This window comes from Carcharodon carcharias, chromosome 12 (genome assembly GCF_017639515.1).
Source record: "Carcharodon carcharias isolate sCarCar2 chromosome 12, sCarCar2.pri, whole genome shotgun sequence".
Lineage (NCBI taxonomy): Eukaryota > Metazoa > Chordata > Chondrichthyes > Lamniformes > Lamnidae > Carcharodon > Carcharodon carcharias.
In genome coordinates, this window is record NC_054478.1 from 138,873,575 (window position 1) to 139,017,753 (window position 144,179).

The 144,179-nt window shown below is 45.8% G+C and overlaps 2 protein-coding genes across 4 annotated transcripts; both read right to left on the minus strand.

Moving 5' to 3' along the window:
- Positions 1-1,485: 1,485 nt before the first annotated feature.
- On the minus strand, positions 1,486-34,140 carry fastkd2 (FAST kinase domains 2). 3 transcript variants are annotated; one of them, XM_041201422.1, is made up of 12 exons: positions 33,926-34,140; positions 32,311-33,129; positions 30,856-30,959; positions 28,886-28,994; positions 24,914-25,037; positions 22,487-22,626; positions 17,438-17,613; positions 13,443-13,606; positions 7,800-8,021; positions 6,709-6,796; positions 6,080-6,194; positions 1,486-4,026 (listed from the first exon to the last, which is right to left on the minus strand). In XM_041201422.1, the coding sequence occupies exons 2-12, from the start codon at positions 33,043-33,045 to the stop codon at positions 3,949-3,951; spliced, it is 2,055 nt and encodes a 684-aa protein (XP_041057356.1). In that variant the 5' UTR covers positions 33,046-33,129; positions 33,926-34,140; the 3' UTR covers positions 1,486-3,948. The 3 variants fall into 3 exon arrangements, with proteins under 3 accessions (XP_041057356.1, XP_041057357.1, XP_041057358.1); XM_041201423.1 differs by having other exon boundaries at positions 6,709-6,870; XM_041201424.1 differs by lacking the exon at positions 32,311-33,129.
- Positions 34,141-47,891: 13,751 nt separating this feature from the next.
- On the minus strand, positions 47,892-119,449 carry LOC121284733 (thrombospondin-type laminin G domain and EAR repeat-containing protein-like). The gene is made up of 12 exons (XM_041200285.1): positions 119,416-119,449; positions 112,462-112,682; positions 105,471-105,709; positions 104,090-104,180; positions 101,344-101,500; positions 90,730-90,861; positions 85,900-86,132; positions 84,879-85,065; positions 68,223-68,452; positions 53,351-53,538; positions 48,614-48,715; positions 47,892-48,045 (listed from the first exon to the last, which is right to left on the minus strand). The coding sequence occupies exons 1-12, from the start codon at positions 119,447-119,449 to the stop codon at positions 47,892-47,894; spliced, it is 1,968 nt and encodes a 655-aa protein (XP_041056219.1).
- Positions 119,450-144,179: the final 24,730 nt, after the last annotated feature.

The following is a 144,179-nucleotide window of genomic DNA, read 5'->3' on the forward strand; positions in this document are numbered from 1 at the left end:
TCCAATAAGGAATATCTTCCTGGTTTGCTATTTTCTCATTTGAAGGACTCAGTTCTGGAGATAGAGTCATAGAGTTTTACAGCACTGTAACAGGCCCTTCGGCCCATTGGGTTGTCAAGCCCCTATCTACTCTAATCCCATTTTCCAGCACTTGGCCCATAGCCCTGTATGCTATAGTGTTTCAAGTGTTCATCTAAATACTTCTTAAATGTTGTGAGGGTTCCTGCCTCTACCATCCTTTCAAGCAATGAGTTCAAGATACCTCCACTGTCTAGGTGAACATTTTTTCCTCACATCCCCTCTAAATCTCCTGTCCATCATCTTTTATCTATGCTTCCTGGTTATTGGCCCCTCCACTAAAGGGGAAAAGTTTCTTCCTATCTACACCCCTCATAATTTTGTATACCTCTATCAGGTCCCCCCTCAGCCTTCTCTGCTCTAAGGAAAATAACCCTAGCCTATCCAGTCTCCCTTCATAGCTGAAACACTCCAGCCCAGGCAATTTCCTGCTGAATCTCCCCCACACCCTCTCCTGTGCAATCATATCCTGCCACCTTCAATGATTGGTGCACATGTCCATGAGGACCCTCTGCTCCTGAACCCTTTAGAATTGTACCCTTTCATTTAGATGTACAATTGCTACTCCTACCAAAATGAATCACTTCACACTTCTACTGGATTAAATTTCACCTGCCACTTGTACGCCCATTCCACCAGCCTATGTCTTCTGAAGTTTAACACTCTCCTCTGCGAGTGGTGAACAAAGATGACTCTATGCTAATTGGTGAGCTTCTGCATGTTGTGCAACAACAGCCCCTCTGCCTCCAGTCACACCAACAGGATCATCTGAACTTCTGGGCACCCTTCTCACCACCTTGTTGTCATGGGAGATGATGTTTGACTTCTTGTTGAACACTGTCTCCCTCCCCCATCCCCCAGCTCCTGGATCTCAGCTGTCATGTAATTAGGCACCCAATGCTATTTTCACAAGAATAGTATTTATTAATTCCTTGGTTGCAGCGCTCACCATGTAAAGTAGGCAAATTGGGCTGATACTAGTGCACTGACTATAAATGGCGGGGAACATGCTTCAATTGTGCCAATTCCCCATAATCAGGACAGCATGGCACATTACATAGAATTTACAGCATAGGAACAGGCCACTTGGCATAAATGGTGTGTGCCAGTTGTTGTGCTCAATAAGAACCTCCTCCCTTCTCAATCAGATACAGGTTTTACCGGTCATGACAGGTACCTTGTATGAGACATCTGTAATAACATGTTGAGTCACTAAAGCACAGATTATCTGGTCATTATCACACTGCTGATTGTGGAGCCTTGCAAATTGGTTTCCACATTTTCTATATTATAACAGAGAGTACACTTCAAAAGTACTTCATTTGGTTGTAAAGCACATGGGGACATCCTGAAACCATGAAAGGTGCTACATCTCTTATTGAGATTGATTGGCTTTGGACACTTCTGTATCTGTTACTGTTCATTTATCAACAGTTCATTTTATTTAAAAAAAAGGAAATTGTACATCAAATCCACATTCTCCTTACAATGGAATAAATGGGACAGTGGCAACATGGATACAAAATTGGCTGAGTGACAGGAAACAAAGAGTAGTGGTGAACAGTTGTTTTTCAGACTGGAGGAAGGTTTGTAGTGGAGCTCCCCAGTGATCGGTGTTAGGATCCCTGATCTTCCTGATATATATTAATGACCTAGGCCTTGATGTGCAGGGCACACCTTCAAAACTTGTGGATGATACGAATACTTGGAAGTATTGTGGATCGAACATTGTGTTCCTTTGGTTGTTCATAATAAGTAGAGCCAGCTCGTGCTTGCAAAACCCAAATCTAATTTCAAAATTTGCTGACAATATGAAACTTGGAAGAATTGTGAACTGCAAGGAGGAAAGTGTAGAACGTCAAGAGGAACATAGACAGGTTAGTGGAATGGGCGGACAAGTGGCAGTTGAAATTTAATGTAGAGAAGTGTGAACTGATTCATTTTGGTTGGAAGAATGTGAGAGACAATGTAAAATAAAGGGTACAATTCCAAAGGGGGTGCAGGAACAGAGAGGCCTGGGGTAAATGTGCAGAAATCACTGCAAGTGGAAGGACAGGTTGAGAATGCGGTAAATAAAGCATTCGGCTTTCTGGGCTTTATCAATAGGGGCATGGAGTACAAAAGCAAGGAAGTTATGTTAAACCTGTATGAAGCATTGGTTCAGGCTCAACTGGAGTATATCATCCAGTTCAGGGCACCACACTTTAGGAGGGATGTTAAGGCATTAGCGGGGTGTGTGTCAGTGGTAGTCTTCTTCAGGAGTCACCCGTACCCTACATCATAGCTGGATGGATGACTACATAAGGTCCTTGACACTTACCCAGCTCTGCACTTGTGGGTCCACATAGCTGCTTGTTCATGGCAGTGGCCACACACCAGTAACCATGTCAATTCGCAGGCCAAATCAGGTGAGGGTATCATGCGGGGTGCTGTCCGCATGTGAGGGGGAAACGCCTATCTCCAACCATCCTTTTCAAGTGAATAAGAATAAAGCTGCCTTGACAGATGTAGCAAGGGAAATGGTATTTTCTTACTGGTACGGAGAGTATTGCCGCACAGCTGTAAAGTTCATCAGCAAGGGTGCAGAAGGTGCTGCAGATCATTCACTGCAGTCAACCACATCTGTAGTCGGTTTAACCTGTCAAGCCACTGGGAACAGCAAGAACGAGAGTGGGGCTGGCTTAGCGCAATCCATCCCCACAGTAATCAACCCACACACACCTGGCTGAATCCTTCATACACACCCCCTTATATCTTGAAAAAATGAAAATGCGCTCCTTTAGTTTTCGCCCACACAATGCAGTATATTGTAGGTGAGATAAAAAGAAGAAATGGGAACTCTACTTAGCTTCTCGAATGTAAGAACTCTACTTAATAAAGACAACCGCTTCCAACCCCAGAGTACTCTAGTTGGCAGGGAACTCTCACAATACAATGCTGACATTGCTGCTTCAAGTGAAACCCAATTAGCAGAGGAGGGACAGTTAACAGAGCTATCAGCAGACTACACATTCTTCAGGATAGACAAGACAAGGAGTGAGAAGCGAGAGGCAGCTGTCGGCTTTGCTATTGAGTCTGACTTTGCAAAAAAGTTTGGATACTCTCCCTAGGGGCATAAAAGATCATTTTATGACTCTATGCCTACCTCTTGTGAACAATAAATATGCAACAATGATCAGCAAAAATGCTCCAACAATGACTAGTCCAGAGGATGGCAAGGAGAAATTCTAGGAGGACCTGGACAGACCTATTGCAAATACTCCAAAGAGGACAGGCTCTTTGTGATGGAGAACTCCAATACAAGGGTAGGAGCTGACTTTCAAGCTTGGGATGGTGTCACGGAGAATCAAGCTGTGGGGAAGTGCAACAGCAATGGCATGTTTCTCCTGAGTCTTTGCAGCCAATGAAATATGTCAATCACCCACACCATCTTCAAGCAGAAGGCAAAGTACAAAAACATTTGGATGCACCCAAGATCTAAACACTGGCATCAGATTAACCTTATCATCAACCGGCAGAGCAACATAAAAGATGTTAGAATCACCAGGGTTATGTGAGGAGCGGAGTGCTCTACAGACCACAGGATGCTATGCTCCAAGATGGGATTTACTACCTTACTGACAAGACCACCAACTGATCCTTCAAAATGGCCCCTCACTCAAGATTAAAATAGAAAGCTGAGTGCATTTGTTAAAGCTTCATTCTGAACTGGAGACCAATCTGAATCAATAGCTTCAGGACATCAATTATCGAATGGTGCAACCGCACCAGAGACCTGCTGAAGCAGTTGACTTTTTAGGGGCCACCGAGAGCAATCAATTCCATCATCCTGTGTCCTCGGCTTAAGCAGCACTGATTCTCAAAGGCTGCTCACTCAGCGAAGATCGCACTCTTCAGGAACTCAACTCGCTCATCTTCTGACAGCTTCCCAAACTCGTGTACTGGGACCTGGAATAAACAAAGAAAATATTGTGGAGGAGAATCTGAGTTAAAATATCAAAGGAAGATAACTGGCATTAAAATCTTCCCCTCCCAGAAAGAGCATGAGACAACTCATCAAGGCTCCTCCAACTTCCAAACGCACGCTGCCATCTAGAAGGATAAGGGCAGCAGATACATGGGAACACCACCACCTGGAAGTTCCCTTTCAAGCCACTCACCATCCTGACTTGGAAATATATCACCGTTCCTTCACTGTCACTGGGTCAAAATATTGGAACTCCCTCCCTAACAGCACTGTGTGTGTACCTACACCACATGGACTGCAGCGGTTCAAGAGGCAGCTCACCACCACCTTCTCAAGGGCAATTAGAGATGGGCAATAAATGCTGGGCCAGCCAGCGAAGCCCACATCCCATGAACGAATTAAAAAAATGTGATTCGTTACGTGAGCAATCAAGAAAGATTCTCGAGCTTTGACAGAAAACATAGTTGCATCTTCAATCCCTCACATGCTGAGCTTCCAAACGCAACCAGGTGGTCAACGAGGGGATGTAAAAACATTTCAATAGGAAACTTTTTTTTTTAAGTTCCTCCTGTGCATAGATGCAGACTCACTGTGCAGCACTCTAAGCGTCCATATCACCCCTTTCCTTCTCCCTCTGGCTGAAAAGGGTACAGTATTTTAGTAGTCACATTACTGGGCTGGTAATTCAAAGGACTGGGGGAGGAAAATTGCTTTTGAAGTGCAATCACTGATGGGTTGTATGAAACACAGGAGTCAATTTATCCACAGCAAGCTCCCACCAACAGCAGTGAGATAAGTTACCAGATAACCTGTGTTTTAGTGACAATGATTGAGGGATAAACGTTGGCGATAATGCCACAGAGAATACTCCCACTCTTCTTGAAAAGAGCGCCATGGGATATTGTACATCTACCTGAAAGAGGTGACCGGGCCTTGGTTTAAAGTCTCCCCTGAAAGACGGCACTGGAGTGTCAATTTGCTGGAATGGCAGTTAGAGAATTTGAATTCAGCTTTAAAAAAATCTGGAAATAAAATGCCGGAATCGCTAAAGGTGAGCGGTTTGATTGTGGTTAAAAATAAAGCCAACAGGTTCACCGGTGTTCTTTAAGGGAGTCCTTATCTGGTCTGGTCTATAATTGACTCCAGTCCTACATCCAACATGGTTGACTCTGAACTGACTTCTGAAGTGGCCTAGCAAGCTACTCAGTTGTATCAAATCGTTTCAGAGAAGGCAGTCCACCATCACCTCCTCAGGGCAAGTAGGAGTGGGGAATGTAGCCCACCCTGCCAGCATTGCCCACACTGAGAATGAATTTAAAATCCTGGAAACTGTGGCCCTCTTAAGATTGGCAAAAGGCAACTGCTTGAACGACAGAGACATTAAACCAAAGGGGAGTTCCCCTGTTGGGCACCAACAACCCCTTTTGTCCACACAAACCAGATGCTTACTGGGATTAGAAACTTAAAATTATAGCTAGGCTGTCCTTTGCTGAGGTAAGGAAGCAATTCTTCAAATCTGGAGCTCTTGACCCCTCCCACCACCCCCCACCCCCCTCAACCCCACGCCCCCCCTTCCTCGCCCAAATGAAAACTGTTGAGTCTACGTCAATTGAAATTTGAAAAACTGACATTGATAAGACTTCTATTGGGTAAAGATATTAAGAGTTATGGAACCAAGGTGGACAGTTGGAATTGAGATACAGATCAGTCAAAATCTAACTGAACGGTGGAACTGGCTCAAGGGTTGAATAGCCTCCCCCTATTCCTATGAAGTAAAATTGGAAAAGGGTGACAGGTAAAGGGGAACTCTTAACTACCCATCCGTGATGCTCAATTATTTGCAGATATTTTTCCACTAAACAAGACAAAGCCAAAACCTAGCCAGAAAAAAAAGTACAATTTATGGAAACTTTATTCATTTGCAGAGATATCATTACAATCTGAGCACCTGAAAGTAGAATTGTTTTGTGCAAATCCACCTTTTCTAGTGGATTTGAAAGGCCACAACCCAAGGTTACCACTGTAAATACTCACCAATACCACGTGGTACCCCAGTACCTTGAGATGCCGAATCTTCAATGCCAACCTCTCCTTGGGGTGCATTGTGCCAAGGCAAAAGGCGGATACTGGAGTACACAGCACAGCCACTCTGCAAGGTACAAAATGATGGGTTATCACTTAGGGAAATATTTCAATGGCTTGAAGGATTGACACTGTTACAATGGGATTTTGTTCGAAATAACTAATGGCATTGCCAAAATATCCCCATTTTATTTCAAAGGTTCTCCCAGACACTCCCACACCCCACCAGTTACTGACTTCCTTTCTGACTCCTCTTTCTGAATAATAGAATAAAATTGAAATCTGTTGCGCTCCCCAGTCTTGCAGGTAGCATCTAGACAGGTGAGAATTACGCAGGTAATTTACTAAGAAGCAACAGCAATGGGTTGCACTTTCAACCCGAAATTCAAAGAAATTGTCAGGAATCTTTCAATTACAGGCATACAGAATGACAATAGTGTAGAAACTGATAGACCGCATGATAGACCCTAGGAAGAAATTTATAGCAATCCTACTGGAAAGCTTTTAACTCTTAAATGTACATGACAAGGCAGCAATGTAAGCTGGATCAACCAACAGATCTACAAGGCAGTAAACCTTACCGCTGTGTGTTAGTATCACTGCCAATCTCATCATCTTGAGGAATGGGAACCGCATTCTTTCTCTCTTGGTCCAAAGCAATTTCAAAATCTTGACAGAAGCACAGAAAATAGAGATCATCTTGATGGAGAGCAGTTCGGAAGAGTTTCTGTGCAGATTATATACTAAAAAAATAACCAATGCTGCTTACATTCCTGTACTTAGCACATTCACTTCTATTGACGTGAATGAGGTTTGAATACTCCCGAGATTCTTCGCTACTTTATAAAACATGAAAAAACCCCCCGTCTTCTCCATTACCAAGAACGTCTACTTCCATCTCAGTGGCCCGACCTCAGCCCATCTGCTGCTGAGACCCTCTTCCACCCTTCTGTCCCACCCAGAATTGACTATTCTGGTGCGCTCCAGACACATTAAGACAAATATTCAGCAGTAGTTCAGTGATGAGATTCCTGCTGAGTTCTTCATGGTTTCCCGATGTTCGTTGTGTCATTCAGCATCAGGAGTGAAAATCTCTTCAAGCTGGGCTCGATAGGGTTTGCACCTGTGCTGGCTCTTTGAAAGAGCTGGCCGATTAGTCCCACACCCCTGCTCTTTCAATATAACTATGCACATTTTTCCCTTTCAACTATATAACCCATTTCCTTTTGAAAGTTATTATTGAATCTGCTCCCAACTTACTTTCATGTGGTGGGTTCCAGATCATAACTTCCTGCGTTAAAGGAACCTCATCTTCACTTCGAAACTTTATCCAACTGCTTTAAATCTGTATCCTCTAGCTGCTGACCCTCCTCCAGTGGAAGCAGTTTTTCCTTTTTTACTCTATCAGAGCCCCTCATTGTTTTGAGCAGCTGTTAAATCCCTCCTTAATCTTTTCTACCCAAAGGGGAACGCTCCCAACTTCTTTAGTCTCGCCACATCGCTGAAGCCCTTCGTCCTTGTATCATTCTGATCAGCTGCCCCTTCTTGCTCTCCAAATCCCTGACATCCCAATTAGCAAAAGGTATTGAACCCTCTCAATAACAGTATTTTGGAGCCACGGAAAAACACAGTCCTCAGGTAAGTGATCACTTCTAAAAAAAAATCCAAATACCTATAAAATGAATGTTTTTCAACACCAAGCCCTGGCGATACAGGCTGCTGTCACCCAAGGTGGTATCTACAGCCTTCTGTACCTCTGCGTTCACAGTAACACTGGGCAATAAGGGACTGGCAATACTGGCATTCGCTGGCCTGGCGAAGGATGGATTTTCTAACTCCAGGCACAGGTAGATGCACTGAAGCATTCGCTTATTTGACTCACGGTGGACATTGGCTGGAAAAGATAAAATCAGAGAGGGTTTCAAAGGCAATGATGAATATCTTTTGTTGTAGTTTACCTGAACCTGGAGAGAAATGACCCAGGTTGTTGCATTCCAGAAAGCCAGTTGGTGAAGGATAGAACCACAGTGAATTTTTACATACTTTTCCAACTGCCAATTTGCAGAGATAAGCATTACAAACATGCATCTTCTAACTTAACAATCGCAGTTTGTCTGTCCCTATTTATAGGAGCACAAATGAATCCCCAGATAATGCCCACCACCTACATACAATTAACACAGGTGACCATTTTCATTGGTCAAAACAATGGTCCTCTATGAGATATTGTTGTTGCTATGAATGTGCTAGGTTGTGCAAGTGCAAGCAAGGTGGGTAGGGAAGTGGTTTGGAGGAAGGAGACAGAGTAGAGAAAACAGGTCCATACTCAAATTGTCAGGATGTGATCAATGGTGTCTTCCAAGGATCAGTACTGCGGTGGCAGCTTCCCAGTGCTTTTATAAATGACTTAGGTGAAGGAGTAGGGTGTCGCATATCCAGGTTTGCTGATCACACTAAGCTAGGTGGCACAGTAAGTGACCTAGAATGAAAGCAGGAAGCTGCAAAGGACCACTGACGGGTAATAATTGAGTTTTTTTTTAAGTCATTTTACAGGATGTGGGCTTCGCTGGTTGGGCCAGCATTTATTGCCCATCCCTAATTGCCCTTGAGAAGGTGGTGGTGAGCTGCCTTCTTGAACTACTGCAGTTCCTGTGGTGTAGGGACACCCACAGTGCTGTTAGGGAGGGAGTTCCAGGATTTTGACACAGCGACAGTGAAGGAACAGTGATATATTTCCAAGTCAGGATAGTTAGAGGCTTGGAAGGGAACTTCCAGGTGGTGGTGTTCCCATCTATCTGCTACCCTTGTCCTTCTAGGTGGTAGTGGTTGTGTGTTTGGAAGGTGCTGTCTAAGGGGCCTTGGTGAGTTTCTGCAGTGCATCTTGTAGATGGTACACACACTGCTACTACTGTGCATCGGTGGTGGAGGGAGTGATTGTTCGTGGATGTGATACCAATCAAGCGGGCTGCTTTGTCCTAGGTGGTGTCAAGCTTCTTGAGTGTTGTGGGAGCTGCACTCATCCAGGCAAGTGGGGAGTATTCCATCACACTCCTGACTTGTGCCTTGTAGATGGTGGACAGGCTTTGGGGAGTCAGGAGGTGAGTTACTCGCAGCAAGATTCCTAGCCTCTGACCTGCTCTCGTAGCCACAGTATTTATTTGGCTAGTCCAGTTCAGTTTCTTCTCAATGGTAGCCCCCAGGATGTTGATATTGGGGGATTTAGTGATGGTAATGCCATTGAACATCAGGGTGTGACTGTTGGATTTTCTCTTGTTGGAGATGGTCATTGCCTGGCACTTGTGTGGCACGAATGTTACTTGCCACTTGTCAGCCCAAGCCTGGATATTGTCCAGGTCTTGCTGTATTTGGACATGGACTGCTTCAGCATCTGAGGAGTTGTGAATGGTGTTGAACATTGTGCAATCATCAGTGAACATCCTCACTTCTAACCTAATGATGGAAGGAAGGTCATTGATGAAGCATTTGAAGATGCTTGGGTCAAGGACACTACCCTGAGGAACTCCTGCAGTGATGTCCTGCAGCTGAGATGACTGATCTCCAACAACCATAACCAGCTTCCTTTGTGCTAGGTATGACTTCAAACAGCAGAGAGTTTTCCCCCTGAGTCCCATTGACTCCAGTTTTGGTAGCGCTCTTTGATGCTACACTTGGTCAAATGTGGCCTTGATGTCAAGGGCAGTCACTCTCCCCTTACCTTTGGAGTTCAGCTTTTTTGTCCATGTTTGAACCAAGGCTGTAATGAGGTCAGGAGCTAAGTGGCCTTGGCTGAACCCAAACTGCGCGTCAGTGAGCAGGTTAATGCTAAGCTATTGCCACTTGATAGCACTGTTGATGACCCCATCCATTACTTTACTGATGATCAAGAGTAGACTGATGGAGCAGTAATTTGCCAGATTGTATTTGCCCTGCTTTTTGTGTACAGGACATACCTGGGCAATTTTCCACATGGCCAGGGAGATGCCAGTGTTGTAGCTTGGCTAGGGGTGCGGCAAGTTCTGGAGCACAAGTCTTCAGTATTATTGCCAGAATATTGTCAGGGGCCTTAGCCTTTCCTGTATCCAGTGCCTTCAGTCATTTCTTGATATGGCGTGGAGTGAATCGAATTGGCTGAAGACTGGCATCTGTGATGCTGGGGACCTCCAGAGGAGGCTGAGATGGATCATCCACCCGGCACTTCTGGCTGAAGATTGTGGCAAATGCTTCAGCCTTATTTTTTGCATTGATGTGCTGGGTTCCTCCATTATTGAGGATAGGGATACTTGTGGAGCCTCCTCCTCCAGTGAGTTGTTTAATTGTCCACCACCATTCACAACCGGATGTGGCTGGACTGCAGAGCTTGGATCTGATCTGTTGGTTGTGGGATCGCTTAGCAGCAGCATCCAGCTGTTTAGGCTGTTTGGTATGTAAGTTGTCCTGTGTTGTAGCTTCACCAGGTTGACACCTCATTTTTAGGTCTGCCTGGGGCTGCTCCTGGCATGCCCTCCTGCACGCTTCATTGAACCAGGGTTCATCCCTTGCCTTGATGGTAATGGTAGAGTGGGGGATATGCTGGGCCATGAGGTTACAGATTGTGTTCGAGAACAATTCTGCTGCTGCTGATGGCCCACAGCGCCTCATGGTGCCCAGTCTTGAGTCGTTAGATCCGTTTGAAATCTATCCCCTTTAGCACGGTGGTAGTACCACACAACACGATGGACGGTATTCTTAATGTGAAGGCAGGACTTCGTGTCCACAATAACTGCACGGTGGTCACTGCTACCGACACTGTCATGAACAGACGCATCTGCTGCAGGCAGACTGGTGAGGATAAGGTAAAGTATGTTTTTCCCTTTTTGTTGGTTCCCTCACCAGCTGCCGCAGACCCAGTCTAGCAGCTATGTCATTTAGGACTCGGCTAGCTCGGTCAGTAGTGGTGCTACTGAGCCACTCTTAGTGATGGGCATTAAAGTACCCCACCCAGAGTGCATTCTGCACCCTTGGCACCCTCAGTGCTTCCTCCAAGTGATGTTCAACATGGAGAAGCACTGATTCAACAGCTGAGGGAGGACAGTATGTGGCAATCAGTGGGTTTCCTTGCCCATGTTTGACCTGATGCCATGAGACTTCATGGAGTCCGGAGTCAATGTTGAGGACTCCCAGAGCAACTCCCTCCTGACTGTATACCACTATGCCACCATCTCTGCTGGGTCTGCCCTGCCGGTGGGACGGGACATACCCAAGGATGATGATGGTGGGGTCTGGGACATTATCTGTAAGGTATGATTCCATGGGGATGACAATGTTAGGCTGTTGCTTGACTAGTCTGTGAGACAGCTCGCCCAATTTTGGCACTAGTCCCCAGATGTTAGGAAGGAGGACTTTGCAGGGTCGACAGGGCTGAGATTGCTGTTGTTGCTTCTGGTGCCTAGGCCGATGCCGGGTGGTCCATCTGGTTTCATCCCTTTTTTGTGACTTTGTAGCGGTTTGTTACAACTGAGTGGCTTGCTAGGCCATTTCAGAGGGCATCTGAGAGTCAACCACATTGCTGTGGCTCTGGAGTCACATGTAGGCCAGACCAGGTAAGGATGGCAGATTTCCTTCCCTAAAGGACATCAGTGAACATGCTAAGCAAGTGCCACTTGACAGCACTGTTAATGACCCCTTCCATCACTTTACTGATGATTGAGAGTAGACTGATGGGCAGTAATTTGCCGGGTTGTATTTGCCCTGCTTTTTGTGTACAGGACATATCTGGGCAATTTTCCACACAGCTGGGTAGGTGCCAGTGTTTTAGCTGTACTGGAACAGTTTGGCTAGGGGCACGGCAAGTTCTGGAGCACAAGTCTTCAGTACTATTGCTGGAATATTATCAGGGCCCATAGCCTTTGCAGTATCTAGTTCCTTCAGCCGTTTCTTGATATCACATGGAGTGAATCGAATTGGCTGAAGACAGGCTTCTGTGATGCTGGGAAAGTCTTGAGATCACCCACTTTTGTTCCCAAGAAAGATAAATTTGAACATTTTCTAAACGGTGAGAAAACGAGGAAGTGTGGAGGAGGAGAGAGCTTCCTTCACTGTCACTGGATCAAATTCCTGGAACTCCCTTCCCAACAGCACTGTGGGTGTACCTACACCACATGGGCTCTAGTGGTTCAAGAAGGCAGCTCACCACAACCTTCTCAAGGGCAATTAGAGATGGGCAAAAAATGCTGACCCAGCCAGTGATGCTCACATCCCATGAATGAATAAAGAAAAAAAGGCTGATGGACAGGTACAATGAAATATTGACATTTATATCAAGAGGGCTGGAATACAAATGAATTGAAGTTATGTTACACTTATATAAATAACTATTATTACATGGGGAGAAGGTGGCGTAGTGGTAATGTGGATGGGCTAGTGATCCAGAGGCCCAGGTTAATGGCCTGGGGACATGGGTTCAAATCCCACCATGGCAGCTGGTGGAATTTGAATCCAATTAATAAATCTGTAATTGAAAGCTCACCTCAGTGATGGCGACCATGAAACTATCATCGATTGTCATAAACACCCATCTGGTTTACTAATGCCCCTTTAGAGAAGGGAATCTGCCATCCTTACCTGGTCTGGCCTGCATGTGACTCGAGAGCCACAGCAACCCTCTTAACTGCCCTCTGAAGTGGCCTAGCCACTCAGTTCAAGGGCAATTAGAGATGGGCAACAATTGCTGGCCATGCCAGTGAAACCCACATCCCATGAAAGAATTAGAAAAAAGTCCTTGTTAGACCTCACTTAGAGTACTATGTACAGTTATAGTACTCACACCTCATGAAAATATACTGGATTTGGAGGGGGTGCAGTGCAGATTCACCAGAATGATGCCGGGGCAAAAAGCATTAAATTATGAGGACAGATTGCATAGAGCATAGAAGAATAATGGGGTGATCTAATTGAAGAGCTAAGACGTTTGAAGGAGTGACGGGGTAGGTGGGGAAATCCAAAGCAAGCCAGCATAACCTCAAAACAAGAGCTGGGCCATTCAGGGATGATGTCAGGAAGCACTTCTTTACACAAAAGGGGAGTGTAAATCTTGAACTCTCTCCCCTAAAATGCTCCTGAGGCTGGGGGTCATGTGAAAATTTCAAAACTGAGATTGATAAATTTTCGTTGGTAAGAGTATTAAGGGTTATGGTAACAAGGTGGGTAGGTGGAATTAAGATGCAGGTCAGCCATGATCGAATTCAATGAAGGTGGGGCAGGCTCGAGGGGCTGAATGGCCTATGCTTGTTCCTAACCGTTCAAATGGATAGGGAAGAATAAAGTGACGATCACTTACCTGACGAAAGAAGCTCACTCAGTCTGCTATCCTGAAACAGTTGGTGTATAGCAGCTTGGGGATAGTGGGCCATCAGACACAAAGAGTAAACCCCACGGAGGAGCTCCAGCGAAGAGCACTTTGACAAATACAGTTCAAACCCATCACTTAAAGTCTGGAGAAAGCTGGGAGGGGGTGGGGAGAGGAAAGGAACAAAAAAAAACACCTCAATTTGTCTTCCAAAATCAGTCAAAATGTCAAGGTTAACATTTATCATAAAACAGAATTGAGCAGCATTACTTCCACTCACCCAGGGGTTAAAAGTTAACTTTCTTGGCATGGTTTATCTTTTTTTTAAGATTTCCCTACATATTCTCTAGAATTTATGGCATAGAAACAGGCCACGCCACCCAACCGATCTATTGTCATGGGATGAAAGAGGCAGTGGCTGCATGGATATGTAAGTGGCTGAGAGACAGAAAGCAGAGAGTCGTGGCGAGCACTCTGGTGCAGTGGTGTTCCCCCAGGGGTTCGTTCGGGTTTGGGACCACTACTTTGTTTTTGACATAGATGAATGACCTGGAATTGGGAAAATGGAGCATCTCGCCCTGAAACGTTAACTGTTCTCTCCAAGGATGATGTTGTTGGGTACTTGTGCACTATTATTTTTTTGTTTTTATTTCATAATTTCAAAGCCTGCAGATGGCACACAATGCTGTAGGAGACAGTGAGCAGGACAGTAACAGACTTAAGGTGGGGGGATGGAAGGGTGAAACAGGCGAATGTGTGACTGATGCAATTCCAGGTGAACAAGTGCAAAGTGGTTCATTTTGGGAGGAAGAATGAGGAAAGGCAATATCAACTAAATGGTATAATGTTAAAAGTGGTTAACAAAAGTGTTAAAAGGACCAGAGGGACCGTGGGGCATATGTACACAAGCCTCTGAAAGAGTCAGGACCAGTTCAGAAGGCTATTAAAAACATACTTGGGATCCTTAGCTTTCTAAATAGAGACCAAGAGTGCAAAAGGGAGTTATGCTAAACATCCATAAAACACTGGTTAGATTCCAGCAGGAATGGCCACAACACTTTGAAAGGATATCAAGGCCTTAAAGAGGGTGCAGAGGAGATTTAACAGCATGGTATTAAGGATGAAAGACTTCAGTTACATGGAAAAACTGGGTCTGTTCTCTTATAAACTATATACAAAAAAAGAATGATTGTAATCTTGCTTGTTCGCCTTAGAGCAGCAAAGATTAAGGGGAGATTTGATAGCGATGTTCAAAATCATGAAGGGTGTTGATAAGGGAAGTGAGGAGGAACTGTTTCCAGTGGCAGAAAGGTTAGTAATCAGGGGCTACAGGTTTAAAGTAATTGGCAAAAGAAGCAGAGGTGACATAAGGAAAAAAAATATTAACTCAGCGAGCTTTTCTGATCTGGAATGCACTGCCTGATAATATCGGGTCTGCTCCCGACACCTTATGTTTCAAATGGGAACTGGATAAATGCTTGAAGGGGCAACAATTGCAGGACTATGAGGATAGAAAACATGGGAGTGGGACTAACTGGTTGACTCTAAGAGCCCACAAAAGCATAATGGGCTGAATGGTCTTTGGTTTTGTATCATCTGATTCCACTCTATGAAATTCCAGCATTAATGCTCCACTTCAGCCTCCTCTCACTCTATTTACTTTAAATCACCCTATGAACATGTCTTCCTATTCCTTTCTCCTTCACATAATTATCTAGATTCCCTTAAATCTATGCCACTTTCCTCAACTAATCCACATGATGGTGAGTTTCACATTTTCATTGCTCTCTGGATAAAGATGTTTCTGCTGATTTCCTGATAATCGCTAATAAATACCATCTTACATTGGTGGCCCCTAGTTCCACAAGCGAAAGCACCTTCTCCAAGTCTACCTTGTCGAATCCTGTCATAATTTCAAAGGCATCACAACCAATTTTCCACAGCCAGGAGAATAGGCCGACATACAGCTCTCAAACCTCTGCTAGAAGATAGACTTGTGCAAGTCAAGGTCTCCTGTAAAATGAACTTCCTTTTTCAACCTGTGGGAAAGTTCCATGTTATTTGTTCAGTGCTTAGTGACCAAGGAAGTTCACATTCTCTTGTCGCATAGACCAGCATGTTGGTACACAACATACTACACTAACACAGTATTTGGTGTCAATGTATCAGTAATTACATTGCCAAGGTCCAATAACAATCTTCTAGTTGACTGACAATTACATTGTATAGAAATTACATTGTTAAGACGATTGCATTACTAAAACAAGTGATGGGCATTGGCTTACCTATAAATAGGTATAGATGTAACACTCTGGTGTGGAAGGGACTGGGAGAATCTGTTACTCTGCAGAGCTGTCTTAAGAATAAACCTGCTTGAGGTAAAAGACTAGCTTTGGACTCATTCTTCCATGATAAGCACTTATTGGAATTAATATTTGGTAAGATGCCCAAGACAAGGCCACTAACAAGTATCCACAGATCAAAAAAGGAAATATGAAAAAGATTTTGAACAGTCCATGACCAAACATGAATTGGGTTTCATTCGGACTTGAGCTTATAGTTCATCACTATGAACTGGAGTGTGTTTCTACATGGGTGAGCTAGCCATCAGATTTTCATCAATATTGATATGATATAAACGCACTATCTTGTCCATGGGGTCTTATTTTTTCTGCTGTCTGCTCTTAATAGTACATCCAGGGTTTAAAATCAGGTTGATTTAAAGTATAATAACCAAGTCAAGTCGATTCACACCATACTCGATAAACAGAAATTAATGAATATGCTTTCCATTCTTAACGCTGATACTAACAGTTTAATGGGTTACAATCAGCTAATCTTGGCCAGAATGTCTATTGCAAGTATGAAGGTGCTAATTTTTATTTACTCTGCTTGCTTTGTTCAAAGAACTTTTACAACTAGATGACAATTGGATCATAACTGTCATCTTTTTGCGCAATGACATCCCAAAGAGCAGTGAAATAAATAACAAGATCATTTATTTTTTGTGACATTGATGAGGGATAAATTTTAGCCTGGGTACCAGGGAGAACTTCCCTCCTCTTCTTCAAAACAGTACCGTGGGATCTCCAACACCTACCTGAAAGCGCACAAGGAGCTTTGATTGAGCATCTCATCCAAAAGACCTCAGCTCTGACAGCACTCTCCCAATGCTGCACTGAAGTGTCTGCCTGGATTATGTGCTCGAGTCCTGGAGTGGGACTTGAACCGATAAACGACTGACTCAAATGTCTTCAGCAGTGCTGTGAGAATTGTGAAGAATCCTCTCTCACCGAGACGGTGGTATAGTGGTCCTGGGCTAATGCTCTGGGGACATGGGTTCAAATCCCGTCACAGCAGCTGGTAGAATTTAAATTCAATTAATAAATCTGGAATTGAAAGCTAGTCTCAGTAATGGTGACCTTGAAACTATCATCGATTGTCATAAAAACCCTTCTGGTTCACTAATTCCCTTTAGGGAAGGGAATCTGCCATCCTTACCTGGTCTGGTCTACGTGTGACTCCAGACCCACAACAATGTGGCTGACTCTTAACTCCCCTCCGAAATGGCCAAGCAAGCCACTCAGTTGAAGGGCGATTAGGGATGGGCAACAAATGCTGGCCTTGCCAGCGATGCCCACATCCTATGAAGGAATAATAGAAATCAATCTGCAGACCCAGACACAACGCAACAAAAAAATTCCCTGCATTGGCCGTGCTTTCAGCTGCAAAGGAATTCTCATCCTAAACCTCTCCGCCTCTCTCCTTAAGTTGCTCCTTAAAACTCTTTGACCAGGCTTTTGGTCGCCCATCCTTACATTGCTTAATGTGGCTCGATGTCACATTTTGTCTGATAACATGCCCGTGGAATACCTTGGGGCATTTTGCTACATTAAAGGTGCTACAGGAATGCAAGCTGCTGTATTGTTAATGTAAGGAACACCTGAACATCTGTTAGATGAAACACTAACAGGACTGAGACTTACTGCCCCGCCCAATCCTCGTCTAGTCGGTGGTTCAGCAGGGAGTACACACGAAGAACTGACAGCACATCCTTCAAAGTCAAGGATTCAGGCTCTGCCAGCACAATCTTTGCAAACGCGTCCATCAACTCGGTGTGACAAAAGCTGAGGTCTGCAAACAGCACTAGGAAGAGCATTACCTGGAACAGAGAAGAGTACAATAATGACACATGCTTTTTGCGCTTATCAAGTTACAAATGACATTCTGGAACACCGGGACACTTTCCCATCTTTGGTGCAAGCTAGCTACCACTCTGATTAGCTGTTAACTGAAGATCACACTACACTACCCATCACGCACATCTAGGTGAAGTATATCAAGACTAAACTTGACAGTAAAGCTCCCTCAGCACTGGCATCGCAATTCATCACTTTCAGGAGGACTCCTACTCTGCAGCATTGTCTATGACAGGAGTACCCAACTGGGGGTACGTGAGAAGATTTCAAGGTGAAAACAATAGGGGTGGTGGTGGTGGTGGTAGTAAAGGAGTCATCACTGTCACAGTCCCCACATCATTTGCAAAGGCTCCACCTGCTGGTTCCAGTCTGCCCCCTTGTCCCTGACAGAGAAGCCGCCTTAGCCTGGGCTTCTTCCCACGAAGCACCAACAAACCTGAGCCACAAGGTCGGGTGGGGGTTGGGGTCGGTCTACCCTGCACCTCCCTCCCTCACTATTGACCCCCCTACATCCTTCCATTGCTGTTAATCCAGGCCCATTGGGATATCAACAACCCTCAATATAGCATCCCTTCTGCTGTGGCTGACGGCACAGAGGGTCAAAAAATGTTTGCGATACGTTAAACATTGGCCACACAAACTCCAATGAACCTCCACGTTCTGTCACAAAGGACAAGGCTGCAATGCCTCAGGCTGTGAAGGCACTGCCAGGGAAACCCTCAGCGCTGGGTGCTCAGTTGTGCATGCAAGGGGCTTGTTTCCCAGCACGCACACTGATCCAGCAACATCATTTTTGGAGTTGGTTGGGGATGGTGGTGCTGTACTTTTCCAACATGGAGTGCTGCTTCAACTCACTTTCGCATTGAGTAAGCAAAACACTAATAATATACATGTTTAATTGTATAACTAATTTTTATGCATTAAACACGTGTATTGTGTTGCAGCAGGTCCATGGAGTTTTTAGAACATGATGGGGGCTGGGGGAGCGGTGGCTGGCTCAGAAGCAAAAAGGTTGAGAATCTCGTACCCAAAGGATTTAACTTCCATATCAACCCACCCCACCCCCAATACCTCTTGCCAATTTAGTGTAAATGTCTGCCACATTGGAGTAGTTTTGACATGAGGGCTGGTATACACTGCAAACAATGTGATATGGCCCAAACTCACTTCATTCACCATAGCTCAAGAGGGAGAAAGGCAGCAAGTCAATATGCTTTGTGTTTATGCCACGGCCCCCGAGCTGAAAGGACTTTATTCTGCTCCCCCTTCCCTCCCGTGACATAGTAAACTTGATTTGCTTCCTCATCACCTGGGTGGTAACCTGGCTGAATAGATCGAGCGCCCTGGATACAACCATCGGATTTTCATTCGGTTGAAATAAATATGACTTAAAAAAGAACCTTATTCACAGTCAGCATGTTGCAAATCCATGAGAAACACTAGGTGGGGGGGTTTACTCTCGAAGCTGAACAACCAGTATTCATACTTCAATTTCACACAAAGAATAGATTGCCTTTTACAGAAGTGCCCTGTTAACACATCATTTACAATATATTACACCGCTGGACCTCAAATTTAGAGGCACAATGGAACCAAAGATGTTCCTATTATTGGCAGTATGCAAGCACCGCAATGATGAAACACAATTGTTCTTTTGTACTGTATATGGCCCTACATAAAGTTATGATCAATATTGTAGAAAGTACGAAGTGTAGGACTATACATAGGAACAGGAAAAGGCCAGTCAGCCCCTTGAACCGGCTCCACCATTCAATTAGGTTACCGTTGATCTGTACTTCAGCTTCATTTACCACCTTTGGTCCTTTGATATTCTTGCCTAACAACAACTCTGTCAGTCTTGAATATGCCAATTGTCCCAGTATCGTCAGCCTTTAGAGGGGGGAAGGTTCCTAACTTTGTTATCCTCTGTGTGATGAGTGCTTCCTGCTATCACCCTGAAGGCCTAGCTCGAATTTTAAGGTTCTGCCCTCTTGTTCCGGACTTCCCAACTTGGGTAAGTAGTTGTCTCTGGACCTCTAATCTATCAAATCCATTTAACATTTTAAACACCTCAATCAGATCCCCCTTCAATCTCCTATACTCAAGAGTATGCAAGCCAAGATTATGCATAATTTAACCCCCTTTACCCTGGTATTATACAAACACGAGGTGTTACAGCACATGCCTCATGGGCATTTCACTGAAGCATCTATTGCTCCAACAACTATAATGGGTGATCTACCGTTGCTCAAGCATTACTTCACCATACAGTTGATCAGATGATGACGGGATTAGATTGTGTGTGTGTGTGTGTGTGTGTGTGTGTGGATAGGTTGTTCCAATTGAACAGGTTGGGGGGTATCAGGAGGTCACAATTTAAAGTCGTATAACATCAGATCTCAATTTGATATCAGCAGGCGATTTTCCTCAAGGAGAATAGTGACCCTCTGGAACAGGCTTCTGTCTCGGTGGGTGTTCGCTGATTCACTAAATTCTTTCAAGCAAGAGCTGGACTTGGATCTGTCTTGGGTAGAGATGACCTTGTACAAGAGATGGAAACTGGGTAACATTAATCAGGTCCAGAGTGATCTCCCAGATTAGGTTTGATCATGTATGGTCATCAGTGAGAAATTTCTTCAATTTCCCCTCTTTGGTCTGGGTTTATCTCTCACCTCTCCCCAGATATTATATGGTTTCAGATATAGGGTGGGGAGTGTTATATGTTGTGATGGGCAAGGCATTGCACTTATGAGAGACAGTCTGGATGGACACATCGAGTACCTCTGTGTGCACAATTGTTCACCTGCAGATGCACTGCGAAAATGGGTTTAATAGACATTCTATTTGCACACAAATATTCGTCTCTTTTGCCTACTTCACATCTGTATTACACGGCTCATTTCCCAATAGCTCTCTGCTTTCCCAAAGATGACAAGCAGAAGGCTGGATAAGGGAAGGAAAGGGGGAGCCCACCATTGACAGGTGGCTGGCTTGGACTGAGACAATGGAGATTGTCACAGGCAAATCAAATCCTGATCAAGCACAATTCCTGAGAAAGGTACAGGGAGAAAAAGTTAAATTCAGAATTCACAGTAGACCGCAATTGCCCTCAATTATTAATTGCCCTCATTTTGTGATCTGGGGGATTCTCAGAGTTAGCAGATAGAGGTAGAGTTGTAGAAACAACAGATAAATGAAATAAGTGTTTTTAAAAAAGGCTGCGTTTAGTTGTGCTGCAACACCAGGGGGAGCACATGTGCGGATGCAGTGTCAGGCTGTTTAAAGTGAGAGATGCTGTTAAGCGCAACTCTTGCTTTCTGTAACTGAATTATGCATTACTTTGCAAGCTGGTGTCTTATAACTGTCTCCTTTGCAACAAAATCAATTAATGAAAAAAAAATTACAACTACTCAAAGAGCAGCCATTTTAACAGTCAGGGCCTTGTAATGGTAAAAATAAGTATTTTTTCCCCCCCAGTAACCAATTAGCTTTGGTGAGATCCAGTCTTGGAAACCAAAACTATATGCTCTTAACTATGGAGTTTCACCGCTAGCAAAAATCAATAAATTCGTATTTGAAGTATTGATGAAAACATCAGAGTCGACCTGCTTGGTTTGGACTTAAACAAAAGCTTGGCAGTTAGCTGTTCACTGGTGCATCCTCCATGGCAATGCCTCAACCAATCAGGGTCCTCTTGCTAACCAGTTAGCACACTCTTCTCATGCAGTATAAATTGTTGTTCGCTTTGAGACTTGATATTCTTGCGAATCTGTCCTGCTGAGTGCAAGATGAAAGTCTTCAACAGCATGTCTCTTTTTCCCCAGCAATACTCAATACTTCTGTATTATCAAGCGAATATTTAAAAAGTATTTTGACTGAAATGTTTAAGAAAAAGTCATCACCCAACATGAGGCTCAAAACCCATGACCCTGGGATCAAGAGTCCCATTCCCTACCAACTGAGCTAGCTGGGCTGATTAGGAACCTCTTGCACAACACCTTTCAACTTGTTCGCCTGTTCAAACTATTCCAATAAATCAAAAGAAAAGTATCATTTATGGTTACAGTTGTGATGTTAAACTGACCTTTTTTCCTATATAACTGCATTTTGCCTTTTCATTTACTCCAGCAGCTAATCCCAGTGTATCATAATTGGCAGGCTTCTAATATGATAATGCATCTTTCAGGGCTTACACCTGTGCAAAATGACTGCATCTCGTTCTTGATTTAGAAAAGTTTCGAGGTTGTCCCAACGTAACGAGTAGTTTGTGAAATATACTTGGCCTGTGCAGTGCAGCGGCAGCTTCATGAGTGAATCTGTGGATAGGTAGGTGGCCAGGCAGACTGTGGGGCGTGGGCGCACGGGGAACTATTCTTGACGACTTTCGGCTCGGCAATAGTTAGTGTTATTTAAAAAAAACATATACGGCCAAATGTCAAATTAAAATAAAATGTGCTGGAGGTAGACAGCAGGTCTGACTGGGGAGCGGATAGAGAACAGGGCAGAGTAATGCTCCACATTGATTAGTCCCCATCAGAGCTCTCTTCACACTGCTTATTCAACATCTTGTCTTTCAACCTCTGACCTTGAGACCGGTTGCTAAGATGGATGGCCTTCAGCTGTTGGTCGCTGCAGCCCAGGCCAGGTGTATCGTAGAATGATACAGCACAGAAGGGGGCCATTCAGGCCCAGCCTGTCCATGCTGGGTCATTGAAGGAGCTGTCCAATTAGTTCCACATCCCTGCTCTTTCCCCAAAGCCCAGTGTATTTGTCCCCTTCAGAGAGCCAATGACACAAGATGGGTCCCTTCAGACTCGACTCTGGATGCCGTCTCACCTGCTTAACCTGCCAGATAGCCAGGGTTGATGCCACATGGTTGCCTATGGCATTAAGTAGATCAGTGTTCCGGTACTGGAGATCCTTGCATGACTGCAAAATGTGCACGAGTCGCCAAAATGGGATACCATGGATATTCTCTGGAGGAGTAATATAGTAAAATTATACATAGTGAAGAGTTCCTTGTTTTTTTATTTTCAAACAGAAGCCACAATCAAGCAACCCTAGTCCATTGGAATTACTCACCTTTCTCCACCACGTTCCAGAGACATGGGAGCCTTTTCCACTTTATCCTAATCCCTCTTGCCCTGCTGCAACGTCCTTGAGACCCATCTTTTCTTGTCCCATTATCACCTTCTTTTGCCTTGCACCATCATCCCTTTTATCATTTCATTTCTCCTGCCTTCTGCCCCATCACAGACCTTCCCCTTTGAGTTCTTCCCTCCCCCTTCCCCATGACTCTCTACTTGCTTAAAAGCTGTTATCTCTGTCGGAAGCTCATCAATTTGAAATGTTAACTTTGCTTCTCTCTCTATGGATGCTGGTGACCACAACAATCAAGACTTGAACCTCCACTGAGGCCAGCAACAACTTGCATTTATATAGCACTATCAATCTAGTATAACATCCCAAGGCGCTTCAAAGGACCGACAGACAAAATCTGACAGCCAGAAACATGAGGAACTATTGGGACAGGTTGGTAGGTTTTAAGGAGCGCCATGAAGGAGACAAGAGAGATGGAGAGGTTTAGGGAGAGAATTCCAGAGTTCAGTGGCAGACAGCTGAAGGCACAGCCGCCAATGATGGGTCAAAGGATATCAGAGATGCACAAGAGGTCAGAATTGGAGGGATGTAGAGATGTTGGAGGCTTGTTGAAGTGGATTACAGAGATAAGGAGAGGCGAGGCCATGGAGAGACCTGAACATGAGGATGACAAATCTATCTACAAAGTTATCCTCCAGCCAATGCCAAAGGTGCGTTGCCTCAGACTGAGGTCTCCAGCACTTATAGCTTGGCACCAAATAAACTGAGGACAACACCAATACAGTCAACTCTAGGCCAGTAGGCAGAGAATTCCAAACCACCAAACCATCCCATTTACCATTAACCTGCAGTTAACTGAATCACAAGGTAAAAGTATAAAACCTTCCATGCATCCGGTTAATCCTCTCCCCTCCGAGTTGACAGTCATGGGTTCAAGTTTCCCTCCAGAGCTGAACACAAAAGTCCAGGCTGACACTCTCAGTACAGTACCGAGAGAGAGCTACACTGTCGGTGGTGCCAGTTTTCAGATAAAATCTTATATCGAGGCTCTGCCTGCCTTCTTAGGTGTATACAAAAGTTCTCATGGCACAATTTCAAAGGCAAACAAGGGAGTTACCCCTGGTTAATACTTATCTCCCAACCAACATCACCAAAAGATTATCTGTTCATTAACACATCGCTGTTTGTGGGAGCTTTCTGTGCACAAATCAGCTGCCATGTTTCCCACATTACAACAGTGACTACTGCTTCAAAAATACTTTATTGGCTCTAAAGTACCTTGGGATGTCCTAAGGATGTGAAAGGCACTATACTGGTGGGAGATGGCGGTATAGTGGTAATGTCACGGGAGTGGTGATCCAGAGGCCCAGGCTAATGCTCTGGTTCAAATCCCACCGTGGCAGTAGCTGGAATTCAAATTCAATTAATAAAATCTGGAATTGAAATCCAGTGAAACTACCATTGATTGTCATAAAAACCCTTTAGATAAGGAAATCTGCTGTCCTTATCCTGTATGACCCACAGCAGTCCCATCATCCCATGAAAGAATAAATAAGTGCAGGAATGATGTGATAGAGCATAGCTATCATGCGGTGAAAATCAAAACAAGGAGGAAGCAATATTAAGAATATTATATGACCTCTGACTTCAAGCTGACTTCCAAGGATTAAGGCAGTTAGCAGCTGTCAGGATTGTACATGGGAAGGATCGGGAACAGGGTGGACCCGGATCTTAGGACATTCCCAAACTTGGGAAGTGTTGGAGAAGCATTATCGCTAAATGGTTGAAGCAAAACCTTGTATTTATAAAGTGCCTTTAATGTAGTAAAACATCTCATGATGCTTCACGGGAGCATCAAACAAAACTTGACACCGAGCTGCACAAGGACAAGTGACTGAAAGCTCAGTTAGAGAGGTAGGTTTTAAGGAGCAGCTTAAAGGAAGGTTTAGGGAGGGAATTCTAGAGTCCCTGTCCTCAGTGGCTGAAAATACTGCCACCAACAGTGGAGCAATTAAATCTGGGGATGCACAAAAGGTCAGAATTAGGGGAGCACAGAGATCTTGGAGGGTTGTTGGCTAAAGGAGGTTACAGAGAAAGGTGGAGATAAAACGATGGAGGGCCTTGAAAATAATGATGAGAATTTTAAAGTTAGGGATCACTTACCGATAACCCTGTCGCTGCAGGCCTTTAAGAGTGGATGTGAGCAGAGGCCCATGACTGCCAGTGTGATAAACATATACTGAGAGTTGGGAAGAGTGAACTCGTTCAGCAAAGAGAATGCTTTGTGCTGTCAAACAGAAAACAAGAGCCTTTAAATTACTTCACAGTTGTCTGAAACAATATTGGTTCTTGACAGTTAAAGCAACATTTCACTTGCATTTCCCCCAACTTAGTCTACTGCATTCGTTGCTCCCAATGCGGTCTCCTCTACATTGGAGAGACCAAACGTAAACTGGGCGACCGCTTTGCAGAACACCTGCGGTCTGTCCGCAAGAATGACCCAAACCTCCCTGTCGCTTGCCATTTCAACACTCCACCCTGATCTCTTGCCCACATGTCTGTCCTTGGCTTGCTGCATTGTTCCAGTGAAGACCAACGCAAACTGGAGGAACAACACCTCGTCTTCCGATTAGGCACTTTACAGCCTTCCGGACTGAATATTGAATTCAACAACTTTAGGTCTTGACCTCCCCTCTCCACCCCCAGCCCCTTTCTGTTTCTTCCCCCTTCCTTTTGTTTTTTTCCAATAAATTATATAGATTTTTCTTTTTCCCACCTATTTCCATTATTTTAAAATATTTTTAAATCTTTTATGCTCCCCCCACCCCCACTAGAGCTATACCTTGAGTGCCCTACCATCCATTCTTAATTAGCACATTCATTTAGATAATATCACCAACTTCGACACCTATGAGTTCTTTTGTTCTGCTGTCTGTGACATCTTTTGATGATTTGCTTCTATCACTGCTTTTGCCTACAACCACACCACCCCCCTTCACTTCTCTCCCCCCCACCAACCCCACCCCCTCACCACCTTAAACCAGCTTATATTTCACCCCTTCCTGGGATTTGCCTAGTTCTGTCGAAGGGTCATGAGGACTCGAAACGTCAACCCTTTTCTTCTCCGCCGATGCTGCCAGACCTGCTGAGTTTTTCCAGGTAATTCTGTTTTTGTTTAAGTAACACATTGCCACATATCTGAATTGGAGACTTAAAATTGTAGCATTGAGCCAATGATATGCAAATCAGCAGTTACATGAATGAAGTGAGAAAAGTGTAATATCCACCTTGTGATCTGTAGTATCCCCCACACGGCAGAACAGGATGTGTCATCACCACTGAAACACTTCCTGACCACTCAGCTCCAGAACCTGTTCCACCATTCAATTAGATCATGGCTGATCGGTATCTTAACTCCATTAACCCACCTTGGTACCATGTCCCTTCATAGACTTACCCAGCAAAAATCTATCAACTATTCCAATGCACTCCTGGCTGCTCTCCCACATTCTACCCTCCATTAAGTTGAGGTCATGCAAAGCTTTGCCGCCTGTGTCGTAACTCACACCAAGTCCCATTCACCCATCGCCCCTGTGCTTTGGTTCAAGTAACATCTTGAGTTTAGAATTCTCATCTTTCTTTTCAAGTCCTTCCATAGTCTCGGTTTCCCTAACTCTGTAATCTCTTCCAGCCCTCCGAGATATCTGCGCTCCCACAACGCTGGTCTCCTGAGCATTCCGGATTTTAATCGCCCCACCATTGGTGGCCATGCCTTCAGTTGCTGGACCCCAAGCTCTGGAATTCCCACCCTACACCTCTCGGCCTCTCTTTCCCCCTTTAAGACACTCCTTAAGACCTACCTCTTTGACCAAGTGTTTGGTCAACTGACCTAACGTCTCCTTATGTGACTCGGGGTCATTCCTGTTTAATAATGCTACTGTTGCTGTTTCTAATCTCAGTGTTGATAATTATAATTGGCCCCCAGCCTCAAAGCTTTCTTTATGGGAGAGAATGGCAGGTTTCCACTACCCTTTGTGAGATGCAGTGCTTCCTGAATTCACTCTGAATGGCCGGCTCTACTTTGAAGGCTCTACCCCTTGCTCTACCCCCATCCCAGGAAGTAGGGTGGGTAGGGAGAATCTATCAACTCCTTTAATCATCTTAAAAACCGCGATTAAATCACCCCTTAAGCTTCTATATTCAAGTAAATACATGCCTATTCTATGCAATCCCTCCTTATAATATAACCCTGATATGATTCTGGTGAATCTGTACTGCAGCCTCTCCAATATATACCTTGAGGTGCAGTGCCCACAACTGAACACTGTTGCAGGTGTGATCTTACCAGACTTCTGTACAATTTTATGGCTTGCTTTAGCTTCCTCCCCTCCCTATTACGAACATACAAATTAGGAGCAGTTGTAAGCCATTTGGCCCCTCGAGTCTGTTCCGCGGCCATTCAATAAGATCTTGGCTGATCTGATTGTGCCCTTTCCTGTCTACCCCCTATAGCCTTTGACTCTTGTGTTAGTCAAGAATCTATCTACCTCTGTCTTAAAAATATTCAATGACCCTGTTTCAATTGCTCTCTGGGGAACAGAGTTCCACAGCCCCACGACTCTCAGAGAAAATGTTTCTCCCCATCGCTTGTCCTATTTTTGAACCATGACCCCTAGTTCTGGTCCACAAGATCTATTTCTAGTTCTAGTTACACAATGGGAAACAGCCTCTCAGCATCCAGTCTGTCAAGTCCCCTCAGGATCTTATATGTTTCAATAAGATCACCTGTCATTCTTCAAACTCCAATGGGTACAGGCCCAGCCTTTCCTCTTAAGACAACCCTTTATCCCAGGAATCAGCCAAATAAATAAAGCACTGTGCTCCCTCCCCTGCATTAAACTTGAGCTGTAGGATTCACCCAAAGTGATTTGCTGAAGTGCCCTAAAAATAAACCAACTGAAACCTTGGCAATGACGGGTTTTGAACCCACACCTCCGCAGAGAGTAACACCCAAATCCAGTGGCTTAAACCACTCGGTCACATTAGAATCACTTAGCTGCACCAAGGTGTCTGTTGGCAATATTAATATGCTGATGCCTAAACCTGCGAAATGGCACATGACTGTCAATGATGGGCATGCATAACTGCTGTGTTGCAAGCTCCCCCAACCCCTACAGCCAGGTGTCTATTGAAAACTGTGCCTCACGTAGAAAAGGAAGGGATGGTCCTTCACTCCCATCACTCCCCACCCAACTCGGTTCCCTCTTTAGATTTCTGATTATTTTCTACTCTGCCCTCACCCACCGCGAGGGAGTGGTCACCCATTCTATTCTGTGCCTGCGTCAGTGAACTGACAGGTGGCATCATAAAGGGAGGGTGTTGCAAAGGTCACAACTCCTCCCCCCAAAAAATTTGAGTTTGTTCCTTTTCACAGGTGACACTGAAATTTTTTTTATTCATTCATGGGATGTGGACTTCACTGGCTGGGCCAGCATTTATTACCCATCCCTAATTGCCCTTCAGAAGGTGGTGGTGAGCTGCCTTCTTGAACTGTGGTGTAGGTACACCCACAGTGCTGTTAGGGAGGGAGTTCCAGGATTTTGACACAATGACAGTGAAGGAACGACGATATATTTCCAAGTCAGGATGGTGAGTGACTTGGAAGGGAACTTCCAGGTGGTGGTGTTCCCATCTATCTGCTGCCCTTGTCCTTCTAGATGGTAGTGGTTGTGGGTTTGGAAGGTGCTGTCTAAGGAGCCTTGGTGAATTCCTGCAGTGCATCTTGTAGATGGTAAACACTGCTGCTAACGTGTGTCGGTGATGGAGGGAGTGAATGTTTGTGGATGGGGTGCCAAACAAGCGGGCTGCTTTGTCCTCGATGGTGTCAAGCTGCACTCATCAGTGACCATCAAGTTACTGGAGAAGTTTAACTGGTTCATTAGTGTCTTTCACAAATGAAACCTGCTATTCTTACCTGGTCTGAGCCTACATGTGATTTCATACCAATGTGGTGGACTCTTAACTGCCCTCTAGGGTGGCACCACTATCTTCTCAAAAGGTAAGCATACCCCACACAACAAATGCCAGCCTTGCCAGTGATGCTCACAGGCTGAGAATGAAAAAGCAACTTCCTACCTCCAGCTTCTTCTTCAGAGGCAGTGGGGCATCTTTACCAATGCACCTCATCATGGTCTGCAGGGCCATCACTCTCTTGATCTTTGGAATGCGTAGCTCCACGAGGAGTCTGCCAAAAGCCAACATCAAACACACTGTCCATTTCTCTTTGTACAGATACAAAGTCTTAACTGCTTCATAATTTAATTTCCAATCATTCCGGATCACATACAGCCTGGCTCAGCAGAAGAAATCGGGAGTAACATCGGCATGAAAATTCTGCCAAGTTGCTCCTGCTGGAAGCTGACATTGTGTATAGGGTAGACTGTGCACTCCCAGCCTCTTAACCTCCATCCATTAACTTTGAACAAATGCACAGCATGAGTTGTTATGCAGGTATAGCAAGTGTTTAGGAAGGCGAATGGAATGTTGGTGTTTATTGTGAAGGGAATGGAATATAAAAGTAGGGAAGTTTTACTGCACTTTTACAGGACCTTGGTGAGGCCATATTTGGAATACTGCGTACAATTTTGTCTCATTATTTGAAAAACAGATATAATCATCATTCGACAGAAAAGGTTCACTTGACGCATTGCCAGAACGAGGGATATATCTTATGAAGAAAGGTTGAACAGGATGTGCCTATACCCATTGGAGTTTAGAAGAATGAGAGGTGATCTTATAAGATCCTGAGGGGATTGGATAGGGTAGATACCAGGAGGATGTTTCGACTTGTTGGAGAGGCTAGAACCAGGGAACACGGTTTAAGAATAAGAGGTCTGCTGCATAAGATGGAGATAAGGAGAAATGTTTTCTCTCAGAGGGTTTTTAGTCTGTGAAATTCTCTTCCCAGAAAGCAATGGAGCCTGGGTCATTGAATTCATTCAAGGCTGAGTTAGTTAGATTTTTGATCTACAAGGGAGTCAAGGGTTATGAGGGGCAGACGGCAAAGTGAAGTTGAGACCACAACCAGATCAGCCATGACCTTATTGAATGGAGGAACAGACTCAAAGGACTGAATGGCTCACTCCTGCTCCTAAGTCTTATGTTCCTATGAGCCACAAATGTGGAATATCTCAAATTCCCAACATGCATCAGGAGTGACAGAATGGAATACCATTGTCCTTGTTCTGAATCTGTAACAGAAGGGCAGCATTATGAGGATTAAAGGACTCCTCCCCTGCCCACTTTATTCTGAGCTTCTGACCTGTTGCAGCAACCCAGGCACAGCAATATGAGGAGCACAGACATTACACAAGGAAAGTATTATCAGATAGAGGTGAAACAGCACGAGATTGTTTCAGTATGAAGGCTAATTTTTAAAAACAAAAATAGTTTTAAAACAGTCTGATCAGCTTTCACGTAATTTCAACTTCCTTTTTTCAATTACTCTTGATTTTTAAAACAGAATCGATTTATACAGAAGGATGCAGAGGCACGGGAGAAACAGCAAAACATTCACAAAGATGATACCAGAACTGAGAAGGCACAACTGTCAGGAAATCTGAAGGAGCTGGGGCTCTTCTCTCCAGGATGAACTGATAGAGGTCTTTAAAATGATGAAAGGGTTTAATAGGGTACACAGAGAGAAAATATTTCCACTTATGTAGGAGTCCAAAATTAAGGGCCATTGAGATAAGATAGTCACTAACAAATCCAACAGGGAATTCAGAGGAAATATCTTTACTCAGAGAGCGGATAGCATATGGAGCTCACTACCACAGGGAGTGGCTGAGGTGAACAGCATAGATCCATTTAAGGGGAAGTTAGATAAACAGATAAAGGAGAAAGGAACAGAAAGATATACGGACAGGGTGACTGGAGGCTCGTCTGGAGCATAAATACCAGCATAGATCAGTTGAGCCAAATGGGCTGTTTCTGTGCTGTAAGGATTCCATGGAACATTGATAGCATTTCTAACACATGTACTGAGTTGGGGCACTTATGCAGACCAGGTTGAGTTTATGGTCTGTCCAGCTAGTCCACCTTACCTCAAGCCTATGCGCAGTGCATTGACACTCTTGCCTTCTTCCATGTTCTTCAAACAACTGGACAGCACCGAGAGAGCCCTCTCGTCAAATTCGTTCAGACGTTCCTACAAGACCACAGGCAGATCAGGCAGGTTACTACAGGTGCCATAGTGGGATGAGAACTCAAATTCTCTGGATTACTAGCCCAGTAACATAGCCACTACTCTACCACACCATTCTATTAGATCACAGGATAACACTTTCACTTAATAAAAATCGATCTCGGTCTCAAAAATTCCAATTAATTCACATCCTTTTGAGGGAGACAATTTCACATTTCCACCACCCTCTGTGTGGATAACATACTTGTCAATTTTGCTTTAAAATGGCCTGGCTCTAATTTTAAGACGGTGGTCCCGTGTTCCGGTTTGTTCCACAGAGAAAATAGCTTCCCTCTATCAAGCCAATCAAATAATTTTTATCATTTTAAAAACCTGCAACTAGGCCTCAAAAAAGCTTCAAAGTAGGAATTCAATCGCAGGTCAGAACGCCAGTGTTAGAGCCGCCAACAACACCTTATATTTATAGAGCGCCTTTCACTTTACAGCAGTATAATCAAACAAAGTATGACACTGAGCCACATAAGGAGATAATCAGATGACTAAAAGGTTGGTCAAAGAGGTAGGTTTTAACTCCCGTCTTAAATGGGGAAAGTGAGGTGGACAGGCGGAGAGGTATAGTGAGGGAATTCCAGAGATTGAAACATAGGCAACTGAAGGCACAGACACCACGGGTGGAGCAATTATGATTGGGAATACACAAGAAGCCAGAATTGGAGGGACGCAGATATCTCGGAGGGTTGTGGGGTTGCAAGATATTAGGGAGGGGTGAGGCCATGGAGAGATTTGAAAACAAGGATGAGAAACTTAAAATCAAGTTGCTGGTTGGCTGTGTAGTCAGCGAGCACAAGGGTGATCAGGGAACGGGACTTGGCGTAAGTAATATACATGCAGCAGAGTTTTGGATGGCCTCAAGTTTACGGAGGGTAGAATGTAGGAGACCAGTTGGGAGTATGTTGGAATAGTCAAGTTGAGAGGTAACAAAGACTTGGTTAAGGGTTTCTGCAGCAGGAGAGCTGTCTGTTACTGACACCCGATTAGATACGGGAAATGAAAAAATCTTTTTAAATAAGATTTTTGAGTTTATTCTCAGTTATGAAGCTCTGAAGCTGCTGAAGAATAACAGGATGGAAGACCAAACAAATTTGGGGCAGGAACTGCCTACATCTGTCAGCCAATCAACACCCACTTTTAGACTTTCTTGTTTGTTATTTGCTTCAGTTTTGTCAACCAGAGGACAAAGTTTCAGTTGATGCTAAAAGAGTTTTGTAAAGTGATATCCTATCCTGGAGCCAGATTCCAGCTTCTATGCCTAGATCTATACAGCAAGCCTTTGTGAGGCACCAATTGCATCTACCTGGGTCACTCTCAACAATGTATGAATGAGTCGGCTATGCTGGGATGCACCAATCTTTACCAAAGCGAAGAGACTATATGCCAAGTCATTACAACTCATTGACTGAGCTTCCTTCAGCGCCTGCTGGCAGATCTTCTCGAAGACCGGATGCTCGAACATCAGTTTCCGCTCATATCGTTTTTGATCCTCTGACATTCTTTTGGTTGTCCTCCACATGGTCATCAGGCAACTGCTGATCTGTTTCCAGGTCACCGTGGATTCTACGTACAGGTCTAGCACATCGCTGGGAGAGGTGCACCTCCGAAGCCTGTCAAAGAATTGATCCAAAGACTCATCCCTCTTGGTTGACAACAGGGTTTTCTGCTCAGTGATAGATTCCTCAGCGAGCGGCTCTAGATTTTGTGCGATTGCCCTTTTTGATGAATGGCCAATGAAAGGACCAGAGTCACCAGTGATTTCTCCGCTGTGGATATTCCCATTCTCTGGCTCATTTTCTAATGCTGCTGTAGGAATTTGCTGCTGTGTGTTCTCAAAGGAATGGAATCGGATTGAAGTTAAATCCAAATGATTTTCCAGGCAGTAAGGAAAGCCATTCTGCCTCTTCAATGGTGCAAATCTATATTTTTGGATGCTAGTGGCACAGTTTCTAAAACCAATTAATGCACATCTACAGGAGAGAAAGCTGCACAGTCTCAAGTTCCTGAGAAGCTGAGTTCCAGCTGGGTGGATATTCATGATGAGAAGACAAAGGATGAAAACACCTTGAACCCACTTCACTTTGATTGTGACAAGGGAACAACCAAAGCGCTTTCTGACAAGCTGCAACAAGAAAAAGAATTATTAAAAACAGCTAATGTGGTAATTTTGAAACTTGAAAAGCGTTACAACAGCAACCTAGCAATTTCAAGGGCAATTAGGGATGGGCAATAAATGCTGGCCTAGCCAGTGACGCCCACATCCCTTTAACGAATTAAAAAAAACATTCCTCTGCTCTCAACACTCACGGATTACCATTTTCCTGCTGCCCTAGATGGTTAAGTTTGCAGGTTTTGGAGGTTCTGCTTAAGAAGACTTGACGAGTTGCTGCAGTGCACCCTGTAGATGGTACACACTGCTGCCAGTGTGCCAGTTATGGAGGGAGTGAACGTTGAAGGCGGTGGATGGGGTGCCAAACAAATGGGCTGCTTTGTCCTGGATGGCGTCCAGCTTCTTGAGTGTTGTGGGAGCTGCAATCATCCAGACTAATGGAGAGTATCCCACCACACTCCTGACTTGTGCCTTGTAGATGGTGGACAGGCTTTGGGGAGTCGGGAGGTGAGTTACTCGTCGCAAGATTCCCAGCCCCTGACCTGTTCTTGTAGCCACAGTGTTTATGTGGCTGGTCCAGTTCAGTTTCTGGTCAATGGTATCCCCCAGGATGTTGTCGGTGGGGGATTTGAGATGATAAGTCTAAACACTCTAATGGGTTATATAATATTTAAGGTGATGGATGAGCTAATCCGCCTTTCTGGGAACGTAATTCGGTAATATTACTAAAATTAGGGGGAAGGATCTCCATTGATCAATAAAACCCATAACTAGAGGCGACAAATTGAAGATTAAATTTATCACCCACACACTGAATGGAGGGGTCAGCGGTCAGACTACGATTGCCCTCTGTCCTCTCCTCTCCTCTCCTCCCTCAGGCTCTTTCTCCCTCCATGGACACTCGCTCTATTGAAATGTCCGACGTTAAGGTCCCGGGGCTTAATCTGATCTCATTCCGCCACCTCACCACCACTCGAAAGCCGCTTCCTCGACGGTTAACAGGGCGCCGCCATCTTGGGAGCCCTGAAGTATCGCGAGATTCCAGCTGCGCTGAAGGGATAGAGTGGTTTCATGCCGCGTCACCCGCGGAAGGACGACCCAGCTCCATCTGGCGCAGGCGCAGATGGGCCTGGCACCACCAAGCCTTGGCTCAGAATTTCTCACTTTCCTTAGCCCATCCATTTTAATAGCTTCTGCAGTTCACTCTTCCCCTGGTTTTCTTCCAAGATAATATTCTTAAAGTTAGAGCCAGGTCGTTTCAGGAATGAAATTAGCAAATACTTTTTTTCGCAGCAGAAGGTAGTAAATATTTGTGACTCTCTCTCCCAAAGAGCTGTGGGTGCTGGGAGACAGTTTTAGCTTTTAGGACAGAGATTGATATAATTTTGTTAGGTAAGGGTGTCAAGAGATTTGGAGCAAATGTGGGTAAATGAGATTGAGGCAGAGATCACTCATTATCTAATTGAATGTAGGAGCAGGCCGGAGAGGTCTACCCCTGTTCCTATATTCCTGGTCACCTGAATGGGCTGAATCATGCTATTGTGTACAATTGATTGAGTCTGGGTAACTCCCTGTGCACTGACAAAAGCAAAACTGAATAAGTTGGGCCTGTAAAATTGAGCTCATCTAAAATTCTGCTGCCAACATCCTAACTTACACCAAGACTACCAATTCAGCCATTAGCTCAATGCTTACTGACCGACGTGCCTTCTAGACCAGCAAAACAAATCCCTCTGTGGCCTCGTCTCTCGTAATAATGACCAGGTAATCTTTTCCTTTGTGATGGTGTTTGAGGGATAAGTATTGGCTAGGACATGTGTGATAACTCCCCTGCTCTTTTTTGAATAGTGCCATGGGATATTTTACATCCACCTGAGGGTAGACAGGCCCTCAGTTTAACATCTCATCTAAAAGATAGCACCTCCTTGAGTACCAACCTGGAATGTCAGCCTAGATGTTGTGCTCAAATCTCTGGACTGGGACTATGAAACCCACAACCTTCTGACTCAGAAGTCAAAAGTGCTACCCACTGAGCACCAACATCCTGGGGGTTACCAGAAACTGAACTGTGACAGCCAAGTGGACAGTATTCCATCAATCCTCACTTGTGCCTTGCAGATGGTGGACAAGCTTTGGGGAGTCAGGAGGGAGAGGAACTCACCAAGCCTCCTTAGACAGCACCTTCCAAACCCACGACCACTACCATACAGAAGGACAAGGGCAGCAGATGCATGGGAACATCACCATCTTGAAGTTCCCCTCCAAACCACTCACCATCCTGACTTGGAAATATATCTCCGTTCCTTCACTGTTGCTGGGTCAAAATCCTGGAACTCCCTCCCTAACAGCACTGTGGGTGTACCTACACCTCGTGACCTGCAGCAGTTCTAGAAGGCTACTCACCACCATCTTATCAAGGACAATTAGGAATGGGCACTAAAAGCTGGCCTAGCTGCGATGCCCACATCCTCTGAATGAATTAAAAAAAGACAACTGACAAACTGTTAATCAGGGATCTTAACTGCTGTCATACAGGACCCATTAACATTTCTGACTTTTCAATCCAAGCCAAAACAGCAGTAAAATGTACTGTACACTTTATTGAATGTATATTAGCACAGTATGAAGCCTTTCTCTTAGAAAATGGTAACATGCTAGCAAATCTAAATTGTGTTACAAGAGAGCACACCAATATCATTGTACACAAGTGTGTTAATGGCCTCAAAGAATAGATATTTTTTGAAAGAAGTATTTACAATCTCATATACAGACTAATATTCATATACACACTTAAACAATATATTGTGTGCATTTTAAAAATTTTCTTTGGATGATTTATTTTGTTATTTGTTAACATATTGAAATGGGAAGAAAAGACTTACGGGATGGGGCAGTCGAAAGTGGGAGCTCATCTGATGAGGTCTCCAGGCATATGTCCAGCTACAGTTGACATCCTCAGGAGTAGCAAAGGTCGTAAGTTCAATCTCTGGCCTTTTTTTGAGTTAGTTTATCTCACCTAAGGTACTGACAGGGATACACCCTTAGGGCCCTGAAACTCAAGGAAGCTCCCATTTCCATTCTGGGTCAATATCCTGCTGGATATGAGCATGTGTGGGTTGGAGTTGCCAACCCTCATGATTGCCCTGGAATCTCGAGGAATCTAAGACCAAATCCCAAGTAATGAGAAACCAAGAAGAAAAATCACAGGCGCAATAAGAAAAAAATAGCCTATTTACTAGTTATGAAAATATTGGATACGGGGTAAAAGATTGCTAGGCAGACTGTCAAGGATAATCCAAGTGTCAATGACAAGAGAAGGTGGGACACCTTGACTTTTGGTGACTAATTGTGTGTTGGGTGGTGGGGGGGAGTATTGCTGGTTCAGAGGCAGGTCATGAGGTGACACCTCCAGGAAAACCTCCAACCAGAATTGGGAACCCTTGTGTGCGCATCACCTGCCATCGTTCAGGTTTACATGTGAGGAATTCTGGCTGCTTGGATGTGATATTGGAGAGCAGGCAGGAGCTGGGCATGGAAGATAGGATAAAATTGAGAATATAGCTTAGCAACAGAGGCATTTGGTGATGTGATTTGTGTTGTTACATCACCAGAGTTTCTTGTTCGCAATCCTAGTAGAAACATAAAATCTTACAGCACAGAATGAGGCCATTCAGCCCCACATGCCCATACTAGCTCTTTGTAAGAGCTGCCCAATTAGTCTCTGCTCGTTACCCATAGTTGTCTATTTTTTTTCTTTTCAAGTATATTTGCAAAAGCCTTTGCCTCAGCCTGTCTGCTTCTGAAACCCTCATTCATGCCTTTGTTCCCTCTAGATTTGACGTGGCCTCCCCTTTCTACCCTCTGTGAATTTGAAGTCATCCAAAACTCTGCTGCCTATGTCCTTCCCCGCACCAATGCCCGTTCCACCTATCACACCTATGCTCGCTGACGGATATTGGCTTCTGGTCAGGCAATGCCTCATTTTTAATATTCATATCCTTGTTTCCAAATCCCTCTAAGGCCTCGCCCCTTCCTTATCTCTGCAATCTTCTCCAGGCCCACAACCTTTCACTCCTCTATTTCTGGCCTCTTAAGAATCCCTGATTTTAATTGCTCTGCCATGAGTGGCTGTATCTTCAGCTGCCTGGGCCCCAAGCTCTGGAATATTCTACCTACGCCTCCCTGCTTTCCTACCTGGCTTCTCGTCCTTTAAGACAGTCTTTAAAACATACGTCTTTAACCAAGATCAAAGCAAAAGACTGCACTCTCTCCGCTGATGCTGTTAGACCTGCTGAGTTTTTTTCCAGCATTTTCTGTTTTTGTTGTCTTTAACTAAGCTTTTGGTCATCCTGCCCATATGTCTCCTTATGTGTGTCAGTGTCTAATTTTGCTTTATAATGCACCAGTGAAGTGCATTGTGATGTTTTATTACTTTAAAGGCACTAATATAGATACAAATTGTTGTTGTATATGTCTAATTCCCTTTTGAAATTCTCTTACTATTGAATCTGCTTCTATCACCCTGTCAAGCGTGTTTCACTGTGTAAAAGAGAAATCTCATCTGGCTTTCCGGTTTTGCTGCCTGTTGCCTTAAATCTCTGTCCCTGGTTATTGCTCTTCCTGCCAGTGGAAATGGTTTCTCCCTATCTACTCTTACCAAAACTCTTCATAATCCTGAACACTTCCCTTTAGTCTTCTCTGCTGTAACCGTGACTACACTTCAAAAGTACTTCATTGGCTATAAAGCACTCGGGTGTTGGATTTCCTGGCGGCCGGGGCCCGCAGATACCTAAATAGGCAGTCGACTAGTCACAAGCGATTTTAAGATGGTTTATTAAGTTTATTTAGAAACACCAATTTAGATGTGATACATTAACTAATTAGACAGAAAAAGAATATGACCCGTGACAGTTGTGGTTTACTGGTTCTGGACGGCAGACAAACAGTTGGCACAGAATGTGTTGATCTCACCATCCTCCTCCTCCTCCTCATCCATCTTAAGAAGGTGGTTACCGACGAGTACTGCAACCTCCCCAGCACCACAGCAGTACATCACCCCTCAGCAGCATGTGACCCCATCTGGGCCTCCCCATATACGCCCTTTTTTGGAGGGTTGGTAACTTACCCAGTGTCAATCACCTATTTAAACTATTCTGACCAATGGATACAGGGCAAGTACTCAAAACGTCAGGGTAGTTACCAACCCTCCCCCACCTTGTGCGTCACCCTGCTCGAGGTCAGCTTTTTAGTTTACATCATTTTAAGGGTTATATTCTGGCCCTTTCTAAACACTTGCATAGCTAAGGAGGTGCACAAGGCATCGCCCTAACAGCTTAGGAATGTCAACATGGCAGCCTGAACTAAGACTGATTAAGAGGTCAAAGTGTTTAGAAATCCCCTTTCTAGAGTGAGAATCAATGCTATTTAGAAAATCCTATAAAAGGTTCTGCATTATGTAGATGTACCTGTTTATTCAAGACCCTAATTTCTTACGTGAGGACATCCTGAGATCATGAAAAGTCTTTATATAAATGCAACTCTTTATTTCTTTAAAAATTTTCCAAGGCACCTCACAGGTGTACTATCAGATGAAACCCCAGGCAGAGATGCAGAGGGATTTAGAGAGAGTAATCCTGGAGCTAGGAGCCTACACAGCTGAACGCAACCTGCCAATGAAAGGAATGAAGGAATTCAGAGGTCAGAGCTTGGAGGAGCACAGAGACCTGAGAGGATTCTGGGCTGGAGGAGGTTACAGAGATAGGGAGGAGCAGAACCAAGGAGGGGGGTTTGGAAAATGAAAATACTGAAAGAGTAAAAGATACAAACTGGGCTTCTCTGGTAAGCCAAGATCTTAGCAAGGCCCTCCCAGGGTTAGGAACAGGATGTTCCTATCCACACATGAACCTAATGACTAGAAGACCACCTATTGTTGTCTGTGTGAACTATATCATAAGGAAACTGCTCCATTAAACCAGGTTTTCACCAGAAAGATTGGGAGCGTAACACTGTCTTTATGAAATGACTAATTTGGGAGGACAGTTATTGCTTGCATAACCAGTGCGTGCTTTTAAGAATGGCCAGATTGCAATCCCATGAGATAGAAAGCTGCCTTTTCAGTTTTAAGAGAGCCACTGGCAGCCTGCCAAACCTCATCCCTTTTTGTACATTAATGTGGTGCTGTTAACGTCTATGTGCCAATACCCTAGCAGCAAGTCACTTGCAATGCATGGACCAGGGTGTGCACCATCCTGTTCATGGTATGAGCCCCCTAACCACACAATTCAGCATGGATCATATTGTGTTGGTGCTTCATTCCAAATTATAGGACTGGGCCTTTGGGAATATCAGACACACTCATTTCTCCTGACTGTCAGCCATAAAAATGACTCCATTGCAACCTCAGTGTCATTCAGAGAGCAAACAATTTAAATATATTGAATGATAGCTGTGTGAGATGCAGAACCTTCTGTCACTGATATAATACGGCTCTTAAGTCTTGCTGGTTTCTAAATGATCTGACCAGTTGATAGGGATTCCAGGCAGTGTTGGGATAGGAAGCTGTGATTGGTGGATTGCAAGATGACACGCGGGATCATCACGAGTGGCTTTCACCAGTCTCCTCTGCAACCTGGGGTCGACCAGAATGGAGTGTCAGGTAGGTCTTTAATATAAACTGAGCATTTCTGCAGCTTCCACTCCTACACGACATGAGGATTCATTGCATTTCAAAAAAGAACAATGTGGAATTCAAAGTAAGAAAGTTTTAAACTGATATCTATTAAAAACAATTATTCTCCCGCAACCGACTCTCACCCATATTCACAGAGCACCTTAATAGCACCAGGTTTTTAAATGTAGACAAACCTCATTTAAATATACCGAGATAAAATAACACCTACACAAATCTCATTTAGGAAGGATGAACGATCAGCCACTGACAGTGTCAGCAGTGTGTATATAATTCTAAAATCATCCATGCACACCCATGATTGATTTGTCCTGTTCACATGTGATGTCCATAAGAACATAAGAAATATTCTTCACTATAAAGGCATCAATTCTGTAAACTATTGAGTACAGCACAATAAACAGCAGCAGATGAGATGAGTTCATATGTGATTACATCCCCAGGTACATTCTCTATGAATGACCACAGTGCGTATAACCAACTCAGTATGATTTATTTCAGCTTTATTTAAGCTTTAATCCTACAATCTTTAAAGAGTATAAATTATATAAAATAAATATCTTGCTTTCTCTAACTGATCAGTTGGTGAAAGCACCATGTTCATAAGATCTTACAGCACAAGAGGAGACCATTCTGCCCATCGGGCCTGTGCTGGCTCTTTGAAGGAGCTGCCCAATTTGCCCTACCTGCTTGCTCTTTCCCCACAGACATGAAAATTTCCCCCTTTCAGGTTTTTATCCAATTCTCTTTTGACAGTTAATGCTGAATCTGCTTCCAACACCTTTTGGGCAGCACATTCCAGATCATCACAACTCGCTGTGTGGAAAATTTCTCCTCATCTCCCTCTTCCAGTTCTTTTCTCAATCACCTTAAATCTGTGTCCTCTGGTTACCTTGGAAAAAGTCTCTCCCTATGTACATTGTCAAGACCCCTCACAATTTTGAAAACCTGTATTCAATCTCCCCTTAGCCTTTCCGGCTCTAACAAGAACAATATTGTGATTTGAAATTCAAAGAATCATCCATTCTGATATTTAATATTCCCTTTTCTGTTCTTGAAGAATAGATGAGAGTGCAAGTCAAGAGGAAAGCACTTTAACATCTGTATACCTGTTCTATCATTAGGAAGTGTCATTGATAATAATGTTCTTTCCTATCTTAAGCTCTGTATACAAATAGAATTCCTAGTGGTTTGGTATCCCATAGACTATACCAAAACAACCTGATATTCATAACCTAGCACAAAGGAAGGTGGTTGTGGTTGTTGGAGGCCAATCATTTCAGTTCCAGGGCATCACTGCAGGAGTTCCTCAGGGTAGTGTCCTAGGCCCAACCACCTTCAGCTGCATCATCAATGACCTTCCTTCCATCATAAGGTCAGAAGTGGGAATGTTCGCTGATGATTGCACAATGTTCAGCACCATTCACAACCCCTCAGATACTGAAGCAGTGCATGATCATATGCAGCAAGAACTGGACAACATTCAGATTTGGGCTGATGAGTGGCAAGTAACATTTGCACCACACAAGTGCCAGGCAATGACCATCTCCAACAGGAGAGAATCCAACCACCATCTCTTGACGTTCAATGTCATTACCATCACTGAATCCCCCACTATCAACACCCTGGGGTTACTATTGACCAGAAACTGAACTAGACCAGCCATATAAATACTGTGGCTACAAGAGCTGGTCAGAGGCTGGGAATTCTGCAGTAAGTAACTCAGCCCCTGATTCCCCAAAGCCTGTCCACCATCTAAAAGGCACAGTCAGGAGTGTGATGGGAAACTCTCCACCTGCCTGGATGAGTGCAGCTCCCACAACACTCAAAAAGCTTGATGCCATCCAGGACAAAGCAGCCCACTTGATTAACCCATCGACCACCTTAAACATTCATTCCCTTCATCAACAGCGTATAGTAGCTGCAGTGCTCACTTTCTAAAAGATTCAATATAGCAGGTCCTTCAACAGAACGTTCTAAACTTGAGACCTCTACCATGTGGAAGGACAAGGGCAGCAGATACATGGGAACACCGCCACCTGGAAGTTCCCCTCCAAGTCACTCACCATCCTGACTTGGAAATATATCGCCGTCCCTTCACTGTCGCTGGGTCAAAATCCTGGAACTCCCTCCCTAACAGCACTGTGGGTGCACCTACACCACATGGACTGCAGTGGTTTAAGAAGGCAGGTCACCACCACCTTCTCAAGGGGCAATTAGGGATGAGCAACAAATGCTGGCCTAGCCAACAACACTCACATTCCATGAAGAATAAGGAAAAGTTTTTACACGATACAATGCAAATCATGAACTTTTCCCACCAAGAGTATGGCTGCTGCCATGATGACTCACACTGCCATTCATCATCATAGTCTGTGTCTGGCATTCACTGATGTTACTGCTACGAAGCCAGCATCCAATCAAATGAGTAAACTCCCCTGAAACTCCATCCCTGTGATTATTTTGTAAGAAAACAAGCACGTTCTTCTGGCCTGCAAAGCACAATTAATTATCAGTTATAACTTAAAATAAAATAGATGAGTCTGTGCCCCACAAACTTCGATACTCCTGAGGTTTGGACAAGCTCGAGGCATTGCTGTAGGAGAATCTCTTACTCATCAGTGAGTCATCACAGTGAGACATCAGCGAACCACCTTAATATAAATTAGAAAATCACAAGCTAACCCTCATCAAAAGCAGGATTGAATTCAAAGCATTAAACTGTGTTCTTGACTTCTATTAATGTTCCCTTTTGAAACTGTTTGAACAGGCCTGATACAACGATAATCTAATGTCCAGAGTGAGTCAAAATACCCCAGGAAGGGAAGCCACCATACCGACATTTTTGATTTGTTATACCACACTTGCTGAATTTGATGTCCATTGTTAGTATAAGTCATTAAACAATCTGCTTTAATACCAGCCCCACATTTGAGGTTCATGGCCAATGTCTTGCTGCCTCTTTATTTTACTTGACTTAAGGAAGTCTGGACTAGCAGTCCCACTGACTGTCTATTTTAGGAGTGAAGCTATTTCTGAGTCACAAAATGCTGGGTTGGACCCTGCGCCAGGCACATCTGATGAGTGGAGATTGGAGCTGGAGTTCTGTTTGAGTCAATCAAACAGGGTCAACTTGATTTTGTGAAAGGGAAATCATGTTTCACAAATTTGCTAGAGTCCTTTAAGGATATAACAAGCAGAGCTGATAAAGAGGAACTGGTAGATGTAGTATATTTGGATTTCCAGAAGGCATTCCATAAGGTGCCACATAAAAGGTTATTGCACAACAGAGGAGCTCATGGTATTGGGGGTAATGTATTAGCATGGATTGAGGATTGGTTAACACACAGAAGATAAAGATTCGGGATTAATGGGTCTTTTTCAGGTTGGAACCAGTGGAGTGGCACAAGGATCAGTCTTAGGGCCTTAATTATTTACCATCTATATTAATGACTTGGAGGAGGGGGCAGAGTGTAATGTATCCAAATTTGCTGACGATACAAAAATAGGTGGGAGGGCATGTTGAGATGAGGACATAAGGAATCTGCAAGGGAATATAGACAAGTTGAGTGAATGGGCAACAACTTGACGGATGGAGTTTGATGCAGGAATGTGTGAGGTCATGCACTTTGGTAGGAAGAATCAAAAGGCAGACTATTATTTCAATGGAGAGAGACTCCAAAAAAGTGCAGCACAGCAGGATCTGGGTGGTCTTGTGCATGAAACACAAAAAGTTAACATGCAGGTGCAGCAAGTATATAAGGCAACTGGAATTTTGGCCTGTATTGCTAGGGGGCTGGAGTTTTAAAAATAGGGAAGACTTGTTGCAACTGTACAGGGTGTTGGTGAGGCTGCACCTGGAGTACTGTGTATAGTTTTGGTCCCTGTATTTAAGAAAGGATTTACTGGCATTGGAGGCAGTTCAAAAGAGATTCACTAGGCTGATTCCTGGGATGAAGAGGCTGACTTATCAATAATGGTTAAACAGGTTAGGCCTTTATTCATCAGAGTTTAGAAGAATGAGGGGTGATCTTATTGAAATGTACAAGGTTCTGAGGAGGCTTGACAGGGTAGTTGTTGAGAAGATGTTTCCACTAGTGGGGGAATCTCAAACTAGGGGACGTAGTTACAGAATAAGGGGACACACATTTAAAAGCAAGATGCAAAGGAATTTCTTCTCTCAGAGACGAGTGAATGTTTGGAATTCTCTACCTCAGAGAGTGGTGGAGGCTAGATCACTGAAAGTATTTACAGGGGAGGTAGATAGATTTTTGAAATATCAGGGAGTTGAGGGCTATGAGGAGCTGGCACAAAAGAGGAGTTGAGGCTTGGGGCAGATCGGCCGTGATCTTATTGAATGGCGGGGCAGGCTTGAGGGGCCAAATGGCCTACTCCTGCTCCTATTTCTTATGTTCTTATGTTTACATGGTTGACGATGAGTGGGATGTTCAGATCCAGTGAGGGTGCATGTTTGAGGCACTTCGGTGCACCCAATTCACCTTCGAGGCTGTAAGAAAACTTTCCTGCCAAACAGGATTAACCATGCTAAAAATCAGTCGAAAGATGGAAGGAGTGTTCACATTGTGGCCTGTCAGACTGTTAATCAGCCTTCGAGTCCTCCCAATACTGTTTTTTTTCACTCATTCACGGGATGTGGGTGTCGCTGGCTAGGCCAGCATTTATTGCCCATCTCTAATTGCCCTCGAGAAAGTGGTGGTGAGCTGCCTTCTTGAACCGCTGCAGGCCATGCAGAGTAGGTACATCCACAGTGTTGTTAGGGAGGGGGTTCCAGGATTTTGACCCAGTGACAGTGAAGGAACGGCGATATATTGCCAAGTCAGGATGATGAGTGGCTTGGCGGGGAACTTCTAGGTGGTGGTGTTCCCATTTATCTGTTGCCCTTGTCCTTCTAGATGGTAGAGATTGTGGGTTTGGAAGGTGCTGTCTAAGGAACCTTGGTGAGTTCCTGCAGTGCATCTTGTAGATGGTACACACTGCTGCTGCTGTGCTTTGGTGGTGGAGGGAGTGAATGTTTGTGGATGGGGTGCCAGTCAAATGGGCTGCTTTGTCTTGGATGGTGTCAAGCTTCTTGAGTATTGTTGGAGCTGCAAGTGGAGACTATTCCATTGCACTCCTGACTTGTGCCCTGTAGATGGTGGACAGGCATTGGGGAGTCAGGAGGTGAGTTACTTTTCCAAGGGAAGTGTATAAAGATAAAGACTGCAGCGGTTCAAGAGGGTGGCTCACCACCACCTTCTCAAGGGCCACGAGGGATGGGCAGTAAATGCTGGCCCAGCTAGCGACACCCACATCTCTTGAATGAATAAAAAAGAAATTAAAACAACAGTATAAAATATTTCTTGCCATCTCACAAATTAATCTGATGAATGATGAAGAATAAGCTGTTGAAATGGAATTAAAACACTTGGGAGCATGGCACCTCATTGTTGCAGGGACACCCAGTCACAATGCCTTCGATTATTTCTCTTTGTCCCCAGACTCTTGCAGTAAGAAGGAGGCTTACTGGGGGGTACTGTAAGCTACTGTCACGCTGTTTAAAATAAAGCTCTCCGGCTGACAAGAGTCCAATCCATTTCTTCTCAGCCCCACAACTGTCTGGGATGTTTTATACCGCATGCTGGCTCAGGGTTACATTACACACATTGGCAGCCCCCATAGGAAGACATCTGCACATAATTTAGACATTAGAACATCATTTTGAACATTTAACCATTCTTTTCAAAGAGGATTGAATCCCCTTTAATTAAAGAAATCAGAAATAGTTCATATTACTTGAAGATAAAGAGGCAACAGAACGTGGGACAGGGTTCTTACAATGTGGATAATAATGGGATTTTCAGAATATAATATATGCCTACTCAAAAAAAAATACAGAAATAAATCTAGTCACAATTAAACTAGAAAATACACATTTAAACCATCCTTCATTCATGACCATTCAAATTTTAAGAAGAATAATAATGTTTTTGTTATTAAGGCACTAAAGTAAACCTGTGGCGGAATTTTAACACCCCATGGTGGCGGGAGTGGGGCCGAGAATCCTAAATAGCGGCAAACCGTTCAAAAGTCTATTGACTTTGGCGGGATTGTAAAATCCCACCGGTGTAAAATTCCGCCCCTGGTCCTGGATAACTTCAAATATACTGTCCACACACATTTCGAGAAGGCTCCTCATGTTCCTGTGGCAAGAAAACAAACTTTCCTCCTCATCTGACTGAATTGGGAACCTGAGCGAGCAGCTCCAGCTTAGCTAGTCTTTTAAGTAACTGATCCAGGTGCAGTGATGGCTCCAGGTCAGATACATTTCGATGCTCTGGCTTTGTGGAGTTTCCTGTTTTATTCCAAGTGTAGATTGGTACTCTAATAAAACCACAGCTTGGTTTTCTTTCCCCAGGTACAGTTTGATTTTCTGGCTCCGGTACAGTTCGGTACAGCCCAGGCAGTGGCAAACAGACAATTGGCACTCCCTCTTTTCCCTCTAATACTGAGCAGCATTTTCATACATGTTAAAAACACCAATCGAATGGAAGAACTACTAAAAGTTAAAGGCAACAGGAACGTTAATGCCTCCTGGTCCTTCCTTATCACAGGATTTCAACCAGAAGCGATTCCAGGGTTGAGGTTCTAACCAGAGGGTATCAAACCGCAGTCTGCCAGTTTGCTCAGGACTTGTTATATCAGACTTTGCTCAGAGTGAGGATGGGCTAATTGTTTGGATTTAAGGGGTGCCTCCTATACTTTGCACTGGCACCATTGGAGAGCTGAAGTCACATCCCTGAAATTGTTAGACATTGTTATTTCTGTAATGTTTTCGCAATAGCCTTATGTCGCATTCTCAGTGTGAGGTTATGTATAGCTTCCATGCTGCTCAGCTAAGTGATGATATGAAAATAATTCTATTCGGTGCAGAGTAACACGAGCCCTGGGGATGGGAACAAAACAGAGGCTATGGGGAGGCCTGCTCCCCTGTTCTGTTCATGAGATTTGGACCAAATGTAACTTGATCAATCCATGGAGCAGTCGTGATGCTGGTGAGAGAGAGAGAGAGAGAGAATGTGTGTCTGTTTTGTGTGTGTGCGTGTGTATGTATGTATGTGTCTGTTTTGTGTGTGTGTATGTGTGTGTGTGTCTGTATGTGTGTGTGTGTTTGTTTTCTGTGTGTGTGTGTGTGTGTGTGTATGTCTGTTTTGTGTGTGTGCGTGTGTATGTATGTGTGTGTCTGTCTGTCTGTGTGTGTGTGTCTGTTTTGTGTGTGTGTGTGTCTGTTTTGTGTGTGTGTCTGTGTGTGTGTGTGTCTGTTTTGTGTGTGTGTGTCTGTGTGTGTGTGTGTGTGTGTCTGTTTTGTGTGTGTGTGTGTGTGTCTGTTTTGTGTGTGTGTGTGTGTGTCTGTGTGTGTGTGTGTGTTTGTGTCTGTTTTGTGTGTGTGTGTATCTGTTTTCTGTGTGTGTGTCTGTGTGTGTGTCTGTTTTCTGTGTGTGTATGTGTGTGTCAGGGTTATGCAATATACATATATATATATATATAGATTTATATAAATAAATAAAGACCACATATAGCACAAATTCCTTGCCCATCCAGTAATGCCACCATCATGACTTATTAATCTCCACTTCTCATAATCCTAAATATAGCATCCACCATTGCAATCAGCCAGGTCTTCCAGATGCTTATTCATGGTAACGTGGGGAAAAGGCTTGAGTGGCAAACTCATAAAGGTTATTAAAAGAAAATACCAATTACACCTTTTTGTTGCTCACAGCATAACTTCCTGACCCCAGGCTTTCTGCTGTATTGTGGTCTCCATACTGTCTATCTTCTTTTGTGGGAATAACCTGAGTACAGTTGTCTCCTCTTGGGATTAAGCAGAGTGGTCAAACAAAAAGAAACTCCTCAATCAAAGCAGGCAGGATTGCCCATTCTGCTGGCACGTAATCTGGTCATCAAGAGAAGCCACTCCCAAGTACAGAAGGCCTTGTGAGTGACTGGCCTTTAGGTTTAAGAGCCTCGAACCTTGAATTCAATTCCTTTTCTGCGTCCACAGAGCCTTGGCTGAATTGTCCCTCGGTCAATAGGTCTTCAATTTGAGCACTTTGGAAATGTCTTCCTTGGCACTGGAATAGATGAGGTATGAGCCATCTGCTGTGTTGAACTTTTCCCAGTCCGTGCATCCGTATGTTGGGAGCTGATGGACTGGGACAAAACTTTCATAACCCTGCCACCTATAAGAAAAGAAGTCTCTCAGCAATTGTGTCGATTTTTAAAAAAATCTGCTTTTAATTCCCACCCTCAACAACAACAACCTGCATTTATGCAGCGACTTTAACATAGTAAAACATCCCAAGCCTCTTCTCTCGAACTTTAGCAGACCAAATTTGACACTGAGCAACATTAGGAGATATTAGGGCAAGTGACCAAAATCTTGGTCAAAGAGGTAGAGTTAAAGGTCCTTAGTGGAGGAAAGCGAGGTAGAGAGAGACAGGCATCATTTAGGGAGGGAATTCCAGAGTCCAGGGCGAGGTAGGAGAAGGAACGGGCCCACCAATGGTGGAGAGATTAAAATCAAGAGGTCAGAATTGGAGCTGGTCAGAGATCTCAGAGGGCTACAGTCTTGAAGGAGGGACAGAACTAGGGAGGGATTTATAAACAAGGATTAGAATTTTAAAATGGAGGCGCTGCCAGACTGGGAGCCAATGCAGGTCAGTGGGCGCAGGGGCGATGAGCGAATGGGACTCCGCGCAAGTTACTTTAAGACCTAACATTCTCACCCGCGTTAGCCAGGACACTCACCTGTAGATAACACTGTTTAAGAAAAACTTGGAGCCATCAAAAGAGTTAGCCACAACCAGGAAGCTGTCATCGCCCACAGTGAAGAACTCCCAGTCAACTGCACTGTAACAGAAAGGAGATCGGAGCCAATGAGACCATTATACAGCCCCTATTCACGACTGGCAGTTATCATATCCCACTCATTCCTGGTTCTTACAGGTTGCCTCAGACGAAGGCTTGTATTCCCTCATTGGAATTTAGAAGAATGAGAGGTGACCTTATTGAAACATATAAGATTCTTAGGGGGCTTGACAGGGTAGATGCTGAGAGGTTGTTTCACCTTGTGAGAGAGTCTAGGGCCAGAGGGCATAATCTCGGAGTAAGGAGTCACCCATTTAAGACAGAGATGAGGAGGAATTTCTTCTCTCAGAGGGTAGTCAATCTGTGGAACTCTTTACCACAGAGGGCTGTAGAGGCTGGGTCGTTAATTATATTCAAGGTTGCGATAGACAGATTTTTAATCAGTAAGGTAATCAAGGGTTATGGGGAAAAGGCAGGAAAGTGGAGTTGAGGATTATCAGATCAGCCATGATCTCATTGAATGGCCGAGCAGACTCGATGGGCCGAATGGCCTACTTCTGCTCCCACATCTTATGGTCTCATGTATAGAAGATTCAGGGTGATCTAACTGAGGAGTTTAAGATGGTTAAAGGATTTGGTAGGGTAGATAGAGAGAAACCATTTCTTCTTGTGGGGGAGTTTAGATCAAGGAGGTGCAACCTCAAAATTCGAGCCAGGCCATTCAGGGGTGATGTCAGGAAGCACTTCTTCACACAAAAGGGAGTGGAAACTGGAACTCTCTCACCTGCCAAAAGCTGCTGAGGCTGCGGAGGTGTCAATTAAATATTCAAAAACGGAGATTGATAGATTTTTGATGAGCGAGAGTATTAGGGGTATGGAGTCAAAATGGAGCAGTGATATAGATCATTCACGATCTAACTGAATGGCTGAACAGGTTAGAGGGGATGAATGGCCTCTTCTTGTTCCTACGTGTTTTCTATGGATATGAAGAGGCTGAGTGGAGACCCAGTTGAGGTATACTAAAGTGCGAGGGGTCTGGATACAGCAGATAGGAAGTCTCTATTCCCTTTAGCTCAGGGGTCCGTAAACAGGGGGCATAGATTTAGGGTAAGAGGTAGGATATTTGGAGGCAAACTGTTTCACCCAGAGAGTGGTGGCGACCTGGAACCCATTGTCTGAAAGGGTAAGAGGCAGAAACCCACATCACATTTCAAAAAGGCACTTGGATATTCATGTGAAGTGATGTAAGCTGCAAGGCGACAAACCCAACGCCGGAAAGCGGGATTGACCTGGGTGGTTGTTTGTCGGCTGATGATGGGCCGAATGGCTTCTTTCTGGTGCTGTAGATTGCCGTAATCCTGTCATGGTTTTATGGAGTCCGATGAACGCAAGATGGGAAAGAGCAGCGAAGGCACATCCACCAGGTGGTGCTGTTGATGGTAAAACCCAGAATGTATCCAGGTGGGGACAGAGTTCTGCAGCCTGCACTGTTGCCTGTACCTCTGTCGTTACAGTAATCGTTTATGCAGGATATCACAAAAGCTGACATGGAAAGTGATGTAATACAATTATCTTTCAGAATACGCAGTGAGCTGTGATCTGGAATGCGCTGCGCAAAAGGCTGATGGAAATGGGTTCAATTATAACTTTCAAAAGGGGCTTGGACAGATACCCAAAAAGGAGAATTTTGCAGGGCTATGGGGAAGGGAATGGGGCTAATTGGATAGATCTTTCCACGAGCCAGCACTGGCACGATGGGCTGAATGGCCTCCTTCTGTGCCAGACGCTTTGCGGTGTGATGCAGCGAGCCTGGGCATCACGTGTGGGTATTTGGAGATATATGGAGGAACAGCACCTCATCTTCCGACTAGACACTTCACAGCCTTCCGGACTGAATATTGAATTCAACAACTTTAGATCTTGAACTCCCTCCTCCATCCCCACCCCCTTTCTGTTTCTTCCCCCTTCCTTTTGTTTTTTCCAATAATTTATATAGATTTTTCTTTTCCCACCTATTTCCATTATTTTTAAATCTATACTTTTTATGCCCTGCTAGCCTTTCCACCCCACCCCCACTTAAGCTGTACCTTGTGTGTCCTGCCATCCATTCTTAATTAGCACATTCGTTTAGATAATATCACCACGTTCAACACCTCTTTGTTCTTCTGTCTGTGACATCTTTTGATTATCTGCTCCTATCACTGCTTGCTTGTCCCTACCACCACACCACCCCCCTCCACTTCCCCCCCCCACCTTAAACCAGCTTATATTTCACCCCTCTCCTAATATTCACTCAATTCTGTTGAAGGGTCATGAGGACTCGAAACGTCAACTCTTTTCTTCTCTGCCGATGCTGCCGGACCTACTGAGTTTTTCCAGGTAATTCTGTTGTTGTTTTGGTATAAAATATGTCCAGTTAGGATCCTGCTTAAATAGTCAATGGTCTCATTTGCATCATATTTTTTTCCTAATTGCCTTTGAGATTTGGTTGAATACTAATCTAATCAGTTTACAAGGGAGTAAGCAAGATATGAAAGCAAAATGCTGCGGTAGCTGGAAATCTAAAGTAAAAGCTCAAGCATTTATGGTACATGTTGACCTACCAACCTCTCCTTAACTGATTGATTTATAGTTTAAAGTGCATTGTTCTGTTGTCTTAATCCAAGCGTGACAATGGACCATTAACATCCCCCGTAAAAAAGCCAAACCACGTCTTGTTTGGCATGTAATTGCTACACTCCCAAATCTCTGCGTACTTTCATTGGTTTCAGGGTGTACTCAGGCATTTGCCCTGGGGAGGATTGGGCCATGTTGATGCTGGCAGACATCGACAGCAGCCCAAATGATACAGTAATTATCCTAACTCTTCAGGCACCTTTTATCCCTGCTGTACCTGAGCAGATGCTTGCGCTCTAGTCAGCGAGATACAGGATGTAGCATTTCTGCAAGACTGGTGTCGCTTTGTGAGTCCGCAGGCTGTGGGCTCAAGTCCCGTCCCAGAGACTTAACGCACAACAATCTAGACTGACACTCCCAGTGCAGTACCGAGGGAGTGCCGCACTGTCAGAACTGCCATCTTTCCACTCAGGTGGGCATAAAAACTCCCTTGGTATCTTTTGGAAGAGGAGCAGGGGGCTCTGGTGATCATCTCATTGCTGTTTGTGGGAGCTTCCTGTGGGTAAATTGGCTGTCGTGCTTACTGCATTACAAAAGTCACTACACTTCAAAAGTACTTCACTGGCTGTAAAGCACTTTGAGACATCCTGCGGTTCTGAATGAGGCACTATATAAAAATGCAAGTCTTGCTTTCTTCTGGTACCGCTGTTCTGGGACTGCTGTCCTCTGCGTACCTGCCCCAAAATGGATTTGACCTGACCCCGCAGGGCAAAGGTCAACTTGTTTCAATCCTTTAAAGTTGCTCCTTGCACTCAGTGCAAGGCAGGCTGGGAACTTTGTGAGAACCAGAGGAGCAGGAGGAGGCCATTCGGCCCCTCGAGCCTGTTCCACCATTCAATTAGATCATGGCTGATCAGCATCTGAATTCCATTTACCCGCATTCATTACATAAGGTTGACTAACCCCAACCAGCAAAAATCAATCAACCTCTGTTTTGAAATTTTCAACTGAGCTCCACCAGCCTCTACAGCTTTTTGGGGGAAGGGGGTTCCAGATTTTCATTCTTCTTTGTGTGAAGGAGCGCTTCACGTCATCACCCCTGAATGACTCGAATTTTGAGATGCGCTCCCTTGTTCTGGGCTCTCACCCCACCGCTCCCCCAACCCCACCGACACCAGAGGAAATAGTTTCTCTCTATGCACCCTACCAAATCCTTTAATCATCTTCAACATCTCAGTTAAATCCCCTCTTAATCGTCTATGCTCGAGCAAAAACACTTACAGTCTGTGAAATCTGTCCTCATAATTTAACCCTATTTCGACCCAGTATCGGTGTGGTGAAGCTGTGTTGTACTGCCTCCAAGGCCAATATGTCCTTCCTGAGACTCAGGGTGGGCAGAACTGAACGCGGTTTGATGTGATTCTGCGATTGGGCAGCACCTGCTGAACATGTGCTGATGCTACACTGATAACCTATTTAAGATAACCTGTCAAGCTTGTAATGTGGCTCATTTACGCTCATTAAGAGCGACATACATTCATACGCAAGGACCTGTTCTCTGCAAACAAAAGGAATATGTTCAAGCCTTTGCGCCTCTTTTGAATTACCCGGGAGCTCAGGGAGCCTATAGTTCCCCGTTGTTTACTCCATGGCAACGCCTTAGCCAATCAGAGTTGACTTGCCAACCAATCAGCACCCTTTTCTCCTGTAGTATAAGTTGTTGTGATCATTTGAAATTTGGCATTCTTGCATTTGTCCTGAGGAGTTCATGATGAAAAGCTTCAGCAACATTTCTCTCTTCTCAGCAATGAAAAGTGGGGTTTGACCTGAGTCTTATTCAATGGTGGAATGATATTCGTATTCCAAGGATCGAATGTCAAGCTCCGGCCACTGAAAACCTGCTAAGTGACTGAACATTGCTGCCATTGTGTTTCTGCTTAGTGACCCTAGGGACTTAAACTCCCTTTGAAGACTGAAGAAAGAGAGGATCAGAATAAACAAAAGGATGGCTCCAAATCAGTGAGAGTCTCACTCGTTAATCAGTGCCCACAAATGAGCTACCTGTTTGTTGGGATATCCTGAAACTTGACAAACATCTGGGCAGTGATGTTGAGTTCGTAGATGGTGGAGTTAATATTGAAGGGGTTGACTTTGTTCAGAGCCCCTGTCTCGTAGCTCTGGCTGTTTGCAACTGCAAGAAAAACTCTTTCCCGAACACGGAAAACCTCCCAGTCAGTGGCACCGTATGTCTGGAGAAGAAGAAGAGAATTATTGTTCCTTCAATTATAAATACAACGGATGACCAACATGGACAGGCAGTAAATGATCAGCTCATCCAATGATCCGGGCCCATACTGTTGTGTTTGAAACACCTTGAATGCTCACTCCCTCCACCGCTGGTGCACCATGGCAACAGCGTGCACCATGGCAACAGCGTGCACCAGGTACAGGCAACTCACCCAGGATCCTTCGACAGCACCTTCCCAACCTGTGACCTCATCACCTAGAAGGACAGGGGCAGCAGATGCCGGGAACACCACCGCCTGGAAGTTCCCCCCATCCTGACTTGGAAATGTATCGGCCGTTCCTTCACCGTCACTGGGTCAAAATCCTGGAACTCCCTCCCTAACAGCACTCTGGGTGTGCCATGGGCTGCAGCTGTAGAAGGCTCATCATCACCTTCTCAACAGCAAATAGTGATGGGCAATAGATGTTGGCCTTGCTACAGTTGTACAGGGCCTTAGTTAGGCTGCATCTGGAGTACTGTGTATAATTTTGATCTCCTCACTTAAGGAGGGATACAACTGCATTAGAAGCAGATCAGAGAAGATTCACTCAGCTGATTCCTGGGATGAAGGGGTCACCCTATAAAGTAAGGTTGAGCAGGTTGGGCCTATACCAATTGGAGTCTAGAAGAATGAGAGGTGATCTTATTGAAACATATAAGGTCCCGAGGGGGCTTGATGGGGTAGATGCTGAAAGGATGCTTCCCCTTGTGGGGGTGTCTAGGGGGCAAAATTAAAAATGAGGGGTCTCCCATTTAATAAGGTAAATTTATTCTCTCAGAGGGTTGTTAGTCAGTGGAATTCTCTCCCGTGGGGGACAGTGGAGGCTGGGTCATTGAATATATTTGAGATTGAGCTAGACAGATTTTTGATTGAGTAGGAAGTCAAGGGTTATTGGGAGGATGGGGTTGGGTGGGGGAGTGGTCGGTAGGTGAGCTGGTGGTGGGGTTGGGGGCAGAAAGGAAAGAGGAGTTAAGGCCACAGTCAGATCAGCCATGGTCTTAGCGAAAGGCGGAATAGCCAAAAGGCCTTTCGTACCCCTAATTCTTGTGCTCTTGTGTGTCCTCGCGTGTGTGCAATGTTTGTCATCTTGAAAACAAATTAAAATATGAGAATTTTAATCCCCAACCAACCATGCCCACCCCCACAGTCCTGTACAACATGCCAATTGATCATTTTTGTAGCTGACTTGATGGTACATCACTACAACTACTGAAGGGTTCACAGTAGAAACACTAACATGTCTTTGTCCTTTAGAGATGTTGACCAATCTGCTGTACGCTTGCAGTGTTTCTACAGCTCTCCGAGAGCTCTACGCTCCCCCAATTCTGATCTCTTGCACATCCTCAATTTTCTTACCTCCACTCTTGGAGGCTGTGCCTTCAGCTGCCAAGACCCTGAGCCCAGGAAGCCCTTCCCTAAACCTCTCCCCATCTCTACATCTCTCTCCTCCTTTAAAGATGCTCCTTAAAGGGCTTACCTTTAGTCCAAGCCTTTGGTAATCAGTCCCAAGATATCCAACGTAGTAAAATTCTGCCTGATGATGCTCCTGTACAGTGCCTTGCAGTGCTCTGCTTCAAGGCACAAGATGTTATTATGGGTGGAGTTTTCCACTTTGCTGTCTAAATTAGGTGGTGGGTGTGGAAGTAAGAGTGATTCTCGCTGGGGGACGAAGGGAGAGCAAGATGGGTGACCACAAGTGAACTTGTGCTGGGCAATTATACATTATACATTGGCAAGGGGCTCACTGATTCTCACCATGAGGGTGGGCAGGAAGTCACTGACCCGCTGTTACCTCATGGGGTTGAAGGTCTGGGCGCCATATTTAAACGACTTGTGGACAATACGCATTCCACCTCCCCGGACACCCCGCACTCCACCTCCCCGGACACCCCGCACTCCACCTCCCCGGACACCCCGCACTCCACCTCCCCGGACACCCCGCACTCCACCCTCCCCGGACACCCCGCACTCCACCCTCCCCGGACACCCCGCACTCCACCCTCCCCGGACACCCTGCATTCCACCCTCCCCGGACACCCCGCACTCCACCCTCCCCGGACACCCCGCACTCCACCCTCCCCGGACACCCCGCACTCCCCCCTCCCCGGACACCCCGCACTCCCCCTCCCCGGACACCCCGCACGCCCCCTACCTGGACAGGCCGCACTCCACCTCCCCGGACACCCCGCACTCCACCTCCCCGGACACCCCGCACTCCACCTCCCCGGACACCCCGCACTCCACCTCCCCGGACACCCCGCACTCCACCTCCCCGGACACCCCGCACTCCACCTCCCCGGACACCCCGCACTCCCCCTCCCCGGACACCCCGCACTCCCCCCTCCGCAGACACCCCTCACTCCCCCCTCCCCAGACACCCCGCACTCCCCCCTCCCCAGACACCCCGCACTCCCCCCTCCCCGGACACCCCGCACTCCCCCTCTCCGGACACCCTGCACTCCCCCCTCTCCGGACACCCGCACTCCCCACTCCCCAGACACCCCGCACTCCACCTCCCCGGACACCCCGCACTCCACCTCCCCGGACACCCCGCACTCCACCTCCCCGGACACCCCGCACTCCACCTCCCCGGACACCCCGCACTCCACCTCCCCGGACACCCCGCACTCCACCTCCCCGGACACCCCGCACTCCACCTCCCCGGACACCCCGCACTCCACCTCCCCGGACACCCCGCACTCCACCTCCCCGGACACCCCGCACTCCACCTCCCCGGACACCCCGCACTCCACCTCCCCGGACACCCCGCACTCCCCCTCCCCGGACACCCCGCACTCCCCCCTCCCCGGACACCTCGCACTCCCCCTCCCCGGACACCCCGCACTCCCCCCTCCCCAGACACCCCGCACTCCCCCCTCCCCGGACACCCCGCACTTCCCCCTCCCTGGACACCCCGCACTCCCCCCTCCCTGGACACCCTGCACTCCCCCCTCCCTGGACAGCCTGCACCCTCCCTTCCACCTTAGCCCGGCCGCTGCTCCCCCCTTCCCCGCTAACCGTTCCCCCCTCCGTTGGTCACTCTCCACACAACCTGCACCGCGCCAGCCGGTCTCGAGCATGGCCTGGCATTTACAGACATTCCTCAAAGGGGACAACGTGGCTGCAAATCACCGTTAATGATCGGGGAAGTCTACTCTGCCAGGCACACACCACTGATAGGCAGCGGTGAACGTGAATGTTCTAATTTCTGACCGGTGGGTAATTCGATTTGGCAGGGAGCACATTGTTCATTCGGGAACTTCGACCCATGTTTAAATCCCCCAGAACAGAATCCCTACAGTTGATTCCAACAGCGGGAAACTGACATCTGGCCTCACACCAAATTAAATTCTCCTGCCCACCATGCTTCCTGTCTCTGGTGGGGCTGGAAGACTCCATCCTATGTTTCTGATGGGACTTTGGTTCCTTTGGTTCAGTTTGCTCAGTATTTTTCGCTTGCAAGTCAAAGGTTACAATGTGCAAACAGACCAGCTGCAGGATCCCAGAAAAACAAGGATTTCTCTCTCCCTGACATCCCGGCCAATATCTATCCCTTAAATAATGCCCTGCGCACATCCTGCCATTATCGCATTGTGGATTGTGGGATCTTGCTGTGTGCAAACTGGCTGCTGCTGTTCATACCGCTGCAACACTTCAAAAGCACATCATCGGTTCTAATGCGCTTTGGGATATCCACGAACGGCACTATAGAAATGCAAACTTTTCTTTTTACTGCATTGTAATATCCACTGTCCACTGTCATAACCGAGGTTGAATATGCCTTCTATCTTTGTGTGCTGGGCGAATCTGTCCCATTCTGAATCTCTGGGTCAGCAACATAAAATGATCAGGTAGCCACGTAGGGAGAGGTCTTTTGTTCACCTACATATAAATTAGGGGCAGGAGTCTGCCCCTCGAGTCTGCTCCACCATTGAAAAGGCTCATGGCTGATCTGAATGTAACCTCAACCCCACATTACTACCCCCGACAACCTTTCACCCTCTCTTGTTAATCAAGAATCTATCTAGCTCTGCCTTAAAAACGTTCAAAGACTCTGCTTCCACCGCCTTTTGAGGAAGAGAGTTCCAAAGATGAGAAAAAATTTCTCCTTATCTCTGTCTTAAATGAGCGGCCCCTTATTTTTAAATAGTGACCCCTAGTTCTAGATTCTTTTGCTTCCAATTTCCACCCCTTTATCCTCTTCACATGGTCCATCTCCGACACATCCCTTCCCTCCCTTGACCTCTGTCTCCATTTCTGGTGATAGACTGTCTACCAAAATCCATTACAAGCCCACCAACTCCCACAGCTACCCCGACTACAGCTCCTCACATAAGATAAAAGCAAAATACTGCGGATGCTGGAAACCTGAAATAAAAACAGAAAATGCTGGAAAAACTCAGCAGGTCTGTGGAGAGAGAGAGTCAACGTTTCAAGTGCATATGACTCTTCTTCAGAGCTTATTACAGCTCCTCACACCTCGCTTCCTGTAAGGACTCCATCCCATTCTCCCAGTTCCTCTGCATCCATCGCATCTGTTCTGATGATGCTACTTTCAAAAACAGTTCCTCTGACATGTCCTCCTTCTTCCTTAACTGAGGGTTCCTACTACTACAGTGGTTGACAGGGCCCTCAACCACATCCGACCTATCTCCTGCACCTCTGCCCTCACCCATTCCCCTCCCTCCCAAGGCCCCCCTTGTCCTCACTTTTCACCCCACCAGCCTCCGCATTCAAAGGATCATCCTCCGCCATTTCCGCCAACTCCAGCATGATGCCAGCACCAAACACATCTTCCCTTCACCCCCATCGTCAGCATTCCATAGAGATCATTCCCTCCGGGACACACTGGCCCACTCCTCCATCATCCCCAACTCCTCATCCCCTTCCGACAGCACCTTCCCATGCAATCACAAAATGTGCAACACTTGCCCCTTTACCTCCTCCCTCTTCACCGTCCAAGGGCCCAAACACTCCTTTCAGGTGAAGCAGCGCTTCACTTGCACCCTCTTCAATTTAGTCTACTGCATTTGTTGCTCCCAATTTGGCTTCCTCTACACTGGGGAGACCAAACACAGACTGGGTGACTGCTTTACGGAACACCTTCACTTAGTCAGCAAGCATGACCCAGACCTCCCTGTCGCTTGCTATTTCAACACTCCACCCTGCTCTCTTGCCCACATGTCCGTCCTTGGCCTGCTGCAATGTTCCAGTGAAGCTCAACGCAACCTGGAGGAACAGCACCTCATCTTCCGACTAGGCACTTTACAGCCTTCCGGACTTAACAATGAATTCAACAACTTCAGATCATGAACTGTCTCTTCCATCCTGATCCCGTTTTTAATCCAATTATTTTTATTTATTTGTTTATTTTTAATCTTTTCCCCCAACACCCTCCCCACCCCCAACAGGGCCATCTAATACAATAACAACCATGACAACAAAAATTGCTGCAAATTGTTGTGTTTGTTTTTGTTTCAGATTTCCAGCATCCAAAGTATTTTGCTTTTATCTTAGGGCCATCTATCACTTGTTTTTATGTTTTGCTTTCACAGAGCACTTACCCTTGTTCTGCTATTAACACATTCTGCTTTCTTACCTTTATGCCACTATTAGCACCTTCTTTAGTCTTTAACATTACCATTAATACTCCCTTTGTCCTGTGTCCATGAATCTTTGTCAAATTTCTCCTTAGCTCCCACCTATCCCTGACCTTCTATTTTGCTCCACTTCCCCCACACCTTCTTCAACAGCATAAATTCCATCATATTTCTACTTCCCTTTAGCTCTGAAGAAGAGTCATTCGGACTCAAGACATTAACTCTGTTTCTCTCTCCACAGATGCTGTCAGGCCTGCTGAATTTTGCCAGCACTTTCTGTTTTTATTAAGTTAGGGAGAGGTCTTGTGGTGCAGTGGATTAGCATCCCTGCCTCTGAACCAGAAGCTCTGGGTTCAAATCCCACTCCAGGATTTGATGGCCAAGGAAGGGGCGTTCATAACTCAGCCAAACAGGTTGAGTATCAGCCTGCAGGTCCTTCCCAACACACGCCAATGGCAGGTGGTAAGATTGGGAGAGATTCCTGGTCAACCATGCAATGGAAAGAATGTAGGAGCCTCTACTACCACTATCCGTAGCTCCAGACTACAACGTGTATGTAACAGCACATGTTGCCATAGCAACTCAGACTCCTAGGTGGTGTGGCCGGTTAGCTCAGTTACCCAGACGACTAGTGCGGATCAGGTTAGTGCAAACAGCATGGGGTGGAGTCGCGTCCTGCTTCCTTGCTCTAGCCATGGTGGTGGTTATGGAACAATGGGTCGGACCTGCCTTTGGGCAGAGAACACAAGGAGAAGAAGCCATGTCGGAGTGCTGAACACAAAGTACCCAGCGACCCCAGGCCACGGGGAAGACCAAAGGCATTCAAAATAAAATAAATTTTTAGCCAAAATCCATGTTTTGGCCACGATCCATCGGGCAATAGTCCCAACAGGACCCTGTCCCCGGGAATTATCTTTAAAAGGTTGGAATTGAATAATTGAGGCAGTGACGCTTCAGTTGTATAGCGCTTTGGTCAGACCCAATCTAGAGATGCTGAGTGGAATTTCCCAGCCCCTCATGCCGGTGGGATATTCTGGTCCCGCTGATGTGAACGGAGATCTCAACAGCTCACCGGTCCCACTGTGGGGAATCCCACCACTGGGGAGGCTGGAAAATTCTGGTCACTGCGTTCATTTCTGGGCACAGCACCTTCGTTGGGACATAGCGCAGATCCACCAGACTGAAACAGAGGTTTAAAAAGTTCAATTATGAGGACTGATTGCACGGACTAGGCTTGTATTCCCTCGAATTTAGAAGATTGAGGGGCCACTTGATCAAGTGTTCAAAATGATTAAGGGACTTGATAGGCTAGATAGAGAGAAACTGTCTCCTCTGTTGGTGGAGCCCAATGCAAATAGACCATTTTTAAACTGGAGCTAGGCTACTTCGGTGAGAAATCAGGAAATACTTTTCGTTGCATGATGGACAGCAAAAATCTGGTACTTTCTCTCATGATGGGCTGTTAGGGCTGGGAGCCAACTGAAATTTTCAAGACTGATGTTGATTGTTTTTGTTAGGTTAATGTATGAAGGGATATGTAACTAAGGTGGATAGATGGAGTTAAGGTACAGGTATATTCTAATGGAATGGTGGAGCAGGTCTGAGGGGCTGAATGACATTCTCCTGTTTTCAAAGGGAATAGGGAGTGTGGCTTTCCAATGTGAAAGAAACATGGGGAGGAGGGAATTTGACAAGAGAATTCCTGTTAAGTGTTGCAGCAATATCTCATCTTCTGCTTGTGTCAGTTACCTGTATCTGTCAGTCTATCCCTCCAGGAGTTTCCTGTACAATTACTGCCGTTCACCAGTCCTTCCTCAGAGTTGCATCTGTACACTAACTGGGATTTCTCAGGGAGATATCCATACACTAACTGGGATTTCTCTGGGAGGTATCGTCACACTAACTGGGATTTCTCTGGGAGATATCCATACACTAACTGGGATTTCTCTGGGAGATATCCATACACTAACTGGAACTTCTCAGGGAGATATCCGTACACTAACTGGAATTTCTCAGGGAGATATCCATACACTGACTGGGATTTCTCTGGGAGATATTGGTATACTGGCTGGGATTTTTCTGGGAGTTATGTGTACACTGACTGGGATTTCTATGGAAGAAATCTATACACTGACTGGGCTTTCTCTGGGAGATACCTGTACACTAACTGGGATTTCTCTGGGGAATATCTATAGACTGACTGGGATTTCTCTGGGAGGTATCTGTACACTAACTACAATTTCTCATTGAGATAAATGGACACTGACTGGGATTTGACTGGAAGGTATCTGTACATTAACTGGGAATTCTCTGGGGAATATCGATACACTGACTGAGATTTCTCTGGGAGATATCTGTACACTGACTGGGATTTCTCTGGGATATACCTGTACACTGGCTAAGATTTCTCTGGGAGATTTTTGTAAACTAACTTGGATTTCTCTGGGAGATATCTGTACACTAACTGGGTATTCTCTGGGGAATATCAATGCGCTGGCTGGGATTTCTCTGGAAGATTCCTGTACACTAACTGGGATTTCTCTGGGAATTTTGATACACTCACTGGGATTTCTCTCGGAGATATCTGTATACTAACTGGGAATTCTCTGGGGAATATCGATACACTGGCTGGGATTTCTCTGGGAGATTCCTGTACACTAACTGGGAGTTCCCTGAGAGATTCCTGTACACTGACTCGGATTTCTCTGGGAGATACCTGAGCACTAACTGGGATTTTCTGGGAGATATATGAACACTAACTGGGATTTCTCTGGGAGATATCGATACACTGACTGGAATTCATGTGTGAGATTTCTGGACACTGACTGGGATTTCTCTGGGAGATACCTGAGCACTAACTGGGATTTCTCTGGGCAATTCCAATATACTAGTTGAGATTTCTCTGGGAGATTGCTGTACACTGACTTGGATTTCTCTGGGAGATATCCGTACGCTGACTGGGACTTCTCTGGTGAATATCAATACACTGACTGGGATTTCTCAGGGAAATTGCTGTATACTGACTGGTATTTCTCTGGGAGATATAGGTAAGCTGGCTGGGATTTCTCTGGGAGATATCTGTACGCTAACAGGGATTTCGCTGGGAGGTATCTGTACACTGGCTAAGATTTCTCTGGGAGATATCTGTACACTGACTGGGATTTCTCTGGGAGATATCTATACACTATCTGGGATACCCCTGGGAGATACCTGTACATTGACTGGGATTTCTCAGGGAGATATCTATACACTATCTGGGATACCCCTGGGAGATACCTGTACATTGACTGGGATTTCTCAGGGAGATATCTATACCCTAACTTAGATTTCTCTGGGGAATTTCGATACACTAACTGGGATTTCTCTGGGGAATATCGATACACTGGCTGTGATTTGTCTGGGAGATATGATAAGGTGGATTCAAAATTGGCTTAGTTGTAGGAGACAGAGGGTGATGACAGAAGAATGCTTTAGTGACTGGAAGCCAGTGTCCAGTGGTGTACCACAGGGATCTGTCCTGGGTCCCCTATTATTTGTCATTTATATAAACAACATAGATGACTATGTGGGGGGTAGGATTAGTAAGTTTGCAGATGACACAAAGATTGGCCGGGTGGTTAACAGTGAGGTTGAGTGTCTTGGGCTACAGGAAGATATAGACGGAATGGTCAAATGGGCAGATAAGTGGCAGATGGAATTTAACCCTGAAAAGTGTGAGGTAATACACTTTGGAAGGAGTAATTTGACAAGGAAGTATTCAATGAATGGCATGACACTAGGAAGTTCTGAGGAACAAAGGGACCTTGGCGTGTGTGTCCATAGATCTCTGAAAGTGGAGGGGCATGTTAGTGGGATGGTGAAAAACGCACATGGGACACTTGCCTTTTTCAATCGAGGCATAGATTACAAAAGTAGGGAGGTCATGTTGGAGTTGTATAGAACCTTGGTGAGGCAACAGCTGGAGTACTGTGTTCAGTTCTGGTCACCACATTATAGGAAGGATGTGATTGCACTGGAGGGGGTGCAGAGGAGATTCACCAGGATGTTGCCTGGGATGAAACATTTAAGTTATGAAGAGAGGTTGGATAGACTTGGGTTGTTTTTGTTGGAGCAGAGAAGACTGAGAGACGACCTGATTGAGATGTACAAGATTATGAGGGGCATGGACAGGGTGGAGAGGGAGCAGCTGTTCCCCTTAGTTGAAGGGTCAGTCACAAGGGGACATAAGTTCAAGGTGAGGGGCAGAAGGTTTAAGGGGGATGTGAGGAAAAACTTTTTTACCCAGAGGATGGTGACTGTCTGGAATGCACTGCCTGGGAGGGTGGTGGAGGCAGGTTGCCTCACATCCTTTAAAAAGCACCTGGAATGAGCACTTGGCACATCATAACATTCCAGGCTATGGGCCAAGTGCTGGCAAATGGGATTAGGTAGGTAGGTCAGGTGTTTCTCACATGTCGGTGCAGACTCGATGGGCCAAAGGGCCTCTTCTGCACTGTGTGATTCTGTGATTCTGAGATATCTGTACACTGACTGGGATTTCTCTGGGGAATATCGACGAACTGACTGGGATTTCTCTGGGAGATATCTGTGTACTAATTGGGAATTCTCTGCGAGATATCTGTGCACAAACTGGGAATTCTCTGGGGAATATTGATACATTGGCTGGGGTTTCTCAGGGAGATGCCTTTACACTAACTGGGATTTCTCTGGGGAATTTTGGTACACTGGCTGGGACTTCTCCGGGAGATATTTGTACACTAACAGGGAATTCTCTGGGGTATATCGATACACTGACTGGGATTTCTCTGGGAGATATCTGAGCACTAAGTGTGAATTCTCTGGGGAATATCAATACTTTGGCTGAGATTTCTTCGTGAGATTCCTGTACATTAACTGGGATTTCTCTGGGGAATATTGATACACTGACTCGGATTTGTCATAGAGGAAAATGAGCACTGTGGGTTTTATGTGGTAGATATCTATACGCTGACTGGGATTTCCCTGGGAGAGATCCGTACATCAATTGCAATTTCTTGAGAAGTATCTGTAAACTAAATGGGATTTCTCTGGGGAATATTGATACACTGACTGGGATCTCTCTGGGAGATATCTGTGCACTAACTGGGATTTCTCAGGGGAATATCGATACACGGACTGAGATTTCTCTGGGAGATATTTTAACACTAACCGAGATTTCTCTGGCAGATACCTGTGCACAAACTGCGATTTCTCTGGGAGATACCTGTACACTTACTGGGATTTCTCCGGGAGATACCTGGGCACTAACTTGGATTTCACTGGGAGGCATCTGTACACTAACTGGGAATTCTCTGGGAAATATTGATACACTGACTGGGATTTTCTGGGAGCTATCTCCACACTAACTGGGCTTTGCCTGGGAGATATTTGTAAACAAACTGGGATTCTCTGCAAGATATCAATATACTAGCTGAGGTTTGTCTAGGAGATTCCTGTACAGTAACTGGGAATTCTCTTGGGAATTTTGATACACTGACAGGGATTTCTCTTTGAGATATCTGTACACTGACTAGGACTTCTCAGGGCGATATCTGTACACTGACTGGGACTTCTGTGGGAGATATCTGTACACTAACTGGTATTACTCTGGGAGATATCTGTACACTAACTGGGAATTCTCTGGGGAATATCGATACACTGACTGGGATTTCTCTGGGAGATATCTGTATATTAACTGGGAATTCTCTGGGGAATATCGATACACTGACTGGGATTTCTCTGGGAGATAACTCTACACTAACTGGGCTTTGTCTGGGGGATATTTGTAAACAAACTGGGGTTTCTCTGCGAGGTAGCGATATACTAGCTGGTATTTGTCTGGGAGATTCCTGTACACTAACTGCTGATTCTCTGGGGAATATCGATACACTATCTGGGATTTCTCTGGGAGATATCTGTATGCTAACTGGGATTTCTCTGGGAGATAACTGTATGCTAACTGGGAATTCTCTGGGGAATATCGATACACTGACTGGGATTTCTCTGGGAGATATCTGTATTACTAACGGGAATTCTCTGGGGAATATCGATACATTGACTGGGATTTCTCTGGGAGATAACTCTACACTAACTGGGCTTTATCTGGGGGATATTTGTAAACTAACTGGGGTTTCTCTGCGAGGTAGCGATATACTAGCTGGTATTTGTCTGGGAGATATCTGTACGCTAATTGGGAATTCTCTGGGGAATATCGATACACTGACTGGGATTTCTCTGGGAGATATCTGTGCACTGTCTGAGATTCTGAGGGAGGTAGCTGTAAATATAATTCGTGTCTCTCAGTCTTTCACTCAGAGAGCTTTTACACACTAAACTGGAGGACCTAATGATCAACATCCTTTCTTAATCAGGCATTGTCAGCAAGATTGGCCGATTATACTTTATCAGTAATTATTTTTCCATTGCTTCCAGAGTTGGAGGGAAAGCAGTTTCTTTGGTTCAATATTAAGAGTGGAGACGACACAACTTGAGTGATGTTGTTCCAGAGGTATATAGATCTTCAGATTGATGAATCTGTGACAGGGTGCAGTGAAAAAGAGGGGGTAAGACCCACCTCAGCATTGTTCTCTGTTATTCCATGGGGTTTAAACCCCCTTAACATCCTCGTAATCAATACAAAGCAAGGGTTGCCTTCAGACCTCCCTGCACTTCGATTGTAAAACTAGTTGGCTAGGAAGATGAAACCTAATTTGCTTGTAACAAGGTGTAACTATTCATTGAGGCCCTGAGGGTTTAAGTAATGATGTAAATATTTTGTACACATGGCACCAATTGGGCTGAACTGTCATTCATGACCAACGCCTCAAGATAATGCTTACTAATACAGATCCACTCTGCTTAAATTGGGTAATTTACCCATCTTATAGCATCACAAATATGCTCCGCAAACCCATCAACAACAGCAACTTGCATTCATATAACACCTTTAACATCGTAAAATGTTCCAGGGGTGCTTTACTGGAGCACAGTCAGGGAAAATTTGACGTTAAGTCTCATAGGGTGATCAAAGGCTTTGTTTCAAGGAGCATCTTGATGGGGGAGGGAGGAGGACAGAGGGAGAGGTCTCGGGAGGGAACTCCAAAGCTTAAAGACACCGCTGCCAATGTTGGCGTGATTAAAATTGAGGGGCAAGAGGCCAGAATTGGAGGAATCGGAAGTCTGGAGGCAATTATGGAGGTTGGTAGGAGGGGTATTGGGGGGGGGCGAGGCATGAGGCCATGTACAGACGTGAACACTAGGATGAGAAATTTTGAAATCCAGTTTGAGAACCAATGTAGAGTAGCGAATGGGGTCGGGAGCGTGGGGGTTGATGGGTGATTAGAATTCATTGCAAGTTAGGATACAGACAGTATAGCTTTCGATGGGCTCAAAACTTATGGAGGGTACAAGGTTGGATGTGCCCAGGAGAACAACGGTATTGTCAAGCCTAGAGGTAACACAGGTTAGGGCAGCAGGTGAGCTGAGACAGGTGTGGCGACGGGACACGTTACATACGTGGCGGTAGGTGGTCTTCCTGAGGATCCGGGGTTCGGAAGCTCAGCTCAGGGTCAAAATAGGGTCAAATGGAACCGTCTGGCTCTGCCACTGGCAGTGGCCAGGGAGCAGAATGGGGTTGCAACTTAAACTAAAAACTGCGCCTTAAACTCAGCTGAGCTCCCTTAACACCAGCAGTGATGAGAAGGAGACAGGATGAAATGGAAATTAGCCATGGATGGAGAGCTGGATGGAGAGAACGAGGAGAATTTTAATCCAGCTATTTTTGCTGAAGTATTGTTTTAAGGTTTACAGAGGGGGAGAATAGAAGTCACATTCTCGTTGCTCACTTGCTTTGCTGTGGAGCTGGTTGAAGTTGGACTCCACCCAAACTTGATCTTGTGCGAGGATTAGTCATTGTGTAATTACATGGAATTCTTTTTGATGCAATCGTGCGAGGATTCACTGGGTAACTACACAGAGTTCACTGATATGGCAATGTCTCTGTTAGATCACTTGGTCATGAGCACTCACTGAGTATCTATGCTGTGCCCTTGTTTATTCACAGGGTAATGATTACACTGTGTATCTTTTTATTATTTGGGATGTGGGCATCGCTGGCTGGGCCAGCATTTATTGCCCATCTCTAAAGACCCTTGAGAAGGTAATGGTGAGCTGCCTTCTTGAACTGCTGCAGTTCATATGGTGCAGGTACACCCACTGTGCTGTTAGGGAGGGGGATCCAAGGGGACAGTAGTATGGTGGTAATGTGACAAGACTAGGTGGTAGAGGTCATGGGTTTGGAAGGTGCTGTCCAAGGCTTTCACTAATGCCATTCATGGGGGGAGATTTGCCCACCTTAAAATGTTTGGCCTGCGTGTGACATCCAGACCCATGAAAACATGATTGACTCTGAACTGCGCTCCAAGATGGCCTGCAAGCCACTCAGTTGTATCAAATCACTGCAAGGAAATGTATCCGCACGTTGTCCTGGTTCGTTCACAGTGCAATGGTTACACTCTGTATCTGTACAGTGAGTACTGCATTGGTCCGAGGTGCCACACTCTGTGTAAAGCAATAAAACTGCCTGGCTGCTCCATTGGCTGAGGTGAATATATCCACACTACCAGTTAATAAAGAGCAGGGCATCTCGCAGTTCCCTGGCTGGCATTTGTCCCTCAACCAACACCACTGAAAGTAGATTAACAGCCCATTTATCACCATGGTGCCTGTGGGATCTTGCTCTGTGTTGGATAGATGTTTTGTTTGCTTCTGTAGAGTGGTGACCCCCATTGCAAAGTAATTCATTTCCTGTGCTGGCCTTTCAGATGTTCCTAAGTGATAGGGTGGATGGAGTTAAGACACACATCATCTATAATCTAATGGAATGGAGGAACAGGCTCGATGGGCTGAATGGCCCCCTCCTGTTCCACAGTAAGGTGCTGTAGAGGTGCAGAAACCTGTCTTTCTTTCCTCACTTTTTTCATCGAGTGCTCTTGGCTATTTAAATGAACAGGGCAACCAGGCACTTACCGGGATTGACTGGAAAAGTCGGAACATTCCACCCAGCTGGATGTAAATCCTGGAGTAGATCCGGGTTGAGGTCCCGTTGAAGGTGTTCGCCACGACTAAGAAAGAATAGGGTCCAACTGTAAAGAATTCCCAGTCATAGGCTCCCGACGTTGGGATAGTCTGGTTCCTTTCGAACAGTCGTGTGTTTGGGTTCCACTTGTAAATGATGCTGTCAATGTTGTGATTATCTCCTTAAAGATAGAAGCAAATCCAGTCATATACCTGTACATAGTCTCCAGCCCTTACTGACCAAACTAAAGGCTTCTGTCTATTGACACTCTAAGCAAAGCAGTCAACAGTGACCAACATAGCCCAGAGCAACAAGCAGCCTGTAGCCAGTGACAAAGGGATGAACTTGTGTAAAACCGTTCACAACTTCAGAAAGTCACAACAAATTTTACAGCCAACCTAACACTTTTTGATGTGTAGCCACTTGAAGAGCAAGATCCCACAGACAGCAGTGAGATAAGTGACCAAATCATCTAATTAATTTTTTGGTAGCACAGAATGTGATTATCGCTGAAAGAAGACATTTTGTCGAAGCTTTTTGTCTTGCGCTCATCAGGACAATTGCAATAATACCAATGTCAGGCAAAACAATGGAAAATTGTTGCTTCCCCTAACTAGTGGAATGCCACAGGGATCAGTGCTGGGGCCACAATTATTTACAATATTTATTAATGACTTGGATGAGGGAAATGAATGTACTATGGCCAAGTTTGCTGATGACACAAAAATAGGTGGGAAGGCAAGTGGTGAGGATGTCACAAGGAGTCTACAGGGGGATAAAGAAAAGTTAAGTGGGTGGGCAAAAATTTGGCAGATGGAATATAATGTGGGAAAATGTGAGGTTGTGCACTTTGGCAGGAAGAATAGAGGAGCTGAATATTATTTAAATGGAGAAAGACTGAAGAAAGCTGCAGCATGGAGGGATTTGAAGGTCCTCGTGCATGAATCCCAAAAAGCTAACATACAAGTTCAACAGGTAATAGGGAAGGCAAATGGAATGTTGGCCTTTATTTCAAAGGGAATGGAGTATAAACATAGGGAAGTCTTGCTAAAACTATACAAGGCACTAGTTAGACCACACCTAGAATACTGTGAACAGCTTTGGTCCACTTATCTAAGGAAAGCTATACTGGCAATGGAGGCAGTCCAGAGAAGGTTTCACTAGGTTGATTCTGGGTATGGAGGGATTTTCTTATGAGGAGAGGTTGGGTAGGTTGGGCCTGTACTCATTGGAGTTTAGAAGAATGAGAGGCGACCTTATTGAAACATATAAGATTCTTGGGGGCTTGACAGGGTAGATGCTGAGAGGTTGTTTCCCCTTGTGAGAGAGTCTAGGACCAGAGGGCATAATCTCAGAGTAAGGAGTCACCCATTTAAAACAGAGATGAGGAGGAATTTCTTCTCTCAGAGGGTAATTAATCTGTGGAATTGTTTACCGCAGAGGACTGTAGAGGCTGAGTCATTACGTATGTTCAAGACTGAGATAGATTTTTAATCTGTAAGAGGATCAAGGGTTATGGGGTAGAGGCAGGAAAGTGGAGTTGAGGATTAGCAGATCAGCCATGATCTCATTGAATGGCGGAGCAGACTCGATGGGCCGAATGGCCTACTTCGGCTCCTATATCGAATGGTCTTATGGTATTGCTCTGTGTATAGGTGGCTGCAGCCTCTGCTTACATGTATCTCCCCTTGTGAGAATCGAGATGATGAGGAATTGCCTCATTGAACTGGATTTATGGAAAACTGGGGATTTAGGACATTAAACAGGAAAATCAGTTTGGACAGGAAGGGTGAAAATATACTAAGCAAAGTATACACAAATTGATTTGCAAGGACACAGTGTGGGATCAACTGTTAAAGTTAACATTTTATAATGTAACTGACGGCTTGCTAACTAATTGTCACAATATGTTAATTACGTAGATGGTTGATTTTTCAATTTAGGAATAAAAGGTTGAGTTTGGTTTGACTTGATTCTTTCCTGGTTGACATTGGGGGTGTGGCACAGCTGATTTAATTACAATCGTTTGGAATACAGAACTCGAATATTGCTAAAGAAAAGAGACATGCAGGCGCTTTGTATCTTGCACTCCTCAGGACAAACGTAAGAATGGCAAATAAATTGTGGTGACCCTTTGAAATTTGGCATTCTTGCATTTGTCCTGATTTGTGCAAGACAAAAGCTTCGGCAGCCGGTGCCTCTCTTGTCACCAAAACTGAAATCGAGGTTGACTGCAATTTGCCCGCGTGTGCAACCTTGGCCTCAATTTTGTGCTTGTGGTCAGTGATCAGTGGGCCTAGAAGTAGTAGTGGTGTCCACGAACGTGTCCAACTGCCCGTGAATGTCGGAGCGATGTGATTTCACGCTGGCTGGCCAATTAAGGACCCGGACATTGGTGCAGTGCTGCCAGCAAGGTTGGGTGGGTGTGGTGGTGTGGTGGGCATGGGTCGGATAGTGAACTGGAGGATGGTATAAGGGAAGCCCAGGCAGCTCCCTGAAGGCTGCCAGGTGTTGGGGAGGAGCCTAACAGAGCTGTCAACAAGAGATTGGAAAACTTGGCATAAGTGATGGCACCTGGTGGGCACAGCAGTCAGGAGGGCAATGCTGGTGGCACACTGCCCCATGATTCCTGGGTGAGTGCCTTCACGCTCTAGTGGAAGCAGTCAGTGCCCAGCGTGAAATACTCATGCCGCGTGATGGCAAGAAGGGGCCACCCTTCCCGATGAAGAAGGCCTGGACAGGGATGGCTGCCCAGGTGAGCAGGCATGATGTGGTGGCGCCGTACATGGATCCAGTGCCAGAAAAGGGTTCAGTGATCTTCTGTGTTCCGCAAGGGCGAGTGCCAACTTGGCATGGAGCTGAGCATAGATGCTTTGGAGGGTGGCCATAAGCTGCGGTGCTCAGGGGTGTGAGATGCAGAGTGCCAAATGACACATATCCCTGTGCCTGCCAAGGGTGGGAGATGTTGCCGCTCACCTTGGCGTGTATAGAAGGGTGAGGGGTGCCAATCTGATGGGCACCTCAAGCTGGCTGTCCTGGGGGTGGGTTGCGAGGCTGGAATGGTACTGCAGGTAGAGGATGGGCTAAAGAATGCATTTGTGTCCGTGCAGGAGAAGAGAAGCCATAATGCGCTGGAGTGCACATGAAGGGGTGGTGGGGTACCCAACATCCTGATCCTGTCCAGGTCTGAGATGGACACCCTGGACATGGAAGGCGAGCAAGGAGCAAGGTTCACAGGTCACGGAGGGGCAGGGGTCTGGGAGGACGGTAAGAGTGCAGCGGGTAGAGGAGAGGCCGGGGGGAGTGTGCAAGAAGGGGAGGGCCATGGCATCTTCTGTGGGAAGTTCAAATCCAGAGTACCCATTGCTAGGCCACTCTGAGGCACGTGCCCATTTTGGCAGCAACCTTTGTGCTTGCACACACACTTAGGGCAGGACTTTGTTCTTATCAGGTGGGCTTGGTGGGAGTGGTCAGGAAGCCGCCTGCTGCCCACAATCGGGGCCAGACCGTGATTTCACGTTGGCGGGCCAATTAAGGCCTGCCCAGCATGAAACGCGCGCTGCAGCGCTCAGCGCTGCCTGTGTGGGTGGGGGGAGGAGGGCGAGAACGCAAGTGTGTGCAGAACCATCTCCCTGAGGGACAGAGCTGCCTCAGGGAGATGAAGATACGAAAAATCAAAAATAAAGACTTTGAAATTGCTAAAAAAAACATGTCCCCCACACGAACAGGGACATGTTAGAAATTAGTATGAAAATTTTGTTTTTTCAACAACGGATCGAAACCTTTTGATAAATTGCCAAAAGATTTTGACCTCAGCGATGATGTTCTTATCTGACATGTTCTGTTTCTCCCTCAGAAATGCCATCCCCACGATGAGCAGCTGACCCCGAGGACCCCTCTTGACACCTGAGGAATTGCCGAGTGATGCACCTGCCTCACAGATACAGCCTCCTCCATTGAGAGAGTGGGGAACCTCAAGGAGAGGCAGCTCCTTGGACAGAATCAGAGGTTCCTGGTGTCGCCATCGGACCTGCACTCCCACAGGAGGTCACTGCCAGTGTGTGAGATGGATAGGGCACCTAGCCTCTCTGCCGGGTGCCTGTCCATCACTGGTGAGCAGGGAGGTCCAGACGTGCCTCACACTGGCGGACGAGCTGCCTGTCATCGCTGTGGGCTCCTCTCACGGCTCTCTGGGTGAGGGCAGCAGCTCCTCCGTCCCTCTGCCAGTCACCGTGGCACCTTCTGAGGCCGTGACGATTGAGGAGTGCCCAGCCATGTCTCTGGTCACACCCTCCCGAGGGGAGCCTGCTCAGGCCCCGCCAGCCAGAGGGTGACTGCCAAGGTCATCAGGGCCCACACGACAGCGGAGTCAGCAGCCTGTCTCCAATGCCGCTGCCAGTGAGGGGGGGGCACCAAGATGCAGCACTGGCAAGTGTAGGTTTAAGGCACCGTGGGCACAGGGTGGAGTTTTCACACCTGACAAGCGTCCATTCCATCTGTGTAATGTCTTGTTTATGTGTCACTTTGGCAACCATATCATGTTTTGTTCCTTATTTTCAACTCTGGTAAAGATATAAAGCAAGATGTTGTTTCAATGCCCTGAGTGTCGCTCATGTCTCCCATAGGTGCAGAGCTCAGCACTGCCTTATGATAGACAGAGGGGCAGCAAACTTTATCACAGAGGTTGTGAGGTGACACTGGGGTCATGGGTTTGCCTCCTCAGGGATGTGTGTGACGGGGGCAGTGCCTTCGCACTGAGATGGAGGGCGTCTTGGCTGCCCAGCTGAAGGAGCGTTGAATCAAGGCCTCCCTGGTGACCCTGCCACCCTGAAGGTTCATCACATCTGCCTCCTCGTCCTCACCCTGTGCCTGTCTGGGATCCTCTTCAGATCCATCTGCAGAGTCTTCCTCTGAGGCCTGTGGAGCTGCCTCGCTATCCTCATCCTCGAGTGGGTTCCCCCCTTACCAGTGCCAGATTGTGCAGAGCACAGCAGACCACGATGATAAGCGACAGGCACTCTGGAGGATATTGCAGGGAAACCCTGGAAAGGTCCAGGCAGCGGGACCTCATCTTCAGTAACCCAATTGTCCTCTCAATCACTGCCCTTGTGGAGGCTTAACTCCAGTTGTACCTCTCCTCTGCCTCTGACCTAGGGTGGCAGAGCCACCTTTTCAACAGATACCCTTTGTCACCCAGAAGCCAACCATCCAGCCGGGCTGGAGCCATGAACACCCGGGAGTGTCGCAGGATGTAGGCATCATGGGAGCTGCCAGGGTACCTTGCATAGACTTACAGAACCTGGGTCTTATGGTCGCAGACTATCTGCACGTTCACGGAATGGTAACCCTTCTTCTTCACAAAGGCACCCGGCTGCCCCACAGGCACCTTGATGGCCATGTGAGTGGAGCCTATGGCAACTCGGATGTGGGGGACCCAGCAATAGCTGCCAAGCCTCTGGCTCACTCAGCCTGGCTGATCTCGTCCGTCCGGTAATGAATGAATGTGAGGACCCGGCTGAACAGAGTGTCAATGACGAGTCCGACACAATGGTAAACAGCTGGCTGGGACACTCCGCACAGATCCCCCACTGACCCCTGGAAAGATCCGGATGCAAATAACTTGAGGGCTACTGTGACCTTCAGAGCCACTGGCATTGGGTGCCCACCCACACAATTGGAGGCGATCTCCGGACCAATCATCTGGCATATTGATGTCACGGTGTCCCCAGAGAGGCAGGGCCTCCTGCGGTACTGGACCTCGGACATGTTGAGGTAGCTGGATTGCTGCCTGTACACACTGGCAGCAGGATAGTGGCATCTTCTGCAGTTCCATCCGCCTTGCTCTCCCTGCTGGTCCTGCACCCCCTGTGCCTGCCCATCTCCTCCCACAGGTCACCCCCTACGGCACTGCCTGCGGACACCTGGCCTCCTCTCCCTTCTGCCCCTCTCTTCCTCCTCAGAGGAGATGCCCCCAGCGGAGAGCACAATCCCCATTGGCTGAGATGCGGGTGGCACTGCCCCATGTACTGACGGCTGCCTCGGGCAGAAATGCTCCAACAGAGTTGACAAAACAAAAGTCCTCAGAACAAGGCTAACAAAGCAAAAACTCCAGAAGAAACCAGAGGACATGGTCAGAAATCTCAACAATAAAGCAACAGCAAACTCTCACCTCCTGAACTCCTGAGCAGTCACACAGCCTCCTGCTCTGGACCCCTTTTATCCCGGCCTTGGGTGGGAAAAGTGAAAAATCGCGATGTCCGCCAGCGACTGAAAAATGGCACAGGCAACGCAAAATTCCGGCCAATTGCCCTTTTTAATGGCCTTACGTTGCCGATTAGTTGTCGGCGGGCGCGCTGCCAACTCCTGCGCGCGCCCACCGACTGTAATATCGCGCGAGTGCGCAGCGACATGGGGACGCGCGCCTGACATCGTCGCGCACGATTTAACGCTTGTCTGGGGTCGGCCATGGCACCCAAGGCCAACACGTAAAATTCTGGCCCTCGTGTGTCCCGCGCACTTCTCTTGACAACAAACGCGCATCTTAGTTTCAAGAGAACACTGACGAAGGCTGATCTGGCGCACCCCCCCCCCTCCCCCCATGGAAACATCTGACTGCCTTTCTTGCAGTCTCAATAAAGGCAACAAAATATAATGAAGCAAAGCATTTAAGAAGGCTTTTAGAGTTTTTGTTCTGACTTGCTGCCTTGTGTCATTTTGCCCAGAGGGCAATGGAACGAAGCTTCCATCCCGAAATCGGAGCGCATCATTTTCGAAATGCTGCATCGTTGCGTCACATCGTCCAAGCGCAGGGATTTATTTGATGGACCCAGGCAGACTGGGTTCAGGGTTCAGGGTTCAGATCCGACGCTTTAAATCCCTACCACCTCCAAATTTCTCTCCAAAGTCGAACCGAACTTGGCCACAAGGGTTTGGCTCGCTTGCCTCACGAACGAAAGGTTTGTATTTCTACAGCGTCTTTCATGGCTTCAGGATGTGCCAAAGTACGTTACAGCCAACGACGTGCTTCTGAAGTGTAACCACTGTTGCGATGTGGGAAACGCAGCCGCCAATTTGCGCATAGCAAGCTCCCACAAACAGCAACGTGATAATAACCGGATGATCTGTTTTTATGATATCGAGTGAGGGAATAAATTGTATGTTTATTCACTTTCTTTGCACTCTCAGTGTTATCAGTCATAACGTTTTGGAAGTTAGGGGAAAATAGCCAATTGACTGATCAACAATCATCCAGTTGGTCAGGCAAGGTCATGCATTGCCAGAACGGGGGGTGGGGCAGTTAAATGTGGGAGGTCATGTGACAAAATCTCTTGGAATACCTTCAAGCAGAGTTGGCAACCCCAACTAGTTGCCAGTGAAGAGTAATAGTGACTGATCAGTTCCCTGAGCTGGAATAAGCACTTTTCAGTTATACTGGATCCACTAATTCATGTTAAAGCTTCCTGGATGTGTGTGAAAGAACTTTGAGACCTCGATTCTGTATGCAGATTGGACTGAAATAAATTAATTAATGAATTAATGAAGTAATTTTGGTGTAGTCACTGTTGTAATGCAGTAAAAGCAGCACACACTCAAATCCCACAAACAGCGATGCGACAAGAAAGCCTGGTTTTTGCAATTTTGGGTGACAGATAAATATTGACCGGGACACGGGGGAGAACGCCCCTGCTCTTCTTCAAAATAATGCCATGGGATCTTTAACATCCACCCAAGAGAGCGGACAGGGATTTGGCTTAAAATCTGATCTAAAAGAAGGACAAAGCAGCATTCCCTCAGTACTGCACTGGAGTGCCAGCCTGCTGTTTGTGGTACCTGTTATATTATGCCAATACGATTTAGGAACTAAATGTTCATGTGTATGTATACATAAGGATCCGGAGTGCCACATCACCCGATTGCACTACAGTTTGCGTATCGAATGAACAATGTATCAGTCCACAGCACATGGTATGATCTGAGAAATACATTTGATGAATCTCCAGCATTTGAATTTAAAAACATGATTATTTTGAACTACTGGGAGCCGCAAGACATAACAGTACCGGTGCCATATCTATTATCCTAGTCCATTAGATAATAAGTTGGTACTGTTTTTGAAATTTAATGCCGATAAGGAACTCACACTTATCCTCAAACTGCTGCTGAATGCGATGTGGGGTTGCAGTAATTCTGTTTATATATCTACAACCCATCGCCCTCCATTTGAAACCATTCCACTATCAGGGCTTCTACTATTTTATTCATTGTCATGAATTCATTTCACAACATCTCTCCTCTTAAAAAAAAAGTTATCTTCTATCAATGATATAAACAGAAATGCATTCATTGTATTTCCCAATTTTTTTGAGTGAGTGTATAATGTCACAATATATTTACAAGTTATTAAATTATTATATCCAATAGGTCTGTGAGATGTACCTATACGTTCTATTTATTAGCATGACAACTTACATTTATATAGTGCCTTTAACATTGTAAAATGTCCCAAGGCAGTTCACAGGAGCGTTATTAAACAAAATTTGACGCCGAGTCACATAACAGAGATATTAGGACAGGTGACCAAAAGCTTGGTCAAAATGGAAGGTTCTAAGGAGTGTCTTAAAGGAGGAAAGCAAGGTAGAGAGGGGGAGAGATTTAGGGAGGGTATTCCAGAGCTTAGGGCCAGAATTTTCTGTGCCCGCTGGCACTGGGCGTGTTCGGTGGCATGAGCAGACAATATGGCGCGATCAGTTTCACGATGGCGTGAAACCAGTTTGCGATCGTCCGGGACGTGTTTCCCACCATCGGACATCGGGAACCTCAATGTAATACATCTGCATATCATTATTGCTCCAGACCTCCGGAATCGCATCGCCCCACCACCCCCCCACCCCCCCCTCCCCCCCCCACCACTGGATCGCTTGTCTACGTTGGCAGGAACTCGGAGATGAGTGCACACTAACGTTGTGCAGAGCTCGCAAGGGTCAGCTGTTGGACTTTAAGCTTGAGAGCATTGGGGAGGGGGTCAAGAGTTGCCTTGTGGTTGAGGAGATTTGGGGGGGGCTGGGAGGGGAAGCAAGGGCAACCCTGCCGTTGAATACAGCGCACAAGTATTCGGGGTGGGGGAGTAGGGTGGGGGGAAGGAAGGACAATGCATTAGGGAAACCTATATAAAGTGACCAATCCTCTGCAATTAAGACAGTTCAGGCACAGCCACATTGATATGATTGGAGTTGGGCCTCTAGCTTCTCTGTCCACTCAAGCAACACAGAGGCATGAAAGTGCCACCAAACGCTCCAGAGCTTTTCACCCCTCGGGCACAGACTGCAAACCAATGAGCATTTCAGTGGACTGTAGAACAGTTGGATGACTGGGCACGATGTACAATCTCCTCACTAAATCTGGCCATGGAGCAGTCACTGGTGGAGCCGCTCACAGCCCCTTGCAATGTCTTCATCCCGGTTTGGACCAGTCTCCCCAATGGCTCAAGCTAACAGTGCAGCCTTGCAGTGCGGGCTGGGAGAATACCTGTGCCTGAGCTGAGAGCACAGCATGCAGTCCAGTGGGCAAAGCTGCTGCCAATCGGTCAGGTGGAGTGGGTGGGGTTTCGGGCAGCCATGCAGCTCACTAACCTCTGGCCATCCAAGTGGTGGCCATGTCTCTGGGACACAACTAGGAAAGGTTCTGCTAACCATGTGTCTCTCTCTTTCATCCTGCAAGAGGAGTACATCAGGATCATGAGTCCTGGTGAACTAGCTGTATGACTGATGGCCCACAGAGAGCAAAGACGACGGAGGAGAGAGTGACAGAGGCTCCTGGCTGAGCAGAGACAGGAGCAGCAACCTCAGGAAGAAGGATCAGCTGGGACTCCCGCACACGCTGCTGAAGAGCCACAGCGAGCCGTCATTGGTCAGCTCTTAGCAACACCCAGGGTCTGTAGACACCGCCTTTCATTCCTGTAGAAGACCAAGAACCAGTGTTGCTGAAGACAGCGCATGTCTAGGGAACTGGTCGCTCACATCTGCCACCTGCTGCAGGATTTGGTGCCATGGGGACATGGAGGGCATCCTCTGCCAGTGGCTGTGAAAGTGACCGCGGTGCTCAATTTCTACATCAGTGGCTCCTTTCAGGGCTCCATGGGTGACCTCTGTGGGATATCACAAGCCTCCACCCACAAATGCATCCATGAGGTCACTGATGCCATCTTCACGAGGGCACAAAACTTTGTGCATTTCACCCGGGGCCAGTGCTGCCAGGATGCAAGAGCCATTGGATTTGCCCAGATCTCGGGTATCCCACAGGGTCAAGGTGAGATCGACTGCACTCATCTGGCGCTCAGATCTCCGTCACAACACACGGTGAACTACATCAACCACAAGGGATTCCACTCGGTGAATGTGCAGCTGGTGTGTGACCACCACAAACGCATCCTGCAGGTCTGTGCACGGTTTCCAGGGAGTGTGCACAACTCCTACATCCTCAGTCAGTCACAGGCCCCTGATGTATTCCAGGGTCCACAGAGGCTGCAGGGCTGGCTCCTCAGGGACAAGGGCTACTCACAGAGGCCGGGGCTAATGACACCCGTGTGCTGGCCTCAGACTGCAGCAGAGCGACAGTATAAAGAGGCTCATGCTGCAACTCACAACTTGGTGGAGCAAACCATCGGGATGCTGAAGATGTGGTTCCGGTGCCTGGACCGGTCTGGTGGAGCTCTGCAATACAGTCCACAGAGGGTGTCACGTATCATCGTTGTCTGCTGTGCCCTTTACAACCTGGCACTGTGACGGGGAGAGCAGCTGGACGAGGAGTAGATGGAGGAGCTGGAGGTCTCCTTGGATGAGGAGGACACTGACGGGGATGAGAGTGAGGAGGTCCTCAGAGGCAACGATGATGGCGATGAGGCCCTCGCACTGGCCAGACGAGGCAGGCACACTCGGGAGGCCCCCAGAGCTGCTAGAGTCATGGAGGATGATGATGACATGCAGTGAGGTGACCCCATAGATCCTCACATTGCATCTGTGAACGTCTGACTCCAGTCTGGCTTATGGCAGCGCTAATACTCTCTGAGAGAATGCTCCTGTCATGGAGAACACAGTGGAGGCCCTAATAGTCGCTCGGTTGCAGGAGGATGATGATGGCATTCAGTGAGGACACTCCATAAATCTTCACATAGACTCTGACTCCTGTCTGGCTGAGGGCAGCTCACTTGAGTTCTGTGATCAGGGTGATATCATGGAGACACAGCCATGAAACTTTAAAAGCATCTGATCCTTTGTCTGCCTTCAGCACCTGACCCCTTCAGGAGCACAGAATCACTAGTCACAGATGCTGAAGAGATGGGGGCCAGACCCACCTTAAAGGTGCTGAGAGCACAGGGAGAATGATGGAACTCTGTGACACCTGCCCACGACATTCTGGCAGCAATGACCATCGAGGTGCAGGCACCAGTAATGTTCCCAGGGAGCGTGAGGCCAGACCATCAACTTTGGTCTGAAGGCTGCACAGAGCACAGGGAAGAGGCCCTGGACTGAGACACCTGCCTTTATCTCGTGCAGAAAGGTTTTATATCTGAGTGACACAAACACTGCTCATCAGAACAGGGAGCCATAGGCAGGGATACATTCTTGGGAGTTAATTGACAATAGTGAACAGTATGTACCAATGATTAACACCCATACCCAGGCTGTGCAACTACATCCTCTTAACTTTCCTAACCCTGCCACTATGTCTTGGTGCTCCCCGGACATCCACAGTGGAGGTGGAGGCAGCCTGCTGACTGTGACATCCTGTCTGTGCTGACTTCTGGAGGGCTGAGACTTGGAGGACCCCAGCCTGTTTTCAGGGTCCTGCTGTGTGGCAGTGGCACCTTCCTCGGCCTGTGGAGCTGGAGCTGCTGAGGCCACAGGAAGAGGGGATTTGGGTGGCTGGACACTCCCAGGGTCACCTGGGTGGATGGGCCCAGAGTGTGCACCTGCTGATTCTCCCTACGGGTGTCCAGGGGTCCCAAGCTGACTCCTTGAAGAGAAGGAGTAGCTGGAGTGAGATCGAGCTGCCCTGCACCCCTCTCATGTACACACTGTTGGAGGTCAACTATGGCATCAGCGAGGGAGTTGAGCCCGCGCAGCAGTGCAGGACCAATGTCCTGGACCAAGGTCTCCATGGTGGCCGCCATCCTACCGGTGTTGACCTTAGTGAATTGGCATGCCAGCACTATCAACTCAGAGTGAAGACGGACGGACTCCTCCATTGTGCCTTGCAATCTGAGGAATGCAACGGACATCCCTTCCTGATGTTCCCAAGCTTGCCTTTGCAGCTCCAGCAGCTGTGACATGACTGAGTCCAAAGGCTTATCGTCTGGTTCGGACTCAGCAGATTTCTGGCCTCCAGCAGTTCTCCGAGTGCCGGGGACCTGGGAAGTCCCTGCCTCCACCTGCTGTGGATCAGACAGTGTGATGTGCTCACCAGGTTGTGATCCCGAGGCTATTCTAAAGCTGGGTCCCACCAAGGTGTATGTCTCTGCGCTGGTGGAGAGTGTGGGTGAGTGCTGTGATGGGTCTGCAAGGAGGGTGCCTCCAGATTCCTCTCCAGAGGTTTCTTTTGGGCTTGATTGGAGGCCCTGGGTCGTGAACTCTGTCAGCTGTTTCCCAGATGTGTCTGTGGAAGCAAGGGGAGGTAACTAGTGCTTGGCAGTGGCCTGTGAAACAGGACACATCACTCACAGCATGGTTGGTGGATGTTGCACTGCTGGATCCTCACTTGGTAGAGCAGCACCGACCTCAGCGTCAGTACAGGAACCATCCAGATAGTCGCCGGCCAGCTGGATGGCTCTGTTTACAAATTCCGTGAGGACCTTGATTTCAGGCATTCCTCCACCAGTCTGCGACCTCTCCCTGTTGTTGTGTGCCAGCTTGTCCTGCATGAATAGAGATGGAGGGCCAGATGATAAGTATGCCCGACATGTGTGGGTGGTGAGTGGTGCCATGGACAGGATGAGGACAATGACGGTGTGTGTGAGAGAGTGAATGGTGATACCCCATTAACTGGCAGTGAGTGAGGGCCCTGTGGGTGTGTGATGGGTTTGTGAGTGTGTGTGAGTTGAAAGTGATGAGAAGAGTGAGTTACCCTGGCGGAACGGAGGAGATCATTCATCCTCTTGTAGCACTGGGTGGCTGTCCTCTTTTGAAAGGCTTTGGCACTGACCACCGCCGCCACTACTTTAAATATGGTGCCCAGCGTGATGAAGCGGTGAGGTGATGGTGTGGCAGGCGAATGAGAGCCCGCCCGCCATGGGAATGGTACGTTTCCCGGGAATGCATACATAATGTGGCGGGTTTGGGACGATAATGCGTGAAAACCCACCATTGCAGCCTGCTGGTAAAGCGTCATTTAACCCACCCGCTACTGCACTTAGTTCAAGTCTGGGACCATTCCACCCTTGGGCCTGGGCAGTTGAAGGCATGGTCGCCAACGGTAACACGAGGGGTGAGTTGGAGGAGTTCAGAGACTTTGGAGGTTTGTGCAGCTGGAGGAAGTCACAGAGACAGGGAGGAGGCTGGGCGGATTTGAAGCCAACGATGAGAATTTAAAACTTGAAGTGTTGCTGGATCAACGGAGGTCACCGAGCATGGGGGGTATTGGCTGAATGGGACTTGGTATCAGACTGAATATGGACAGCGCAGCTTTGTATGTGTTGAAGTCTACAGAGTGCAGGAGATAGGAGGTTGCCTAGTAGAGTTTTGGAATAGCTGAGTTAAAGGCAATAACCGCACGGATAAGGGGTTTCAGCCAGCAAATGTGCTGAGACAGGAGGTTTGGAAACGGGTGATGTTACAGAGGTGGGAGTAGGTGGTTTTGGTGGCAAAGAGGACATGAGGTCAAAAGCGTAGCTCAAGGTCATGTTGTGAATGCTCTGGCTCCGTCTCGAACACTGGCCAGGGAGAGGGATGGGGCCATTGGCTGAAGAACCGGGTTTGCAGTTCGGAAGACAATAGCTTCGGTTTGTCCAATGTTGAACTGGAGGAAATTTCTGCTCCTCCAGTCAGACAAGCTATGGGACAAATCAGAGTCAGTGGAGGGGTTGAAAGGGCTGGTGGTGAGGTAGAAGTGTGTGTCCTTAGCACACATGTGGAGCCTGATAGTGTGTTTTAGGGTGATGTTGCCAAGAGGCAGCATCCAGAAATAGGGGAAGTATTCCAATACGTGCCTGATACACCATGAGCTTTTGCTGTTGTGGCATTTACTGCCACAGTGAAAAGGTGAGAAAAACCAAATTAGCTTTCACCTCTTATCCCTGTGGTTCCAATGGACAGCGTCCAAGTTATCATCTAATGGGACACCTACAGATCCCATTGTGAATCAACAATTGGGGTGGGTGGTCCCTCTACTTTCTGAATAATACCTTCATGATCCCTCTTTGGAAAGTCATAATACTGAACATCACTGCTTCTCACTGTTTAATGCCTTGGGACGTTTAACTACATTAAAAGGTGCTATGTAAATGCAAGCTACTGTTGTTTAAACTGGTGCTATAGATTTGCAGGTGAGGCCATCAAAAAATACAATACCTTCTGGAAAACAAAGGAGCACCACATTCTTGTGGGAATGCCTGGACTGGACACTCCGAAGCATTGCCTTACAAACTCTTCCAAAACATCAACAATGAAGATGTCAAATGAAAAGGGTAACGGTTAACCTTGGTACTTCCGAGAGAATTTAACAAGTCTCCCATTCACCCTTTACCAAAGTATCAGAGTTGTCACATTGATGTGGATTAAACTCAAGAACCAGGCCTAGCTCGCATGCACTCTGGGACAATCTGAGGTGCTAAACGGTTCTGTAAAAAAGGTCTTCCATTTTTTTATGTCCGGAGAGAACACAATCCGGCATATTTCTTCCTCATTATTCCACCGGTCTCCAAACCACGGCAGGAGCCAGCTTCACTATGACAAGACCGGGGTTTGAACCTACCACCTTCTGACAAAAGACTGCTCCCACTAGGTCAGGGCTGACACAGAACCACCCTGCTCCCTGTTTTCTGCTGCATCAGGCGCATCGTGATGGGAGACAGGGGCGATCTCCAGAAAGATAACAGGGTCAAGAAGAACCCGCACATTCTATCTCGCACTTTCAACTAGCAGAACAAAGCTCGATCAAAGAGCCTCGAGTGTGCTTCCCAGCTGCCAGGTAATCTGATCAGCAGCCAGCACAGATGCGATGGGACATGCATGGAACACGATCTCTGGGGTGGGGGGGGGGGGGTCACATTGCGGGGGAGGGGGAGGTGGTGGGGGGGGTGGGGGCGGTAGTGGTGCGGTGAAGGCAGCACACGATGTTCAAATCCCAACCCGAACCCTTGTCAGCAAATGCTGACACTCGGTTTTTATGGGTGGTCTTGGTAAGTAAGATCGCTGTCAGGATACCAGTTCCAACATATGCACTCCAATTATTGCAAACACACAAGCAAATGTACAACACATGGACATGTGCCTGATAGGAAAGCCCAGTCCATCAAGGTGACCTTCCACAGTTACAATTATGTGGACCCTTTCGGTCGCTGGGAGAGATATTGAACCCAGCCACTGGAGTTAGGAGCAATTGACTGGAGCAGTTTAGTTAAAAAAAAGAGTTAAGAAAGCTCCCTTTGCAGCTCAAAGTTATTGTCTGGTCCCAGAGTATGTGCATCGCCTGAACAGGCCCAGACCATTCTGGACCTGTGCCAGACCTTGCAGGTGTATACTTTGCTGCGTCAGTCACAACAGATCAGTCAGGTTCAACCACGCTCCCCGCATCGCACAGCCCCATTTCTCATTGCAGGCAAGGAATCCTTGCTCTCATTAAAGCAGAGAGTGCAAAGGGAAGTGGCCTCCTCCTGGTATCAGCCTCTCTCTCTCTCGACTGGGGAGACGGTTTGTTCTAAAGTGTTCTGCACAGCTAGGGGGAATAACATAGAGGAACAGCCCCTCGAACCTGTACCAGCATTCCGCTTAAATCATGGCTGACCTGTATCGCAACTTCTGTTCCCCGGCTCAGTTCAATATCCCTCAATGCCCCTTGTCAAACAAAAATCCCGATTTTGAAATTGTCAATTGGCCCCACCCCCCTTTCTGGGGAGAGAGTCCCAGATTTCCACCACGGTGTGAGGAAATTCTTCCTGACATCACCCCTGAATGACATAGCTCTAATTGTAAGGTAACTCCCACCCCCCCACCCACCTTGTACTGGATTCCCCCCACCAGAGCAAGTAGTTTCTCTCTATCCACTCCATCAAGTCCTTTAATCATCTTAAACCCCTCAGTTAGATCACCCCTTAACCTTCCCTACCCAAGGGGATATAAATGTTGTCCAAGCAACTAGTCCTCATGATTTAACCTTTTAAACTCCAGTGTCATTCTGGTGAATCTCCCTTGAACCTCTCCGAGGCCAATTTATCATCCCTGTGGTGTGGAGTCCAAAGCTGGACATGGTACTGTAAAATGGGGTGTAACCAGACATTTGTATGACTGTAACATAATGCCGCCCTTTGTATTCTAGCCCTCTGGAGATAAAGGTCACTGTTCCATAGAGCAAGAGAAAAGGTGGCAACTAGCAACATAAGATCTTCAACAGCGTACCTTCACGGTGATTGGCTACAGCAAGGAATGTCTCCCCACTGATCTGGAAGGCTTCCCAGTCACGTGCGCTGTGTGTCGCCAGCCTCTGGTACAAAACAAATCGCAGCTTCCTCTGGCTCCACCTGTAGATGACCGAATACTCCTGGTTCCGTTCATTCTTTTCAAAGTTGGCAACTGCCAGGAAAACCTAAGGAGATACAGAGAATTCACGGGGTGTGCAAGGGAGGGACAGCGGCCCTTTAAGAGTCCGGTGAAGACACCCCACGACCAGTCCCGACCCCCGTTCTCACTCTCATTCCCACAATCAGAATGGGAATCCTGTGAAATGCTCCATTTGAGAGTCTCCGTTTCAAATGGAGGTTCAGCCTTGCAGAACCCAACAGGTCACATCCATTCCTTCTGTTCCCCATTCTGGAAAGAGGTCGCGAGGGGGAAAATGTATGTACACACCTGAACAATGGTGCTTGGATTCAACCCAAGGATTTGACACAGAATAGAATTCATCCAAACCAATTTGAAGTTCCAGTGCACTGCCCAAGAGTGGTGGGAGGCAGGCTCCATCGTGGCTTTCTAAAGGGATTATCTGAAGAGTAAGAAATTGCGGGGGCTACGGTGAAAAGGTGGGAAGTGAGACTAGCTAAGCTGCTCTTGCAGAGGGCCAGCACAGCCACAAGGGGCTGAACGGCCTCCTTCTGTGCTGGAACCATCCTTTGGGTGGGATTCTCCGGCCCCGACACCCGCGGGGATGGGAAAATTTGGTGGAGCCGTTAAAATTCAATGGCGCTTCCTAATTTTCCTGCCCCACCCGTGACGAGGCTCGCCGGTGTCGGGGCCGGAAAACCCCGGCCTACGATTCCATGGTTTCACCACGACCTATCCTCACGTGGCTAAGATGAGCTGAATAACCCCGCTGTAGGGACGTAGGAGTCGATGCTCAAGCGCGTTAAGTATCAGCTTGTCAACGAAGACCAAGCTCATTTCTTCACCCTTGGCATATTACTTATCTGCTTTCCCGCCATACCTGAGGGCCAATGGAGAAGTGTTTCCAGGCCTGGGCTTCGTATGTCGTGATGTTCTGGTATGGCTCAAACTTGCCGTCCGACCACTTGAAGATTGTCGAGCCGGGCCGACGCTTTTTATTGGCCGTGGCAGCAAAGAGTCCGACGTTCGGGATTTCAAAGATCTCCACGTCGAGGGTTTCCGAGTTGGTGACCAGGTTTTGGTAGTCCTCCACGTAATCCAGTCTTTCCTTAGCTAGGGGATGAGAAACAAAACACACACGGGGACGATAGGTCATCAGCTGAGCCAGTGCCGATTGCCTTGTGTCTCTCGGCCAATTCAGGGGGCAGAATGCAGGGAGTGGGGAGGGCAGGGTCAAGGGGGCTGGGAAACCAGGGACTTTGATGGTGGCGTTGACTAAGGTCGGACCTTTCTCAGGGTGAATCCAAATTGAGAAAGGCAGACTTGCGCTTGGAGGCCTTCTCATGATCACAGGTCATCCGAGGATGCTCTGCAGCCAATGAAGTACGTTTTGATAGTTGCTGTCGCAATGCAGGAAACATTGGCTGTTTTATGCACAGCAAGATCCCACAAACAGCTATTCTTAACAATCAGGTGATCTGCCTTCGGGACATTGGTAGAGGGATAAGTATTGGGCCAAGACACTGAGGAGAACTCCACCCTTCCCCCAACCCCAACTCCGATTTTCCTCAAAATAGCACCATGGGATAGTTTACATCCACCTGCCAGAAGAGATGGGGTTTTGTCCAAAAGATGACACACCTGACAGTACAGTACTCCCTCAGTACTGCACTGGAGTGTCAGCCTGGATTAATGTGCTCCAATCTCTGGAGTGAGACCTCCTGGCTCACAGGACTGAAATTTATCAGAAGGCAGTGGCTCCTGACCCTGACTGGAAAGCTGGGGGGGGGAGTGAGTCCGCCTCCACCATCCTGGGAAGCCATGGCACAATTCTGCATGGCTCTGGCAACTAGTTGCCTGAAGGAATGCCCTCCACCCCTTTGAGAGACAATGTCCCACCTCCAAGAGTTGACAGCCAACCGGGGGCTCGCCAGTCCCAGCAGCGCCACTGGGAAGAGTGGCCACAGCTGGGACTGCAGTCAGGCACTGAGCAGGAGCAGGATCGAGGCTAGGTCATGAGGTCAGTGAAGCGGCCTTGCTGGGGCCAATCAGGCAGGTCCCGTCTAGCTCAGTTGGGGAGGGGCGTTGGAGGGGTTTGGGGGGCCAGGGGAGGTGGAGTGGGGGTGGGGGGGGGGGGGGGGGCGGTGGTGGTGGGACTGGGAGTCTGGGGGAGGAGTGGAGGCAAATTGGGGCTCAATAGGACTGGCCTTTTCCGCAGGGTGGGCCCCTCCATGGGGTTTAGGGCGCCCGAACAGAAAGGACATCCCTCCAAGTCCACAGCTGGGCCTCTAGAATATACCAGGCTGCCTTGCAACATGGCATAGGCATCCCCAGCCACTGGTAAAACACCAGTGTCAGCAGAAAAAGGCCCTTCTGTGGTAATAATTGGTCACTTAAGGGCCTCAATTGGCCCAAGGGCAGTGGGGCCAGCTGACACCTAACCCACCACGGATAAAATGTCAATGGAGGTGTGCAGGCAACAGGCACAGTGCCCCCGGCCATGCCACCCAATTTTATGCTACCCCTTTCCCGCCTACCAGCCTGCTCCTGTAGGGGGTGTAGCATTCCAACCACAGAGAAGGGAGCTACTATGAGCCAAAGTTGACACCATTACAGGTGTGCAAGGCACTCATTGTTACAAATGGCCCGATTTAAAGTGGCTCTTCACTCTATCCCTGAAATGTGACAAGATGGTCCATATGGCAATGGTCTGATAAGAGTTCCACGTGGCCCTAACGGTCCGAGCAGCTCTGAGGCAGTCAGACACTGTTCCATCACCAAAAGCTCCCCACATTTTCCACTGACTGAAGTTCCTGCTTTCGAGCCTGAGATTCCAAGCCGCACTTAGAATTTGCCGCTGTTTCTGCACGTATGGCGCAGTTGGAAGATTCCATCTTTGCGGCCGTTTCAAAGTTAAGCCCAAGAGTAACACCTTAAACCCCCCAGGCTGTATTCTGAAATCTGTACAACAGTCCAAAAAGTAATTATTCCCAAACTTTGGCAGACTTCCCAAATTGTGTCACTCTTTTTGCTCATTGTTAGTAATCTGCATTGCTGGGTAAATAAAAGGCAGATCTGTCTTGACATGCTGTTAACCATGCAACCTGTTTGATAAGCATGTCTATTGCTTCTTAATAGTGACTGTGTACATTGTAGTTCCTGCTGACTGTATACATGTCAGGCACAGTTTAGTTTGATGTGCAATTTGTAGCTGTATTTTTCAGAATGATTTGGATAAATGTTTTGAAGTCTCTCGCTTAAAGCTTAACCTGTCTTAAGACTGTTCACCTGTCATCCCTCTGCTCGCTGGCCTATGCTAGCTCCTGGTCCAGCGCTGCCTCGCTTTTAAAGTTCTCATCCTCCTCTTCAAATCGCTCCTTGGCTTCAGCCCCTCCCCATCTCTGTCATTTTCACACGCCGGAGATTTCTGCGTTCCTCCAATTCTAATCTCTTGCACTTTCCACACTTCATTCCCTCCACTATCGGTGACTGTGCCTTCAGCTGCCTGGGCCTGTAAGCTCTGGAACTGCCTCCCTAACCCTCACTACCTCTCTGCCTCTCTCTCTCCTCCTTTAAGATGCTCATTCAGACCTACCTCTTTGACCAAGCTTTTGGTCACCCTGAAACAATCTCTCCTCATGCAGCTCAAAGTCAAATTTTGCCCGATAACACACCTGTGAATCAGCTTGGCACATTTTGTTACATCGAAAGCACTGTAGAAATGCAAGTTGTTGCTGACTGTGCTTTTAAGGAAGTGCCACACTTTATTTAACATGAGCACGGAACTACAGCCCACAAGTTGTTGGAATTGTATAGAACACTGATGAGGCCACAGCTGGAGTATTGTGTGCAGTTCTGGTCACCACATTACAGGAAGGACGTAATAGCTCTGGAGAGAGTGCAGAGGAGGTTTACAAGAATGTTGCCAGGGTTAGAAAAGTGTAGCTACGAGGAGAGATTGGATAGGTTGGGGTTATTTTCCTTAGAACAAAGAAGGCTGAGAGGTGACTTGATTGAGGTGTACAAAATTATGAGGGGAATAGATAGAGTGGATAGGATAAAATTGTTTCCCTTGATGGAGAATTCTAGAACCAGGAGACATAGATTCAAGATAAATGGCAGAAGGTGTAGGGGGGACATGATGAAGAACTTTTTTACGCAGAGGGTAGTGGGTGTCTGGAATTCACTGCCCAAGTTGGTGGTAGAGGCAGAAACTTTAAACTCTTTGAAAGTACCTGGATCTGTACCTAAAGTGCTGTAAGCTGCAGGGCTATGGGCCGGGTGCAGGAAGGTGGGATTAGAAAGGGCAACTGGGTGTCCTCGGGCTGGCATGGACAAGATGGGCTGAATGGCCTCCTTCTGTGCTTTAACCTTTCTATGGTTCTAAGTATAGAATGTATTGCACCTCAATCAATCTTTAAGAGAAGAAGCTATTTTCTAATGGAGTGGACCATGGAAAGGACCTTAGCAAAAATAGTCGATGTGGCGTCAATTAAGTCCTTCAAATAGGAGCTAAGTTAAATATCAGACAGGAACGCGGCTGAGTGTTGTGGGGGTAAACAGAGATGATCAAATAATGCAGGGCACAGCATGTTTCCTGTCCTGTAATAAGGAAAGGTCAATGTGAAACCAATTAGAGCTGAGTAGCGGACAAGCCGAGTTGAATACTCGAGAAATTTGAGGATCAGAAGGTGACCCTGCCTTCTCCTCAGGAGAGTAGATGGATGAGTCTGAGCTCAAGATTGAAGTGAGCTTCATGGCTTGAACAGCCCTTTCCTTGCTCCATCATTTTTACCCCCTTTTTAGTTTAGTTTTGTTTCAGCTTAACGAAGGCCTTATCAATGAAAGATGTTAGTGGATTTTTAAAATAGCATTGAGCAAGGTTAAAAATTGTAACTCTTTTTAATATCAAAGAAAGATTAGCATTTACAGCTTTTCATGACCACCAGATGTCTCAAGGCGCTTTACAGCCAATGAAGTACGTCTGAATTGTAGTCACTGCTGTAATGTAGGAAATTCAGCAGCCAATTTATGCACAGCAAGCTCCCACAAACAGCAGCGCGTTAATGACCAGATAATCTGTTTCTCCTGATGTTGGTTGAAGGATAAACATTAGCCAGGACACCAGGGAGAACTCCTGCTCTTCTTTGAAATAGTGACATGGGATCTTTTACACCCACCCGAGCAGGTAGATGGGGCTTCGATTCAACATCTCGTCTGCAAGATGGCACCTCCGACAATATTGCAGCAGTGCCGCACCAGAGTGTCACCCTTGAGTATTTCCGCTCGGGATCTGGAGTGGGACTTGAATGTCGAGCCTTATGACTCAGGCAGACTCAGCCGAGCCACAATTGACAGACAAATTGCTTCAGTAAACACATGCTGGGGTAACTTAGCTGTTAAAGATCCCACGGTCCAATTTCAAAGAAGTGCAGGGGAGTTCTCCCTGGAGTTCTGGCCAATATTTATCCCTCAAGCAACATCACATCATCTGGTCTTTATCGCAATGCTGTTTGTGGGAGCTTGCTGTGCGCAAATTGGCTACTATGTTTCCAACTGTACGATGCCTCAGATAAAGGTACTTGGTTGGCTGTAAAGGGCCATCCTGAGGTTGATATTAGTTTGACCTCTTTCTTTATCCTGCTGATTTATTAGAAACCTCACCTTAAAGAATTCACCCCTACCTTAATTATATATATTTTTCCATTACCTTGTAAGATTGACACCCAATTCTTGCCATTGCAGATGAAAAGGCCTTTATTGATGACATCGAACCAGAGGTGGCTAGCTGTAGCCTCAGAGCAGGATGGGTAGCTTCCGACTGTCACCTTCACTTCAGCTTCTGAATTCAACACAGAGGAGATCAGCAGCGTTTACATCCACTGGGTACAAGTCATTGAAGTAGAAACCGTGGACTGCAACTGTTAGGGATGCGCTTTGCTTTCCAACCTGGTCAATACTCACAAATCCCCGTCAACAACAACAACCTGCATTCGGACGGTGCCTCTGACGCAGTAAATTGTCGCAAAATGCTTCAGAGGAGCACCAAGAGATTAAATGCGACACTGAGCCACGTTAAGGAACGTTGGGACCAAAAGCTTGGTCAGAGCAATAGATCAAAGGAGCATTTTAGAGGAGAAAGAGGTAGAGAGACAGAGATGTTTTTAAATTTCTTCTTTCATGGGATGTGGGTGTCACTGACAACTCCAGCATTTATTGCCCATCCCTAATTGCCCTTGAAAAGGTGGTGGTGAGCTTCCTTCTTGGACAGCTGCATTTCATCTGGTGTAGGTACACCCACAGTGCTGTTAGGGAGGGAGTTCCAGGATTTTGACCCAGCGACAGTGAAGGAACGGCGATATATTTCCAGGTCAGGATGGTGCTTGCCTTGGAGGGGAATTTGCAGGTGGTGGTGTTCCCATGCGTCTGCTGCCCTTGCCCTGCTAGGTGGGAGAGGTTGCTAGGTTTGGAAGGTGCTATCGAAGGAGCTTTGGTGAGTTGCTGCAGTGTGAAGATGGGACTTTGTCTCCTAAAGGGCTGTGCGGTGGGAAATGTTACAAATACTGCCATGGATAGAAACGTCAGCAACAGATAGATTGATGAGGATAGGGTCAGGAAGACTTTTCCCTCCCGTTGGTCTTTTCAGCACCTGCACAGCACCATGTATAGGCCAGTTGGGTTCATAGGACAATCCAATAGCATCATGGTCAACATCATCGATACCAGCTTTTTAAATCTGGAGTTATTTAACAGAACTGGATTCAGATGTAACAAACAACCATGGTTGGACCATGGACTCATGTCCCCGTATTGGTCCAGGTCTCTGAGCTACTAGTAACATGATCACTATGCTACCCTCATTGGGCAGAAATTTGCCCCTGTCGGGCAGGGCTCGGGGAGGGGGGGAGGAGGAGGACAAACTTCCCACCTGCTCGCCAGTGCGCACTTGATGATCAGTTTGCAAAATAAAAATTGAAGACATTAAAAATGTTATAAAACATGTCCCCTCGTGCGACTCTGTCACATGAGCAGGGACGTGTTATGAATGAAATTTTAAAACTTTTATTTTAATTTTAATTTTGATTTGCTGTTGGAAACCTCATCCCGCCCGTGGATGAGGTTTCCTAAGAAATGCAAAGGACGTTTGGTCTTTTCAGCTGCCCGCCAACCGTATGGTTGGACGGGCCAGTGCAAAATTTCTTTTAGTTATCTTTTTAAAGGCCTTCGTAGGTCGGTCAGGTCGGGCATGTGCCTGCCAAGCTAAAACTTCAGCCCGTTGTTTCTTTTATTCTTTCAGTGGATGTGGGTGCCGAGGGTAAGCCAGCATTTACTGCCCATCCCTAATTGCCCCTTGAGAAGGTGGTAGTGAGCAGCCTTCTTGAACCGCTGCAGTCCCATGTGGTGTAGGTACACCCACTGTGCTGTTAGGGAGGGAGTTCCAGGATTTTGACCCAGTGACAGTGAAGGAACGGCCGATATATTTCCAATTCAGGATGGTGAGTGGCTTGGTGGGGAACTTCCAGGTGGTGGTGTTCCCATCTATCTGCTGCCCTTGCCCTTCTAGGGGTAGAGGTTGGTGGTTTGGCAGGTGCAGTTGAAGGAGCATTGGCGAGTTCCTGCAGTGCATCTTGCAGGTGGTACACACTGCTGCTACTGTGCGTCGGTGTTGGAGGGAGTGAATGTTTGTGGATGTGGTGCCAATCAAGCAGACTGCATTGTCCTGGATGGTGTCAAGCTTCATGAGTGTTATGGGAGCTGCACACATCCAGGCAGGTGGAGAGTATCCCATCACACTCCTGACTGTGCCCTGTAGATGGTGGACAGGTATTGGGGAGTCAGGAGGTGAGTTACTTGCTGCAGAATTTCCAGCCTCTGACCTCATCTTGTAGCCACAGTATTTATACTGTTGATCCAGTTGAGTTTCTGGTCAATGGTAACCCCCAGGATGTTGATACTTGGGGATTCAGCGATGGTAATGCCACAGAATGTCAAAGGGTGATGGCTGGATTCTCTCTTGTTGGAGATGGTTATTGCCTGGCACTAGTGTAGTGCGAATGTTACTTACCACTTGTCAGCCCAAGCCTGGATATTGTCCAGGTCTTGCTGCATTTGGACATGGACTGCTTCAGTATCTGAGGAGTCGCAAATGGTGCTGAACATTGTGCAATCATCAGCGAACATCCCCACTTCTGACCTCATGATGGAGGGAAGGTCATTGATGAAGCAGCTGAAGATGGTTGGCTGAGGACACCACCCTGAGGAACTCCTGCAGTGATTCCCTGGAGCTGAGATGATTGGCTTCCAACAACCACAACCATCTTCCTTTTCTGCTATTGTTGGGAGGGAACTTTGGAGTTTAGGGCCCAGGCGGCCAGAGGCATGGCTGCCAATGGTGGAACGATGAAAAGAGGGGGCACATAAGTGGTCAGAATTGGTGGAGCGCAGAGATTGTGAATGTGAGGAGAGCTTTAGAGGTTACAGAAAATGGGGGAGGGGAACCACCTTGGAGGAATTTGAAAACAAGGATTAGAATTTTAAAATTGAGGTGTGGTCTCACTGGGAGCCAAGTGGATATACCCACAGGAAAATGAGATGATTCACAAATCAGTTCTCGGCTACCCTGAAGGCAGTGACTCATATTTCGTGGGTGTCTCCGTCGATCCAATTCCACACCCAGAGTGACTGTTCTTTACGTGGAATGTCTGGACAACAACTTCCATTTATATAGCACCTAAACATACTAAAATGTACCCAACATGCCATCTGAAAGGCGAAAAGGGAATACGTAGCGCCAGGAACAATTTGCAGGCGGCTTGAAAGAGTTGAGAGAAAGCTTGGTTGAAGAGATTTTATTTGAGAAGCAGATGGATGCTGGAGGGATAGAGAGATTTAGGAAGACAATCCTCAAGGAAACAGGAGAAGGTCCCACCAGCAAAAATGAAGTGAAGGAGGACACAGGAGTCTAGAGTCAGAGGACTAGAGGACATGAGGTGAAGGATATAAGGTGGGAGAGGGTTTGGACAGGTAGGGTGAGATCAGGCTATAGAGGAATTTGTAAGTGAGCACAAGAGTTTTAAATTATATGTAAATGAGGACTGTGGGTATAAGTGGGTATTAAATGTGACCCACTCTTATTATCCAAGGCAGGCTTTACTGCAAGGAGGAACTGGTAAAGTTATCATGAGTAGGAAACTTGGCTGAATTTTCTTATTCCTTCACACAAGGGCTGAGGCCAATTAGTTTGCCCATGATGAGAACAGACAAATGGTCGAAACTGAGATCTTCCCTGCTTGTGCTTGTCATTATCACACTGTGGAGAGGTATTTTGAGATGGAAGCCTAACACTTCTCCTTGGACTCCAGATACACTTGGCATTTTCTTCTAATTAAACTTCTCTATTCTTGGCTCAGTGGGTAACCCTCTCGTCTCTGAATCAGAGGTTTGAGTCCCACTCCAGAGACTTGAGCACAAGATTAAGACTGACACTCCAGCACAGTACCGAGAGTGTGCTGCACTGTCAGAGGTGCCATCTTTCGATGAGATGTTAAACCAAGATCCCATCTACCCTCTGAGGTGGACATAAAAGATCCTATGGCACCATTTTGAAGAAGAGCGGGGGCCGGGGAGGGGGGGGGGGTTGAGGGGGGTGCAGTTAACCCCAGTGTTGCAGCTAATATTCGTTCCTCATTTGACATCACTAAAAAACAGATTATTTGGTCATTATCACATTGCTGTTTGTGGGAGCTCGCTATGCACAAATTGGCTGCTGTGTTTCTAACATCACAAAGGTGACTCTCTTCTCTTCTCCAGGTAGCATCCTCAATTTGGGAATCACTGAACCATGGCTTTATGCCATGATTTGCTAAATGGACAGGCCCCTGGTCTATCTCAGCCATGCAGTTGACACTAATCTGATTCAGACGCTAGCCGTTGAGCCAACTGAGCTACCCCCGCCCTTGACTATGCTTCAAGCGAAGTCCCTCACTGGCTGTAAAGTACTTCAAGGCACCCGATCAATCTTTCTATCTACTTTGCTCTCTCTGTAAGAGGCCAGATGATTTATCCTTGGGATTAGAAGGAAGGCTTGCATTGACTAAATCTTGTGGGTTCCAAACAAAAGGGGTTGCCAACCCTCCAGGATCGCCATGGAATCTCAGGGAAATAGCCACTTGGTATTACAGAGCTTGAGCATTGCTGAAAAAAGAGGCATGTTGAAGCTTTTTGTCTTGCACTCATCAGGACAATTCGCAAGAATGCCAATGTCAGGGAAAACAACAAATTTGATGCATTCTCCATGGCAATGCCTCTACCAATCAGAGCCCACTTGCCAACCAATTCCACTCTCTTATCATACAGTAAAAAATTGGTTGTTTTCTCTTAAACTGGTATTCTTGCGTATTGTCCTGATGAGTGCAAGACGAAAAGCTTAGACAAAATGTTTCCTTTTTCAGCAAGACTCAAATCTCTAGGAATTGATGAGTAATTTCCAGGACACTGTTCTGAGCAACACCCAGTGCGAAAAATCATAGGGGCTTTAAAAGCAAGCCAAGTATTTTTCTTCATTGTCTTTGAAAATTTTTGTTTATTGTTTATAAAAAATATTGGAGATGGGTGGGGTTGAGAGGGCTGTTTGAGTAACTATTAAGAATCATCCAAAGGAGGAGTTAATGAAGTCTTTTTGTTTTCCAATTGGGTGGGAAGATGACTCACCAGGGCAATGGACATGTTGGGTGACTAATGGGAGGAGGGTAGAGGTGGGGCATTAATATGTGGGAGGTCATGCGACGAAACCTCCAGGGATACCTTAACCAGAGTTGGCAACTTTACCTGACATGTTCCATTGCTCTGAAAATGAATGATTTACTCAGTAAGGCGAGTCAGCTTGTAGCCCTGCAGCATACTGACAATATTCTTCCAGGGTAAGCTACCGGGTACAAAATCAAGCGACTATAATGTGTCCACAGTAAAGTTCCAAAGAAATGTAGGGATGAGGAACTTCAGTTGTGTGGCGAGGCTAGAGAAGTTGAGATTGTTCTCCTCAGGACAATGAAAGTTAAGGGGAGATTTCATAGGAGTGTTTAAAATGATGAGGGGTATTGATAGAATAGATATGGAGAAACTGTTGCCACTGGCAAGAGGGTCGCTAGCCAGAGGACACAGGTTTAAGATATTGATGCAAGATCCATGAGGGAGCTGAGAATATTTTTACACAGTGAGTTATTACAATCTGGAATGTGCTGCCTGAATGGGCGGTGGAAGCAGATACAATAGTGACTTTCAAAAGGGAATTGAATATACACTTGAAGGGGAAAAATGTGCTGGTCTATGGGGAAAGAGCCAGGGAGTGGGACTAATTGGATAGTTCTTTCAAGGAGCCGGCACAGTCACAAAGGGCTGAACGGCCTCCTTCTATGCTATATGACTTTATTATTCCAGTGTTGTTTGACAATGAGGCCCCTGTAAGTATTAATCATGTTACTCTAGTGTCTGTCTTTAGTGACACCCTTATCTAATAGAGGGTGGGATTTTCTAGCCCCGATACCAGCCAGCATCATCGCGGGCAGGATGGGAATATTTGGGGAGCTGTTGACCTCAAACAGCTCTCCAAACCTTCCCGTCCCACCCCGTGACGATGCCCACTGGTGTCCAGGCCAGAAAATCCCACCCGTAGGCCGGAATTTTCCAACCCTTCACACCAGTGGGATCTCCAGGTCCCACCGATGTGAACAGAGATTTCAATGGCTTGCTGGCCCCACCACAGGTTGGGGGGGACGGGGCGGGAGGCGGGGAGGAGAGAGGGGGCGGCGGTGAAATTTGTCACTGAGCAAAATAACCTGATGTTAGGGCAGGTGACGAAAAACTCCACAGCAAACAGGTGGTAAGGGAGTGCCTTGTGGCAGTGTGCCATCGTTACCTGGGTGGAAAGGAATCTCCTATAGGGAGGCCTTCCTTTAGGGAACTCCTCCCTTGGATCGGCTTGTTTCCTGACAGATTTGTGGAGCAAGATTGATGGAGGCCAACGGAGCACCCGGAATATCCTGTTCCCCGCCTTGCCCAGGGAAGCCTGTGCTGGAGAGGCTGCCAAAGGGAGCCAAACAGCCTTACGATAGCACAACATACACTGAACCAGAAACTCCCTCGCCCAATTGCTTGGGTTGGTTCCACCCAACGTCATCATAGCAAGAGAAAAGCAAAACACCGCAGGTGCAGGGAATCTGAAGTAAAAACAGAAAGCCACTGCAGAAGGCCCAGGAAACTTCTCAAAGACACTCGAAAACCAGGGGCAGAATTTTGCCATCGGTAAGCAGGGGGCAGGGTCCGCTTGCCGGCGTGTAAAATGACGCCCAGTGACGTCAGGCGGAACCCCCGACATCACCCCACCCCATTTAAATTTTCAGGAAGGCGGTGGGGGGGAGGGGCAGCGAAATCAGCTGTGGGCCCACCGACCTGTCAATGGCCAATTGAGGCCATTAACAGGATCATTGAAACAATTAAAGGACCTGCCCGTCCAACCTTAAGGTTGGTAGGTCGGCCAGGAGCCTCGGTGGGGAATAGAGAAAACGTGAAGTCTCATCCAGTGGCGGGATGAGGTTTCATGTAGGGTTTTAAAAATTGTAATAAAGTTATTCTGTAAATTATGAACATATCCCAACTCTTGTGACATTGTCACATGACGGGACATGGAAGGGATTTTTCTATTCTCAATTTTTAATAGTTTTAAAAGTGGAAGTGATCTCCCTGAGGCTAAGTGCAGCCTCAGGGAGATGTGCGCTCTTTCGTGCGCATGCGCAAAAGAGCACAGTCTCGCTTTTAGGGAATCCCCCTCCCCCCCCCCTCCTCCGCCTGCACAGGGAGCGCATAGTGTTTCCACGTGGATGTCACGCTGAATGGGCCTTAATTGGCCCGCCCACATAAAATGGCGGTGCGGCCTGCTTCGCTGGTGGTGATTGGCTCTGCGCCCACTGGAGATTGGGTCAGGTCTGCCCGCCTGACCGGCAGAAAATTTTGCCCCAGGAATTGAATGGGAGGAAGGGAGGAATTTAAAACAATCACCATCACCCAGGAAAAGGTGCTGAGAAAGCTATTCCACTTAAAGGCTGACAAGTCCCCAGGACCAGGTGGCCTGCATTCTAGGGTCTTAAAAGAAGTGGCTGCAGAGATAGTAGGTTTTCATCTTCCTTAGATTCTGGAAGGATCCCAGTGGATTGGAAAACAGCACATATAACACCTTTATTCAAGAAAGGACAGAGACAGAAAGCAGGGAACTAACATCTGTCATAAGGAATGATTCCATTATTAAGGAGGTTACAGCCGGATGCTCAGAAAATCACAATGGGATCAGGCAGAGTCGACATGGTTTTGTGAAAGGGAAATCGTGTCTAACTAATTTATTAGAGTTTTTTTGAGGACGTAACAAGCAATGTGGATAAAGGGGAACCTGTGGATGTGGTGTACTTGGATTTCCAAAAGACATTTGAAAAGGTGCCACATCAAATGTTTCTTCTCAAGATAACAGCGCATGGTGTAGGAGGTAATATATTAGCATGGATAAAGGATCGGTTAGCTAACAGAAAGCAGTGAGTAGGAATAAATGTGTCTTTTTTGGGTTGGGCAAGCTGTAACTAGTGGAGTGACACAGGGATCAATGCTGGGCCTCAACTACTTACAATCTTCATCAATGACTTGGATGAAGGGACCGAATGTATGGTAGATAAATTTGCTGATGACACCAAGATAGTTGGAAAGTAAGTTGTCAAGAGGAGGTGGAGGGTCTGCAAAGGGATATAGATGGGTTAAGTGAGTGCACAAGTACAAAAAATAAATTAAAACATTAATGGAATGTTGGCCCTTATACCAAGAGTTTTGGGGCAGAATTTTGCCCTTGTAGGGTGGGCTCAGTGGGAGCGAGCGGGAGCGGTCGGGAAGCTGACTGCCTCCCGCAATTGGGCCACAACCGTGATTTCACACTGGCAAGCCAATTAAGGCCCGCCCAACATGAAACACGTGCTGCAGCACTCAGCGCTTCCTGTGTGGGTGTGGGGAAGCAGGGCGCACGCGGAAGTTCTCTCAGAGCTGCCTCAGGGAGATGAAGATCTATGAAAATCAAAAAGAGATTTTAAAAATGTTAACAACATGTCTCCTCGTGCGACTCTGTCAGATGAGCAGGGACATGTTAGAAATTAGTTTGAAATTTTTTTTTTAATGATTGATCGAAAGCTCATCCCACGCATGGATGAGGTTTCGCAAAAAAAGTCCAAAGGCCGCTTGGCCTTTTTGCCTGCCCGCCAACCGTAAGGCTGGACGGGCAGCGAAAAATTTAATTCAGTTGGATCTTTAATGGCCTTAATAGGCCTGTTAATTGTCGGCGGGCATGCTGCCAACTCCCATGCTCGCCCGCCGACTGAAGTGTCGCGCGAGTGCCTGATAGCATCGGGACCCTCACCTGACCTCATCGCATGTCATTTTACGCTCGTTCAGGTCGGGCACGTGCCTGCCCGACGGGCACAGTGTTCTTGCCTTGGAATATAAAAGGGCTGTAGTTAGGCTTCAGCTGTACAGAGCTTCAGGTAGGTCCCATTCTAGGGCACTGCTTAAGGTCACACCTCAGCAAGAAGATATGAATCCTGGAGCAAGTACAGCACAGCTCCACCAGAATTATCCCAGGGCTAAATGGGTAAATGATGAGGGGAGGTTGCACAGACTCGGCTTGTATTCCTTGAGTATAGAAGATCAAGGGGTGATCTAACTGAGGTGGTCAAGATGATTAGAGGGATTTAATGGGGTTGACAGAGTGAAACTATTTTCTTTGGTGGCGGAGGGGGGGTGTGGAGGTGTGTTGGGGTGGTGGGGGTCCTGAACATAGGCAGGGGGTAACCTTAAGATTAGAGCTAGACTGTAAAGGGATGACTTCAGGAAACACTTCTTCACACAAAGTGTAGTGGAAACCTAGAACTTTCCCCTCCAAAAAGTTGTTGAGCCTGGGCATCAATGAAGACTTTCAAAGCTGAGACTGATGGATTTTTGTTAGGTTAGGGCATTAAAGTTATGGAACCAAGATGGGCAGATGGAGTTAAGGTACCGATCAGTCATGATCTAATTGAATGGTGGAACAGGCTCAAGCTGTCTACTCCTGTTCCTTCAAATAACGGCATAGCTACACATACAGGTTTAAGGACGTGCTGCAAATATGATGTATTATATAAAGGCAAATTATTTATAGAACCTTAGAAAGTTTATGGAACAGAAAGAGGCCACTTGGCCAATTGTGTCTGCACCGGTCAAAAAATGAGCCACCCAGCCTAACCCGGTTATTTCTGTAACTCTTAAGATTCTCATCCTTGTTTTCCAATTCACCATGGTATCACCCCTCCCGTTCTCTGTAACCTCCTCCAGCCTTACAACCCTCTGAGATCCCTGTGCTCCTCCAATCCTAGCAACTTGCACATCCCAGTGTTAATTGCTCCACTATTGGTGGCCATGCCTTAAGCTGCCAAGGCCTAAGCTCTGGAATTCCCTCCCTAAACCTCTCACCTCTCTTTCCTCTTTTAAGACACTTCTTAAAACTCACATCTTTGACCCAGATTTTGGTCATCTGTCCTAATATCTTCTTGGCTGACTCTGTGTCAATTGTTTTCTCCGGTAATACTTCAGTGAAGTGCCTTTGGTCATTTTGTTATGTGAAAGGCACAATATAAATGCAAGTTGTCATTGCTGTTGCTGGTGAGCAAGTCTACATGGGCACTTATGACCATGTCCACAGGGTCTGCTGCTGGGCATTTTTCAGCAATAGCTAGTGGCATGAGCACATGTTAACAGTGTAGTATATAGGGTTAATGTGGGACTGAGTACAGTACCGCCCACACAGTGATGTAAGAGATCACATGACCTGCACACAGGGTCAGTAGAGTGTTGAGCAGAGCCGTGTGTACCAGCAAGCATGGAGACAGCTCCTAGCTTGTATCTTAGACTGTACATTTGTAAATAGTTCTAAGAGTCATAAAGGCCTACAGTTAACCTACGTATGACTACAAAGTCTTCTTGAGACCTACTGAACTGTAACCAACGCCCTAGAGCAGACACAGTGTGTGGACAGAGTCAAGCTTAGCCCTCATGCTCTTTCCCAATGTTCACCACAGGGGTACAACACTGAAAGGTGCCCAGTGTTCATGGAAACACACTCCAGTTTATGTCATAGTCTTTAGGAGAGGAAAGAAAACACATAGAAGAAGAGTTTTACCCACGCTATCGCATTTTTAATAAAACCATGCTCATCTCCCTCCACATGCACGAGGAAACTGAGATCGATCCGCTGCCTCTTTCTTACCATATGGATGCTTCACAATGTCAGTCTCTGATGGCTTCAGCGGGAGCTCTGTCAGCAGCTTTGGGACCGAGAGTGCGGCTAATCTGGGACTGGGATTGGGGCAGATTCTTCGAGTAGCATCAGATCCCGGTAACAGCACCAGCTGTCTCAGTAACCCCTGCAGCACAACAGACAGAGTCATTTTAGGTTCTTCATTTTTCCTGTCCCTTCGTCTTGTCCCCACTTACTCACCCCCCTTTCCCACCCACCCTGCACTTGTGCCTTGTAGATGATGGGCAGGCTTTAGGGAGTCAGGAGGCGAGTTATTCGCTGCAGAATTCCCAGCCTCTAACCTGCACTGACCCGTCCCCAATTGACGTTTGCCTGAAGCCCAAGAGAACTGAGCAGTTTAACAAAGAGTTCCCTGGTAGTACAGAACTTGAGTATTGCTAAGAAAAGAGACATTTTGTCAAAGCTTTGCGTGCTGCACTCATCAGGACAATTCTCAAGAATACCAATTGTAAGGGGAAACCAACAAATTTGTACTGTATAAGGGTGCTGATTGGTTGGCAAGTGGACTCTGATTGGTAGAGGCGTTGCCATGGAGAATGCACCAGTTGATGGTGACTGAGAGTTAACAGCCAAGTATAAATTTGTTGTATTCCCTCACATTGTGAATTGTCCTGTTGAGTGCAATCAAAAGCTTTGACAAAATATCTCTTTCTTGGAGAAGTGTTAATTAATGTCCGATACTAACTGGCTGTTACTGAGGGAAGGTGGGGGGGGGGAAACCAACACTCTTTGTCAGGGAGGCAGGTTCCCTGTCCAATTAAAGGTGGTGGGCAAGCTCTTGAAGCTGGAGGGCCAATCAGAGACCTGGCAGCTTGAGAGGAGCAGCAGGCTGTGCTGGCAGGTTAGTAACAGAAAGCCACTTAGACATGGAGGTGCTGTCTCACCAAGGGGTTGGGGGCTGGTGGTTGGAGCATCACAATGGGGGGGTGGGGAGGTGCTCTATGGCTGATCTTGCCCCCAAGTAGGCAGGGAGGGCCTCCAGGCTTAGAGCACGGACCTCCCCCAGCCTGCCACCAGGTGGCTGCCTCCTGGGAGTTAATCCGCCCTCCACTGGTGCAGAACGAGACACCGACCTGAGAACTCAGCCCCATGTGTTGGCACACAGAATGACAATCAAATGTGGGCCATTTAAAGATGGTTGAAAACTGCTTCTTGCCCATGTGTTACCTCCAGGCCTCAAAAAAAACCAAATAATCACAACTTAAAGCAATTTGTAGTCACGGTTAACAGAAAGAAAAGCGAGATCCCATGGGATAGAGGGGAAAGTGCTGAGTTGGATCCAAAATTGGCTCAGCGACAGGAAACAAAGGGTAGTGATTGATGGATGTTTTTATGAATGGAAAACGGTTTCCAGTGTGTTCCACAGGGCTCAGTGTTGAGACCTTGATTGGTTATTGTATATATTAATGAGTTCGACATACATGTGGGAGGCATGATTGGGAAATTTGCAGATGACACAAAAATTGACCGTGTAGTTGATAGTGAAGAGGATAGCTGTTGTCTCCAGCATGATATCAATGGTTTGGTTGAGCGGGTGGAGAAGTGGCAAATGGAATTCAATCCGGAAAAGTGTGAGGTAATGCATTTAGGGAGGGCAAACAAAGCAAGGGAATACTCAATAAAAGGGAGGATATTGAGAGGGGTTGAGGCAGTGAGAGACCTTGGAGTGCATGTCCACAGCTCCTTGAAGGTGTCAGGACAGGTGGATAAGGTGGTAAAGAAAGCATATGGAATGCTTTCCTTTATTGGACGAGGTATTGCATACAAAAGCAGGGATGTAATGGTGGATATAAAACGCTGGTTAGGCCACAGCTTGAATTCTGTGTACAGTTCTGGTCACCACATTACAGGAAGGTCATAATTGCTCTGAAGAGAGTAGAGAGAAGATTTACGAGAATGTTGCCAGGACTCGGAAATTGCAGCTATGAGGAGAGATTGGATAGGCTGGGGTTGTTTTCCTTAGAACAGAGAAGGCTAAGAGGTGACCAAATTGAGGTGTACAAAATTATGAGGGGCCTAGATAGGGTAAACAGGAAAGACTAGTTTCTTCTAGCCAAGGGGTCAATTACCAGGAGGCATAGATTTAAGGTGATTGGTAGAAGAATTATTGGGGTCACGAGGAAAAACTTTTTCACCCAGAGGGTGAAAGGTGTCTGGAATTCACTGCCTAAATCGGTGGTTGAGGCTGAAACGCTCAACTCATTTAAAAAGTACCTGGATCTGCATCTAAAGTGCTGTAACCTGCAAGGCTATGGACCAGGTGCTGGAAAGTGGGATCAAACTGAGTGGCTAGTTTCTTTTCCATCTTTTTCAGGCCAGCACAGACATGATGGGCTGAATGGCCTCTTCCTGCAGCATAACTTTTCTATGGTTCTATATAATGAAACACTTGGAAATCAACACTTTTAAACGATGTTGATTGATTATTAAAAACAGAAATAGCTGGAAATATACAACACACCAGTCAACATTTATAAAGAATAAAGACGAATATTTTTTCCCCAGGTACATTCCTTGAATGAAGGTGAAATTATACATCCAAAACACAGGTTTATTGTCTATTCTTTCAATCAATGCAGCCTGTGTTTTTATTTCTGATTTCCAGTATTCCTCTTTTATCGATTTTTGTGTAATTCACCATCAGAAAGGTTTGTTCATTTCGAGCTTGAAGTGTACATTTGCCCCGGACACCTACTGTAAATAGTCCCTTCCGCCTCCTCCTGCTCCCAATGTAGAATCGAGATCTCGCAATGTTTAGATGTTCAGGGAATGGGGTGTTCAGAAACCTGTAGGAAGTACAGTTCCATTTTAGACACAGCTTAAAACTCAGTCATGTCTCAGAGGGAGCGGGGAGAGAGAGAGAGAGCGGACAGGTAAAAGCAGCAGTATCCCACAAAGAGAGAGAGCAGATAGGCAAATTGGAGCAATATCCCAGAGGGATACTGCTCGCTCAATTAGATCACCAATCAGAAGCAGGAACGCCGAATGAATTAAATTCATATGCATTGCTTGAGAAAGGTCTTTGAGATCCATTGGCAGCATTGAGTCCCCAACACAGAAGTTCTGCAGCTCTCAAACTCAGCAAGTTTCATGGTTATGCTCGAGCGATGTTGACTGCAATGGCTAGGCCACATCATTAGAATAGATGATGGTCGCCTACCAACTGTATGGAGAGCTTGATGGTGCCAGTAGACCTGTTGGGCAACCAAAACAAGGATTCATGCAAGTGAGATATCGTTTCTGTCAGGTTAACTTCAGCAACTGGGAAGAGTCTGTACATGGCCAAAGCACTTGGAGCCCAAGTCTCCACATTGGAGCACAGAAATTTGGAGAGCTACAGATTGTTGCAGAAAAGCAGCATTGCAGGAGGAGGCATGCATCAACGAATCATAGCCTGTGAGGCTCCCACTGCAATCGACAATGCCTTGCTCCAGTTGAACAATACTCCCACCGGAAGACTCACAACAGATGAGCAGTAGATCTGACTGACCTCTTATAATCAATGGAATACAAGCCTAATCTACAACATGTCCTCATATAATGATAAAATATAGAAGGAGGCCATTCGGTCCATTGTGCCTATGCCAGATCTTTGAAAGAGCTATCCATTCACTCCCACTCCCTTGCCCCTTTCCCCACAGCCCTGAACTGTTTTTCTGAATTCAAGCATTTATTCAATTCCCTTTTGAATTATTATTGAATCTGCTTCCATCACCCTTTCAGGCAGTGCATCCCAGAGCATAACAACTCACTGCGTAAAGCAATAGCTCATCTCCCCTCTGGTTCCTTTGCCAATTGTTTTAAATCTGTGCCTCAGGTTACCGACCCACCTACCACTTCTTCTTATGTACGCTTATCAAAATCTTTCATGATCTTAAATAAACCTGCCCTTCCCCTTCTCTGCTCTTCGGCGAATAGTCCCAGCTTCTCTCGTCTTAGTAATGTAACCCTTTAAAAAGAAACTTGATCCTGATCCTCCCGCTCGGCAGATGACTGACGGGACTCCCAATAAATCTGGGCCACTCCGCTACTGCGGAAGTGTGGGGGGTGCGGAGAAGGGGTTGAGAATTACTCACATGTCTACAGGGGGGCAGCAGTCTATGGTGAGAGACACAATGTTAGCTGTCACAGCCAGCACCAAGGTGTGCCAGCGCCGGTCGGCTAGGTAGAGATCTCGGAAGGTGGCCCGCTTCCTGTGCCTGTAGGGGTGGTCGCCGTGGGAGAACTCAAAGTGGACCTTGTCGGATGAGACCCTCAGCCCCAGCAGCATGTGGTTTGAGTTCTCCTGGAGCAAAGTGAAGATGTACTCATTCTTCTGAAAAGCAAATGGAATTAGCTTGATGAGAAGGGAAGTTTTCCAACGAGCAGGTTAAGCCCATGAGGCCTTTACGCTAGATCAAGCCCATCGACCTGCTGACCTTCCCGCCATTGTGTCAGTGGTGGCTCAGAGATCAGCACTCTCGCTCTGAGCGCAAAGCTCGTGGAATCAGTCCTACTCCAGGGACTAGTCAGGATGCAAAAACAGGCCATTCGGCCTAAAGGACCCATGCTCCACATGAGCTTCCACCCTCCCGACTTCATCTAACCCCATCAGCATATTCCTCTATTCCTTTCACCTTTGCGTTTAGCTAGCTTCCTTTTAACTTCATCAATGCTATTTGCCTCAACTACTCCCTGTGGTAGGGACTTGCACATTCTGACCACTCTCTGAGTGAAGAGGTTTCTCCTGAATTCCCTGTTAGGTTTGAGTGACTATCTTATATTTATGACCCCTAGTTTTGCACTCCCTCACAAGCAGAAACATCTGCTCTACATCTACCCCATCAAGCGAGGAGGTCATGTGGCTCAGTAGGTGATGTCCCTGTCAGAAGCTGCTGGTTCAAATCCCACTCCGGGACATGTTGGCTATGGAAGGAGCGTTCCCAGTGTAGCTCAACAGTTCGATAATCAGCCTGCTAGTCTGTAACACTTCCCTACTATTCACAAAAAGGAAAGAAAGTTTGCATGGAGCTCTCTCTCGACCTTAAAAACATCTGTCACCTCAGCCTTAGGGAAAAGTGTCCTAGCCTGTTCAATCTTTCCTGATAGGTATAACCTTTCTGCTATCTTCCATGTAAATCTGTTTTGCACCTTCTCCTGTGCCTCTATGCCCTGCTTGTAACATGGAGAGGAGACTAGAGCCATTTCAGTACTCCAAGGGAAGAATTTTTAGGTTGGCGGGCGGGCTCGATCGGCAGGTCCGGGATTGGCCGGGGAACAGGCCGCTGACAGCAATCAGCCCCTGACTGCGATTTCACACTGGCTGGCCAATTAACATGCGCTGAAATGCTCAGCACTGCGGCGGTGGGGGTGGGTGCTGATGGGGCGAGTGGGGGTGGGTGCTGATGGGGCGAGTGGGGGTGGGTGCTGATGGGGCGGGTGGGGGTGGGTGCTCAGCACTGCGGCGGTGGGGGTGGGGGTGGGTGCTGATGGGGCGGGTGGGGGTGGGTGCTCAGGGCTGCGGCAGTGGGGGTGGGGGTGGGTGCTGATGGGGTGGATGGGGGTGGGTGCTGATGGGGCGAGTGGGGCTGGGTGCTCAGGGCTGCGGTGGTGGGGGTGGGTGCTGATGGGGCGAGTGGGGGTGGGTGCTCAGGGCTGCGGCGGTGGGGGTGGGTGCTGATGGGGTGAGCGGGGGCGGGTGCTGATGGGGCGGGTGGGAGTGGGTGCTGATGGGGCGGGTGGGGGTGGGTGCTGATGGGGAGGGTGGGGGTGGGTGCTCAGTGCTGCAGCGGTGGGGGGGTGGGTGCTGATGGGGCGGGTGGGGGTGGGTGCTGATGGGACAGGTGGGGGTGGGTGCTGATGGGACAGGTGGGGGTGGGTGCTGATGGGACAGGTGGGGGTGGGTGCTCAGTGCTGCGGCGGTGGGGGTGGGTGCTGATGGGGTGGGTGGGGGTGGGTGCTGATGGGGCAGGTGGGGGTGGGTGCTCAGTGCTGCAGCGGTGGGGGGGTGGGTGCTGACGTAAGCGCAGTAGCGGATGAGTGCTGAATGAAAGCTCCCTGAAGGCAGAGAGCTGCCTCAGGGAGCTGAAGACTTGGAAGCAATTAAATAAAGTTTTTTAAAATCAGGAGAAAAATGTCCCAGCATCACAATCAGTCACCTGAACATATACATGACAAAATGCTGCCCGTAGGTTTTAATTTTATTTTATTTAATAGCGGAAACTTCATCCGGCCCTTGGATGAGGTTTCATGAAAAATGCAAAACCAATTCCCCCGTCTGCCAACCGTAAGGCTGGATGGACCATTTGGCCGGTCCTGTCCACGCTGGCTCACTCTGAGAGCATCTCAGCTAGTCCCGCTCCACTGCCTTTTCCCCATAACTTTGCAGACCTTTTCTCTCCAGTTAATGATCCAATTCCCTTCTGAAAGCCACGATTGAACCTGCCTCCACCACACTCTCAGGCAGTGCATTCCAGATCCTAACCTCTTGCTGCATTAAAAGGGTTTTTCCATTTCACCTTTAGTTCTTCGCCCAGTCACCTTAAATCAGTGGTTCTCGATCCTGCTTCCAATAGGAACACTTCCTCCCCATCGATTTTGCCCAAATCCCTCATGATTTTGAGCACCGCTATCAAATCTCCTCTCAACCTTCTCTTCTCTAAGGAGAACAGTCACAACATCTCCAATCTATCCACATAATTGAAGTCTCTTACCCCTAGAACCATTCTTGTGAATCTTTTCTGCACCCCTTTAATGCCTTCACAACCCTCCTAAAGTGTGAAGCCCAGGATTGGACACAATACTCCAATCGAGGTCAGACCAGTGTTTGCTAAAGATTCAGCATAACTTCCTTGCTTTTGTGCTTTCTGCCTCCATTTACAAAGCCTAGCATCCCAAATGTCTTATTAACCACTTTCTCAACCTGCCCTGTCACCTTCCCTGCACACATGCCCCAAGCCCCTCTACTCCTGCACGCCTCTAAAACTCATGTCCTTTAGTTTATATTGCCTTTATCCTCTTTCTTCCTGTGACAAAATGGATAAATCTGTCCCTATCCTCCTCACAGTTCTCAATGTTTCCAAGTTTTACAGCATCTGCAAATTTTAAAATTGTGTCCCACACACCCAAGTCTAGGTCATTGATCAATGGTCCAAATACCGATCCCCACAATATGCCCTCCTCCAGTTGCTGTTCGTGGGGTCTTGCTCTGTGAAAATTGGGTGCCCCCTTTCCTATATTACATCAGTGACTGCACGTCTTTGAGACGACCGTGAAAGGCGCTATTGAAATGCAACCCGCCTTTCTTTCGTTATTAACTCCCATTCTCTCCAAACGTGAGTCTCAATGTGTGAAGAATTCACTCACACCAATGGTTCCAATGATCTCCATTACTTCAGAATTCTGTGCACTCTTGGATAAGAAAATTCCACATGCCTTACTCCTCTTTGAAGGTCAATTAAATCCTTCGTACCCTCAGAATGTCACACAATGCTTGAGGTGGAGTATAGTGATAAAATATTACCCAGATTTGTATCTGGAACCTGGTACAGATGCTGCTGTTTTCCCTGCTGTAGGCCCGTGTTCATAGGCTGATGTCCCTTCGCCACTCAGCCACCAGAAGCGAGACTCAGGACTCACATGAAAATGGGATGTACAGGGGGCAGATTCAGCGTGGAACTCACTGTGGAACCAAAAGATACCCCCTTTCCCCCCCTTCCCGACCTCAGGTTCCCTGAGCTGGAAAGCGGGATCACTGCTGGATATTCCATTTCCAAATGATTTGAAAATCCACAGCTCCGGTCACCACTGATCACCACGAGAGGAAGCTACTGTAGATAAGAAAGAAAGAGTTGTACGGCTTTGGCACCTTAGGACATCAAAAGCACTTCATGGCCAATTAAGTATTTCAAAGCGTAGTCACTGGCCTGAACTTTACCCTTGGTCCGGGCGATCGGCCCTCGACTGTGATTTCACACTGGCTGGCCAATTAAAGCCCGCCCAGAATGAAATGTGCCCTCCCATTGAGAGAGTGGCGACTCTCATAGAGAGGCAGCTCCAGGGACAGAATCAGGGGTTCCTGGGGTTGTGCTCGGACCTGCAAGCCCTCACAGAGGCACTGACCTCAGGTGGTCAGTATCCGTGTGTTTGATGCATGAGGCACCCAGTATCCCAGCTAGGTGCCCATCCATCAATGGCGAGCAGGGAGGTCCAGAGCGACCTCACATTGGCACACGAGCTGTCTCTGTGGGCTCCTCTCAGGGCGCTCTGGATAATGGCAGTAGGTCCTCCACCCCACTATTACTGACTGTGGCATCTGATGAGGTTGCAGTGACTGGGGAGATGCCAGCCATGGCACTGGCCGCTCCCTCCCAGGGGGGGCCAGCACAGGCTCCACTGGCCAGAGGACAACCACCAAGGTCATCAAGGCCAACAGGACAGCAGAGTGAGCAGGTTGTCTCCAATGCCGGTGTTAGCGAGGGTTGGGGAATGGGGGTGGGCACCAAGATGTAGCACTCGGAAATGTAAGTTAAAGGCACCATGAGCACAAGAGGGACGGGTCACGGGTGATCTTCTGTTGTGTAACGTTTTGTTTATGTTTTCTGGTCTGGGAATTAAGACCAGAGATAAGTGATGTTAATTTTTTTGGATTGTCAAAATGAGATAAAGTTTGGTTTTGCCATAATGGCCTGAGTATGCTTCACCTTTGTATTTTTTTGCTGCAGGGTATGCCAGTAGCTAATGCTGGACGTGAGTGGCTCTAAACTTTGTTGCACAGACACTGAGAGGACTTTGGGTTCAATTGAAAGGGTCATTTCAGACATCCTGGATGGAGACGGCAGCCCTGGCATGAGGTGGAAGCAGATCTTTGGCAGCCTAGCTGAAGGAGCGTTGGATCAAGGCGTCCCCGCTGTCCCTGCCTCCCTGGAGGTTACTGAGGTCTGGCTCCACGCCCTCAGCATTCTCCTCACCGTGGTTCTCTTCTGACTCACTACTGGATTCATCCTCTGTGACCTGTGGAGCTGCGTCAAATCCTCTTCCTCCAGTGGTTTCCCCTTGCCAGTGCCAGATTGTGGAGAGCACAGCATGCAACCACTATCAGTGACACCCGCTCTGGGGGATATTGTAGTGTGCCCCTGAATGGTCCAGGCTTCGGAAGGGCATCTTCAAAAGACCTTTGGTTCTCTCTGCAACTGCCCTTGTGGAGGCACGACTCCTATTATAATGCTGCTCTGTCTCTGTTCTTGGATGGTGGAGAGGTGTCATAAGACACCTTTTCAACGGATAGACCTTGTCACCCAGCAGCCATCCATCCAGCCGGGCTGGAGCACTGAAGAGCCTCGGCACCTGGGAGTGTCTGAGGATGTAGGTGTTGTGGGAGCTGCCTGGGTACCTTGCACAGACTTTCAGAACCTGCATCCTGTGATCACACACTATCTGCACGTTCATGGAGTGGAAGACCTTCCTGTTGACAAAGGCACCGGGCTCACCTGCTGGCGCTTTGATGGTCACATGTGTACAGTCCATTGCACCCTGGACACGGGGGAACCCAGCAATCGCTGCAAAGCCTCTGGCTTGCTCAGCCTGGCTGGCCTCGTCCGTACAGTAAAGAATAAAGGTCAGTACCCGCCTGAACAGAGCTTCTGTCACTAGCTTGACACAGCTGTGGACAGCTGATTGGGAGAGTCCACACAGATCCCCCACTGACTCCTGGACAGAGCCAGGGACATAGAAGTTGAGGGCCACTGTGAACTTCAGAGCCACTGGCACGGGGTGTCCACCCGCACAGTTGGAGCTGATCTCAGGGCCGATCATCTGACAGATGGAGGTGACTGTCTCCCTTGAGAGATGGATCCTCCTTTGGCACTGCACCTCAGACATATTGAGGTAGCTGCATCACCGCCTGTAAACCCTGGCAGCAGGATAGTGCCGTCCTCTGCAGTCCCTTCTGCCTTGAGCTACCTGCTGGCCCTGCACCCCTTGTGCTTGCGCCTCTCCTCCCACAGGTCACTCTCCTGGAAGCTGCATTGGGACACCTGGCCTCCTTTCCCTTCTGCCCCGCTCTACCTCCTCAGAGGAAGTGCCTCCAGCAGAGACCACAATCCCCATTCCCAGTGTTACAGAAGGCTGTCTGATACCTGGAAGGGCCCATATGGTCAAAATCCTCCGAGGGCCTTGGAGACACCAACGAGTCCTGACATGAAGCCTGGAAATGCTAAGAATGAAGCCCCGAACAGGGATGAAGCTGTCAGGTTCAAATAAGCAACCAGCAGCGAACTATCTCCTAAACTCCTCACTACTCACATTGGCGATGCTGCTGACCCTTTTTATTCTGCCCGTGGATGAGGTTTTGCAAAATGTGGGCTGCCCGCCTGCCTGTTTTGCCCGTGCGGCGAGTGCAAAGTCACATGGGCAGCGTAAAATCAGCTTCAACTGGGTTTTTAATGGCCTTTTAATTGACGTAGGCACAGCTCTGACTCCTGTGTGTGCCCACCAACCTGCAGACTGTGCGTGTGCGGGATAACGTTGGAACGCTCTCCTGATGTCTTCTCGCGTTTCTGCATGCCCAATCGGGTTGGGCAGGCGCCCGCCCGCCCGCCCGCAAGGCGTAAAATCTGCCTACTGTCATAATGCAGCAGCCAAATTGTGCACAGCAAGATCCCACAAACAGCAATGAGAGAATGGCCAGAAAATCTGCCTCAACATTGGATAATGAAGAAATATTGGCCAGCAAACCAGGGAGAGCTCTTCAATTCTTCTTCGAAATAGTGCCTTAAGGTTGTTTATATTCTGAAAGGGTAGATGGTGCCTTGGTTTAACATCTTAGACGGCACCGCTGACAGTGCAGCACCTCCCTCAGTCCATGAAATGGGATTCGACCACATGACCTTCCGATTCAGAGGAGTGAGCGCTATCACTGAAACGATAAATGATACTGTACCAAAGTATGCCTCCTTAATATCATCATTGCCACATTCTTAGACAATACTCATTACCAACTTTCTCAGTAAAGGATGAACAAAACCATGGAAGTGTTGCACCCCAGTAGCTCATTTATACCCCATTGGTTGTGTTCAGTTTTGACAGTACCTTCAATGGCAGGTAGTTTGCTTTCAGTGTGATAACAATGGAAAATTCAGCCGGGAAGTAGTTACAGATTTTGAAGATGAGAGAGGTGGGGAAGCTAGTTGCTTTCACATCCTGACTGAGCCGCAATCCACGGACTCCATGTTCCTGGACCATCCTGAATCCGTTCACCAGTGTCCCAGGGGCTTCAACAATTTCAGACAGGAGGTCCTGTGGCCTCAAATCTAAAAAGAGGCATTAGTGTTAAAGACAAGAATTAGGGCACATCGACAATTGTACACTGCTGTCACACACACATGGGAAACTGTACACTACCCACAAACACAGCAAAGCGTGCACCCCCCACACACACGCATGCACCCAGCACCCCTCCCACACACACACCAAACTGTACACTACCCTGACACACAATAAACCATTCACAACCCACAACAAGCATCAAAAGTGATTGATCAACAGTGTTTAAAAACCTCATTAATAGTTTGTAAAGCCCCAACATGGGGCCTCAGGGTAAATTACAATCTGTGATATCTCTCTTGATTATATTGCAGTCAACAATCAGCGATGTTCATTTATCGAGCAGGATGCCCAGACTCTCAATGTTTTGTCCTCTGTTCAAGCATGGAAGCTAAAATATTCAAAAGTCACTTTTAGATTCTTGCCTGCGTCCTCCAGTTTGCATCTGTATAAGATAATGGTGTTCTTGTGAATAAATAGGCTGATTTCAATGCCTCTTCTCAATGCTGCCTCTCTCAATAAGACTTCTCCCCTTATAATAAACCATACACTGCCCACAGAAAGCATCAAAAGTTATTGAACAACTGTGTTTAAAAACCTCATTAACAGTTTAAGTCCAAACCTGGGGTCTCAGGGTAAACTATAATCAGTGATATCTCACTTGATTATATTTCAGTCAACAATCAGAGATGTTGAGGGGTGACCTGATTGAGGTGTACAAGACTATGAGGGGCCTGAATAAATAGACAGGGACAGAGAGATCAATTATCAGGGGGCACAGATTTAAGGTGATTGGTAGAAGGATTAGAGGGGATATGAGGAAAAGCTTCTTCACCTAGAGGGTGGTTGATATCTGGAATTCATTTCCTGGTTTGGTGGTAGAGGCAGAAATCCTCAACTCATTTAAAAGGTACTTGAAATTGCACCTAAAGTGCTGTAACCTGCAAGGCTACAGACTGGCTGCTGGAAGGTGGGATTAGAATGGGCAGCAAGTTTTATATTTTGTCTTTTTCGGCTGGTGCAGACATAGAAACATAGACATAAAAACATAGAAACTAGGAGCAGGAGTAGGCCATTCGGCCCTTCGAGCCTGCTCCGCCATTCATTATGATCATGGCTGATCATCCAACTCAATAGCCTGCTCCCGCTTTCTCTCCATACCCTTTGACCCCTTTCACCCCCAAGAGCTATATCTAACTCCTTCTTGAAAGCATATAATGTTTTGGTCTCAACTACTTTCTGTGGTAGCGAATTCCACAGGCTCACCACTCTCTGGGTGAAGAAATTTCTCCTCATCTCAGTCCTAAATGGTCTACCCCATATCCTCAGACTGTGACCCATGGTTCTGGACTCCCCCACCATCGAGAACATCCTTCCTGCATCGACCCTGTCTAGTCTTGTTAGAATTTTATAGGTTTCTATGAGATCCCCTCCCCATTCTTCTGAACTCCAGCGAATGTAATCCTAATCAACTCAATCTCTCCTCATATGTCAGTCCCGCCAAGCCAGGAATCAGTTGGGTAAACCTTTGCTGCACTCCCTCTATAGCAAGTACATCCTTCCTCAGATAAGGAGACCAAAACTGCACAAAGTATTCCAGGTGTGGTCTCACCAAGGCCCTGTACAATTGCAGCAAGACATCCCTGTTCCTGTACTCGAATCCTCTCACTATGAAGGCCAACATACCATTTGCCTTCTTTACCGCCTGCTGCTCCTGCATGCTTACCTTCAGCGACTGGTGTACGAGGACACCCAGGTCTCATTGCACATTCCCCTCTCTCAATTTATAGCCATTCAGATAATAATCTGCCTTCCTGTTTTTGCTACCAAAGTGGATAACCTTACAATTATCCACATTACTGCATCTGCCATGCACTCAGCTTCTCCAAATCACACTGAAGCATCTCTGCATCCTCCTCACAGCTCACCCTCCCACCCAGCTTTGTGTCAACTGCAAATTTGGAGATATTACATTTAATTCCTTCATCTAAATCATTAATATATATTGTGAATAACTAGGGTCCCAGTACTGATCCTCGTAGTACCCCACTGCCTGCCATTCGGAAAAAGACCTGTTTATTCCTACTCTTTGTTTCCTGTCTGCCAACCAGTTTTCTATCCATCTCAATGCACTACCCCCAATCTCTTATGTGGGAGTTTGTCAACAGCCTTCTGAAAGTCCAAATAAACCATATCCAATGGCTCCCCCTCATCAACTCTACCAGTTACATCCTCGAAAAATTCCAGTAGATTTGCCAAGCATGATTTCCCTTGCGTAAATCCATGCTGACTCTGTCTGATTCTGCCACTGTTTTCCATGTGCTCAGCTATTAAATCTTTTATAACGGACTCTAGAATTTTCCCCACTACCGATGTCAGGCTGATTCCCTGTTTTCTCTCTGCCTCCCTTTTTAAATAGTGGGGCTACATTAGCTACCCTCCAATCTGTAGGAACCGTTCCAGAGTCTATAGAGTCTTAGAAGATGACCACCGATGCATCCACTATTTCTAGTGCCACTTCCTTAAGTACTCTGGGATGTAGATTATCAGGCCCCGGGGATTTATCGGCCTTCAATCCCATCAATTTCTCCAACACCATTTCCCTACTAATACTGATTTCTTTCAGTTCCTCCCTCTCACTAAACCCTGTGTTCCCCAACATTTCTGGTATGTTATTTGTGTCCTCCTTTGTGAAGACAAAGTATGTATTTAGTTGGTCAGCCATTTCTTTGTTCCCCTTTATAAATGCCCCTGTTTCGGGCTGTAAGGAGCCTACATTTGTCTTCACCAATCTTTTTCTCTTCACATACCTATAGAAACTTTAACAGTCAGTTTTTATGTTCCCTGCAAGTTTACTCTCGTACTCTATTTTCCCCTTCTTAATCATTCCCTTGGTCCTCCTTTGCTGAATTCTAAACTGCTCCCAATCCTCAGGTCTGTTGTTTTTTCTGGCCAATTTGTATGCCTCTTCCTTGCATCTAATACAATCTCTAATTTCCCTTGTAAACCATGGTTTGGCCACCTTTCCTGTTTTACTTTTGCGCCAGACAGGAATAAACAATTGTTGCAGTTCATCCATGCGCTCTTTGAATGTTTGCCATTGCCTATCCACCGCCATCCCTTTAAGTAATGTTTCCCAATCCATCATTGCCAACTCACACCTCATACCATCGTAGTTTCCTTTAAGATTCAGGACCCAAGTCTCAGAATCAACTACGTGACTCTCCATCTTGATGAAGAATTCTATCATATTATAGTCTCTCATCCCCTAGCACAACTAGATTGTCAATTATTCCTTTCTCATTACACAATACCCAGTCTAGGATGGCCTGTTCTCTCGTTGGTTCCTCAACGTATTGGTCCAGAAAACCATCCCGTATACACTCTAGGAATTCCTCCTCTATGGTATTGTTACTAATTTGATTTGCCCAATCTATATGCATATTAAAGTCACCCATAATTACTGATGGGTTGAATGGCCTCTTTCTGTGCCATGACTTTTCTATGTTTCCATGGTTCTACAAGAGGCGACGAAAATAACAGAAGACTCTTTTGAAAAGAATAATGAGAGGAAGAATAAAACAACCTCCCCAGGTTTACCTGTTTGAGTGGACTGGTCATCATCACAGCTCAAAGAAGGTGTTCCGAAATACTTGAATCAATGCTTTGAACCAGAGAGGAGATTGATTTCTTTTCAAGTTCAAAGAGTATCAAAAGCGTTTCCACACATCATTTAATCAGTCATCGCATCAAGGTGGTTATGTGCTTTCTGGTAGTGCCACTAGACAACTCAAGTTAATACAGTTGGAAGCTTGCTACAGTATACTTTAATGTAAAAGATCAACCCTTGTTCCATTACATTAATGTTCATTGCAGTTACAGCTCTATCACTTGTGATTTTATTTTATACCTTAACCTACTGAACCCATGGTTTAGACCACAGCCTGTGATACAGTGTTCTTCATTGCAAGGCCCACCAGCCAATGGCAGCTCCCATCAACACTAAGTGCGGCTCCCCGACTCCACATTGGTAAGTTAAAGCGGCCTGTAATCTCGGTGAGTGTGGCGGGATTTGTTTTAACATCGTTTCATGTGACTGGTGCCACTTTGGAGCAGCCTTTCACTGCTGCCCGACCTCCGAATTGCAGGCCTTTCTCCGACCTCCGAGTTGCGGGCTACCCCCTCCCCGATCTCGGAGCTGTGGTCTCTTCCCTGTCCCCGACCTACCCCCTCGCCAAAGCTCTCGCCACTTCCCTTTCCTGGACTTGCATTCCCATTCAAGCTCCGGATCCGACCCTGAGCCAGACCTCCGATGCTCAGGAGGTTATGTGCTTTCTGGTAGTGCCACTAGACAACTCAAGTTAATACAGTTGGAAGCTTGCTACAGTATACTTTAATGTAAAAGATCAACCCTTGTTCCATTACATTAATGTTCATTGCAGTTACAGCTCTATCACTTGTGATTTTATTTTATACCTTAACCTACTGAACCCATGGTTTAGACCACAGCCTGTGATACAGTGTTCTTCATTGCAAGGCCCACCAGCCAATGGCAGCTCCCATCAACACTAAGTGCGGCTCCCCGACTCCACATTGGTAAGTTGGGAGTACGAGTCTTGATGGTGAAGAAGTACTGAGCCAGGGCTGCTACAGTCCATGTCCTTTTGGAAATGACTGTCGAAGCTGCTCCTGCCTTGCTCAGAGCGAGGCTTCAGGCAAGGGGAAGCATTTTTTTTAAAAAAAACATGGATTGTAGCAGTCCCAGCTCGGTGACGAGCACTCACATTTCCACAACGTTGGAGCTCTGGCTTCGGATCGGATCTGGATCCTGGACGGAGACGCAAGTCCGGGAGAAGGAAGCGGCGAGAGGGTGAGTCAGGGAGTGGGAGGAGGTTCTGCGAGAGGGTGAGTCAGAGACAGGGGAAGAGGCCACAACTCAAAGGTCAGGGAAGGAGGAGAGACCACAATGCAGAGGGTTGGGGATGAAGAGGGTGATCTGCAGTGACCAGGAGGTTCAGGAAGCAGGACAGATGGCAGGCAGGAAGTACTGGAAGTAGAAAGTTACATTTTTCTTTTGAAATAAAATAAGGTTAAAAACATAAAAGTTATTTCATTTACCAATATAGGAGGTTAGCTCTTCCAGCTGTTAAAGTAAGCTTTGCACCATTCAGCTTTTAAAAAGTTTACTTGCATTGGTGCATTTTTAATTCCTTACATTTTCCTGCTTATTGTTTTATAAATGCTGCATTTTTTTAACTGTACATGCGTATTTATTTTAAAAATAAATACACATGTACAGTTAAAAAATGCAGCATTTATAAAACGCAGTATATAATATGTGACTTTGTTTTGGTCACCCTGTAACATTACATCATGAAGGAGCAGTAAGCAATGATAAAAGCAAAATACTGCGGATGCTGGAAATCCAAAACAAAAATAAAAATACCTGGAAAAACTCAGCAGGTCTGACAGCATCTGCGGAGAGGAACACGGTTAACGTTTCGAGTCCGAATGACCCTTCAACAGAAGTAAGGAAAAATAGAAAAGATGTGAAATATAAGCTGGTTTAAGGGGTGGGGTGGGACAGGTAGAGCTGTATAGCAGGCCAGTGATAGGTGGAGATAACCAAAAGATGTCACAGACAAAAGGACAAAGAGGTGTTGAAGGTGATGATATTATCTAAGGAATGTGCTAATAGGTGATATTAAGGGTAGAAAACAGGACGAGCAAGGTACAGATAGTCCTAGTGGGGGTGGGGTGGGGGGAAGGGATCGAAATAGGCTAAAAGGTAGAGATAAAACAATGGATGGAAATACATTTAAAAATAATGGAAATAGGTAGGAAAAGAAAAATCTATATAAGTTATTGAAAAAAGGGGGGATTGGAAAAGGGGTGGGGATGGAAGAGAGAGTTCATGATCTAAAATTGTTGTTTAATAGCAACGATAATTTAGTAGTTGATGTGGCTCCCACACTGCAGGTTTTTTGCTAAAGTACCCCTTGCTTGAAAAATAGTGAAGGTCACTGTTGTAATAGGTGCACTTTTCTCATATATAAGCCAATTAATTATATGATGCATTTTTTCTTCTCTCTTCAGGTACCATGCCTTAAGTTGGCAACCGTGGTCTATGGTTATGCTCAGCTGGGTACTGCAGTGGCTTCTATAGGTTCTGGCTGACAAGAAGACTCAGCTGCACTGACCACACCTGCCACAAGTATCAGAAGGATTTACAGGTCAATAATCAACCGGCTTGGTCATGTTATGAACACACCTTACACGGCCATCAAGTCCCAGAGTGGGAGTTGAACCTGGAGTTTCTGGCTCAAAGGTAGGGACATTACCCACTGCACCACAAAACCTCCCATATAACACATTACTATTTCGATTTCTCTGTGATGCATTAGCTGACCATTGTTTTCAAACCATAATGCATATTGTTTGCTTCAATAGGCTTGGTCCTTTAAAGGTTTGGTATATGTGGTCATTTCAACCTGAAGCCTATAATGTATGGTCTATTGAAAACCTGTAGAAGTGTTCATAGGAACTTCACAAAATTTCTAAGGTGTGAGAGAACAATTCTGAGCTTCTAGGTGCTTTGTCATAATTATACCCGTTAGCTGCTGTATGAGGCTGAACCGGACCATTCACAACCTTTGTGTCCTATTTGATGCTGAGCTGAGTTTCTGACCCCATGTCCAAGCCACCACCAAGACCACTTACATCCATCGCTGTTACATTGCCCATCTTCATTCATGCTTGCCCCAGCTCATCTGTTGTTAAAACCCTCAACCACGCCTTTGTTACCTCAAAGCTTGACTATGCCAATGTTCTCCTGACCGGCCTCCAACCTAGCACCCTCCATAAACTTAACTTCATCTGAAACTTTGTTACCCCAACTCCTATCAAATCCTGCTCACCCATCACTCATTTACTCATTGAGTCACATTGGCTCCCGATCCAGTAATACCTCAATTTTAAAATTCTTATCCTTGTGCTCCAATCTCTCTGTGGCCTCACCCTCACTCTGTCTCCGTAACTTCCTCCAGCCCCTACAGCCCTCCAAGGTCATTGCACTCTTCAAATTCTGGCCTCTTGAGCATTCCCAATTTTTAAATCTCTACCATTGGTGGCTGTTCCTTCAGCTGCCTAGGCCCAAAGTTTTATTTCCTTCCCTAAACCTCTCTACCTCTCCACTTCTCCCTAAGACATTGCTCAAAAATGTACCTCTTTGATAAAGCTTGGGTCATCTGCTCTAATACCTCCTTCTGTGGCTCGGTGTCAAATTTGATCTGATAATCGTCCTGTGAAACTCCTTGAGACGTCTGACCATGTTAAGGACGCTATATAAATGAAAGCTGTTGTTTCTATTCCTGCATTTTTACTTGTCAGATCTTTTACATATAATTTTAAGGTAATAAGGCACTTTGCCTGGAGGCTGCTATTGGAGCAGACAGCAATTCAACAGCTTCAGTCAAACTGCCAAGTGGCTCTTCTAATTGTAATATAATTTCCTGTGCCTTAAGTTAGCACCAGTCCACAGGCCAAGCATAGTGGAAAAACATAACTCAATGTGAGCATTATACATTTCACATTGGCTCAATACTGAAAGGTTAGATTTTGCTTCTATATTCAATCTTACCCTAAATTTTGACCTCCTTCATTCTGCTGTTGTTTTCTCTCTCCATTACATCACTCTGACTGTAAAATATATTTGATTTTTAAGCTCTAAGACCTGTGCAATTTTTCACTTGCATAGTTTTTTCATTTGGCTGTGTATATAATTATCACCAGCTGATCAGTCTCATATTTATTCATTCCCACAGCAACTCCTTTAACTGAGCTTTGCCCTCCAGCTAGACGTCTCGCTCCAACTCTCTTCCTCATCTACAAAATCTAAATCATCTTATAACCTGAAATCTATGCCTTCCATTTCCCTTCTCCATTCCCCTCTGCTGGTGGTAGAGTTCCGCTCTTATCATCCAATCCCGCTCTCACATTTCCAACAACTGCTTACAATTAGAGAACACATTTTACATAAAAATAAAATGTCACAGGTTCCTTCAGGGGAGCACTCAGTCAGCAGAGTATATTGTCCATTCCTCATCTGTCTCACTGTATATTGTACTTTCTTACCAGCCTCATTCTATAATGCCACATTTTCAGCTGTCTTACTGTATATTGTTGAATTTTCACCTGTTTCAGGGCATATTGTCCAATCCTCGCCTGTATCACTGTATATTGTCACATTCTCACCTGTCTCACTGTATAGTATCCCATCCTCAACAGTCTCACTGTATATTGTCACATTCTCATTGTACAATGTTGCATTGTTACTTGTCTCGCTGTAAATTGTCCAATGCTCACCTGTCTCGCTGCATACTGCCACATTCTCACCTGCCTCATTGTATATGTCCCAACCTCACCTCTCTTCTGTCTTTTGTCACAGTTCACCAGTCTCACTGTATTAGGTCACATTCTCACCTGTCTCACTATATATTGTGTCACCCTCACCTGTCTCACTATATATTGTCACATTCTCATCTGTATCACTGCATATTGTCACATTCTCCCCGCCTCTGTATATTTGCAGATTTTCCTTTGTCTCACTGTACATTCACACATTCTCACCTGTCTCACTGTACATTCACACATTCTCACCTGTCTCACTGTATATTCACACATTCTCACCTGTCTCACTGTATATTCACACATTCTCACCTGTCTCACTGTATATTCACACATTCTCACCTGTCTCACTGTATATTCACACATTCTCACCTGTCTCACTGTACATTCACACATTCTCACCTGTCTCACTGTATATTCACACATTCTCACCTGTCTCATTGTATATTGTGCCATCTGACCTGTCTCATTCAATATTGGCACATTCTCATCTGTCTCATTCAATATATGTCACATTTTCACCTGTTTCACTGTATATTGTCTCATTCTCACCTGTCTCATGGTTAATTGCCCCATCCTCACCTGTCTCAGTCTATATTAGCTGTCTCACTCTATTATCCCATTCTCACCTGCTTTACTGTATATAGTTACATCCTCACCTGTCTAACTGTATATTGGCACATTCTCATCTGTCTCACTCTATATTGTTCCATCCTCTCCTGTCTCATTGTAAGTTGTCACATTCCCACTTGTCTCTCTATATATAGTCACATCCTCACCTGTCTCCCTGTATTATATCACATTCTCACCTGAGTCACTGTATAATCTTGCTTTCTTACCTGTCTCACTGTATATTGTCTGATCCAATCCTCACCTGTCTTGCTGCGTATTGTCACATTCTCACCTGTCTCATTTTATATTGTTCCATTTCCATCTGTCTTACTCATTGTACATTGTCACATTCTAACCTGTGACACTGTATATTGTCACCTCGTCACCTGTCTCACTGTATATTGTCCCATCTTCACCTGTATCACTGTACATTGTCACATTCGTACCTGTCTCACTATATATTTGCACATTCTCACCTGTTTCACCGTATATTCTCACATTCTCACTTATCTTGTGGTATTGAAGTAATTATGGTTTTATTTAGTGTGTAATGTACCTTTAAGAATAATACTTGTTACAAAGATCACATGATCTGTAGAAACCAATAGGCGAGTAACGCGGGCTACCTAAGCAGCCAGTGTAGACATAAGAGTGGGAGATGAAAGCACACATGTAGTTGCTGCTGATTACATTGTAAATAAACTTAAAGTTTCCACCCAAGAAGTGTCTATAGATCAACTCTATCACTAATAGTATAACTCGGCCACCCTTCAACAAATTGGCAATGCAGATAAAACAGGATTGAACAGAAGAAATCAAGTTAGAAAGGAATCGGCACTGTACCTTGCCGAGTGATTGTAAGTAGCAAGCTCCGTTAGAATTGAAGAAGTTATCCCCTCTCAAAATGCCACAATTTGGGAGAATTGATCCTTTTGAACCAGCCACAGACGATTGGTCTCAATACATAGAACTCATACCTTGCCTTCTTTTTTCAAGTGAACCAGGTTACAGGGGAAGAGAAGAGGCGAGGATTCTTTTGAGTACATGTGGAAGCAAAACCTACAGTCTGATTCGAAGTTTGATGGTACCCAGTGCCCTGGATTTGGAGAATTTCGATGAATTGGTGGACCTCGTGAAGAGTCACTTCCAATCCAAGTCATGATGCAGAGGTTCAGGTTTAATTCGCAAAAGAGAGCCCCGGGTGAGACAATTGCATGCTACGTGGCAAATTTGAAGCAGTTAACGGAACATTGTGAGTTCGGTACGTCTCTGAACGACGTGCTCAGAGATCATTTAGCATTTAGTGTGTGTGTGTGAAAAAGGACTCTATTCAGAAAAGATTATTGTCCGAAGTGAATCTGGATTTCAAGAAGGCACTAGAGAAAGCGCTGGCCATGGAAAGCCCAGTAAGAGATTCAAAAGCAATACAGAGTGTGCAAAATGGTCCTGTGCTCCACATCGGGCGGGAAACCTCAGCTGAAAGAGGCACGAGAAAGCAAGACTCTGCTGAGAAGCAGGAAACAGCCCCCGCTAGCCAAAGAATAAAGAAAAATAACTTAGCAGCAAAGTCAGAGAATAATTTTAATAGAGGTAGAAACAATTAGTCTAAAACTGGCAGTTTAAAAAAGTCAAATCCTTCTATTGTCATAGAAATGGACATATAATGAGGCAGTTCAAGGAAAGATTCAAGCAGACTTGTGAACAAAAGAAGAAGCCCAATGAAATCTACAATGTAGAAGAGCCTGAAACAACAAATTCAGACATTTACTCGTTGTCTAATCTGAAAGTTGGAAAGACAGAACCAATACCTGTCACAGTGAAAGTAAACAGCAAACCTGCTGTTAGAATGGAAGTGGACGCGGGAGCTTCCACTACAGTAATTGGGGAACATACCTTCAGATATTTGAATAATGGTGAACATCAGTTAAGTTTAGAAGAAACAGCCGCCAAACTAAAAACATAAATGGGTGAAGACATTCAAGTAAAAGGCATAAGCAGAGTAACTGTCCATTATGGAAGCCAATTAGCACAGTTACCCTTGATGGTGGCAGCAGGTGAAGGGCCAAGGGTGAAACTGGTTAAAGGAGATTAAGTTAGAATGGGCTGAAATTTTCCAGTTGAGAGCAAGATGGCTACCAAAGCCACTTAGAAAGTGTGCCACCATGCTCAAGGATGAACTGGGGAAAATACAGAGCCTGCAGGCCAAGATTCATGTGGATCCAGAAGCAACACCTCGCTTCACGAAGGCGAGACGGGTGCCATATGCCCTGCGAGAAAAAGTGAACATTGAACTGAACAGATTAGAGAAACTGGGTGTTATTCAACCTGTTCAGATCTCAGAATGGGCAGCACGCATAGACCCCATCCTTAAACCCGACTGTCATGAAGAGATTGATGTCTATAATGTTATTGGAAATTATTTTAAAATTGGAATTGTAGTAGGGTCTGTGGCTATGTGTGTCTTAATTGGATTAAAGCCAGCCAGTTTGGGTGCTTTGATGTATAGTAGTTTTGAGATGTTAATTAGATAAACGTAAGGAAGATAAAAGGTAAAATGTAAATTTACATTTGTTGAATAAAGCATCCAAGAGTGGGAGTAAAATCTTGCACCTAGCTAGGAGACGCCAAGAAACGTGCTTATATTACTAGTAAAATTAGTGGGATGCAAATGTTATTGTTAGAAGATGTGATGTTAAAACCTTAATAATACAATGGGAAACTTAGATTCACAGGGCCTCTACCAGGTTGAGGAGAAAGTGAGAGGCATAACAGAGGCACCTGTGCCACAGAACCCCTCAGAGCTCAAATTATTTCTAGGAATGATCAACTATAATGGGCGGTTCTTACCCAATTTGTCTACAGTGCTGACCCCGTGCATTTCCTACTGAAAAAGAATCAACATTGGTTTGGGAGGTGCCCCAGAAAGAAGCTTATATAAAAGTGAAACAATTGCTGCACTCGTCCAATCCATTAGTGCATTATGACCAGACGAAAGAATTGGTGCTGACATGTGATGCACCTCCCTACGGAATGGGAGCAGGACTCTCTTTTTGGATGGATGATGGCACGGAATGGCCAATAGGTTATGTATCAAGAACGCTCACCACAGCGGAAAAGGGACACTCGCAGATAGAAAATGAAGGCCCGTCTGTCATCTCTGGTGTTAAGAAATTTCACCAGTATGTACACGGCCACAAACCATTGCTAGGATTGTTTAGTGAGGAAATGGCTATACCACCCATAGCCTCAGCAAGAATACAACGATGGGCTTTAATTCTGGCAGCATACGAATACACTTTCGTATATAGGCCTGGCAAACAAATCACTAACGCTGATGCCCTTAGTCATTTGCCTTTACAAGAAAATGATGAGCACATCCCAGTTCCACAGGAACTTGTTTTACTGTTAAATTTCTTAGATTCTTTGCTGGTATGTGCTCGACAGATCAGAGACTGGACAAGTCGGGACCCAGTCCTATCTCAAGTACCGAGAACAAGGGCTACATGGTTGGTCACAACAACCCATATCTGATGAAATGAAACCATATTTCAACAGAGGACATGAAATAACCAGCCAGGATGTCATCTTATTGTGGGGAGCACGAGTGATAGTTCCTCCTAAGGGAAGGGAACCACTTTGAATTGAACTACTCAGTGCCCATCCAGGAATTTCCCGAATGAAGACCATAGCACACAACTATCTATGGTGGCCTGGGATGGATGGTGAAATAGAGAATTTAGTAAAGCACTGTGTACAATATCAGCAACTGCAAAAGTTGCCAGTGACAGCTCTGTTACACCCATGGGAGTGGCCAGGTAGACCCTGGGTGCAGTTACACATTGACTACGTTGGATCTTTCCTGGGAACAATGTTTCTGCTCAGTGTAGATGCCCATTCAAAATGGTTGGACATATATGAGGTGAAGTCACCAGTGTTGGCTGCTACAATTGAGAAACTACATCAAAATTTTGCCATTCACGGACTACCAGAAGTAGTCATTTCCGATAATGGCACAGCATTTACGAGTCCTGAGTTTCAACGGTTTATCAGTCTCAGCGGTATCACTCATGTGAAAACTGCACCGTACCACTCTTTGTCAAATGGACCGAGCAAAAGGACAGTTCAGACGTTCATGGCAGGCATGAAAAAGCTAACTAGTGAGTCCTTAGCAACCAAGCTGGCATGCTTTCTTTTTCATGACAGGACTACCCCTCACACAACACATGCGGAGTTATTCTTGAAACGCTGTCTCAGGATGAGATTGTGCTTAATAATGACAAATTTAGAGGTGGAAAGGAGTTAGGGAAGTCAGAAAACCTGACATGACTGGCATAGTCGCAAGAGGAAATTTACCGTGGGAGAGCCGGTATATGTGAAGAACTTCAGGGGAAGACCAAAGTGGTTACCGGGTGAAATAAATGCGGTGACTGGACCTCTATTTTACCAGGTGGAGGTGGAAGGCTGGATCATCCATAAACACGTGGACCTTTTAAGGAAGAGAGAATCAAATCACCAAGATTTCACTAGTGATCATGAGCAGGTCTGCAGTTCCTGTTGAGGATACTCAACCCAGGACTGACATGTCTGATGTTCCTGTAAGAGTTGAGGATACAGAACTGCAAGTGCCCACCCAAGCACCTGATGTTCAGGCAACTCCGGGAAAGGAGGTTCCTGACAAAGAATCCGAAGTTGTGGAGCTGCGACATTCCACACATACCAGGAAACCACCTGAAAGACTGAACCTGTAAATTCCTTACCCAGTGTAAATATTATGTTGTCTTGAAAAATATGTACTTGTAAATATAATATTCATAACAGAGTTAAAGGGGCAGGAATGTAGTTATTATGGTTTTATTTAATGTGTAATGTACCTTTAAGAATAATATTTGTTAGGAAGATCAAATGATCTGTAGTAACCAATAGGAGAGTAGCGCCGGCGACCTCTGCAATCAGTGTAGAGATAGAGTTGGAGTTGAAAGTACCTGTGTGGTTGCTGCTGAGTATATTTTAAATAAACTTAAAGTTTCCACTGAAGAAGTGTCTGCAGATCAATTCCATCACTAATAGTACAACTCAGCCACCCTACAACAGGTATTTTGTCATATTCTCACCTTCTCACTGTATTTTGTCACATTCTCACCTGTCTCAGTGTATATTCTCACATTCTCACCTGTCTCACTGTATATAGTCACATTCTCACCTGTCTCACTGTATATAGTCACATTCTCACCTGTCTCATTATATATTGCCACATTATCTTCTCACTGTATATTGTTACATTCTCACCTCTCTCATTGTGCATTTTCAAATTCTTATCTATCTCACTGTTTATTTTCAAATTCTAATCTGCCACATTGTATATTGTGCCATTTTCACCTGTCTCATTCAATATTGGCACATTCTCACCTTTATCAATGTAAATTGTCACATCCTCACCTATCTCACTGTACATTGTCAAATTCTCACCTCTCTAACTGTATGGATAGAGAACTGGCTAACTAATAAAAGACAGAAAGTTGGGATAAGAGGGACATTTTCAGGATGGCAACCTGTAACTAGTGGAGTGCCACAGGGATCAGTGCTGGGGCCACAATTATTTACGATATATATTAATGGCTTGAATGAGGGAAGTGAATGTACTATTGCCAAGTTTGCAGACGGCACAAAAATAGGTGGGAAGGCAAGTGGTGAGAATGACACAAGGAGTCTACAGAGGGATATAGACAGGTTCAGTGAGTGGGCAAAAACGTGGCAGGTGGAATATAATGTGGGAAAATGTGAGGTTATGCACTTTGGCAGGAAGAGTAGAGGAGCTGAATATTATTTAAATGGAGAAAGACTGCAGAAAGCTATAGCACAGGGATTTGGAAGTCTTCGTGCATGAATCCCAAAAAGCTAACATACAAGTTCAACAGGTAACAGAACAGGCAAATGGAATGTTGGCCTTTATTTCAAAGGGAATGGAGTATAAAAATAGGGAAGTCTTGCTAAAACTATACAAGGCACTAGATAGACCACACCTAGAATACTGCGAACAGTTTAGTCCCCTTATCTAAGGAAAGATAGACTGGCATTGGAGGCAGTCCAGATAAGGATCACTATGTTGGGGATGGAGGGATTTTCTTATGAGGAGAGGTTGAGTAGGTTGGGCCTGTACTCATTGGAGTTTAGATGAATGAGAGGTGACCTTACTGAAACATATAAGATTCTTAGGAGGCTTGACAGGGTAGATGCTGAGAGGTTGTTTCCCCTTGTGGGAGAGTCTAGGACCAGAGGATATAATCTCAGAGTAAGGAGTCACCCATTTAAAACAGAGCTGAGAAGGAATTTGAAACAAAAACAGAAAATACTGGTAAATCTCAGCAGGTCTAACAGCACCCGTGGAGAGAAAGACACAGTTAATGTTGGGCTAAAGAAGAGTCATACGTTAACTCTATCTTTCTCTCCACAGATGCTGTTAGATCTGCTGAGTTTTTCCAGCTTTTTCTGTTTTTGTTTCAGATTTCCAGCATCCGCAGTATTTTGCTTTTATCTGATATGAGGAGGAATTTCTTCTCTCAGAGGGTAGTCAATCTGTGGAACTCTACCATAGAGGGCTGCAGAGGCTCGGTCGTTAAGTATATTCAAGGCTGAGACAGATATTTAATCAGTAAGGGAATCAAGGGTTATGGGGAAAAGGCAGGAAAGTGGAGTTGAGGATTATCAAATCAGCCATGATCTCATTGAATGTCAGAGCAGATTCGATGGGTCAAATGGCCTACTTCTGCTCCTATGTCTTATGATCTTATGGTCTTATATTGACTCATTCTCACCTGTCTTACTCTATATTGTCCCATCTTCACCTGCTTCACTGTAAATTCTCACATTCTCATGTGTCTTGCTGTATATTGTCCCATCCCCACCTGTCTCATTGTAAATTCTACATTTTCATGTGTCTCGCTGTATATTGTCCCATTTTCACCTGTCTCAATCTATACTGTCCCTTTCTCACCTGTCTCACTGTATATTCTCACCTGTCTCACTGTATATTGTCACAGTCTTTCCAGTCTCACTCTGCGCTATCACATTATGCACTGTCTCCCTGTATATTGTCACATTTTTAGCTGTCTCACTCTTTTTATCCCATCCTCACCTGCCTCACTGTGTTTGTTACATTCTCATCTGTCTCACTCTACATGGCCACATTCTTAGCAATCTCACTCTATATTGTCACATTCTCACCTCTCTCACTCTATGCTGTCCCATTATTTCCTGTCTCACTGTATAATGTCACATTTTCTACTGTCTCACTGTATTTTGTCACATCCTTAACAGTCTTACTTTGTATTGTCCTATTTTCAGCTGTGTCACTGTATATGGTCCCATTCTCACCTGTCTCACTGTATATTCTTACTTTTTCACCTGCCTCACTGTATAGTGTCATCACCTGTCTCACTCTATATTGTCCTATTCTGACCTGTCTCATTATGTATTGTCATATTGTCACCTCTCACACTGTATATTCTCACATTCACACCTGCTTTGATGTATGTTCCCACACTCCCAACCATCTCACTGCATTTTGCCACATTCCCACCTATATCACACTACATTGTCACATTCTTGCCCGTCTCACTATATTCTCACATCCTCACAGGTGTCGCTGTATATTGCCCATTTCTCACCTGCCACAGTTTATATTCAAACATTCTCACCTATTTCACTGTGCATTGTCACATTCCTACCTCTCTCGCTATATATTTTCACATTCTCACCTGCCTCACTGCATATTGTCCCATCCTCACCTGTCTCACTGTATATTCTCACATTCTTATCTCACGCAGTATATTCTCACATTCTCACCTGTTTTGCTGTATATTGTCACATTTCTATCTGTCTCACTCTATATTCTCATGTTTGCACCTGTCGTATTTTCTATTCTTACTTGTCACACTGTATATTCTCACATTCTTACCTGTCTCACTCTATATTCTCACATTTTCAGCTGCCTCAACTCTATATTACCCTGCAAACGTTGTTTGTTGTCTCATTCTCACTTCATACTGCATATTGTCACATCATCACATGTCTCACTTTATCTTGTCACGTCCTCACTTGTTTCACTGTACATTGTCCATTTTTCACTAGTCACACTGTATATTCTCAACTGCCTCACTGTATATTTTCACATTCTCACCAGTCTCACTGTATATTCTCACATTTTCACCAGTCTCATTGCATATCATCTGGTCTTGACCTGCCCCTTGTATATTGTCACATTTTCCACTGTCACTGTGCATCGTTTCATCCTCACCCGTCTCAGTTTATATTGTCTGATCTTTCACGTGTATCACTGTATATTGCCACATTCTCACCTGTCTCACTAGGTCACATTCCCATTTGATTCACTGTATATTGGCACATTCTCACTTCCATCACTGTACACTCTCACATTCTCACCTGTCTCACTGTATAATGTCCCATTCTCACCTGTCATAAGAACATAAGAAATAGGAACAAGAGTAGGCCATTCGGCCCCTCAAGTCTGCTCCGCCATTCAATAACATCATGGCTGATCATCCTCTGTTTCGATTTCCACATTCCCATCTAACCCCGATAACCTTTGACTCCCTTGGCGAACAAGAATCTATCTACCTCGGCCTTAAAATATTCAATGGCCCCGCCTCCGCCACTTTCTGAGGCAGAGAGTTCCAAAGTCGCACAACCCTCAGAGAAAAAATTTCTCCTTATCTCTGTCCTAAAAGGGCAACCCCTAATTTTAAAAAAGTGCCCCCTAATTCTGGACTTGCCCACAAGGGTAAACATCCTTTCCACATCCACCGTGTCAAGGCTGTTCAGGATCTTATATACTTCAATCAAATCAACCCTCACTTTTCTAAACTCCAGTGGAAACAAGTCCAGTATGTCCAAGCTATCCTCATAAGACAGCCCACTCATTCCAGGTATCAATCTAGTAAATCTCCTCTGAACCGCCTCCAATGCATTTACATTCTTCCTTAAATAAGGAGACCAAAACTGCACATAGTATTTGAGGCACGGTCTCACCAATGCCCTCTATAACTGAGGCATAACATCCTTACTTTTATATTCAATCGCCCTCGTAATAAAGGATAGCATTCCATTAACCTTCTTAATTACTTGCTGTACCTGCATACTAACTTTTTGTGACTCATTCTAGAACACCCAGATCCCTCAGCACCTCAGAATTATGCAGCTGTTCTCCATTTAAGTAATACTCTGCTTTTTTGTTCTTCCTACCAAAGTGAACAGCTTCACATTTTCTCACATTAAACTCCATTTGCCAGATCTTTGCCCACTCACTCAACCTGTCTATATCCATCTGCAACCTCCTCATGTCCTCTTCAAAATAAACTTTCCTACCTACCTTTGCGTCATCTGCAAATTTAGCTACTATATCTTCACTCCCCTTACCTAAGTTATTGATGTAAATAGTAAAAGGTTGAGGCCCCAGTACAGACCCCTGTGGGACACCACTTGTCACATCCTGCCAATCAGAAAAAGACCCATTTATGCATACTCTCTGCTTTCTGCCAGCCAACCAACCTTCTATACATGCTAATATGTTACCCGCTACACCATGTGCCTTTATTTTCCGTAATAATCTTTGATATGGCACCTTATCAAATGCCTTCTCGAAATCCAAGTCCACTGCACATGTTACTCCTTCAAAAAACTCCAATAAATTGGTTAAATATGATTTTCTTTTCACAAAACCATGCTAACTCTTCCTAATTGCCTTGAGGTCTTCTAAGTGCCCAACTATAACCTGCTTAATTGTCAATTCTAATAGCTTCTCCACGAAACTATAGGCTAACTGGCCTATAGTTTCCTGTTTTCTGCCTCCCTCCCTTCTTGAATTTAAGGGTTATATTTGCTACCTTCCAATCTGATGAAACCTTTCCAGAATCTAGTGAATTTTGGAAAATTAACACCAGCGCATCGGCTACCTCACTGGTCACCTCTTTTAAGGATGTAGTCCATCGGGACCTGGAGACTTGCCAGCCCGCAGCTCCATCAATTTGCTCAGTACCTTTTCCCTAGTGATTTTAATTTCACCAGATTACTTTTTTCCGTTCACTTCCTGATTTGCAGCTATTACTGGAATGTTTTTGTTTCCTCTATAGTGAACACAGAAGCAAAATGTTTGTTCATTTCATCCACCATTTCCTTATTAACTCCTATTCACTCCCCACTATCACTCTCTAGAGGACCAACACTCACTTTACTTATTCTTTTCCTTTTTAAGTACCTGTAGAAATGCTTGCTCTCTGTTTTTACATTTCTAGCTAGCTTCCTCTCATACTCTAATTTCTTTCTTCTGATTAACCTTTTAGTCATTCTCTGCCGTTCTTTATATTTGGTCCAATCATCTGTCCTGTCACTCACCTTTGCGGAGTTGTATGCTTTTTCCTTAAATTTGCTGCTTTCCTTAACATCTCTAGTTAATCATGGATGGTGGGTCCTCCCCTTAGATTTTTCTCTTTATAGTAGGAATGTACTTATTCTGAATACTTTGAAATATCCCCTTAAATGTCTGCCACTGCTACTCTATTGATTTATCCTCTAACCTAGTTTCCAAGTTCACTTCAGCTAGCTCAGCTTTCATCCCCACATAGTTGCCCTTATTTAAGTTTAAAATACTAGTCTTAGACCCACTCTTCTCCCTTTCAAACTGGATATAAAATTCAATCATACTGTGGTCACTGCTACTGGGGATGCCTTTACTCTGAGGTCATTAATTAATCCTATCATGTTACACAATACCAAGCCTAATATAACCTGCTCTCTGGTTGGTTCCAGAACATGCTGCTCTAAGAAACTATCTCAAAAGCATTCTAAGAACTCCTCATCCAGGCTACTTCTGCCAATCTGATTTTTCCAGTTTATGTGTAGATTAAAAACACCCATTTGCCATCTCTTTATCATAAGCACACATATTTTCTCTTGAATACTTTTCCTTACACTGTGGTTACTGTTAGGGGGCCTGCAGACCATTCCCACTAATCTCTTTTTTCCCCTACTATTCCTCATCTCCACCCAAACCGATTCTACATCCTGATCTCCTGAACCAAGGTCATCTCTATTACACTAATGCCCTACTTGATTAACAATACTAACCCTTCAACTTTACCTATCTTCCTATTCTTCTTGAATGTCATGTACCCTTCAATATTAAGGACCCAATCTTTGTCATCCTGCAGCCATGTCTCTGTAATGGCTATCAGGTCATATTTATTTACTTTAATGTGGGTCATCAGTTCATTTAGTTTGTTATGACTGCTTTTGTGCATTCAGATAGAGAGCCTTCAGTTTTGTCTTTTTGTTACTTTTGTAACATCTAGTCTTGACTGTTGATGTATTCTTAGGATTTTTCTCTCTGTCCCTTCCTGTCATTCTCTTACTCTCATTTCTCATATTACTATTTTGCTCTCCTGTCTTGACTCTACACCTTGAATTGCTACCTCTACCCAAGCTTGATCCCTCACCCCTCTTGTTTAGTTTTAAGCTCTCTCTACTTCCCTAGTTATGCAATTTGCAAGGACACTCGTCCCTGCACAGTTCAGGTGTAAACCATCCCAACGGTACAGCCCCCACTTTCCCCAGTACTGATGCCAGTGCCCCACAAACCTGAACCCACTTCTCCCACACTAGTTTTTGAACCATGCATTTGTCTCTCGAATCTTATTGACCTATGCCAATTTGCATGTGGCTCAAGTGGTAGTAGGGGACAATACAGTGCGGGGGATTGAAACTATTCTTTACAGCAAGAGTCCAGACGGTACTGTTGCTTGCCTGGTGCCAGGGTTCGGGACATCTGCTCAGGCCTGGAGAGGAACTTGCAGTGGAAGGGGAGGATCCAGTTGTCGTGATCCGTGGTAATAATCCAGAGATTATTACCTTGAGGTTCTGCTTCTTAATTTGGTGCCTAGCTCCTCATACTGACTTTGCAGAACCTCTTTCCTAGTTCTACCTATGTCATTGGTACCTACATGGACCATGACAACTGGATCCTCCCCCTCCCACTGCAAGTTCCTCTCCAGCCCTGAGCAGATGTCCTGAGCCCTGGCATTGGGCAGACAACACAGCTGTCTGGACTCTCGCTCTCTGGTGCAGTGAACAGTGTCAATCCCCTTCACTATACTATACCCTACTACCACTACATTCCTTTTTGCACCCCCAGCATATTGTCACATTCTAAACTGTCTCACTATATATTGCCCATGCTCACCAGTCTCACTTTATATTGTCACATTTTCACCAGTCCCAATGTATATTCGCACATTCTTACCTGTCTCGTGGTATATTGTCACATTGTCATCTGCTTCACTATATATTATCACATTCTTATCTTCTCACTGTATATTGTCATATTCTCACCTCTCTAACAGCACTTTGTTCCATTCTCACCTATCTCATTGTGTTTTGTCACATTCTCACTTTCTCACTATATAATATCCAATTCTCACCTGTCTTACTCTATATTGTCCCATCCCCACCTGTTGCATTGTAAATTCTCACATTCTCACATGTCTCACTGTATATTGTCCCATTCTCACCTGTCTTACTCTATATTGCCCCATTCTCACCTGTCTCACTGTATATTCTCGCCTGTCTCACTATATCATTACAACCTTTCCAGTCTCATTCTGCATTGTATATTCTCACCTGTCTCACTGATATATACTCACCTGTCTCACATTATATTCACACATTCTCACCTGTCTCACTGCAAATTATCTCATTCTCACCTGTCTTAATCTATATTGTCCCATCCCCACTTGTTTCACTCTATATTCTCACCTGTCTCACTATATCGTTACAGCCTTTCCAGTCTTACTCTGCATTGTCACATTTTGCACTGTCTCACTGTATATTGTTACATTCTTACCTCTCCTATTGCATATTCTCACATTCTCATCAGTGTCCCTGTATATTGTCACATTTTTAGCTGTCTCACTCTATATTATCCCATCTTCACCTGCCTCACTGTATATTGTTACATTCTCTCCTATTTCACTCTATATGGTCACATTCTCACCTGCCTCACTGTACATTGTTACATTCTCTCCTATTTCACTCTATATGGTCACATTCTCACCTATCTCACTGTATATTGTCACATTCTCACCTGTTTCACTGTACATTGTCCCATTATCACCTGTCTCACCCTGATAATTATCACTCTATATTTCATATAATCACCTGTCTCACTGTACATAGCAACATTCTCACCTGTTTTACTGTATATTATCCCAATCTCACCTATCTCATGGTTAATTGTCCCATCCTCACTTCTCATGCTTTATATTCTCATCTTGTCACCTGTCTCAGTCTATATGGTCACATCCTTAGCAATCTCACTCTATATTGTCACATTCTCCCCGCCTCACTCTATACTGTCCCATTATTTCCTGTCTCACTGTATATTGTCACATTTTCTCCTGTATCACTGTATATTGTCACATTTTCTCCTGTCTCACTGTATTTTGTCACATCCTTACCGGTCTCACTTTATATTGTCATATTTTCAGCTGTGTCACTGTATGTTGTCCCATTCTCACCTGTCTCATTGTATATTGTCCCATTCTCACCTGTCTCATAGTGTATTGTCACATTCTCACCTCTCACACTCTATATTCTCACTTTCACACCTGCCTTGATGTATATTCTCACACTCCCATCTATCTCACTGCATTTTTCCACATTCCCACCTGTATCACACTATATTGTTACATTCTTGCCTGTCTCACTCCATATTCTCACCTCCTCACTGTATATTGCCCATTTCTCACCTGTCACAGTTTATATTCAAACATTCTCACCTGTCTGACTGTGCATTGTCACATTCCTCCTCTCTCGCTGTATATTTTCACATTCTCACCTGTTTCACTGTATATTCTGACATTCCCACCAGACTCACTGCATTTGGCACATTCCCACCTGTCATACTGTATATTTTCCATTTCTCACCTGTCTCACTGTATATTGTCCCATCCTCACCTGTCTCACTGTATATTCTTACATTCTTACCTCACATTCTATGTTCTCACCTGTCACATTGTCTATTCTCACTTGTCTCGCTGTATATTCTCACATTCTCACCTGTCTTGCTGTATATTGTCACATTTCTATCTGTCTCACTCGATATTGTCACATTTTCAGCTGTCTCAACTTTATATCACCCCATCCACAACTATCTCGCTGTTTATTGTCTCATTCTCACTTCATACTGCATACTGTCACATCATCCCCATCTCTCACTTTATATTGTCACGTCCTCACTTGTTTCACTGTACGTTGTCCGTTTCTCACCAGTCACACTGTATATTCTCACCTGTCTCACTGTATATTCTCACATTCTCGCCAGTCTCACTTGTATTCTCGCTTTCTTACCTGTCTCACTGTATATTCGCACATTTTCAACGATCTCACTGCATATTGTCTGGTCCTCGCTTGTCCCACTGGTATATTCTCACCGGTCTCACTCTATACTGTCACATTCTCACCAGTCTCGCTGCTTTTGTCCCATCGTCACCTATCTCGCTGTATATTGCCACATTCTTACCTGTCCCACTGTGTAATGTCCCATCTTCACCTGTCTCGCTGTATATTATCATATTCTTACCTGTCTCACTCTATATTGTCCCATCCTCACCTGTCTCGCTGTTTATTGCGAGCTCATTCAACTGTCTCTCACCTTTCTCTGCACCTCTACACATTCGTTCTCAGGCTTCTCCCCACCCCCGCCTACCTGTGCACGGACTGTGTCTTCTGGCCAAATTGCTGTAGAATCCCAAGTGCAGGAGTGCACAGAACAGCAGGAGAGCAGACATTAGGGCTCCTCAGTCACATGCATAAACAGCAGCCCTCCTCGTCGCCCCGCACCATCCGATCATCGCCGTCGGTGAGCCGTTCCGAGAGCTGCCCCTGGTCACCTTCATCACAGGGCTAGCTGTCTGTGCGTATCGCCCGCTCTCGGTGGTCCGGCCGGGTGTGGTTGGAGCTGCGGTAGTGTCTGGTCGACCTCTCCAACATACCCAAAGGATATCTCTGTCCCCTCTTCGGTGGCTGGTGGAAGAGCAGGTCAGTTGCAATGAAAGAGGGGAGAGGGATCCACACCTATTTGGTCCTCCTGATGAAATGTCCTTAGATGCCCTGTTTGGAAGTTCCTAACCACCACCCCCCTCCCCAACCCTCCCCCTCCTCCCCAATCAGCCCAGGAGCAGGGTTGTGGCTTCCAGTCTGTTTGGTGTCTCTAGCTGCTTCCCTTTCAGACGGGAGTCCCAAAAGGCGGACTGGGATTCCGTATCGCCTGCCTTTCATTCACGACATCAGGTTGTGTGGAATTACCTTCTAGTCAGATCAGCTCCCTGTCAGGCCCTTTAAACACATCGATGACACCTGAGCTCTCACGGCCACTGTTGCAGAGATCCCCCAAGCTTTCATCCATTGCCAAGCCTCAGACTAGAAAGGCGGAGGAATTCCCCTCTCGCAGCGCAGTGTGGAACTCTGCCTGTCCTCCTCCTCCACCACCACCACCCCCCCCACCCCACCCCCAGCCTCCAACCGAGCACATTCATCCCCCCGCTTTGACAACATTTCATTCCGCTCGCTTTTGGCGACGAGAGGCGCTGTCGGAGTGCGTAGACCGCCTCAGCCTAAAGGAGCAGTCAAAATTCAGGGGCCAGCGTTCCTAAACTGGCAACATTCACGGCGCAGAGGATAAGTGCTGTGTGCCTGGATGAGCTCCCGAGTCATCACTTTGCACCGGTTTCTAACCTTTGTAAACTTTCTAAACAAGTTCCCTTACAATACTTTGCAATGGGGAGGCGGTGGCATAGTAGTATTGTCAGTAGACTGATATTCTAGGACCCATGGTAATCCTCTGGGGACCTGGGTTCAAATTCCACCCCCAGCACCCTGGTGAAATTTGAAAATATATCTGCTGGTTCACTAACATGTTATCGAACAAAGGGCAATGAATAAAATAAATTGTGGCATATTTCAGGAGCGGGTGCATATCACTAGAATCACCCAGCCATTCAAAAAGAGCTTGTGTATCCAATCAGTGCTGCCCTCTTGTCTTTCCCCATAGCTCTGCACCAATTTCCTTTTCAAAAATTTATCCAGTTCCCCTTTAAGAGTTACTCTTCAATCTGCTCCCAGAACACAACTTACTGTGTTAAAGAAAATTCCCCTCACCCACCCAACTCCCACCAAACCCAAGGACTGTTCTGACAATTATCTTAAATTTTACATACTACGGCAGCTCATTAAAAAGGGAGAGGGGTAGATGTAGCTTCCCATAGTTCTATCAAAAAAAAACAATTGCGTTTATATAGGAACATAGGATGGAGAAGGAGCAGGAGGAGGCCATTCAGCCCTTTGAGCCCACTCTGCCATTCAATAAGATCATGGCTGATCTGGTTGTGGTCTCAACTCTACTTTCCTGTCTGCCCCCCATAATCCTTCTCTCCCTTATCTGTCAAAAATCTGTCTAACTCTGCATTGAATAAATTCAAAGACCTAGCCTCTCCTCTTTGGAGAAGAGAATGCCATGGACTAACAACCCTTTGAGAGAGAAAAAAATCCTCATCTCACCCTTAAATAGTAAACCGTGTCCCCTGGTTCATGTTTCCCACAAGTGGAAACATCCTTCTGGTATCCCTCTATCAAATGTATTCAGATCTGGAAATGGTGGTATAATGGTAATGTCACTAGACAGGAAACCTAAGGGGTATGGGTTCAAACCCCACCACAACAGCTAGTGGAGCCTAAATTCCATTAGTTAAAATCTGGAATTAAAAAGCTAGTCTTATAACCATGAAGCTATTATCAATTTTTGTAAAAACTCATCTGGCTTACTAATGTCCTTTAGGGAAGGAAATCTGCTGTCCTTACCTGGTCTGGCCTACAAGTGACTCCAGACCCACAGCAATGTGGTTGACTCTTAACTGCCATATGGTCTAGCAAGCCACTCAATTCAAGGGCAATTAGGGATGGGCAACAAATGCTGACCTTGCCAGTGATGCCCACATCCCATGAAAGAATTAAAAAAAAAATACCTCTCATTCTTCTAAACTCCAATGGGTATAAGTTCAACATTCTTCATAAAATAAGCCCTTCATCCCAGAAATGAATGAGTAAACCTTCTCTGAACCGCTAACACCCTCCATGACTGTGGGATGTTGCAAAATGCTATACAGCCTATTATGATGCAACTGATGGTAAGGGCTGAGTTGTTCAAATCCCAGAGGGAAACTTGAAACAACGGTCATAACCCATTTGTGCAATTTGTATGTTTCGAGATGCAGGCTTTGAATTCAGCAGTAATAAGACTACCGAGTCTCAAGAGGTTTTTTTTATAAAACCAAATTAAACATTTATTAATACAAGAAAAATTGTAAGCATATACATATGTCTACAAAATTACTACTATAATAACTACAAAAATCCCCTAATTAATCTGACTCTCAGTTACACCCCTGTTAAGGCATGAGTAAAACTTATAGATTTAAACAGGCCCTTGGCAAAGCACATTTGACCTTATGAATTCAAAATGAGGTTCCTTGCAGACACAGTTGCCGGCATACAGGCTGATTAGATCTTAAATGCCCCTGCCTTACACACACAAACTCCTACAGTTTATACCTAGCTTTTCCTTTGAATATAAATTTCCCATTGTATTATTAGGGTTTTAACATCACATCTTCTAACAACAACATTTTCATCCCACTAATTTTATTAGTAATATGAACACATTGCTTGGCGTCTCCTAGCTAGGTGCAAGATTTTACTCCCACTCTTGGATGTTTTATTCAACTAATGCAAATGTACACTTTACCTTCTAACTTCCTTACATTTAACTAATTATCATTTCAAACCTACTTCTTTCTATACATCAAAGCGCCCAGACTGGCTTGTTTTAATCCAATTAAGACTCACACACATACACACAGACACCACTAAACTCTACTTTGAAAAATAATTTCCAGTAACATTATAGACGTTAATCTCTTCATGATACAGCCATCAAAGTACTTTTGAAATGTAGTCACTGTTGTAACGTAAGAAACATTCCACACAGCAAGCTCCCACAAGCAGCAATGTGATAATGACCAGATAATCTGTTTTAGTGATGTTGGTTGAGGGATAAATATTGCATAGGACACCAGGAAGGATTCCCTTTCTCTTCAAAGTAGTGCCATGGGATATTTTACATCCACTTGAGAGGACAGGTGAGAGCTAGGGTTGCCAACTGTGATTAAAAATATACTGGAGATTTCATCACATGACTTGCCCCCACACTCAGGCCACTAGTCAGCCAACACATCCATCCTTGTGACATACTGCCTTCCTACACCAATTGGAAAGCAAATAGACTCATTACCCAATTGGATGATGTTTGACTGTCAGCCAAACAACTTACTGTTTCCCATTTTCATTTTATATCAGGTGAAGAGAAATGTTCAAAGAAAATAATGAAAAAACAATTATTTTTTAATGTCCCTATGATATTTCTCCAGGGTTGCACACAGCAGTGTCCTGGAGATTGATCTTCAATTCCTGGAGACTCCAGGCCAATCCTGGAGGGTTGGCAACCCTAAGGGCCTTGGTTTAATGTCTCATGCAAAAGATGGCACCTCCAACAGTGCAACACTCCCTCAGTACTGCACTGGATTGTCAATCTAGATTTTCCATTAAGAAGGGTGTGCCTGGCGCTTTGAACAGCACCAACCAAACATTTTAACAGGTAACCAACAAGCACTTACCAAGGACATAAATCACACACAGCTATTCAAGAACACACACTGAGATTATATGGCCAACAATGGTGCCCATTACTCATTTTTGTATACGAATCAAAAATGCAACTCTCAATTAGTCACATGTGGCTAGTGGCTAATATATGGACATCATTGGCCTCAATGTTCCCATTTCGAAGGTGTTGTCCATAAAGCTAGTAGTAGACAGGACAAACATAGCTGGGGCCCACAGCCTATTCTCAGGCCTGATCACTGAAACTTTCAATTCATTCTGCATGCAAAGTGGGTGATATTTGATTGGTCACTCATTATATGTCCCACCTGTTCTACCCCCCACCCATTCTACCCCCGCCCATTCAACCTCCAACTGTTCCACCATGTATTCACACTGTGTCCATCTGTCCTACAACCCTCCATACATCCTACCCCCTACCCATCCTAAATCCCCACCCATACTACCCCACATATCCTACCCCCTCACCTATTCACCTTGGCTTGTCCTATCCGTACTCATTCCATCCCTGCCCATTCTAACTCCCACCAATATGATCTCATTCATTTTAACCCAAACCCATTCTAACAGCTGCCCTTTCTAACCCCACCGTCCAACCTACTGCCCATCCATTATATTCCCCCCCACCCCCCACCCTACCTGCTGACCCCCATGTGCAATTTTCTCCCCCAGCAGACTCAATGGCCAATGTTCAATATCATATTTCCACCTAGTATGTTTGTGTTCTGGATGATATCCCTGGGGTTGGATTTCTGTGTGACTTCTCCCAAACAGCCTTTCTCTGCCATTTCTGCAGATCGCCTGCTACATGATGAGCAGGAAGAAACCACACACAAAAATTCAACCCCTAAGTCCTTAAATAGAGCTGAACATTCTTGAAAACTATCTGCAGTGATTTTCATGCACTGGCTGATGACCACAGTTAGAGACCAGGGAATCTATCCACAGTAAAACCCTGGAGCAACACACTGTCCAGAAGAACACCAGCCTTTCCCCTCTCCTACACCCCCTATCACCCTCCTCTTTCAGGTACCATGCCCGAAGAGAGTGTTGATGACCAAGGACTTCCATTGGATTGGTCCATGAAAATGATTGGCAAAGTACTGCCATGGTTTGCCATTGCCTTCTGCTGTATGGCTGACCAGGAAACTCCCCCACACTTACCACCTGCCATCAGATGTATTGCAAGGATTGAGAGGCTGATAGTCAACCTGTTGAGCCACATTGTGAACAACACCTTCCAAAGCCATCCAGTCCTGAACATAAGAGCATAAGATCTAGGAGCAGGAGTAGGCAATTCAGCCCCTCGAGCCTGCGGAGGACATGAACACAGGGCTTTTGACCCAGAGGTAGGGACACCACCACTACACCACAAGAACTTCACCACCCCCGCACAATAAACATCACGTTTGGGAAAACTTTTCATGGAACTAGTTGCTGCCACCCAGTGGACTTTTTCCCCCCAAATTTATTTTTAGTCACATATATGGGTTACTTTCCATGATCTCAGGACCACTGTAAAGTGCTTTACAGCCGATGGTATAATTGGAAGAAGTGTAGTAGAGTGTTTTGTGGTAGAAAAGTATCACTGAAACTGAAAGGAAGAATCTACAGGACCATTGTGAGACCAGCCCTGTTACATAAGAGCAGAAACTTGGGTCACATTAGGAAGAGAGGAACAACGACTGGATTCCAATGAGATGCAGCTGCTGAGATGGATGTTTGGAGGGACAAGAAAGGACAAGAGCAGGAAGCCACACATCAGGGGCTGAGTGAAGATTGTGGGAGCATTGGCGAAAGAAGTGGAGAAGAGAGTGAAATGGCATGGCCATCTCATGTGGAGGGAGAGGGGGAAGGTGGTGAGGTGAGTGATGGAGGTGTGACTGCCAGGAAGAAGGAGAAGAGGAAGGCCCAAGACCAGATGGAAAGATGTGGTGGTGAGAGACTTAAACACAGTGGGATTAGAAGAGGAATGGGTGACTGACAGGAGGAAATGGAGAAGGGTGATCAACCAGCATTGTGGCGACCCCAAGTAAAATGGGAAAAGCCCAAAGAAGAATATTTTTAGTCACATTTATTTTTTCAGTATATAACGTTCAGAGGAAACTTTCAAAGTGACGGCAGCCATCCTTCAGCAATGTGTCACAAGTTGAATCCATACTCTGTTGGCAGCCACATTTGAGAGGGTTGTGAGTCCGAATTAAACCAGTGCCACTGTGTAACCTGTCGACCCCTTGAGCTTAGATCAACACTTAGAAGTGTAGCATTGAACGGAAAAGATAAGCTTGCATTTCTATAGCACTTTTCACAACTTCAAGAACAGTCTAAAGTGCTTTACAACCAATTGAAGTACTTTGGAAGTGTAGTTACTGTTGTAATATGGGAATTACAGCACCGAAATTGTGCACTGCAAGCTCCCACATACAGCAATAATGACAAAATAATCTGTTTTGTTGGTTGTGGGGGGGGTGGGGGGTGGTAAATATTGGTCAGGACTCTGGGACAAATTCCCCTTCTCTGCTACAAAATAGTGCTGTGGGATCTTTTACATTCACCTGAGAGGGAGGATGAGAGCTCCAGTTTGATGTTTCATCCAAAAGACAGCACCTCTGACTGTGCAGCACTCCCTTAGTACTGGCGCTGGAACTTCAGCCCAGAATTTGTGCTCAAGTATCTGTAGGTAGAGCTGAACCCATGAGCCTCTGACTTGGAGGTGAGAGAGCTACTGATAAGCCTTACACCTAAGACAGCAAAGTTTAAATTTGATGCCTTGCAAGGACTTGTCCACCCACCCCTACTGGTGTTCCTCGCCATTTTGGAACCCAACCTATTTCATTTAAATCAAATACAAATAAAAAAAGGGGTTGACTTTTGCAAAGGGTGGGCAATTTGCCCCCAGCAATTTACCATTCTGGTGGCAAAATTGAAAAAACACTCTCAACTGTATAAAAACAAGAGAATGTACAAGGTTATTATATCTCTTGTTAGCAGGTCCAGAGAGAAAAGAAAAACAACTCTAATGAAATGGAGCAGGAAATACTGCAAATGTACAGCAGATACCAGGAAAGAAATATGGTTTACGTTTTGCTTGTGCATGTATCAGTAAGTGTTTCAGCGTGGGTCCAAACTAGCCAAAAAGCTGCATCCAAAACATTAATCTGGCAATTTCTTTCCAGATGTGGGAACATCATGAAAATACAATAATTTTCATTGTATTATTGTGCTTCATTGTAAAGATAGGTTAATAGTGGGGTTTGGATTAGTTTCTCTGTGCAGGTGTGTGTGGGGGGGGATTTAATTGAATTGGAGGCAGCTGGTCTGGAGCTTCTGAGTTATCAAAAGGGAAGCGAGATTTGAAATGCTAAATACATGAACATGGCTGAAATTTTAGAATGTGAGGTGTGAGGAACATTTGCATTTTTAGATAAATTAGGTTAGTTTGAATTTCAAAGAGATGGTAAGATGTTATACTAAGCCATAAGAGGCTAAGCTCAACAGTGTGTTTATTTTTCCCAAAGATTACTGATAATATGAGTACTATGGAAGATTTGTATTATGAGAAGTAAAATTACAAAGACATATAGAAACAATGGAATTTACATTAAAAAGGGCGAAACATGTATAAAGGAGAGGAGTTTATGTGTAAGGAGAAGGCATTCTAAGAT

What these genes read in the sequence shown, in the direction of transcription:
- LOC121284733 (XM_041200285.1), bottom strand. Translation starts at nt 119,449, where the DNA reads ATGAATGAAGATGGGCAATGTAACAGCGATGGAT. An exon ending in ACTTCTCCATTGGCCCTCAG is followed by an intron (nt 85,066 to 85,899) that starts GTATGGCGGGAA and finishes GTATCTCCTTAG; the next exon opens with GTTTTCCTGGCAGTTGCCAA. An exon ending in TTAAACAGTGTTATCTACAG is followed by an intron (nt 48,046 to 48,613) that starts GTGAGTGTCCTG and finishes CTTTTCTTATAG; the next exon opens with GTGGCAGGGTTATGAAAGTT.
- fastkd2 (XM_041201422.1), bottom strand. Translation starts at nt 33,045, where the DNA reads ATGAATATCCACCCAGCTGGAACTCAGCTTCTCAGGAACTTGAGACTG. An exon ending in CATTGTTGAGAGTGACCCAG is followed by an intron (nt 30,960 to 32,310) that starts GTAGATGCAATT and finishes GTGGTCTTGTAG; the next exon opens with GAACGTCTGAACGAATTTGA. An exon ending in CTATCTGGCAGGTTAAGCAG is followed by an intron (nt 17,614 to 22,486) that starts GTGAGACGGCAT and finishes TCTCTGTTCCAG; the next exon opens with GTAATGCTCTTCCTAGTGCT.